Source organism: Podarcis raffonei, chromosome 2, assembly GCF_027172205.1.
Source record: "Podarcis raffonei isolate rPodRaf1 chromosome 2, rPodRaf1.pri, whole genome shotgun sequence".
Taxonomy (NCBI): Eukaryota; Metazoa; Chordata; class Lepidosauria; order Squamata; family Lacertidae; genus Podarcis; species Podarcis raffonei.
This window is the reverse complement of record NC_070603.1, coordinates 41826373-41969285: the sequence shown is the minus strand read 5'-3', so window position 1 is coordinate 41969285 and position 142913 is coordinate 41826373. Positions and strand designations below refer to the sequence as shown.

The following is a 142913-nucleotide window of genomic DNA, read 5'->3' as shown; positions in this document are numbered from 1 at the left end:
TCCCTCAGAAAGAAAAAGAAGAGAGAGATGGTCCTCTGTCTTTTCAGGTGTCCCACAAAAGACCATAGATGACAAGTAATCTTGCCAGTAGCATATTCCCCCAAGTAAATGTGAGACAAAAGCATAGGAGGGAAGACCATTCTATGGATGCATTTTTCAACAGTGCTTCTTGTTAGATTGAATGGGTAGCAGGAGCGCATGTGATTTGATTTTACAGCAGGGGTGCCAACTGGAATAAAATATTGGGGGGGACAGATAAACCCCACCGCACATAATCACATGGCACACACCATTTGAATAGCAGTGCCTATCAACTGGGGGGGGGGGGCTGGCCCCTAGGAGTTGGCTCCTATGTTTTACAGTACACTGAACCATCAAAGTAGACTTGTTAAGCACATTATAGTTTAAAGTTTAGCAGCAGAAGTGTTTCTGAGCCATACATTTTTAAAGCAATAATTAAGTAACGCTCTACATACGTAGTTAAATGAGGAACATGACAGTAAATCAACACAGTCACAAAGGGGAATTGCAGGCAAAAATAAAATAGATGCTGGACCACATGAAATTTAAAATCATAAACAGTTCATAAATTTTGTAATGATACAGGTGAAAACCATCAACCAAAAATGACAACAGGGTGATGGAGTGTAAAGGTAAAGGGACCCCTGACCATTAGGTCAAGTCGTGACCGACTCTGGGGTTGCGGCGCTCATCTCGCTTTATTGGCCGAGGGAGCCGGCGTACAGCTTCTGGGTCATGTGGCCAGCATGGCTAAGCTGCTTCTGGCGAACCAGAGCAGCGCACGGAAATACCGTTTACCTTCCTGCCAGAGTGGTAACTATTTATCTACTTGCACTTTGACGTGCTTTTAAACTGCTAGATTGGCAGGAGCAGGGACCGAGCAATGGGTTTAACCCACAGCGCCACCCGCGTCCCATGATGGCGTATATGTTCACATTAACTCTTACTCCACTTCCAGTGCATTCCCACTTCTAGTTTTTGAAGTCACATTCACATAGTGTTAGCCACAATCCATAGCTAACCTGTAAAGGTAAATGGACCCCTGACCATTAGGTCCAGTCATGGCCGACTGGGGTTGCGGTGCTGATCTCTGGCAAACCAGAGCAGTGCACGGAAACGCCGTTTACCTTCCCACCAGAGCGGTACCTATTTATCTACCTGCACTTTGACACGCTTTCAAACTGCTAGGTTGGCAGGAGCAGGGACCGAGCAACGGGAGCTCACCCCATCGTGGGGATTCGAACCGCTGACCTTCTGATTGACAAGTCCTAGGCTCTGTGGTTTAACCCACAGCGCCACCCGTGTCCCTTCATCCAACTTGTAATTTATTGATATATACAGCTGTTTGATGTGTGTTTTCCCAAACCAACTTCAATCCAATTAGAGGACTTGAGCCACATTCATTTCATGCTTAAGCCAGGTGCATACAATGGAGACTGCCATTGGCCATGCACAGGTAACAGCTTAATAAATAGGAGTTCTGCAAGGAGGGTTGCAGTGACAAGGTGGAGACTTCCCTACCGCATCTCTGATGTGAACACTGTACAAATGCAGCTTGAAACACAGCGTAAGGGATGACCTCACTACATTTAAAGTCACTAATGTGAACATACCTGAAATACTCTGTGTTTCATTCAACCTAGTTTTAGCAGCACATTGCCAGGATTTGTTCTCTGATACAGATCAAAGAGCAGCAATGAAGGCATGTGTTGGGCTGCTGCATTTCCATTGCTATTATGTGTGCGGTCTTAAATCTAATGCCAAGTATTTAGTTCCATGAAGGGATAGTGATAGCTAATTAATAAAAACTGCTACCTTGAAAAATCTCTGGCAACATTAGTCACCCTATACCACAATTGCCTCATTACGTAAATCATGTTTAGAACACCACAACACACACGTAACTGGCTGTAAAGTAACATAACATTATATGTAATAAAACTGTAATTTAATTGTATCAAAAAATTGCAAAGCACAGTTCCTGATGGCAATAACATAACATATTATTATTAACCATCTACAGTATATGTATTTATTGTCGTAAAGTCCAAGGATTGTCGTCCAAAGTTTGTCAAGTCCAACAATTGCAACGTACAGTTCCTGTTGGCAATGCCATTTCATACTGATCTCTTCCTTCTGCATCGTCCTATGACTTAAAAGTGCAACAAACAGAACTACTTAGTAACAACAAGGCAGCTGATGACGACCAGTTCTCAGGACACACCCTTGTTTCACCCATTGGACTTCTTCAGCGACAAGGTTTCCAGGTGCAGGCAATTAGAATTAAACATTCTCAAAGATAAATAATCTTTAAGAATGTTTAATTCTAATTGCCTGCACCTGCCCCATTGCAAGGGTTGCTCCTATATAGCTTCGTTTCAACGGTCATTGATACGGAGCGTCCCTAACTGGCAACTTCTGCAGTCCTGTGGACTACTTTTGGCTGAAAAAACCTACTGAAAAATCTCCTGGAAACCTTGTCAATTTAAATTAAATTACAATTTTATTACATATACTGTAATGTTATGTTACTTTACAGCCAGTTACGTGTGTGTTGTGGTGTTCTAAACAATTGTCACCCTGCATTCTCTGCAATGGTCTAAAAATGGCCAATAAACCTCCACTACTGCTACTACCCATCCACACTTCCTAGGAAAGTGACAGGAATGGCTTGTCAGGTTGAGTTCTTGCAGGTTAAATTAGTTCTACAATTCTAAGATTTTTTAAAATCTCTCTAATAACTGGTCGAACATGTTTTATTTCCATCTGTGTGGTTCATCATGTAAGAAGTATTATAACCTTAAATGCACAGTAATGCAGAGCCACACATTTCAGGGATGGCCGTAGAAGTTATAATAACCTGGTTTGGAATCACTCTGGAACTAAACAGGAATGGTTTGACCTCAGTGTGTTGTGGAGAACTCTGCAGGGGTCACAAAGACAGTGTCAGAATTCTTGCCTCTGTTATTCCTTACTCGTCATTTGAGTCCATGCGAGTCACTTCACTTCTCTGCTCAACTGGTTGTCTCTCTTCCTGGGGTATTGAATCATGAGTGTTAATTCAAGCTTATGTGCCAACTATTGGAATGTTTCTTTGATGGACATACTATTTTAGTCCTGGAACCTTTCAGAATGGAACTCAGTTGTCCTAAAGCAAGTTTGGATGGCCATTTTTGGCTTTGGTGAAAAACACTGAGCTAAAAGGCCAGAAATGTGTTTATTTTTTATTGTGAAAGATAAAGGGGAGGAAGAATCCAGGATTCATCATTGTGGGTAGAGAAAAACCAGAACTTAAAACACATACACACATTTCCTAATGTTCAGATAGAATTATCCAATAATAAGTTTTAAAATGTTAGCCTTCTTGCTGAATATCCGACTTTTCTGTTTAAGACAAAAATTGCACTCAGATATCATTAACCTTATTTCACAAATGAAGCCTGTTCTATTTACCTTTATCTTATGTATCAATGGGGAAAGTGAGGGTTCCTTTTGTGTGTTTTATATAGATGAACTTCATTATCTTTCTAGGAAGATAGCCTCCCCCCCGAAAGTTTGCATAGCAGCTAAAACAGGAATGGAAAGGTTTCTTATTTAGGATTGCACAATAGCAGTGGGCTATGCTTTTGCAAAACTGAGGTCAGATCAGCAAAAATAGCACACAGTACAAGCTGGGAGTGAGTCAGGGTAGAAGCAGCAGGGGCCAGAGCATGGAATTTCACTGGAGTTATTCATCAGTGGTTGAGCAGTTGCCCATTGATGGATGTCAGCTGCCCAGGTTTGAACATAAATGTTCAGACAGTAGGACATTTCCTGGTCATACCATTGAGTTGCATACAGCTAATGATTGTGTGCCACTAGCATGACAAGCTAACATAGTTCTCTGAGGCACTTAATTTTTCCATGTTGTGTAAGAGTTGTGTTAAGAAGTCAACTCTTTGTGTTGGGTTCCCCGGTCCCAGACTGAGTGCAGAGTTTGCTCATAAAACCGGTTGGATAAAGACTCAGTGGAGGGCTCAGAGTATGTTGGAGCCACCCAGCTTTCAGATTGCTTGAACTCATCTTTACAAGTGCTTGGTGGGGCAGGAGAATAACCTGAATCAATAATACAGGATTATCACCCATAGTAGGGGGATGAATAGTACTCTCATAAACAGGCATAGGCAAACTTGGCCCTCCAGATGTTTTGGGACTACAGTTCCCATCATCCCTGACCACTGGTCCTGTTAGCTAGGGATGATACGAGTTGTAGTCCCAAACATCTGGAGGGCCAGAGTTTGCCTATGCCTGCTCTTAAAAATTCAATGTCATTACCTAATCTCAATGACTTAAGGAGCTGAGGCTGCATACACACTACACTTGTAAGGCATATTCAAAGTACATCCTCCCCTTCAAAGAATTCTGGGCACTGTAATTTGTTAAGAGTTGAGAATTTCAACTCTTTGAGGAGTAAACTAAAAGTGCCTGGAATTTTTTGAGGAGAAAAATGTGCCTCAAATATTTCAAATGTGCCTTAAAATTGCATCGTGTACATAGCCTCTGATGCCACCAGTACCTTCATTGAGACCAAATCCATCCCAGCTGATGGAACTTGGAGAGTCTTCGATTTGTCCATTTGAAATGTGAGCTGACAGCAACAATTGAACTAAGTTTAATTATTGATTGGATCACACATTCGTTTAATTAGCCAGCCAATATTTAGATTTCAGCAGCTAACATTGGGTTCATAATGGATTAGAGCTGGAGAAGAGGAGTAGTTGGTTCCAGGCCAAACTAAAGAAATGGTCAGATTGCAGGACTTGCCATCAAAATTTTTGGGCCTCAGCCACTTTTTCCACACTGAACTATTAGAGGCTTGACTATGAAGCCATAGTTCTTAGATTAGATGCATGCCTCCAGTGGTTTGAAGGAACCTTAGGATGCCAAGATTTTAGCAGTCGGCATTCTATTGTGTTAGAGCAGAGACCAGAGTGAGGTGACCTCCAGATGAAAATATGTGACCAGGGTGAATAGCCTTGTCACAAAAGAGGAGCGTGAACTTAATGGTTTTGTCATCATCCAGTCTTAACATTCTAAGATTCCTAGCATTAAGAAACAGGTATGATCAAACACCCCAATGCCTGAATCATGGTAGCACTTTCATTGTAAATAGACTTATGGATGGACCTGGGCTAAGTACATTCCTGAGGACCCCATAGTACTTGGCAAGAGAGGTTCCTGTCTTTAGAAGTACAGTGGTACCTCGGGTTAAGAACTTAATTCGTTCTGGAGGTCTGTTCTTAACCTGAAACTGTTCTTAACCTGAAGCACCACTTTAGCTAATGGGGCCTCCTGCTGCCACTGCTGCACGATTTCTTTTCTCATCCTAAAGCAAAGTTCTTAACCCGAGGTAATATTTCTGGGTTAGCAGAGTCTGTAACCTGAAGCGTATGTAACCCGAGGTACCACTGTAATGTGCAGCCCTCGGATTTCTTAGTTGAGCTGCCTCAAGAGTTAAGGAAAAGAAAGCACATCAAGTGAGTGAGAAGACAAAGCAACTCAGTGCCAGGAACACCATAGCAATTCTAAGCTGTGTCTGTGATAAGTACACCAGTGATCTTTTCCTTAGTGTCTTACCCACTATTATTGGGATAGAAAGGCTGATCTGGAGCCAAAGGGTTTCCCCCCCTCAATGTGTGAAACTCACTGAAGCATGTGATGTGCCAGGTGACCATCAGCGGCAGTAAAATGGCCTCCTGGTTGTGCCTGCACTTCCTAAGCATCATGAGTATCCTTGCGGTCTGTGAGCTGAAGACAGTGGCTATTGGTCTGCATTAGGAGAAATGAGTGGCATTTTTTAATATCCACATACATGTCAAGAATTTTGCTTCTCCGGATTTGTTATTTTTAATTTAAATTCTCTGTTAGGGTCCCAAGGAGGCTGCTTGCCATCCCTAGCTTGAACGTATATGGGATCTGCAATGAATTACGGCTGAATCCCCGCCAGCCCCTTTCTGGTAACATTTAAGACAACGCCTGGCCGGGGCCCAAACCTCGTCTGCTAGAAATGCACAGCTAAGCTCTGACAGCAGTTAAGCTACAGCAGGATGCATGTGGGACTGAAACAAGTTTGGGGATATGGGGCAACAGGTTTGGGGATATGGGGCAGCAACTTCTGTGCTCAGTAGTCGAGTAATCCTGTAACAGGAGGGAGAGTTGTGAACAAAACACCTTGCCAAATATATAACTTGAGGCAACTAGGAGGGAAGGTCTGGCTCATTCCCTTCCAGTTGTCGAAGCCTGAAATGCATCAGCTCTTACCCACCCCTCAAGGTCTTGTCAAGCTTTTCTCAAACAGACTTTTCTCTCAGAAGTTTTTGCTTAAAGCAGGGTGGGGAACCTTTTTGTTGTCAAGAGCCTCATTCCCTCAGGAGTAATTGGGGAGGGGGGAGCCAGTGGCATGTCAACAGTGGGAAGGGCCAGAGCCAAAAGTAGGTTGGATACCCTCTTTCTCCCCCACCTCAAGTAGGATTCTGGCTTGGGAAGAGACAGAATGTTCTTGTCAGAAGTCTGAACAAGTCACTTGCAGGGCTGGGTGTAATTTAAAAAGTTATCTGCATGTGGCCTTAGGGTCTCAAGTTGCCCACTCCTGTCTCAAAGTCTCCTCTCAGCAGCTGGATGAGCAGGGAGAGGGGTTTGTTTGTTTTTTGGTGGGGATGGGGAACATTTGGAAAAGTTGTTTTCTATGAAAAGAGGCTACTAATGAAGGCTCTGAAGACCCACTGATCCTTGTTGAGGTTTATTATTATTTTTTTCAGTTTATATCCTGCTCTCCCCCCCCCAAAGACCCCAGAGTGGCAAATGCAACTATAATAAAGCATTGCCAAAAAAAAGTCGTAAAAACACTTATTTCACAGTCGCCAGGAACAGTGTCTTTGAGACATCAAATGCCTGGTTAAAGAGGAATGTGTTTAAATATCCCATGAAAGTCAAGAATGAGAGAGATGGGGAACATTCCACAAATGGGGAAGTGCCGCTGAAAAGGCCCTGTCATAGCTCATCAACCAGACAGTTTCTGGTGACAGCACTACCAGAAGGTTATGGAAGAAGAAGTTGAAACGCAAGTCAAGTGTACTGTGCTACTAGGTACTGCTTAAGTTAAAGGCCAAAAAGTCTCTTATTCCAGAAAAAACACAGCTCCTTGGGTGTCTTTTTTGCATCAGACACTAATCTCCTAAAGGCCTGTTTGGAATCAGGCACTGGCAGTTTCACAGAAGAGACCTGTCTTCACAGAATGGAAATTGCACAAGGACAGGTCTGCACACGAAGCAGAATTAGTAGAGTTCTGAGTGGATAGAACAGGCTGCTCTACTCCAGACTGCAGTTTGTTCCAAACATCCTGGAAGATTTTGTGGGGGGGGGGATATCCCCCTCTGCAGTCTGAAGTACAAGTCATTCTGTGACCACATCCCTGCTATATGCCGCCTGAGGTGTGAAATCACTGGGGTAAAAAAGAGGAAAGGAGGTCTGGCCATATGTTTGTAGACTATACCGCTCTGCCGCCTTTGGGCTTTGGGCAAATCAGTAAGTTTCTTAAGACATCCCGTTACCTTCTTGAGCAATGGGAGCATTGCAAAGCCAACTGCATTGGAGTATTGATGTGAACAACCTGAATGCCCTGTTGAACCCACACAGTGGTATGGTGGTACTTAGAGCTTTGAGAGTCATATATTCCCTGTAATTGCTTTTCAGCATGAAACCACTTTAATAAGGTCAGTCCGGATGATGCTCTGCTTTTCAGTCCAATGGGTAGCCATGGTTTGCACTTATTCCAGGTACAACTGTATTTTTGCAAAGTGGCCCTCTGCAATCTGCTACATGGAAAGAGTATCATTGCCCCTTGCACAAAGGCATTCCAGAGTTTTCCCCACTGCCTGCTTGCTAGCCTTCTCCTTTCAAGAGTCCTTGTTGCAGCTGCTTCAGCCTCTGTGCAGCCTGTACTTCCTTTCTCCACTGCCAGTCAGGACAGCGCTGAAGAAGCAGTGGCCTCTGCCCCTGATTCTTTGGGGGCAAGGCTGGAGAGCACCAGATCTGCTGCCATGTGGATAAATATTTGCAGTTTCATACCCCTGTTGAAGGTCAGCTGCCATCAAGCGCTCCTGTCAACGTGCAATTAAGCGAAATTCCACCCTGATTAACTGCTGTGCTCCTCTGTCTTGGAAAAAGCCAGCTGCTTAACCCTTCAGGTACCAGCTGAAATGCAAGCCGCCGATTTAAAGCAAGATCAGGGTGAGTGTAAAGCATTGAAAGAGTTAACAGACTGGGTGAGCACATGAAACCAACATGTCACTGAGAATAAATTGCCAACTGCCCGCTCCTTACAGGGAATCATTGCAGAGCCAGGTACAGCACAGGCCCAGTGCAGAACAGGCGGCACTGTGTCTAGGAGAGAATCCTATCCTAACACCCTCCTAGCACACGGTGATGAGATTGCTTGGTTTGTGAGGGCTAAGAAAGGCCATTTTCTCCCATTATCCATGGTACGGGAGTTCACTGGAAAATTAGAGGGAGAAGGCTTTAACTGCCCTACTTCATCCTTCTTGGTTAAACTGAGGCTTCAGGTTAGGCAGGTTTCCATTCTTAGAGGAGTAGTTTATTTACATCTGCCGCCGCTGCTGCTGCTGCTGCACCTCCACTGGAATCCACCAATGTGTTATAAGTTCACAAAGCAAGTGTGCATGCTTTGGATCTCTTAGTAGTGAGACATGGCTGATCTAGGTCATCCAGAGGTTTCACTGTTCAAGAATTTCCTTGTTGTGTCAGTCCAAAACCCACCTAGTCCAGCCCCCATTGTCATCAGTGTGTACTAGGTGGTCCACTATAAACTGATCAGTGGCATGGTTTGTCCTCTGCCAGCTCCTGTTGCACATTAAAGCCACTTATTTTTAAAATACAGGGGGTTGGGCTTTATGGAGGAACTGCTGAGCCAAAGGCCATAGCTTAGATACCACTTGAGTCCTGGCTCAGGCAACCCAAGCCATGAGCAGGAGAACCTTATCCAGCTTGTGTTAGTAGCCTTAAACTTGGCATTTCCTAGTTTCCAAGGGCTTGGCCAGCAAATACAGCTGCTGGTTTATACGGTGTAAATGCTGCCTGCTGCCTGAGAGATCTTGACTTACCTAGTACAATTGTTGGGTGTCACATTGCCATGTCAGGCAGTGTGGGAAAATTATAGCTGAAGATAAATGAATTGCGTATGTATCCTGTCTTTAGCCTGCTTCACATCGTACATGCTCACCAGCAAACACCAGCAAAGACGCAGACAATCCCAGTGCATGGGCACCAGTGTTACCAGCACACAAAACATACTTAATGCATGCTCATAAAATGTATGCATGCATTTTAATTCCCCTCCCCCAGAAATAATGGTTTTTCAGTCACATACCACTCTAATTAAGGGACACGGGTGGCGCTGTGGGTTAAACCACAGAGCCTAGGACTTGCTGATCAGAAGGCTGGCGGTTCGAATCCCTGTGACGGGGTGAGCTCCTGTTGCTCGGTCCCTGCTCCTGCCAACCTAGCAGTTCAAAAGCATGTCAAAGTGCAAGTAGATAAATAGGTACCGCTCTGGTGGGAAGGTAAACAGGGTTTCTTTCGCTGCTCTGGTTCACCAGAAGCGGCTTAGTCATGCTGGCCACATGACCCGGAAGCTGTACGCCGGCTCCCTCGGCCAATAAAGCGAGATGAGCACCGCAACCCCAGAGTCGGCCACGACTGGACCTTACCACTCTAATTGCACAAGGACTGTGAACAGCAGCCTAAGACCATATACTCTGTCCTTGCTCTGGTAGCTTGGAGATATGTAGCATTCTGTATCCCAAATTCATGGCTTTCCTGAAGGCTTGCTGTTAGGTAGTGTATATGGACTCATTTTGCCAGATACCTGATCTCTCATCCTAACACAGTTTTTAAAACAAAGAAACCCTCAACGTTTTGAGTGTGGTGCTGGTCGAAGGGGAGGATCTCACCCCACAAACCACATACATCACTGGAGGTGCTCTTTTGGCTTTGATATTATTCCAGATTCAATTCTTTTTCTGTCCCCCTGCTTCTTGGAATCTTTTATTTGGAAGGGAAAGAGATGCTCAAATATGGCTGCTTGAAGAATTCATGATTTGCAGAGTCCGCTCATCAAATCTACATCTATTGGACTAACAAACATATTGGAATGCAGCTGTCCTTCAGATTTTAGAGTGCTCCAAATTCTGCAATGCAGATTCCAGCTCAAAAGAGGAACTGAAATGCATATCTTGAGAAAAAATACATTTTGGAATTCATAAGAAACAAATTACACTTAGAAATGTTTGTTTTGTGTACAGTATATGTGCGCTCCAGTAATATCCCTGTTATGTCTCTGCCAGCTGATGTCAACTACAAACCTTCACATCCACCTTCAAGATAGACTGGCAATGGGAGCTAGATCTTAGCAGAATCTTAGAGATGAAGGATGTGGTTATCATCAACAACTCAACAGCCCTGTGCAACAGGCGGGCATGAATGATCCTTAAATGTGGCCCAGCTTCATTTCCAAAGAGGTTTCATGAGTAAGTAATGTCCCTCTTTAGAATAGAGTGGGATGGTAAACTTAGCGTTTTTGGGTGTGCTCACATTTCCATCTTAGACTGCAGTGATGTTGTTTTGGTGCATTTCACAGCTCTTCACATCAACATGGCTTCAGTTGTTTTCAGTTGTGTACATGCAAGGAGGACCAACTTAAGGACTCCAGTCAGTGTGAAGCTGGCTTGAGAAGCAAGTCATCAAACTAGTATCAAGTACTATACAGGATACATATGAATTTTGCATTGGGTGGTGTGAATATGGATTAAAAATCCAGCACGGAAAATGCATTGAGTGCACAGCAAACAGGAGTGTGAACACAACCTTAGGTACTTTGGGCAAGCATTACTCATTTCTCCTTGACAGTAGACTGGTGAAAGGTCTTGAACCTGCTGCTTATACTTGGTCAGTCTTAAACAAAAGCTTCTCCCCTGATTTTTGCTGGGATCTGCCCTACAACTTTCAAACCATTGGGTGATGGATGTATTCTGCACCTAGTCTTGTGAGGTTTATGTCACATCAGACCTTGTCTTGCCATGGCCTCACTTTTCAGTGCTTGGTAATGTCACATATGGAAGCAGCTTCTCCTTATCTCTGCCCTGACTAAAATAAACCAACCAGCATGAGGGAAGTTGGGAGGGGGGTTTTCCAGTTTTCTCTCCGTATTTAGGCTCCTGCCTGCCCACCGATTGTGATTCATTTATCCCTTTGTGCTATGGCTGATCGCAGCCCTGCTCCTACTGCAGAGAACAGAGAGTGATAGAGAAATATTGTTCCCTTTGTTCTCGCCAGGTCAGCCAGATGCTTCGGCTTTGATTGTGTCCAGATGTGCATTCTTTTTCTCGGTTTGTTGTGGCAAGTCAAAATAGTGTTTCTTATGAGGCACCTATAATAGGCAGAATAATGCAGAAGTAGACAGGGTGTTTGTCAAGGGAGTTTCCTGTTATTCAGGATCGCTTACTACTAGCTCAGCCAGAGAAGTCAGGGATTAATGAAGGGACTCTGGTTCCTATGCCAGAGCTTCCCTGGGGCCTCGAAGACCCAAGCCTTCAGCCTGTCCCCATTGAGCTGAAAAGGCTTGTGCAATGCTGAACCCCACCTCCCTTCCCTATAGCTGAGTACACAATGTACATAGGCTGTGCATTCAGAAATATAAATAATCTGCGTTTCCATTCTGTCTCAGCTGACATTTGCTCAAGCACACAAAGAACTGACCTAGACAATTGGTTGACTAGAAGGGGGTCAGGTCTGCTCATGATTAAAAAATGCTGTAGGACCCAAGAATAGTAGATTTGGGTGTCAGGAAGTATGTCAACTATATATCCATTGGAATTGTGAATTTGGGTGTATGTGTGTGTGTTTTTAAATGGACCCAGAAGGCTATGAGTGACATGGCTTTATAGACATGTTCTGTCCTCAAGCCCAAGTATATACTCTGCATTCCTCAAGAGTCTCTTCTCCAACTTCTCTTGGGACCAGTGGAGGACCATTGTTGTCTTTCTGCTTGGAGCTGTGTTACACTGTTAGATGATGTCTACCTCTCATGCATTTTGCCTGCTAATATTGCAGGCAGGAATACCAGGCCTTCTGAAATGCAATGCTTGACTTCAAGGTGGACAAGTTCAGCCTTGTGGGAAACCCAGCGATTGAGCCTTAGGTGGCATATATGTGCACATGCCCATGAGCTTCGTGCTTGGATCGGGTTGTAAGATGATTCTGATTGCTGCTGGAGCCACCGAATTCCCAGATTTCTGGAGGAGCTGAGAACCAACATGGTCTAATGTGACACAACTTGAAGCCTCATGGAAAGTTCTTGCTCTTCTTCTCAGTCAGCACCCTCATAGATCTCTTGTTAAGTCAGATTTGGAAAGGTGTTAGTCTCTTCAGTGTTAGCATTATTACTAAACCCACATATACTACAAATTGGAAACTGTCACCAGCTACAGTATTACTTACCATTAAGGCTATCAGTCAAGATTATGTACCCTGGACTGCTTCTGTACCATCAGGACTGAGCCCTAAACCTCTTGGCTTCCCAGTCTCTGTCTGCATTGTTCATTCAAAGGCTGCAACACTTTTTTAGTAGCTTGACTACAGCAATAGCGTAACATGCATAATAGCCTTGATTTAGAACCAGAGCAGATATCAGGAGCTTATATTCCTTGGAAATATTTATTTAGAATAGAGATAGGAAACTTGTGGCACTCCAGGTGCTGAGCTAAAACCCCCATCATTGGCTATGTGTCTAGGACTGTTGGGAGTTGAAGTCCAGCCACATTTGGAAGACCGCAGGTTTCCCCATCCCTGGAATCAGAATATGCAACTGAAAACAAACAATTGTATAATTAAAAATCACAGCAAAATACTTAGCCAGAGAGGACTAAATAAGGCAGGTGTTTATTTTTATGTGATTCTCATGGATAATTTAAAGATGCATTCTCATTGCAGACATGCAAAGCAGAAGCCCAGCTCTGCCTCCTGGCAAGCTGGCAATGTCAGGCTGCCCAATCAGGACATGTGAATACATATTTCCCAGAAATGATAGGCTGAACATGTCTGAAAACTGAACACACCCCAGGCAGGTTCCCGGACAGCTTCCATGGAAAACTTTATCAGGAAAGCCCCAGGGACCAGAGGGGTGCCAATAGATAAACCAACAAATTTGCTTAAAGTTTGATCCTTGCAGAACAGCTTAATCCAAGATACAAGAAAGAAGGGGAACTAAAATATTAACATGTTCTGTTTAGCAGGCTCAGTCCCAAGAAGTGGCTTCAAGCAAATCTTTTTATTCTAATTAACTCCGGTCTAGGGAGATGTTTACTCCCATGGAAGACACCATAACACCAAAAATTGAGGTATGTACAACAGCTTGAGATACGATCACGAATCTGAAAATGAAATATTACTTTTTTTAAAGGATAGAAGATAGAAGGCATTTTTAAAAGAAGCCAGGAATATACCAGTTTTCCAAACCCAGTGTCCTCCAGATGATGTTAGACTACATTCCTGACCATTGGGCATGCTGTCTGGGACTGATGGGAGTTGTAGTCCAAAACACCAGGCACCAGGGTTGGGTACCGCTGATATAGATAATGATGATTCTCACTTTGCCCTATAGATTTGCTACAAGGACATAGTGCAGAGTTTGAATACATCATTATCAAGGGCAAGTTCATAACATCTGGTGAGAACGGTTGACCTTGGATTTGAGAATTAAGCAAATGATGCACTGTGCAACCTCAGGCTCATATGTGTAAGGTGGGAATTACATGTGTGTGAGGGCAGACACAACAAAGGTTGCACTAGCCTCCCCATGGAGTTTGGTATTTGCAATGTGGGCCAGGAGGCTCAGACTCTTTGCCTCCTGTCATGCTTCAGCACGCACATCACAGCTAGATGGAATCTGGTTGAATCTGCACTGGTGGGATCTGGTTCACCCCAGACAGTGGTGGCACCATTGTTATTGGGCTCCTGTGTGTAACATGAGTGTGCAGATGTCCCAAGCAACTATTAGACAGTGGTTCTAACTATACTTAATGACCGGTGAAACAAAACTCTGCTCACCATGTTTTACCATTTAAAGTTCATTTTGCTTTTAATTAAGGGGGATGGAGAATTCTTGGCTCAACTATATGAAGTCTCCATGTTGCACTTTATAAAAGAGAAAAAGGAGGAGGTGGCAAGGAACATGTCAGCATGGTATAAGAAGAAAACATTGTCTCTCTCTTTGGACGCTGTCTTCCGCTGAATCAGACCATCTAGCTCAGTATGGTCTTCACTGAAGTGAATGGTACTCCAGGATTTCAGGTGCAAATGCCTCTCAGTTACAGTGCATTTCCATCTCCCCCTCCACTGTATGGTTTGTTCCTTTGTTTCGTAAGGGCTAGGTGGGCTTCCTTGGCCTGTCAGTGTGGCAAATTCCACTGCAGCAAGGCTCCTCTCACCCACGTTAAGTTGTCGGTGTTGTTGTGCTTTTGCTGCAGGACAGAGGATGAGGCAATAGGAACCCCACACAGAGTTGGCTGCTGCTAAAGGCTGAACGTCTGTACAAGTACAATACATCTTGCTTTCATTCTATGGAGACAGACAACCAAGTGCTCAAGGCCCAAGTGTTCCAAGTACTGACAGGATCTCTCCACAGTCTAAGAAACATGATTTGCTGCAGCCAGCATCTCTGGGTGGGAAAGTGAAGTAGTAAACCCAGGAATGTGAGTAATTTCAGCCAGTGAGTGCTAGAAGCTGGGAGGGTGGGGAGGGGTGTGTGTGTGTGTGTGTGTGTGTGTGTGTGTGGTGCAGCCTCTGCTTCAGAGAGTTGTGGCTATAGGGACCAATGGCGCTACATAAGGCTTGTGTAAATATTGTGACTGGCTTCTCCTTGAAATCAGATAAAGGAAGATTTTTATCACATTTTACAGAGAGAGCAGCTTTCCTGGCCCCTTAGTAGCTCCTCACGGCAGATTCTTTTGAGTGATTTAATATAAGATGAAAGGGGCCAGATTGCAGCTCCAGACAAAGTGGAATGTAAATATGGGGCCAGCCCCCAAAGTCCCACTTCTAAAGTCCCTAGAGGGAAGCAAAGCATGCCCTCCCCCTCCCCTCCCCACCCTGCCATCTAAACACACAGTGCCTCCAAGCAAGTGTTAAGGGGCTTTCCCTTTTGGTAAGAAGCAGCTCCTGTTTTCAAAAGTGGGTGTAGACTACAGAGCTCTCTGAGCAGGTTCAGAGTGCTTTTATTTTATTTAAAATAAGGCCACAGCTTCTGGTTTAATATAAAGACAGACCTGAGTTGTCCCCCAACACTGTTGTATAAGAAAGGAGCTAGAAAACAATTTCGGTGTCCAGAAATGCTCAATACTCCATCCGATTGCCACCTGGATATTTCCCACGTACTTCTAAATTCACTGCTGAATCAGGGAATGTGGCAGCTGTGGCTTCTATCCATTTCTCCCAGGTCCTGTCGACCACTATGCCACTCTGCTCTATAGCATTAAGGAGAGAGATGCAGATGAAAAGACTGTGGTTAGCTGAGGAGCCCTTCATGTGTCATTTTTCTCCATCAGCACGTCTTCACCTTTAAGAATCCTCAACTTTACACTCCTCTGCTTTGAGAGGGATGCTGAAGGATGGCCCAGCCAGAATAGTGGAAGAATTGGCAAGATAGTCCTACTAGAATTATCAGTCATTTTACAAAAAGCTTACACCGAAAGGCTGAGTTATTCCATTTTCATATAAATACTGATGGTTTATTTTATTTTATTTTAAAGTAGCAGATTTAAAGGAACAGATACCCTGGAATTTTCTTGGTGGGCTGCCTGCCTTAAGGTAGGCTTTGATAGCATCATAAGGTGGACAAAATATTGGGATGGGGGTGGGAAAAGGTGGTTCTGCTTCATCAACAGGAGAAGTTGTTCACATGTTGTGATCAGGCACTCCTACTCAGGACACACAGAGACAGTACTACTTTTACACAAGGTGAGGCAGCAGCAGACTTTGGGATACAACGAAAGAGCAGCTAACTATCCATTATTTAATTGATCATTGTATTTTGATCATGATATGGGAACACCTTTTCAGCTGCCGACCTCAGGTTCCAGAGTGTCTTTAGCCCATCTCTGTCAGTCCTCTGTCCTTAAAGGAACAGGATGACCACCCCCACAAAAGTGGAAATAATGGGATGAAAACCCTAACACCCACCCACTTTTTTTCCTGCTGGATTTACAGCCTTCTGTTGTGGCAAGAGGCTACATGGCTGGCCCAATACATTTTGGCACCTGTTGTGAATCACAAAATGGCATCCCCCCAGAGAAGAAAGGGTGAGTGAAGATTGACAACAGGAACAAGGGGGAAATAAATACCTACATTGGCAACAAAGGCAGGAGGAGACCAGCAGCACCTCCCAATTTGCCAAGAGGCTGTTGTAGAGGTGGCATTCAGGAGGGGGGGCTGCCAAGGAGAAGACAGGTCCTCCAAGGAGCTCTCTACAACTGCAAAGGTAGCAGCAGGCAATGTGTTCCTTGGAGGCCACATCTGCTGCCCCTGTTGGTACTGCCACTTGAGACAGTTGCCTCATGGGTGGACCAGCCCTGGGGGCCCAGAAGGATGGCTCTTTGGCTGGCCCTATAAAATCCTGGCTGATTGGCCTGCCAAGATCCAAGGAACAGTCACACCAAGCCCCAGATGCTGAGAGCATTTTCTTTCAATGCTTTCTTCTTTCAGCTTCCAACAGAGCTAGTACAAAAACCACCAAAGTCCTTGTGGTTGCCAGGTTTTCAAGCGGCTCTGCGCTTTTAATAGTAGCTTAATATGCAGAAATTAGGCACCTGAAATTCCTCCTCCCACACACTTTATCTTAAATGTTCTCATCAGATTGCTTAAACGCAAAGAAGCAGAGCTGGTGAGAAAAAGTTCTCAGACCCTACCTGTTTCTCAGGCCTGTGCAGGTAATTTCCTTTTAGGCTGGATCAAATGATGTGCCTTCCCTTCATCCAAAACAATGTGTGGAGGGGTGGAGCTATCCATCCACTATGCAGGTCTGCATACACGCATAGGAATGGAGCATCCAAACATCACCTGTGCACATACAATTCAGTGCATCGGTGGAACGTAGGTGGAAGCCACATTTGATTTTCAAAGCAGAACATCAGCCATGCAATTTCCACCTACACTGTACATTGTGGGCAGCATTTGGACATTCCATCCCTGCATTTACCTGTAGGGGTGGCTGAGGTGAGAACGGCATGCCAGGTGGATGAGAAAGAGTTGTGCGGACTCAATCCCATCTATGCACTGGGTTGGATTTGGGGGAGACGTGTGAGTCAGGGGAAAAAATCTTCACATTCCATTTAACAAGACAGCTAAATGATGCTACAGGGTTTCAGTGAAATGATGACACGCTCAGTTTGTTCATATCATTTAGTTGATCATACCCTGAAAAGCTAGAGCACCAAGTGGAAAGGAGGGCTTACATTCTAATGGGGCATTTGCAGACCAGCCATTAAAACGAAGTATGTTCCTGGCTCTTGTGATATTCTTCATACTGCCACATCCTTTCCACCCCCTCTCACAAATCAAGACTTTTGTCCTTATAACACAGCAAGGAAGCTGACAGAAATTGGCACAGTGTAGCATACTTCGTGGGCACCAGAAGACACAGATGTAGTTGGTTTGGGCAGACAGGTTTATTTGGAAACAAATAAGGTTTACGTCAGCAACCAATATTTCATGGTTTCCAGGCCGAATCTAGCACTCTGCAGAGGGGGAGGGAGAGATGGTGCAACAATCCAAGCTGAGCTGGATCTGCTCCAGAGCCCAGTGCTTCAAGCTTATTGCAAAACAGGATTTTTAGAGCACATTTCTAGACGTTACACCAAGGGTAACCAACGAACAGCCCTACGGATGTAGCTGGACTACAACTCCCATAATCTCTGATCATTGGCCACACTGGCAGGGGTTGTGTCCAATAACAAAAGGAGGGTGCCACACTGACTGCTACCCCTGCATTACACAAAGGCCAGCCTGGACATTTTTGTCAAAGCTAAGAATAGCACCCACATTGTCTGCATCCAAGGCTAGCCGTCAGTAGCAATGACCCACCCATCTCTGGCGGTTGACTCTTGATAAGCCCACAGCCTGCCTGCCTGACCTTTTGACCTTTGCCTTCAGTGCAATATCCTTGGGATCCCTTGGCCTTAGCTGCTTATCATCAAACCGCCCTTCCTTTCTCCTCCCCTCTTGATGGTTCTGGTGTTGCTGGGCGTCTGGAAATATTTCTGTTATACATTATTCTGCAAAACCCAACAGTAGGAACAGCTTGTGGCAGTAGCTTGTTAAGACAGGAGACTTCACAGCAGAAGGTCAACGTTTTCTTTTATTTTGGCCAGAAATGCTGAAAGGAAAGAATAAGCAGGGGTGCTGGTGGTTATGCAAGGGGAAGGGGGCAGCACGAGCTTTGAAGAGGATCTTTTCTCATTCCAGGACAATTCTGCAAAGAGTCTGCAACTAATCACAGAGTTTTGGAGGCTGTCAGGAGAAATTCTCTGCATGAAAGATGAAGGGATTTTTTTCCTGCTTTAGGGACAGCAAGCTGCCTGCGCAGATGGTCAGCTTTAGATCTGTGCACCCTTGGTCAAGGCAATGCTTGGGTGGCCCTTGAGCAGCGGCCCTGTGCTCCAAGCTGCCATTGCTGCAGGACAGCACAGCAAGTGTCCATTCAGTTCTCCATTAGCTCCAACAGATTTCACAGGTAAAAATGGGGGTGGCCCTTCGCCAGCCTAGTGACTGCTAGATGCAGTTGCGCTGCACCTCCCCTCGGTGTGCTGGCAGGGGCAAATGAAAGCTGTAGTCCAGCAACATGTGGAGGGCACCAGGTTGGCAAAGGCTGGTCTTGTGCATTAGTGGGTGGGGCTACAGAGTCTGGTGGTGGAAGCCTAGAACAGCATGCAAGGTGAGTGGAAATTGTTTGATGTGGCAAGCAGAAAGGCTTGTGCTGAAGGAATGACCCTATCAGCCCGATGTTGAATTCCACTTGTTGCTTTGATATGCCATGCAACTTCCCATTCACACATCTTTCGGCGACTGAAGGCCAGACATTGGAGTAGTCTGGCAAGGCTTTGCCTAATCCCATTTGGGAAGCTTGGATATATGCAGACTCACATTCTGGACCAACCAACAAACCAACATGCTAATGTAGCTAGAATCGCTCTGCTTCTCTGCTGCACAGCTCTCTTTTTACCCCCAAATAGCACGGAGCGATGCAGCCAACATCTGTCTTGTGGCTTCCCAATTCCTCTCCCTCTGAGCAAGGAATGCTGCTTTGCCGAAGAAAGGCAGGAGTTCAGAATGAAATCGCCCCTTTGTGATTGTGTTTTCTGCCCTGGCCATTTTGAATTAATTAAGGAATGTGATAGGGACTATAAATACCTCCTTCCTGTATGATTGATGGTCTATTTGTGCTGGATTGGAATGCGCCTAATCTCTAATTGGGAGCCCACCATCTGGTTCTATTGATTTGCTTGCCAGAGTCCGATTGTTCTCCCTGCCCATATATGGGAAAATTAGATACGTGGAAGGCCAGCCAGACCTCTGCCTGTTGTGACATCACTGCTTGGGCCCAGCCAAGGGCTTGTCTGCAGTCTCACGGTGGAATTCTGTTTACTGACTGTGTGAAACTTTAACTTCTGCTTCCAGTGCAGCCCCTCCCTCCCCCTCATTTGCTGGAACCTCTCTTATGTGTCAGTCACTCATAAACCCACACCAGGGAAGCAGTTCCAGCGCTTGTAAAGCAGAATATGCCTGGCCTTGCTGACTCTACTGCCATAAATCAATGGACTACAGAGAGCTTTGAAGCAAGGAGAATCTTCTTGTATAACAGAGCATTCCCCGATCAGAGTCCATCACAGAAACAGCACGGGAGAATTCCTGATCGGAGGCTCCATTGTGGTGTTTGTGCACATCTAGACGTTAACAGTGACATGCTTTAGAGAGGTTAACAAAACCTAGTGCTGGAAATGCACTAGGTAAGCACTAAAAGCTAGGAAAATTCAAATTAAAAACATGGAAAGTATGGTAATCTTGAACCACGGTGCCCAAATGTCCTTAACTCTGCCCCTCAGTTACATGTGTACATACCCTCCAACATTCCTCAGATTAAAATAGGGGCCTTGCTCACTCCCCACCGCTACTGTTCCTCCTTGACTCCTCCTTTTTTGGTCTTCTCCTCTCCAAGAGCATTTCCTATCAGAAAAAGGGCAAGGGCCACCACCACTACACCAATGGGACACAGTGGATTATAAGAAGTTACCTTACAGTGCAGGAAGCTACCTCATACAGAGTCAGACCATTGCTCAGTATTGTTGACTGTACTGATTGAATAGTAACAGCTCTCCAGGGTTTCAGATGGCTCTCATCCAGTCCACTGAGGCAAGACAATGATCCAGCATATCTTACTGCCACAGCTGCAGATTTAAAGGAGAATTAGAGTTGTGTGTCATTAGCATATTTGTTGACAATGTACTCCAAAACTCCAGATAACTTCATTCCGCAGTTTCATGTAGATGCTAAACAGCATGGGAAATAAAATTGAACCCTGAGGTTGAATGCTCCATGAAGCCAAAGAGCACTCCTCAAGCATCACCCTCTGGAAATGGCCATCCAAGGAGGACCAGAACCATTGCAAAATGGTACCACCCACCCCAACTTGGACAGCCACTCTGGAAGGATACCATGGTCAATGGTATTGAAAGCCACTGAGAGGTCAAGGAGAATCGTCAGGGACACATTTCCCCTGTTTTTATCCTGGAAGAGGTCATCATACTAAAGTAATTTCTGTGCCATAACAGGGCCTAAATTCTGATTGAAATGGCTCTAGAAATCAGTTTCCCCCAAGAGTACAAGGATCTGGTCCATGACCACCCACTCAAGAACCTTGCCCAAGAAGGGGAGATTGGCCGCTGGCTGGTAGTTCCTTGATTTTCCAAATCCAGGAATGGTTTCTTGAGGAGTGGTTTAACCACTACCTCTTTCAAGCAAGCAGGGACCACTCCATCTCGCAAGGAGCCACCTGCCCCCTCCCTGCTAGTTTTTATCAGCTGGGGGGGGGCAAGTGTGCAGAGTGCAAGTGACTGATCCAAGCACCATGTGTACATCCTTTACTTCTCCACATCTTTGAGACTGCTGGTGACAGCAGTCACGAAATTAAAATATGCCTGCTTCTTGGGAGAAAAGCAATGACAAACCTAGACAGCATCTTAAAAAGCAGAGACATTACCTTGCCAACAAAGGTCCGTATAAGTAAAAGCAATGGTTTTCCCAGTAGTGATGTATGGAAGTGAGAGCGGAACCATAAAGAAGGCTGATCACCGAAGAATTGATGCTTTTGAATTATGGTGCTGGAGGAGACTCTTGAGAGTCCCATGTACTGCAAGAAGATCAAACGGATCCATTCTTAAGGAAATCAGCCCTGAGTGCTCACTGGAAGGACAGATCCTGAAGCTGAGGCTCCAATACTTTGGCCACCTCATGAGAAAAGAAGACTCCCTGGAAAAGACCCTGATGCTGGGAAAGATTGAGGGCACAAGGAGAAGGGGAAGACAGAGGACGAGATGCTTGGACAGTGTTCTCAAAGTTACCATCATGAGTTTGACCATGAGTGCTCTGGTCATGAGTGCTTTGGTCCATGGGGTCACGAAGACTTGGACACGACTGAACGACTAAACAACAAGTGAAACTCACCCAACACAACAGCACTAGAGGTTCATCTGCTATTAACAGCAGAAACAAGATCCCAGTGCATGTAAGCAATTTCATCCTCAAAATGCTTTGCAAACAAGTCTCAGCTAGCTACTGTCAATTCTGCCACCTTCGGGCCAAAGTGTAAGAGGCCCCACACTACCCAGAAGAGCTCTACCTTACAGCACAATGAGGATGCAATGGAAGCAGCAAAGTATTAAAACTATTCTAAAACCAAGCGGTTTAAAAAGTTCCAATGCATGTACTTGGATGATGAATGAATTTGTCACATTCATATTTTACAAGTTTAGGTGTACACTTTATTCATTGATTCATTCATTTTAGAGATTTACACACTGGCTTTCAACAGATTCCCCGATGTTTTAAGTGTACACTTAAAGATGCAGTGTGTGGATGGGAGCGGCCCTCAGCTCTCACTGCTGGACCTCTTTTGGGTTTAATTTCTGAGTCTTCTCACCATTCTCCTTGCTTCCTGGCCCTTATTGCATTGACTCTTCCTTCTCTGAGGCAGAACACAGCCTGGCTCTGTGCAGCACAGATGTTCTGCAATGATTGCCAGCAGCCATCAAGCACCATCCAACATCTCACCAAGGTCACCCACTTGCCATTCCCTCCACTTTGTTCTCAGATTGCCTGGCAAGCATAGATCAAATCTGACAGTGTCTTTGTCTTTTAGAAACCCACAGTCTTGCCAAGAGACTGGAAGTCCTCCTGAACTGCAGAGAGCAATCACAGATACAATGTGAACTCCAAAGCTGCCTCCACCCTAGCTCCATTGTCTGAAATGGCAATGATAACAGGTCTCTGTTTGTGAGACTTCCTGGCTCCTCATAGCATGTTTTAAGGGCCAGCCCTACCATGAGACAGTGTGAGATGACTGCCTCAGATGGCAGATGCTCGGGAGCAGCAGTGGTAGTCCCCCTCCCTATCTAGCTCCTCTTCCTCTTGGCCCCCTGTTGGAGGAGCTGGAGAGCTGTGTGTGCCACTTGATCTGCACCCCCATAACTACTACTACTACTACTACTACTACTATTTATATACTGCCCTATACTGGTGGGTCTCAGGGTGGTTCACAGAATAAAATCAAGATATAAAACCACAAAATGCATAATGAAAATGAAAACAGCAACCCAATACCCCCCCCCAAAAGAGCCACATTTTGAAAGGGCATAGGATGCAAATCAGATCAACCAAAGGCCTGGTTAAAGAGGAACAGTTTTGCCTGGCGCCTAAAGGTGTATAATGAAGGTGCCAGGCAAACTTCCCTGGGGAGAGCATTCCACAGATGGGTAACCACTGCCAGAGGAGGTCCGTTCTCGTGTTGCCACCCTCTGGACATCTCAAGGAGGAGGCACACGAGGGCCTCACAAGGTGATCTCAGGGTCCGGGTAGGTTCATATGGAAAGAGGCGGTCCTTGAGGTAACCAGCCTCAGGTGCAGTAAAGGACACTATCCTGTTGCCTGTATTGAAGTAATATTCAGCTGCCAGTCCAGTTGGCTTTTGGAATGGGTCGGTGGCACCATCTTGTCCTTCACCTGAGAGTGAAGAATGCCCTGGGCTGGCTATGCATTGTGCTCCACCTGTGTTTACAGGAAACAGGGTGAATTCCACTTACCTGCCATCATGCTAATAGAAAGTATATCCAGTGTGCAACAGGGATATATATATATATATATATAACAAGGATAGGTAGCCATAAGAGCTGTGGCTTAGTGGTAGAGCACACGTTTTCAGTGCAGAAGGTCCCAGATATAACCCTCAACTTCTCCAACTACAGCCTGGAAAAGCTGCTGTCTGAAATTCCCAAGTGCTGCTGCCAGACAGTGTGTAGACAACGCTGAGCTAGAAGAACCCAAAATGCGACTTGGCTAACATAGCTTCCTATATTTCAAGATAATTCAGTGTCTTTATAGATTTATTCATTATTTCATACTTGTTTTAAAGGGGGAAAAATTCTCCAGGCGGTGAACAAATTTAGTTATACAGTGGTACCTCGGTTTTCAAACGCCTCCATAATTGAACGTTTTGGAACTCAGACATTGAAAACCCAGAAGTAAATGCTTTCAAATGTGCCTTGGAGGTCGAACAGGAAATGCGGCTTCCATTCTGAGTTTTCCATATAGCTTTCGGTTTTTGGTTTTCGAACATTTCAGAACTCTAACAGACTTCCAGAATGGATTACGTTCGAGAACCGAGGTACCACTGCATATTAATCACAACTAAAATATACAAAGAGATTAAAAACAAATAGGCCTCCCTCAAGCCATCATTAAAAATAAAGATAAAATCAATAAAACATTTAAAACCAGTTAACTAAACTGTTATGTCCTCAGCTTTGTGCACTTTGCCCCATGGCTTATTGCCTTCTTTATTATTTTTAAGTAATAATTTATTATTGAGATTTATACCCCACTCTAGATATGTGTTTTCCGGAAGGCTAACAGTGAAATATTTAAAACACATTAAAATAGCCAAAGCATTAAAACAGGCTAACCTTTGGTCTTCCAGATGTTGTTTGACCACAACTCCCATCATCCCTGGCCATTTTGCCAAGCTGGCTGGGGCTGAGTTGGAGTCCAGCTGTATTTGGAGGGCCACAGTAATTTTACTATAATAGAATTAAAACAATAAAAAAGAGATAGTAAAAACAGCATAGCACTAGTAGAAGCCCTTTCCTCAAAAACAGTCAGGTCCAACAAAAGCCTGCCGGTGTAAGAACAACAAGGAGGGAGTCAGTGTAACCTCTCTAGAGAAGGAGCTGCAAAGTTTGGGAGCAGACACTGTGTAAGCCCTCTCCCTCTTCCCCACCAAACGTGCCTAAGAGAGTGGCAGGATTTGGGGCTCATCCACACCTCTGTTTGCCCCACCATTTCCCCCTGGGAAAACCCACATTTTACTGCTGAATTGGACCAAACAGCAACTGCGCTCTCTGTGGATTGCCGTTTGTTTCAATTCAGTGGAAAAGAGCATGTTTTCGGGAGGAAGCTGCAGGGCCAATGCAAAAATGCTCAGATGCATGCCTAGAAAGCACAGGACAAGTGGAAAACTGCTCAGACCCATGCTTTCTAGACATGGGGCAAGCAGAAGTGTAGACAAGACATTTTCTTGCAATGGCAGATCTATCATATTCTGCGCTGTCTTCCAGTTACCCGTGAGTGTGTTTATGCTGTTCCCTTTCATTAGCGTTCTGCTCTGACCTCTGAGACACTGGGCTTCCTTCTCCCACTTCCACGGGAAGGCAGGAAGCCCACTGTTTGGGGGATTGCATCCTGTGTCTGGAGAAGGCTTGCTAGCTTTGGATAACCCAGGTGTTTCCTGCCTTGCTTCATCTGAGCTATGCTGTTTGCTGGCTTTGGGGAGGGGGATAATTCCTTATACCAGTCTTCTTGGAGGATGCATGTTAGCTGGGGTGTAGAAACAGGAAGCAGACTGGTACTGTAGGCCAGACATAAGTCTCCTTTTGGATCCACACTAGGAATAAGTAGAATCCAGGCTGAAAAAGTGCAGCCATTAGGGAGGTGGCAAGCTTGTAGTCAAAATGGTGAAATGGTGCTGTAGAAGATATGATATGATGGGAGAGACTTAGGATGAGTTCGCATTACCGCCTTAGAGTGCAGTGAAGTTTTTATTATTAAAACAACTTGCAAAATTGGGGGAAAGAGACTAGGTTAAGCAGTTAGCAACAAGCCATGCAACTTGCCTTTCTCAATGTGCCATGAATTGTCAGGACAGATGACAATGAACCCCAATGATGGGAGTCAAATTTGCTTATTACAGCAGATATTCGATTGCTGTCTTGCTGCATTGTGGTAAAAGCAGGAGTACAAGTAGAAGCTGGAAGGTAGACTGGGATCTAGTGGTAGTTACAGTGGTACCTCGGGTTACAGACGCTTCAGGTTACAGACTCCGCTAACCTGGGAGTAGTACCTTGGGTTAAGAACTTTGCTTCAGGATGAGAACAGAAATTGTGCGGCAGCGGCACAGCGGCAGTGGGAGGCCCCATTAGCTAAAGTGGTACCTCAGGTTAAGAACAGTTTCAGGTTAAGAACGGACCTCCGGAATGAATTAAGTTCTTAACCCGAGGTACCACTGTATATGGGTCATTTGTGGTAGATCTGCAAAAGTTCCTGATGGCTAGTTGTCTAACAATTGCAACAACCTCTCAATTAGATTGCTGAAACAGAATGCTTGTGGGGAAAACCAGGCATGGATTATTGTGTGAAAAGACTTGAGAGCTTGGTTCTGGTACTGGTCTCAAATTGCTGGCCTAAGCATCTGTTCAGTGGCATCCCAGTCCTCATTTCTCAACATGCATCTGCCAGGCTGAGCTCCTGTTTTGCACCTGGCTCTAGTTGGTGGACCTCAGGATTCTCGTAAAAAATAAAATGGATCCTGAAAGCCTGATGTCTGCCCACCCATGATGTACAGGGGACATCTGTTTCATCTTATAGATCCCTTGTGGGATGTTGGTATTGAAAGGAATCTGTCTTTTTTTTTACTTTGACAATAGCACTTTGTCAAGTCTATAGGCTCTAAGCTGAATTAAAGAAAAATACAAAAGTTTTGTGACACCTTAAAGACTAACGGATTTATTATGTCATAAGTTTTTGTGGCCCAGAGTCCACTTTGTCAGATGGGCTTGAGTCCATGAAAGATTGTGCCGTAAAAAGTCTGTCACTTCCGAGGATACCACACAGGACTTTTGCTGCAAGACACAAACAGAATCAGGGTAACCTTTGAGTTGCATTGAGTTTGATATGCCTTGGGAAAGCTTCACAGCGCCACCTGCAGGATGTCCAAGAGAAAAATAGCAGAAGGGTTTTCTTTCAATGTTCTTCAGGAATTACTTCAGGAACTTGTGGTAGCTCTGAGCGAAGGAGTAAAAATCATAGAATCATATTTTAAAGATATATTTCAGATAATATTTTAGTTTTCTGTTAATTATGTTGCTTTGACTGTATACCTTATATTTGACTTTCTTGAGAAATGTTTGATTCTGGATTGTTTTATTGATGTTTAATATGCTGTAAACTGCTTTGAGATTTTTCTTGAAAACATAAAGTGGCATAGAAATGAAAACAATAAATAAATAAATCATCTAGCCCAACCCCCTGCGATGCAGGAATATGCAAAGGCATACAGTGTTCAAAGCAACGACCTTGGCATTATCAGTACCACACTAACCAACTGAGCTAATCAGCAAGGTACTAATGAATGGAGAAAAAAACCAAGCTACAGACATAGTTCGGGCTCAGCCCCAAAGCTGCCCCTGTGATTAGTGTATCCTCCTGCTTTAAAATGTTTGATTCACTTTTAGATTGGAATACTCACACAATCCCTGATCTGGAAATATAAGTACACACAATGGGCACATATACATTTCCTCTTCCGTGCTTGCAAAAGTAACAGAAATGCAAAAGCTTTGTGCATCCTGCATACTCCTTCCCTCAAAAAAGTTGCTCTGCTCATTCAAAGCAGTGATTTGATACTGACAACATGGGTAACTTACATATCCTTTATGCAGCAATTGCATTGTGTTTCATCTGATTCATAAGTTCTTTCCCCCAGCTCCAACAAAGTGCTGTGTCCTTTGCAACCAGCCTGTTGCCCTGGGCATCACAACTGGCAAGAATGGACTTCCAAGACATCAGTCAGCATTATTTAGGCGCCCAAGACTTTGAGTTGGGTGGTTCATACCAAATTTGATTATATAACCCAGCCCTAAGTCCAGCCACAGATGTTGTCAGAAGGGATACACTTATTTGCATGATTAATCTGAATTGGCTTCAGCGACAGAATATAAAATGTGTGCTGACTTTTCTAAACATGCCTCCTGCTTGGAATCACTCTCTGGGATGCCACTCGTAGATGCTCATAAATAATTTCAGATCTGTCAAAACCTTCACAATTTCAGTTGTTTCTAATGGATGAGCTGCTTTTAACTTGGAGCTATTAGGAGCCTCACCTGTGCTGAAAATGTATTTATTATGTGTTTCCATTCCGTTTCTTGCATGTCCTGTACTATACAACTCTTCTTAGTCATCAGCCCTGCAAAGTTGCCTTTAACAATTATTAAAATAAAAATAAAAATCCTGCATGGGAAATGAAGCCTGAAAGCTAACAATTTATTCAAAGCCACCTAGGAACTACACATGTCTAAGTGAATTTTTTGGGTTTTTTAGGACAGGTTGCAGGGAACAGAGCTGAAAAGGGATTGTATTATTAGGCTAGCCCAGGCATAGGCAAACTCGGCCCTCCAGATGTTTTGGGACTACAGCTCCCATCATCCCTAGCTAACAGGACTAGTGGTCATGGATGATGGGAATTGTAGTCTCAAAACATCTGGAGGGCCAAGTTTGCCTGTGTCTGGGCTAGCCCTTTATAGGCCCTGACCCCGACTTTTAAATGGGCCATGAAGATTGCTCTATTCTGGGGGGCTCTTTTAAGTCAAAATCTTCAGTTGTATTTTTTTAGTGGACTGCTGCTGATACAATTTTTAGGGTGATGTTTCACTGCTGTTTGTTTCAGTTACAGAAAGGTAGCCTTGTTGGTCTGCCATAGTCAAAACAAAAATTTTTTTTCCTTCCAGTAGCACCTTAAAGACCAACTAAGTTAGTTCTTGGTATGAGCTTTCGTGTGCATGCACACTTCTTGTTTATTTCACTTTATGGTCAGGACTTATTTTAATTGTGTTGCATTTTGCATTTTTATCTATAAGCTGCCCAGAGTATTTCATCAGAGAAATGCAGGATATCAATGTTCAAACAACAAGCAACATTTTAGCTTGGATGCTGAAATGTATAGGACTCTCATTAGGGGAATGTCACACTGTTTGTGTAGGCTGTAGTTCTCACAAGGATGTCACCAGCAGGAACAGCTCCTGAAGCACAAGGCTGACGGAGCCAGCTGTCACAAATGGCGCTGTTTAGCATAAAATAAAGACACAGAGAGCCAGCAATATTTTCATGGATGGAGGGCAGCTCATTCGAACTTCTTCTCTCCTCTCCGGTATCTTTTATTATCCTTTGTTCTCTCCTGTCGCATGGCCGTTTGCCAATGTTTCACGTTACCTACATCCGGTCATGGCTTTTACCCACCCATCGCCATATAAGGTTATGCACTTAATACACTGCAAGGCACGGACATGCAGGTCACTGAGGTCAGCGAGGCACCAGGTGGCGCTGTTAAAGAGCCCATGGCGTAATGAACCTTGCACCATGCATTTAGAATCCGAACACCAATGCTGGGGTGTCCGTGAAAATGTGTTCCAATCTTATCCCAATGTTTTAATTCCCAAGTTCAATCTTGAGGAAACCATGGGCAATGCTCATCGATGGCCAGAATGAGCTGTATCAAATCACCCTCAGGAACTTTCAATTTGTTGGAGGAGAGGAGAAATTTTAAGTCTTTTAAAAATTTATGTTGGGGAGTAGACAAAGAGCTGCCCATTTTTCAAAAATCAAGATAAAAGGGATCGAACTCACTGGGATCTTTTTAAGATGTGTAGCGCTTGGAACCCTTGCCGGACGTGGTGAGTCGATGATATCCGCTGCGTGGATCAAAAAACCTCACACGGTTTTCTTTTAAAAGCCTCAGACGTTTCTTTTATTCTGCCTCACACGGGGCACCACTTGACGGAGCCAGCCATCACAAATGGCACTGTTTAGCATAAAATAAAGACACAGAGAGCCAGCAATATTTTCATGGATGGAGGGCAGCTCATTCGAACTTCTTCTCTCCTCTCCGGTATCTTTTATTATCCTTTGTTCTCTCCTCTCTCCTGTCGCATGGCCGTTTGCCAATGTCTCACGTTACCTACATCCGGTCATGGCTTTTACCCACCCATCGCCATATAAGGTTATGCACTTAATACACTGCAAGGCACGGACATGCAGGTCACTGAGGTCAGCGAGGCACCAGGTGGCGCTACAAGCCTTTGCCATGACTTCCTGGCTCCCACACAAGGCTGCTAGCATTTTAATGAGCCTCTGGCACTGTGCCTTTAGCAGCAGCTTACTCAAACAGGGGTTCCGCTAGGGGAAAGCTTCTCACAACATGCCAGTAAATGCTATCGCCTGCTAATTCCTCTGTTAAAGGCACAGAAGCAGGTCGTGAAGCTGGCAATCCTACTGAATCAGAAAATATGATGAAGCGCCTTTAGTATAACCAGGCCTGATAGGCAAGCAGACTGTCCTGCAGTTGGTGAGATGAGATTCCATCCTTTCCATGACTGTGGGCTTCATGCAGTGGGTGGGTGGTCAGATCCAGGTTTGCAATATATGAAATGTTCCCTACTGCTAAGCAACCAATAGAGGGCAGCACAGGCACTGCTCTCTAAGAAGCACAGCAGGTACATTGGCTTATAAAGTGGCAGCACAGGGAGATGAAACTCCAAAGCAGGGGTAGGCAACCTAAAGCCCGGGGGCCGGATGCGGCCCAATCACCTTCTCAATCCGGCCCGCAGACAGTCTGGGAATCAGCATGTTTTTACATGAGTGGAATGTGTCCTTTTATTTAATATGTATCTCTGGCTTATTGTGGGGCTTGCCTGGTGTTTTTACATAATTAGAATGTGTGCTTTTATTTAAAATGCATCTCTGGGTTATTTGTGGGGCGTAGGAATTAGTTCATCCTCTCCCCGAAAAATATAGTCCTGCCCACCACATGGTCTGAGGGACGGTGGACCAGCCCATGGCTGAAAAAGCTTGCTGACCCCTGCTCCAAAGCATATAGCAACTGATTCTGGAAGCATTTGAACAATGTGCTGCTGAGTAAGATCGGCACCGTCCAAATCTCTTGCATTTGTTTCCTGCTACTTCTTCTTAGCAACCGCCCTTCCATTTCTGGGCTCTAGCCAGGAAAAGTGAACAGGGACGAAGCCACTGCAATGACTCTCTTCTTAGGAATTGTTGCCTATGCCTGCTAGGAGCTGATTTTTTGGTACTGGTGGCATTCCACCACCCATTTAACATCACAGATCATTTGCCACCCTTTGCCACCACTTCAGTTGGAGGGGCAGTGTTAGGGACCATGATAGAGGGACACCAGCCTGGGAAAATAAGCTCAGCCTTGCTCATCCACACTCCTACTTGTCCCGTGCCTAGAAAGCACAGGTCCAAGTGGTTTTCTCCAGGAAAGCCCACTCTTTAGCACAGAATTGGAGCAAATATCAATCCCCAGAAAAACCCAACAGATGTTTGCTCTGACTCAGTGGTAAAGATCAAGTTTTCCTGGAGGACAAGCGGCAGGCAGGACAAGACTAAGTCTGGATGAGGCCTTTCATAGAAACAGAAAACATCTGGATGCTGAACATAAGCCTGGTTGTAGCCTTTTTTGTGCAGGGGGTTGTTTTGTTGCCTTTGTGGACCCAGGCTCACACCACTGACTTCATGCTTGCCTCCTTGGTTCATCCCAATCTGCAAGAGGAATCCAGCTACAACACATCAATATCGTCTTTTCTAACATAGCCAAACCCATGCAGAGTCGTGCATACTCCATGTCAGAACTTGCAACAGGGCACACCCTTGTATATGTGGTGTGGTTGCTAGCTCTAATGTAGCTGGGACCCATTTGGAGTGGTGGGATCCCATACTGACACCATTAGAATGGGATTCTGGTTGTGAGAACATGAGCCTCTCACTTGGTGCTTGGAAAAACCAAGGGAAATTGTATGATCAGGCGCCAAGCCTTTTCTTTTCCTTTTCGGAGGGCTTTTCTTTCAGTGAACTTCTCCCCATATGTCCAGCGTTTGTGATATGCAGGAGTTCAAGTCCTTTCCCCCATGTTTGGGAGCCAATGGGGAGGAAACAACACAGCCTTTTGTATATTGTTGGAACCAGTCAAGGCTGTCGTTCTGACTTAAAGGCATGCAGGAGAAATCCCTCTTGGAACTCATATTTTGACAGGTTATTTTGCAAGGGAGAGATAAGAGAGCAATACTTTTTCTCTTGGCATTCTGGGGGATGAGAGCATCAACTTTATTTTGCCTGCTGTGATGAAAACTCTACAAGCAGAATCTCTAGCACAGTTTCACTGTCCAAAAGGAGCCAGGACCCAGCTAAAGACTGGCCAAACCAAATGAATAAATGGCTTATTCACTCATAAGGAGTCATCACAGAGCGACTTCTTTCTGCCTTACTTGTGCTAGCAGTGGTGGTGCCAGGGAAGAACTTTGGGGCAGTAGAGCAGATGTGAGGACCTTTGGCCCTTCAGATGCTACTGAGTTACAACTCTCATCAGCCCCAAGCAAGCATGGCCCAGGTTACCCACATGGGAATACAGCTCTTTGGTTGGGAATATTGGGTACAGATGGGCAAATTTGTCTGTTTCTATTTCTTTCTGTTTCTCGTTTTTCCAATTTTAAATCTGGTTCATTGCATTTCCTCATTGGTTTCTTTTTTAAAGTCCTCGTGGAAATTTGCCAGCATTTAAGCACATGTTTCTCTTAACAAGGACATTTAGGTATGCAGTGTTGCCTATTTTGCATATATGTTTTCCCTATATAATGCATTATTGTGTGATACCTGCACTGACATGTGCTTTTTTGTGCACACTCTTCCAGAATATACACATTTTAGTACACTTTCTTTGGTGGGACAACTGCATTGAAAAAATCAGGCAAGTGTGAATTTTGAAGGACAGCTGCAGATCGGTTCACATACTGTTTCAGGAAGTGTGAATTAAGTAGATTTATATTAATATTAAAATGTGACTTGAACTGAAATCCTCCCCATCCTTAGTTTTCAGGTCCATCACCATCTGAAAGCACATTGCATGTAGTGGGCATTATGGCATTTCAGTGTGGACCTTTGCTGTTCTGTACACTTTGATATTGCTCTCTTTAAAACCCATTTTACTTATACCCAGTTCATCCTTTGAAAAGCCCTCAGAGTGTCTTATATGGGGCTTCCAGAGTTATCCAATCCAGGCAGTGGACAAGCCCTCACCCACTTAACTTTGGCTGTCCAATTTCCCTGATTGCTCCCTCTGCTCACTGGGTAATGCCCAGTGTTTTTACTATATAATCTATCCTTATGGGATTCTAATTATTTCCACTGAAGATATTTCTCATGCACCAACCTGAGTGTACACTTTCTGGGAGGTACATATCCTATAAATATTCCTTGGCACATTTCATTTTAGCATAAATCATTAGCAATTGTTGCTGGTGCTTAACAAATTCCAAGTCTCAGCATGACTTTCCATGAGCTTCATTAACCGAGCCCAAACCTTGCTCTCATGCTGTTAACTGAACTGTTTTAGTATCTCTAAAGAGAAAACCAACTTTTCTCTTTGTCCATCAGATCGAACAAATTCACCCTTTAAAGACACTTAAGTTGTTAGATTTTTGGCTCACAACTGGTTGTGATACTGACATTATTAATCGCTTTGCAATGGCTTTCAAGTTCACTGCGTGATCCTGGTGTTAACATCTTTAGCTGGAAATGACCACTTATTTCATTCAAGCTGATGATGTATGATACACTCGGTCTAAACCAATAGCTATGCCTCTCTCATTGGTTTCCAACAGAGAGATTCTCATCTAGCGTGAACGAACCTTTCTCTGTTTAAGATGAAGCCAATGATTTACAGCAGAATTGCCCTAGATTTACACAAGGGAAGGATCCAGCCCTAATTCATGTCACACTGTGTTGCCATCACCACTGCAGGACGTTAATCAATGACGACTGACTAATTTCCTCATTTTCTTAACAGCTCATGTTGCACCACAATTAAATGAAAACTCATAACTTGTCCTATTTTCAGCCTTTATGCAGCTAATTGTATCGGTTGTTGCAATGAAATCTTGTTTGCTCCAGTTTAGAAGCATGCTTAAGCTGTGTACAAGTGTGCTGTAGCAGGTCACACCCTCTGCCAGGCTGCCTTTGAGAGAGGGGCAACGTTGTCCGTCCTTTTAGTTCAAACTGTCTTGACAAAGCCTTTCATTTGGAAACTGAATGGAAGCCGTATCAAGTCAGATCTCCTTTGGACCTCAGATTTGTAAGGGCGAAAGCAGTGGTTTTAGGAAGTAAAGCTGTCCAACTTCCAACATGCAAACGTGGAGCTGCATTTTTGCTGTTCTTTTGACTTTCGTTATCTCTGCTGAGCCAATGATCACAAAAATGATTTGAGGTTAATCTATACACTCCACACTTCAGCTTTTTCAACAGCCATTCCCTGGGAAAGAGCAGTTCTGTGAAGAGTCTGTGTGCATGTGTGCTGTCAGAGGGAAACCTCGGCACCTCCAACAAGCTACAATTCCCACGATTCCTTGGAGGAAGCTGTGACAGTGCAATTAGTATAAGATAGCGGGTCAGTTTATAATGTGGGCATGCCCAAAGGAATTGTCACCCAAAGGGGTTCAATATTAGCTGGGAAACAAAATGCCTGGGGTGGTGATGTTATAATGCTGGCAACATAGGATGTTAAGAAAATAGGAAGCTGCTTCATTTAGTGCAGTACTTTCTGCAGTCTGTCAGAGACTATCCAGGGTTTTGGACAGAGGACACTCATATTTGAAGATGTCAGAGAATGAACCTGAGACATCCTGCATGAAAAGCAGGTGATCAGTGGCGCTGACCTGTGTCCCTACTGGTGCTCAGACCTAATGTCTGTCGAGAAGCCCAAATCCTCTCTCGTAAGTGAACATGCCACTCCGCACTTTTAGAACTCCGTAGGAGTGGGAGGTAGTAATCCATTTTTCTCCGAGATCCCCTTTCTTCTATCAGTTCCTTCGGGTTTCAGGGTCAGAACCCACTGGGTCCCCCTCCCCAACTCCCTGAACATGCCGCAAAATGTGTGCAGGCCCTTCAGCCCCCTGGCAGGATGAGTCATCGTGGCCTCCCAAGACGAGACATTTCCCCCGCTCCCAACTCATCCCGGTTGCATTTGCGTCATCAGCTCCACCTGACTGCACTGCAGAGCCAAGCGATGACGCCAGCACCGGGGCACTCTCGGCAAAGGCTGCTGTCTGAGGCTCAGCTCCTTTGCTGCCGCCTGCTGAATGGACGGGATGAGCTTCCGGGATCTGCGCTGCTCTCGCTCTAATCACCGTCGCGCTCTTTGCTGAATGGAAGACTCCCGAGTGCGGAATGCTAATTGTCATTCTAGCGACAGGGAGGCGAGCGTGTCAGCTCTGCACTTGGCTGTCTGTTCCTTTGCAACAATCAGCTGCCTGTTGCAGCACAGATAGCTGTACTCAGAGCGCTCCTCAGCAAGCCGTAGTAGCTCTGCTTCCCAGGGAGGATCAACAGCCACCCAGCGCTATAAAGAGCTCCTGGCTCCAGTGATCATTTTCTTCTCCGCTGCTGCTGGCCAAGGAGTTAATTCGTGAAGTTCATATCTAGATGTAATACAAGCACCTTACTTAAGCAACTGCTTGGCATTCCTTCTGCCTCCAGAAGAGACAGAGATCATCCTTCAGGCCTTGGAACATCTGGGTGAACTTGCCTAGCCCTGTGCCCTTAAATTCTCATATCTTAACATTGGGATGAAGCCCCCTTCTCTCAAGACGAACATACCAGGGCAAGCATAATTCAGCCTTCAAGACTTATCACGTTTAGGAGGTTGGGCTTCTTTGGTTAGTGTCCAGAGGAGTGGGGGGGGGGCAGGGAACACTGGGCACCACACCACTTACCGTGGGGCCTGCAGCATACCAGAGTCACTTTTCTCTCCTGGGAGTGATGCCTGCCTAGTTCATCTCCTTTCATTGGTGCCGTGTAATCATGATGATGATTTGTGCATATGGTAGTATCAGGGTGGGGCAGTTTTGCACGATGGGTTAAACCACAGAGCCTAGGACTTGCCGATCAGAAGGTCAGCAGTTCGAATCCCCGTGACTGGGTGAACTCCTGTTGCTCGGTCCCTGCTCCTGCCCACCTAGCAGTTCAAAAGCACGTCAAAGTGCAAGTAGATAAATAGGTACCACTCTGGTGGGAAGGTAAACAGTTTTTCCATGCACTGCTCTGGTTCACCAGAAGCGGCTTAGTCATGCTGGCCACATGACCTGGAAGCTGTATGCCGGCTCCCTCGGCCAATAAAGCGAGATGAGCGCTGCAACCCCAAAGTCGGCCACGACTGGACCTAATCGTCAGGGGTCCCTTTACCTTTTTACCTTCAACACTGTTTGTGCCTGAAAAGGTTTCGGGGTGTGCATCCTGCTTTGTTTCCAATCACTGAATGTCCTGTGACTTCCTGCTGAAACCCTGTACAAATATTTGGAGGGCAGGGGCTGGTCTTGCTGTCGTTGTGCTATTGTGCATCTATTCAAACCCTGATGCCAGTAAGGCAATAGCTTTGGCAAAAATCAACTAATCAAGAGGAGTGGTGTGTGGGCAGGTCAGTATAAATCCACCACAAATGCATTGGGATTGCAGAATACTTCCCGCAAAGAGCACATGTTTGGCAGGCCACCCAGTTCCAAACAACTTATCGACAGGCTGCCAACGGTGGGTCTGTGGCACAGGATTCATTTTATTCATGTGGAAACAAAGGCAGATGAGAACCCAAGGCTCCACTAACTAAAATATTCTCTTTATATACCATACAGACTATGTTTTGTTTCCGGTGAAGGGAAAGTAAAGGGTGGGAAGGATATTGATTAAAATGCAGTCGTGGGGCATCAACCATTCCAAAGGACAAGCAAAGCACAGCTGAGGGGGTTCTCTGAGAGAAGAGAAGCAGGGACCATTATACTCTTTTTCTGACACCTCCTGGGTCACTCCTTGTTCATTCCTGTTAGCGATCTGTTTTGCTCTTTCTTCTTCACCTCTGACCAGATGTCAGACAGGTCCTGGATAAACTGCTGGATCTGAGAACAAAGAGGATGAACATCTGATTAATACAAGTAGCGGGGCAGCCATCACAAGAGCATAGGCTGGAACTGGGGGCTACTTTGGGATTTTTATTATTTTTTATTATTTCAGTCTTTATTAGTTTATAAATGACACACACACAAACAAACCACAAAACATAACTCACAAATAAAAAGAAAAAAGAACAATACAACATGGAAACACAAAAATATTTCAGCCACCAACTTTCACCCTCCTTAGTGTGGGTTCTTTGTTTCCTTATTACTTGCCTCTATTTTTCAATAAACTCAACCTGTATTAAATCTTAAAGTATTTGTGTTCTTTTTACCCTATGTTATTCCAAGAGTTATTCAAAGCATCCTAAAGTTTTAATGTGGGGACAATGTTCTTTTAAATATTGTCTATAAATCTCTCATTCCTTTTTGAACTTTTAGGTTGATGGATACCTGATCTTCTCTGTCATATTTGCTAATTCCATATATTCAAACAGTTTAACCTGCCACTCTTCTTTTGTTGGAATTTTATCTCCTTTCCGTCCCTTGGCTATCAGCATTCTCACTGCAGTTGTTGTGTACATAAAAATCCTCCTTTTCTTTCTCAGAATGTCTGATGCCATAATGCCTAAGAGGAAGGCTTCAGGTTTTTTGATAAACATTATTTTGAACAATTTTTTTAGTTTATTGTATTTAAGTTCCCAAAAGCTCTTTATTTTCTTTACAACCCCACCACATATAGTACATTGTTCCCTCTAGTTCTCTACACCTCCAGCATAAATTTGAGTTGGTTTTGTACATTTTACCCAATTTGCTGGGTGTGATGTACCATCTGTATAGCATCTTCATAAAGTTTTCCTTTATAGTAAAGCAAGCCATAAATTTCAGTTCATTTCTCCATAAATTTTCCCGTTCTGTCATCTGTATATTGTACCTAATGTCCTTCGCCCACTGAACCGTAACTGATTTTACTTCCTCTTCTTTTTAAAAGAAAAGAAAGCTACTTTGGGATTTAATTGGGGCTGCTGGTCTGGAGGATAGAACTCTTGGTAGAACTATGGACTATGGGGTTGGTGGGGAAAAGCAATGTCCAAACTACACTGGAGAGAGAACATGCTGTAGCACAAGAGCCATCAATTCACCACAGGTCCCAGCTCACTGTGTTTCATTTCCAGATACATTCTGGATGAACCAGATTTAAGCCCTCCCAATTGTATCTCCTTGTCACAACATGGATTGATGGGCCTCAAACAATGAAGGACTGAAGACTTTATACTCAGCTTGCAAACAGAAATGGCCCACTCACGAGGCGGGGTGAAGCAACCATCTCAGGTGGCAGAAACGCAAGAGACGGTGCCCCCTCAGGGCACTCAACCCCATGTGTATTTTGATTTTGTTCTGCCCTGAGACCTTCGGGTATAGCCTAAAAGCACTGCCAGACCCTGGAGAAGAGAGGTGGAGAACTTGGGACACGTGTACCATATCCAGCTGCTTGTGTGTGTCCTCCACGGGCACCATTAAAGCCTCCTTCATCTGTTTGGCTACACTCTGGAAGAGATTCAAAGTGGCCATCTTGATGGTACCCAGCATCAATGTTTTCTTCGCGGCCGTATTCTGGATATGGGCCCAACGTGACTCCTGCGGAGAAGGCAGAGGCATAGAAAATGAGGTTTCGATGGACGTGACTAGTATGCTGCTACTTTCCATGTTAAAAGTGCCCTGAATTTCATTTGGGGGAGATGGCGGGGACAGGGCTCAACACAACTTGCATAGCAACCAGCCTAAGATGCCTCTCTTATGTTTTGCATTTCCATTGTGCAATCTGATCGGCCACACACAAAGCCTTTTCAGCAAAATGTTCTGTGTTATTGTCTGCCTGTCTGCCTCCCCCCCCCCCATGGAATATTGGTTCAAATGCTAAGAAGTTTGTTACTAGGCAGAAATGGGCAGCCCCAGTTAGGGTTCATGGCATCATCCTGCCTTATCCTGCTGTAGTTAGTCATTCAAACACAAGCCCAGCATCTTTCTTTTCCCTCCCTAAACTGTAAGATATTCACCATTGCCAAAGATGGTGGTAAACGTTCTCTGGCTACCACTAACGAGGTTTAAAAATGAAGTAGCTCCCTCCTTCTGTCATTTCTTCCTGATAAAGAACACATATGGTGGTCTGGAATGGCTCCTGAGACTCCCTAATAGTTCAGCTGGTTAGAGCGTGGTGTTGATGATGCCAAGTTTGCAGGTTCAATCCTGGTAAGGGACTGCTGCATATTCCTGGGGTGGGGTGGGGTTTGGACTAGATGATCCTTAGGGTCCCTTCCAATGCTATGATTTTCTGAATACTCCAGCCCCATTTGCACTGTTTTGAAAGAAGTATCATGCCACTTTAAGCAATCATGGCTTCCCAAAAGAATCATGGGAACTGTAGTTTGTTATAGTTGCTGAGAGTTGTTAGGAGACCCCTATTCTACTCACAGTCCCCAAAGTTCCCCAGGACAAGGGATTGACTATTAAACCACTTACAGAACTGTAGCTCTGTGAGCAGATTTTGGCTCCAGGCTTCAGATTCCCTATCTCTGATTTTGAGTGATACTTAAAGTGCTGTGTGCTAGCCAAAATGCCCTGCCCACTGCCAAACAGGTAAATGGCTCCCAGTGATGCCCAGTGGATTGCTGACCATTCTTGCCATCCTCTCTGGCTTAGGTGTTCACTGAGCCAGGGTTTGTCTGCAGATAGTCAAGGGTATGGGTTCATGGCAGCGGATTTTAAGTTATGATTACACCGAGGTCTGGGATGAGAGTAAGCCTGTTAGGATATGCAGATAGTTCAGGAAGAGACAAAGATTCTGATCCATCCAGACTGGTTTCAGGCTTGCCATCGTATTACTGGGTCAAAGCCCTCCATGCAAAGAAATACATTTCCCCACCCCTACTCCTTACCCAGACGATGACATCGCTGCGGGCATGATCGAAACGCAGCTGTAGGCGGGCTAGCTCATTGTTGTGCTGCAGCATCTCATCATCTTTTTCCTCCTTGTAGCGCGCCAGGCGGACTTTAGCTTGCTCAATCATCTCCATCCCCTCCTGTGCTGACTGCACAAGGTCCCGGTGCATCCCTACGAGGGTCTTGTAGCGACCGATGACCTCCCGGATCTCCTCAAACTACAGGGAATGCCTTGCATTACTGTTCTGAACCCTGAGATACCGATCTTCCCTTAGCCAATAGTCAATTCCAAATAGTAGCCCCTCAAGGATCACATCATCTCCTCCCCATGACAGACCCTTGGACATGCAGGAACAGATGGGTGCCTGGCTACAGACACCATAGCGCAGCCAGCCAATATACTGGCTCAGGAAGCCAGCTATTATTATACAATGGGTATTTGACCAAGGCTGTACTGCACTGTCCAGAACTACAGCTTAAAGGCAGCAAATAGGGGGACAAATGCTCAAGATACAAAGTCACCACCATTGTTCATGAAACTGTGTAGATGCTTGAATAGCAGTTGCACCAATGACCCAGTTGTTCTAAACTTCAGATTCTAGAACTTAGTTTAGCATCAACTGTAGAAACTTCAGATTCTAGAACTTGGTTTAGCATCAACTGTAGAGCCAGTGCTAAACCCAGTGCTTTTTTTCTCTGGGGGGATGCAGGGGTACGCATACCTCTAAACATTTTGTGAATCTAAGTTTGGCCTCATTGAGGGGCAGTATTTCAATATGAATAGGAAAATGAGAATAACCATAAACTTTTTTATATAAAAAAAGAAAAAGCACTGGCTAAACCACAGAGCGTAGGGCTTGCCAACCAGAAGGTCGGTGGTTTGAATCACCATGAGGGGGTGAGCCCCAGTTGCTTAGTCCCTGTTCCTACCAACCTAGCAATTCAAAAGCAAGTCAAAGTGCAACTAGATAAATAGGTATCGATCCAGTGGGAAGGTAAACAGCGTTTCTGTGCACTGCTCTGGTTCGCTAGAAGGGGCTTAGTCATGCTGGCCCCATGACCCGGAAGCTGTCTGTGGACAAACGCCGGCTCCTCGACCAATAGAGCGAGATGAGCACCGCAACCCCAGAGTCGTCCCCTACTGGACATAATGTCAGATGTACCTTTACCTTTACTTAAATCTGATCTGCAGATTTCTGGTGGCACAGACAGAACCACAATAAGGTAACTGAGGTTTCTGCCACTCCTCACCTCAAGTGTTGGTCCTTTGTCCCCCCGCCTGTTTCTCTGGTTCTGCACACAGGCTACACACCAAAGAACTGGACATCTGCTCTTGAGCTCCACCCTTAGGCTTTGCCTCCTTTCTTAGCAGCCATACGTACCTCAGAGACCTCAACCACTTTCTCCAGGTACTTGTTGAAGATGGAGTATTGCTGTAGCTTGTTGTAGAGCTTCTGGTGCTGTTGCTTCAGAGCTGCCATCTCTATCTTGGCCTTGGCCAGCTCTTTCACTCGCTGCTTCTTCAGTTCCCGCTCCTTGTTGGCTTTCTTCAGGGCTCTGATCCGTTTCTGGTCATTCTCCTAATGGTCCCATGTTGGACCCCACCCCACATACCATTGAAAAGGAATCAAGACAAGATGCAGAGTCTATAAGGCTGTCAGAAGTGCATAGGAAGTTGCCCTGTACCCTGTCAGGATATTTGCCCATCTAGCCCAGTAATGCCTGCTAGTACTGTTCTGGAGGCAGAGGCGTGCTATAACTAACTAGCCATTTCTTTGCCCAAGGCTGGGATTGAACATGAGACCTCATGCACACAAACCGTGTGCTCTACCACCGAGCTATGATCTCTCCTGACACCATGTCTCCATCAGAACCAGCACTGAGTTGAGCTAGGAAATGGAGGTACTGCTTTAAAGGTACCACTGCTGAAATTATTGGCATTCAAACTGAGTCTACTCAGCATCTGGTGTGCAAAAATGCAGCTGGCTGATGGAGCCAATGTGGCTTGATCTTCTCCACTGCTAGCAGTAGTCAATGCCTGAATATGGTTTGCTTGACTTAGCCTGCAGAAGCCTCAGCTATGGCACTTTGCATAGCCTGCTGAATTTATTGAGTCTCTGGTAATCTTCCACAAGCTGATATTTAGACTGTCCTCTACACCTGGAAGACAAGCTCACTAATTCGATGTTGAAAATAAAACACAATGTGATTTAAATACCTGGTGATTGCATTAAATGAATCTTAAATATTTTATGTCCTTGCCCAGGTTATGCCCTAGGAGCAGAGACCCCCTATCACTCCACCTAAGTTAAACCGGGATAGTTTCAGTTAGGATAGCTCAATCGGTTGGGCATGAGACTCTTAATCTCAAGGTCATGGGTTTGAGTCCCACGTTAGGCAAAAGATTCCTGCATTGCAGGAAGTTGGACCAGATGACTCTTGTGGTCCCTTCAATCTCTACAATTCTATGATTCTACTATTGGGTGGAGAGCAACTAGCCTGTGTGGAGCTCCAGGCATATCACAATCAGGCCTGTGCTGTGCTTAAATAGGGTGGAGGTCTTATAACGTAAGAGCCAGAGAATTGCAAAAAGCAAATACCTGTATGAATTGCTCAAATTTCCGAATATATGCTTTCAACTGAATCTCCTTAGAACCAAGTTCCTCCCAACGATTGTTCAGGGCTTCCATCCTTGTCTTGAATGCCTGAAAGGTTCACAGAGGGAAGAGACCAGTAGGACATCTGATTCCAGTAGCTCAGACTGGTGCCTTTGAGATATTTTGGACTACAGCTCACACTGTCCCTATTAACCATTCTAATGCTGATGGAAGCTAAAATCCAAAATATTTGGAGGACACCTGGTCAGGGAAGGCTGCAGTAGTCTTCTTGTTCTGTTAGGTGTTGGAAGACTGTGTTGCCTCCTTCTTTTCTCTCAAGTTACAGAGAGCTCAAAACTTCAAAGAAATTAGCATCCTGGCCAGGTGGATCAGAAGGTGTTTTGATAGAAAATAGGGGAAACATGTGCAATTTGCTGCCAATAAGCCATGTAGTTCTGTGGTTTTGAAGTGGCTGGTGACAAATGAAGGTAGAGCTGGTCATCAGAGATACAGACGCGGTAAAGCAGGGTGTCTCCTCACCTCCTTTTGTGCCTCCATGGCCTGGTGAACCAATTTGGCTTCTTTTTTCTTCTCCAGGAGCCGAATGGAGGGAGATGGGGACTCCTCCTCAGATACTGGGAATTTCCTAATAAAAGAGAAAAAGAATTTTCCCATGAAGAGTGCAGAGATATTTGTAAGTCATAGGACCTGTGAGCTAGGTAGGTTTTGTGCAGCTCACACACCTTAGGATGAAGGGGCAGAATGGTAGAATATCCTGTTTGTCCAAAGGTGCCTGGATCAAGCCCAGAGATGAGTTTCAGTCAGATAACAGACAAGGGTTCCAAACTACAAGGTCTACAAGGAGCAACAAGAAAATGGGGCTTGGATTCAATTTAGATACCCAGCAAGAGAAAGGGGTTTGGAGGAAGGAAACGAAACTTTAGTGGCAATAGTGGAAGAAAGGGAAATGAAAGCAGTGAAAGGAACATAAGACAGACGAAGAAGGATGTTGGAAAGGAAAAGTGAACAGCTAATCATGGAGCCAAGAAGAGAGGAAGCTATGCTTGTTTTAGTACTGGGTGGTCTGGTTAGTTGCCAAACCACTTGGGAACAGGGGTACAGCACCATCCAGGGAAGTATCCTGCAACAATTAGAATTAGGATTATTTGAGCATGCCAACAAGTGTATAAATAGTGATAATCCAGTAGATGCTATACATTTGAAAATACAAAAAGTGCTTTACAAAGTCCCTCATCAAAGGATCCAAAGGATTAAACTACATGTGACATAGAGATTTATGTTCAGGATCTCCTACATTTTTTTTTAAAAAAAGTTAATGGCAGCAGATGGATGTTACAAACAGGACCATAACACTGGAGGTGAAGTTAAAATCCTCCTCATTCAGTTTTCCAGTATAGGGGGCTGTTACCTTCATGTCTAGTTTGGGTAGGCTTCAGTGAATCCAATCCCTCCCCGGTGGCAGCCAAAAAACAGATAAACAAGAAGAGTTCTTACCACGTAATTTATTGAGTATTTATAGAGAGACACAAATGAATGCAGTCTTTATTAAATAATGGCATTGCTCTGAATAAATTCCAACCCCCTCTGTCATTCCTATGTCATCCCTGCGCCAGCTGATCTGAGCTTTCTGCCTCTGAGCTTTCTGTTCTACTACTCGCAATGCCTGCCTAGTCCTGGGAGAGGGTGGCTCAGGAATGCTTTCCAAAGACACTGAGACTGTCAGTACTTCTTCCTGCTGTTCTTCTCCCCATATTTCCCAGCTTTTCTCATCTGCAGCCTCTGAACTATGGCCTTCTGTAAACCACTGTTCTAAATCTATACTGTCCTCCTGTTCTTGGGAAGGTTCAAGAGGACTGAGGCAGCCCCCACCATTCTTCCTCAGCCCAGTCCCTGACGTAGACTTTCCAGATGCACCTGACCAGCTGTTGCTGGAACCAGGATGCTGGTAAGACCTTGGACCCTTTTATAAAAAGTGGGGGGGGGGTGTGTGAAGCAGGAGAACCTAGAAGGGAAAAGAAAGAAGATACCAAAAGCAAAGAAGAAGACCACGGAGAGTAAAAAGTAGAATAGAGAGGAGCTCAAAGGAAGGTTCTTTCTGGAAGAGATGTGGCATTTAACTCACATCAGAAGTTTCAGCAACTTCTGTCCATACTGTATGCGGAAATACTCGCTCAGATCCTCTTCATCCATGGTGGTCATGATGCCTGCTCACTGGCTAGGCAATGCACCCCTAGCCCTTTTAAACCCAACACTCTACGCAGAGCTAGAGACACCCCTTTCCACCTCTCCTAATGCCTTGGGAGGAATCAGGCAAAGAGAGTCTGTTACAGTTGGGGCCACAGAACCTTCCGGAAGATGCAGAAGGGTTGCTTAGCAACCACAGGGCTGTTCTGCACTGGGAATGATGTAGGGTCCTATGTGAAGCTACCATTTTCTTCTTGTGTGAAAGGTACCAGTAAATGCCACAATCCATCATTTGCCCTCGGAGAAGGACTGAACTGGCCAGGGAGATTGTGTGAAGTAGCAAGCATATACTTTTAGCGGCCAGTGGTTTCAGAGTGGTCAGGATAACAGGAAGGAGTTGTCATTTAGAAGAATGGTCAAATTAACCTTTTCTGCTAGATGGAGGAGAGCATTAAGAAATCAAAACACACATAATGCTCTTTGAAACAACATTGTGGCACAGCATGAGTTCTGATTAGAGCTGAAAAGAAATTAGATTCACTTTATCCTATCCTCACTTTCTGAAACAATATGTGAACTGAAACACAAACAGCCTTTAAAATTCACACATCTCCAAATTTTATATTGCAGTTCTCCAGCTGAGCGATGGGGCGGGGTGTGTGTGCAAACATTGGTATAAAGTGTGTACAGGAATGCATATATTAGTGAAAACATCATGCAAATTCATCATACTGGGCAAAATATATTCTCAAAGTTCAAAATGTGACCACTGGCCCAAAGAGGTTGTTGTGTTCAGTTCCATCCACCCTATTGTCTCACAGTTGCTATGGCAAAAATGAAAACTTTGATGGTGACAACCAGATTGATAGGTTGATACTACATACAAGTCTGGGCTTTTGTGCAGATAAGCAAGAGTGATTACCATGGTGGCAACTTTGAAGTAGTGAAACTTTAACTGGTCTCTTCAGGTGCAAAAATATTTGAGACTGGGACTCGCAAGCTCCGTCAAGCCCTGAAGCTCCAAAAGGTTTCCTGGGGAGTGGAATGCATCTGCAAGGCTCCTACGCTGACTTCCTTCAGGCGTGTGGCTGATCATGCTGCAGAAATGCCAGCTAACCATCGACATTGTGTGGGTGCTTTTCAGCAAATCCTGGGATCTTGTCACCACAGAAATGTGCCCCTCCCTCACTGGAAGCATGAACAGCACGAGAGTGCCCAAGATTTGGCTGAGCAAATGTTATTGCACCAGCCCAGTGTAGTATTTGCATCCTTCACCCCAACCCATTGTGGATTGGGCACTGTCTGTGGTGGAAGTCTTGATCATTCCATCAGCTCTGCTGTGTGTGGTAGGCCAGCTCCATCAGGCCTCCTCTCCCCTCAGCTGTCATGTGGGGTCAGCCATTCCATCAGGCTACCATAGCAAGAGATTAGAAGCAGGGCTCATTCCATCAGCTTTGTTGAAAACCCAACTCCGCCAGGCACCTCCTAACCCTGAACTGTGCCAGCTGGTCATTTTAAGAACAGCTGTTTAAGAATTGGTGCCTGAGTTTGATTTTTATTTTCCTCTTCCCTCCCTGTCCTTTCCCTCTTGTGTGTCATTCCACCCCCAACCATTGTAAGCCTGTAGGCAGTGACCTGTTTCATTCATGTTAAACCACAGAGCCTAGGACTTGCCGATCAGAAGGTCAGCAGTTCGAATCCCCATGACAGGGTGAGCTCCTGTTGCTTGGTCCCTGCTCGTGCCAACCTAGCAGTTCGAAAGCGCGCCAAAGTGCAAGTACATAAATAGGTACCACTCCAGCGGGAAGGTAAACGGCGTTTCCATGCACTGCTCTGGTTCACCAGAAGCGGCTTAGTCATGCTGGCCACATGACCCGGAAGCTGTATGCCGGCTCCCTCAGCCAATAAAGCGAGATGAGCGCCGCAACTCCAGAGTGAGTCATGACTGGACCTAATAGTCAGGGGTCCCTTTACCTTTACCTTAAGCCACTCTGGGAGCCTTTTAGACCAAAGAGTGAGCTCCAAATGCTCCAAATAAAATAAATAATCATAATAAGTATTCCCCAGGGCTGATCCAGTCATGCCGTCCTTGTGTTTTCACGTGGGCTGCAGCAAATTCCTTTACACTGGGGCTGAGCCTGAATTCTCCTGAAGTCAGTGATGGAAAAGTTTTGGAGCATTACCTCATGATGGAGTGGAAGCCACAGTAGGTTAGCTTTAATTGTCTTGTACTTCACCCTTCTCTCCCAGTGTCTTTACATCTTCTCCCTGACTGAGCGCTCGGCTCTTGGATACAGTGTGTGCTTTAAAAGCTCAGCTTCTTTTTCTTAGGTTCTCCATGGCAACTGCATCAGCACCCCATGAATAAATTACCTCTCTGACACAACATCGCTTATTAGAATAGAGAAAATGCCATTTCTGAGTCATGTCTTTCTGATGGGGCCTTTTGTCTCTCCCTTCATTCTTCTGTCTGCCCAGTTCTCTGTGTGAAGAGAAAGTCAGCCAGACAGTTTGCCTTGGGGTGAGCAGAATGTCCCTCTCCAGGCCATGGGTGACTTCAAAGGGCAGTGAGAGTTTCCTGTCCTGGCCTTAGTGGGGAGGCTGCCATGGTAGGGAACAGACACTGTGGGTTGGCTTGCTTGCCTACAACCCTTTTCTTAAACCGAGTCCTCTATGGCTCTTGAATTAACCTCCCCTCCGTCACCCACATGCACATCCTGCAGTTCTCAGTTAGTCTCATCTTCATTCCTCCTAAGTGTTGTCCTTCCACAACATTGCAGAGGGGAGATCATTTTGCCATGCAAGCAGAAATGTTTGTGCTGATGGAACAATCATAATAGCAGGCCCTCCAAGTGTCCCTAGTTTCCAGCGACTGTCCTGAATTTACAGAAGCAGTCCCAGTTTCTCGCTTGATCCTGGAATGTCCCGCTTTTCCTTAGGACATCCCTATTTTCTTCAGAGGAATGTTGGAGGGCATGGAGTTATGTGACCCCTGAGCCAAGAAGATAAGTAACTATACAGACTTTAGAAGACATCTGAAGGCAGCCCTGTATAGGGGAGTTTTTTCATGTTTCATGTTTTATTATGTTTTTATATATGTTGGAAGCCGCCCAGAGTGGCTGGGGCAACCTAGTCATATGGGTGGGCTATAACAACAATAACAACAGCACCCTCCCCATCCCATTTTTCTTTTGTGTCATATCTTTTAGGTTGCAAGCCTGTGGGAAGGAACTGCCTTATTTTTAATTGATTGTACATGAATCAATTGAGAGACCTGTGTGTAAGTAGGTGTGCTTTTTCTAGTCTCAGGATTCCAGGTTAATCGGTGTTGACTACAAATGAAAGATTGGAACTCTGCACAGAGAACTGTCCCATTTGACAGTTTTCAGCCTGTTGTGAGCTAAAAGTTCAGAATGTCAGGAGGAGAAAATTGGGGGAAGAATGCTACAGTTAAATGTTGCAATAGAAGCACTTCAGTAACTCAGTGGAATTGTTTGTTTGGGAGGTATTGTGTGTCATATTGTGCATTCTGAGTTGTTGCAATCATCACAGTGGCAGACCAATTTGTTTAAACTGTCTGTCCTGTTGCTACTAAGTGAGAGCAAGGGCCTAATTTTAAGGTTGCAATGGGTAAGGAGAGTTGAATTTCCCTGCAGCATAACTCCCAACAATTCATTGCCATCTCCCACCCCAAAACTGGCCTCTTATGTCAGAAGCCAGCTCACATACCTGGGAGAGGGCTGCCAGGAGGTGAGTTTGGGGACGGCTCATCTCCAACCTGTGCACACATTTTGCACTTAAAAGCAATGCTCCCATTATGTAGGGAACAAAATGCATAAGCCTCACCAGCTGAGTCCCCACCCCAGTTTTAGCTAATCACACCCTCCAACACTCTAACAAGACAGTAACTAAGAGGGCCATTTGAAACCAGAAGAGGGTAGCCTCTGAATTTGAGCACTGCTTAAAATCTGAAACAGTCTCCCATTGTCATGTGCAGCTTTTGCTTCAAATTTCTCCATCTGTGATTAATTACTGAACCTTAATGGCTTTTCGCATCTATGATCAAACAAACTGGTGAGAGGCAAAAAGCTGGATTCTGCGACCTTTGCTAGAGATTAAAATTCAATAAAATAATAATAGTGGTGAGAATACCAAGGCATTTGACTCCTATCTCCTTCAACTTACCAAGTGTGCAGTCCTACCAAAACATTCTCCTGGGTTTCAGCCAAAATGTTTCACCCCTGCAGGCTTATATTTTTTTCCTTTCCTCCATGTTATATTCCATACAATTTTGTACAGTTATAAATGATGCCTTTGAAATTCCCTGTAACCTAGGTGGGGTTTACTATTTTTATTAATAATAATTCTGAATCTTATATTAACTCAAACAGATAAAGCAGGGAACAGATAAAGTACATGTCACAAAAACAAATACAAACAATAGCTCCCCTTGTTCCTACCATAATTATATAAGACACAAATCTGGGAACACACAAAAGTAGGGAAGAAAAAGGCTGTGGATAGCAATAGAGCAGTTGAACTAAGTTTATTATTGACATCACCACCATACTACCAGTTTAGAAGAGCATTTCCATTCCATAAAGAGGATGATTTTTTTTTTTTTGCAGATTGCAACCATTCTGTACGTCGTGGGTAGCCAACATGGCAACTTCCATCATTCCTTGGCTATTGGTGATGCTAGATGAGGCTGATGGGATTTGGAACCCAACCACATCTAGGAGGCCACAGGTTTCCCACCCCTGACATTACACCTTCCTTTCTATTTGGGGCATTGTCTGGCGGTTCATTCAAAGTAAGTGAAAGAAACAGATTAAACTCAAGAGGCTGAATTTTCATAGGTAGACAATTAGGTCTTATAACATATTCGTGCAAGCAGTCTCTGGCTGGAGACCACTCAGTTCATCCCTAGCCTGGTTCTTTCTACACTAGAGATTAAAAACATCCCATGGTAAAGACGATTTCTCCCTCAGTTGTGTTCCATCTGCAAAATGCCACATGGTGGGGCTGTTGCAAGGCATCATTGCCTTGGCTGGAATATATTTGTAAGATTTATTTATTTATTGCTCAATAAATACTGAGCAGGGTTGTTGTTGTGGATGTGTTGTTGGCAAGAGGCTGTTTCAAGGTCTTACTCTTGAAATTTGCTATTTTTGAGCTCTGTATAAGCCTAACTCAGCTATTGTGGGAGCAGCAGCCAGGAGAAGGTGTGTATGAAGGAATAGAGAACGATCCTCTTATACTAGAATGTCAAGAAGGAAAGAGAAAGGGCCTTTCTTTGGAATGGATGCCAAACAGAATAGAACTGGGAGGGAGAGAAAGGTGGAGTGAGTTGCTAAGAAGTTCCCACACTTGTCATTTCAGAAACAAACATCAGAAGCAGGGTCTGATTTCTCTCTCTTTCCAACAGTTCCTAGATAACATGTCATGTTGAAGGTGGGTTTCTTCTGTCTTGGAGGTTGGAGCCACAGTATCAAGGCCCTGACCATCCATACACATCAAGCCTGGAATTATTCTCAAACTCAAGGACAGGAGCAGAAAATGCTGTTTCTTGTGTTTTTGCTAGGAAGGACAAGCCCAAGGATGAGGAACCAGTTGGTGGACTTCAGCTTCCACCATTCTTGCCCATTGGCTATGCTGACTGGGACGGATGGGAGTTCAAGAACATCTGAAGGGTACCATGTTGGCTAACTCTGCTGTATACTATATGCTTAATCAACTGGCGACCACAGAGTTCCAGCTAGGTAAATGCAGGAAAGATAGCTACTCCTGTTTTTAATCAGTGCAGGTTTTATAGAGAAACCTCACTGAGTCTTTGGGGAGACTGGACTGGAACTTGCCACAGCAGCGGCCTGCATGTCTTTGATTTCCCAAGTCTTTTTAAACACCGGCTCTCCCTGGCACTCCCCCCCCCAAATCCATACAGCAATTGTGAGTCTGAAAACTATGAATGATTGCCAGCTCCTAGTTGGAATCTTCAGAAATGTGCCAATTCATCCTTCCTCTCCTCTGTTTGTTAAATCCTATCCCTCACCTCCCCCCCCCCCCCGTCTTAAGGGCATGGAATACAAAAAAGCTGCCTTCTACCAAATCAGACCACTGGTCCATCTAGTTTAGTATTGCATGCACTGACTGGCAGCAGCCCTCCAAGATTTCAGGCAGGGGACATTCCCAGCCCTAGCTGGAGATGCTGCAAGGGTTGAACCTGGGACTTTTTTGAGCTTGTTGTGTACACACAGTGTAGAATTTGCCCTGGATGTAGATTCTGAAATATAGCCCTTTCTCCAGAGAGTTAGGAATATGCAAGACACAGCTGTAGAGGAGGAAACTGCTGCCAAGAACAAACTTCCTGGTAAACATTCCTGTATTGCTTTAATTAAAGCACAACTCAGCTCACAACAACAGAAGAACAGAGCAATGAAAGGGGAGCACCCACTGATGCTTGTTATGCTGCTACTGTATGGTGGGGGGACCTGAATATTCAGGAGTTTGCATTTGTGATTTGCTTTCTTCTGATAAAGCACTTAAGCTTTTTGCACAACACTGCAAGACTTGTGGCTTTTAGGAGCACAATTACCCCTGCATCGTTCTCATTCAGACTCCTTCCAGTGGCAGATAGCAGCGTTGCCGGCAGCACTATATTCTTGCTGCTGAACATCCTTTGTAACGACACTGACATTAACAGCAGCGCTCACCCCTTTGTATCCCTTCTGATGGTGCCACTTATCAACTGGACTTAAAAGAGCCTGGGACAAGCCACTGCGTCAGCTAATGGAAAGCCACTTTTCTGAAGAATTGCTTCGGAGCAGATGTAGGGGGCTAGGGTCTTGTTGGTGTAAATCAGCTTATCTCTGTTATAGTCAATGGGTTTCGCTCAGGTATAGGTACAGATTGGGTTGTCAGTGGCTCATGGAGGGTGCATTCAAAGAAAAAGAGGGAAGGTAATAGTTCATGTTTGTTTGGAAAACAGATTCAGCAGCAGGGGTCTAAATACTGCTACCACTGTTACTCCGGCTCATTGTGGAATTGTTCACCTAGCCTCTGCATCTGGCCTGGCTGCACATCACTGGAAGCATTTGGAAGGGCCTTAGCTCAGGGAAGGGCCATTATGCAATGGCAGAAGCTGTCAGTGTCTGTCCCTGGTATCTCTAGGTAGGGCTAGGAAAGATTCCTGCCAGTCAACATAAACCAGGGCATCTTCAAACATGCAGCTAGGCATGTTTTGTGCAGTGTCTTTGTTATTTCTTCTTCCTTCTTGTTTCCTCTCTTAATTCTTATTTTGTCTTCCCTCCTTCATGTTCTTTCCTTTGGTTAAAAAATGGTTTGGGTGCAGGCAGTCTGCTGGCTTCTTGTGCAGTGTGTGTGGAGAGAAGCTCAGAATAGAACTGGTGTAAACCAGCCTTCTCCCAGACCTTCATCAGTCCCAGTCTTGGAAGGTAGGAGTTGTAGTCAGGAACATCTGGAGGACACCTTTAATGGCCTTGATCTACTTAGGCAAAGTGAGCAGAGACCACATTGACTCGCCAAATCTGATGGCAGAAGATGGACTTCCATTTTCTGGAGGAGGTGATGGAGGAGGCCACTGAATAGGAGCAGAAGCAGTCTCAAAACCATGAAAAACTCCTCATTGGGAGCCTGCGGTAGAGTTAAACAAACTGATTACCTTAGGCCCGGCTGCAGAGTCATTGTTGGGCAACATCTCCTCAGAGTAGCTCCTATCATTACCAGCAGTATGATTTAGCTTTGATTCCTGCATTGGAGAAGATTGGATGAGATGACCCTTGAGGTCCAACCAACCCTACAGTTCTATGATTCTCTGGTGCAGGGTCTGGATTGACTCACAGAATTTCTCAAGCAACCCAGCATCTGCTGGAAATGTATGCCACTACTCCTGCAACCTTGGCACTTGGAGACATCTTGGTGGAAGCCTTCAAGGAAGGCTGCTGTAGACCATATTGATTTGGGGTAAATCAGCTTCCTGTGCTCCTTCTTCTGCCCCTCCAAAATGAGATATATTTTCTCATGAGATATATTTCATACTGATGATCCTTGGGGTGATGGCAGGAGACCAGAACGGGCTAAAGTCCTGGGAATATGTGGACTGTCAGGACAGTGTACATACCTGATCTATGAAATAGCAGTCACTGTTTTGCACCAGGTAGTGCTTTGCTACAGTAGCGTAGTTCAGAGCACTGAACACCCACCCACACCAAATCTCAGTTCAGCCTTAAACAAACAAGTTGGTTTAATAAAGCGTGTCAGCTTACCTGGGTTGTGTTTCTTCTACAAAGAGCTAAATTAGGACCCATTTAATAGCCACAGCAGTGATAGTGATGCTGTCTGCCCACTGACAATGACAGGCACCCAGTGACTTGTGGTGACTCATCTGCGAGGCTGCTTTAGACAAGAGGGTTTGCAACTTTGAGCTTATGGAGGGTGATAGCTGCAGTGTCATCATTGCTTATGAGGCTGCACATTCTCACACAGATTCACAGATCTCTTGATTGATTAAGCTGATCCTTCCTGCCATCACTTCCTTCAACAGGCTTTGGCACCAGTTGTCTTTGGCACCAACAGCCCCCAAATCCCATTTCCTTGCAGGACTGAGTTCACAAAGAAGCACTTCATGTGGATGGTGTAGTAATTTATTTGTTATGGGAATTTTGATGAACTGAGAAGGGAATATTTGACTATTGAATCTGATCCAGCTCACTGATCTTATGACCAACCTATTCCTTCATGCAACATGCAACCTGACTGTGTGCATCTTTACTCCAAAGTAAGTCCCAGTGTGTTTAATTGGGTTTTCTCCAAAGTACATGTGCACAGGGTTGCAGTCTAAGGCTGTGTACACATGAATGGCTTTAAATGCTGTGAAGTCATTTTCCCCCTGTTATGTTTCAGGTTGCATTTTATGTTACAGTCTACATACGCCAGAATCTAGGCCCTGCAGAAAACCTTACATCTCTAACTCTGGGAGATTTATTGTTCTGCATTTTAAGGATTATTACATAAACTGCTGTGGTGTGTTTTTTTTAATAGAGAAAGCAGGATATACATTTTCCATATACATAAACAAAATTTTCTTATTAGGTTGGTAATTCTAATTCTTCATACATGTCCAAAATCTTATTGCGATGAGAATTCTAAAATAATAAGATGCTGGATGGAGCTTAGAAGTTCAGCCTTACTCAATGCAATGTGAAGCATTTTCCTGCATTCACTCTCCATCTCTGTGTGTCATTTAAACGTAAGCGTACGTGGGAAGATTGTTTTGACATTTCACTTTTTGTCTGAAAATGTCAAAGTTCTGCAATGCAGTTGTCCAGCTTTTCATCCTTCTAAAAGGGGTAGCGGCAATGGATCCCTTGTGAAATCACATCCCTTCTATAATGATAAAAGAATCTTGGATGCACTATCATGGGTAAGCAAAATAATGCCTTAGTCCTGACACCATGGTGACAATAGCCTGGGAGTAACTTTGCTTGGGCACCCTTCAAAATCTGCAGTTTGAATAGATTGCTAAAAAAAAAAATGGCAGAGAAAGACGGAGTGTGGGTGGAAGCTAAAATACACCCACAGTTTGCCTCACACTTACAGAAGGCCTCACAAATTGCAATATTTTGAAATGTGATTTATTGACTACATCAGGAACATGTCGACACTAATTCCAAAACCTTTTGTTGTTATATTAGCTTGTGGAGTGATGGAATGGAAATTAATATATATTTTCTGGCAGCTGGAGATACACATGGCAGATTGCTGAAGGCTGTTGTGCTGTGGTTTGATAAGGAATCCCCACAGAGAAAGCAGCAAGGCAGGCCAGAAGTTTCAGGACCACGGATAGCTCCAAGTGAGCAACTTGCTTCGCCTAGACCTAGAGCACACAGAGGCCTTTAAAGCCAGACTAACTTTTCTAGGCTCTGCCATATAAGTTAGGAACATTGACTTTCCAGGTGTTGCTGAACTACAACTACCGTTAGCATGTTCAATGTACAAGGGTGATGGGAGATGTCAAACAACAACATACTGAGCGCCACAGCTTCCCCATTACTGCTCTATTCCAGGTTCTTAAAGGGCCAACTCTCTGGCCTGAAGATAGGTAGTCCCCCTCTGTTCCATAGCCTCTCACCTGGTGTGCACCCTGCCCTGCTGGAGTGTTGAGGTTCTGGGGGGAAGCATTTGGTACCTCACACTCAGGTGAGGGTCCTGGCTCTGGCCCTGATGGTACAGGCTGTTTTTCTGGGAACTCCTCTCTGACAGTCTCAGGCATGGCAGTCTCCTGCTCTTCAGCAGCACACTCAGAGTCTGGTGCCTCTGTAGCCTCTGAGTTGTATCTATTGAAGTTCCTCCCCCTCCATGGCTGCAATCACTTTCAATCACTTTCAATCACTCAGAGAGATCCTTCTCATTTTCAAACTGATGGTGTGGAAGAGGTGAACTGATACTGCTAAAAATTTGATTTAAAAATAAACAAATGATTCTGTGGGGTGGGCGGGATGAATGACTCAGTCATTTAAGGGAACTGAGCTATGAGTCTGTGGCGAGAGAAAGTGGCATGGATGAACTGATATTGTTGTAGATGCAATCATGTCTGTCTATACCGAGATAGGAGGAGGAAAGGGAAGAAATGATTGTGTCTGCTATAACTGATAGAACAATTATACACAATAATAGAACAAATTAACTGGAAGGTATCTGAGAGTAATATTTTCTAACCTCTTGTCTTTTAAGGGGTATGAGGGACACGGGTGGCGCTGTGAGTTAAACCACAGAGCCTAGGACTTGCCAATCAGAAGGTCGGCGGTTCGAATCCCCACGACGGGGTGAGCTCCTGTTGCTCGGTCCCTGCTCCTGCCAACCTAGCAGTTCGAAAGCACGTCAAAGTACAAGTAGATAAATAGGTACCGCTCCGGCGGGAAGGTAAACAGCGTTTCTGTGCGCTGCTCTGGTTCGCCAGAAGCGGCTTAGTCATGCTGGCCACATGACCCGGAAGCTGTACGCCAGCTCCCTCGGCCAATAAAGCGAGATGAGCGCTGCAACCCCAGAGTCGGTCACGACTGGACCTAATGGTCAGGGGTCCCTTTACCTTTACCTTAGGTATATCTGGGGATGTGTGGGAGGTATTATTGTTTTGCAGATTATTTTATTTTAGGTGTCTAGTGAGTGGCGATGGGAATGGGGAGCAGGGATGGGGATTGTGGTGCTGTTTCACATACATCCACTGAACAAACTTGACTTACCCTCATCTGATGGAAAGAACCACACTTGCCCATTAGGTTCATGGAGAGGGTAAGCTCCAAGGTGTTTTCAGTGATTTCCCATCAAGCAGCTCTTTGATGCCTGCCATCTTGACAGCCTGTGGGTGGCTTGTTTCAGCACCCTTTATGCACACTCAACCCTGTAGCAGTTCTTGCAGAGACAAGGCTAAGGGTGGGGTCAAATCTCTTAACCTCTCCCTGATGAACCATCAGAATAGCTCGGAGCTTAGGATGGGCTCTCCCCCCCCCGCACATTCCACACTTCTTCCCTTGTCTGTGTTCACAACGGCCACCATATTTGCAGAGTGTCCTGACTGCACACAGAAACACAGCATGTTGTGGGGCTTTCTGTGTGTTATAGCAGCAGGAGGGGAACTGCTTCCATGTGGCATCATTCATGGCCTGGCTGCCACACTCAGAAGTTGAGCACCATGTGGCTTTTCCCCCCTCTGCCCTCAGTTCTAATTACTGTGCTGGAAGCTAATTACTGCATAGGAAGGACAGGAGCAATTCTGCCCTGCCCACATGGTGCAGAGCTGTTCAATGTTACAGCAGTGATAGCTTCTTTAAAGGACTCAGGGCATATGTCTATGCAATGAATTTACATAAATTTGCATATTCATACACACACACACAGAGATCCACCAGAGGAATGGGAAAGAGACCCAGGGTTGGGGGCAAAAGAACCAGGTTTTGAGCCCTGTGGCCCATCCACTAGCTAGCGAAACTCTTGGATGTAGCCATGGAAAAGCCATTATAGCCTCTGCTATAATAAAAAGGGACCCATGAACAAGAAGCTTATTATTAGCAAATGGGTTTCACAAAGAAGTAAGGAGAAGTTAATGATTCTAGACACCTCCGTGCAGACAGGCAAGTGCAACTCATAGCTTTTAATGAGGTTCTTAAATTGGGCCTCCGTCAAAGGGAGCTGACAGCAGTGCAACTTGATACAAACAGGTCCCAGAAGCTGGTGCAGCATCTCATTATAAACCTAGATGTGATAATGGTTTATGGAGGGTGCAATGAGATTAAGGCCCACTATCTGAACGATAATCTTGGTCATTTTATTGCCCTTTTTACCCATTGTTGTCTTTTTAATTGTATATATTCCTTGTTTTATGTTGCTATGGCCACTGGCTAATGCGAATAAAGTTTACCTATCTATCTATCAACCTAGATGTGAGCCAGATGTGTGTGAAAGTGGGCTGCAGTGTACGATTCCACTGGGAAATACATTCTTATGAAGGGCTTTGCTAGTGTAGAACTACTGCACTGCTCTTTGTGCTTCCTGACACTGGAAATTCTGTTTTGTAAGGCTTCCCCTCTTTCTTTAAAGTAGGTGTGTGCCCATCTTTCAAAATTAACTGATACTATGAACGAGCATACTTCAGAAATTCCTGTTCTCACAATTGGGGAGCCTTACTTTTCCCACTCATACATAGCCAAATATGATGCCCTTAAGCTAGGTGAGTTCAGGGATCAAACCCACACATTCCATTTCCCCATTCCTACCCCCAGGCCTCAATTACTTCAAAGCTGCATGTCGCTGCACAAAAGATAAAGCAGTACAAGGTGTGCATTTGAAAAGATGCCACTCCAAAAAAACTGCAACTCAGCTCTGCGGATGAATTCACATTTATGGGGTCAGAGAAACTCAAGGCCTTTGTGTCTTTTCCTTTGTGAGATGGGGAAAGAGGTGCTTTCTGTTTACTCTGGAGGATTCACTAAATAGGTTCCTGCATTGCAGGGGGTTGGACTAGATGACCTTTGGGTCCCTTCCAACTCTACAGTTCTATGATTCTATGGTTTGTGGCAAAGCCACAGCCAAATCAAGGTTCTGGACAAGCCTTCTCTGAAAGAGACCTGGAAGGACTTAGAATAAGTGTATATATAAGACAGGCAGGCACATATAACTGATACATGCCCATGAGTGGCCATCCCTTATGAAGCTAGCATCCTGTGTGCCTTAGCCATTCACAACAGTAGCCTTTCTTCTTCTCCCCTCATCTCATCCTAATCACTTCCAATTCATCTCATTTGGACACTATGCTATTCACTTCTTGCAGCTGCGATTTTCATTTTCCTTCCTAGCTGGAGCACAGGTTTCTAATCTGAGCCTTTGATCCACATTAGCCCTCTGAGCTTGAATTCATTTTGTGAAGAAAGTAGTGTTTGCAAAAGGGTGCGTACTACACCCATTAGCCATTGCTTGCCGAGCTCATGTGACACCCACTTCCCTCCCAGCCTTGACTTCTGACCTTTGGGGTTTGATCTCTTAACTATTGCCAGATAGGGTGGCCATTTAAGCACCACAAAATGCATCATCAAAAAGGAGAAAAGAGAACACAGATTTGCATAAAATGTGCATATGATCATTTATATGTATAGATGAAAGCTTAGAAATAGTTACTGTAATTTAAATAGAAATACAATACATCTCACCATAGCAGGGAAGATTGTGGCGAGATGACCTGTGCCCATTTTGTTGCCCAGGCATTCCTTGTTCTTGGAGTTCTTTATCTTCAAACCTGACTTGGACCAGACAGCCTTCTAGATGTTGCTGAACGGCAGCTCTCTTAATCCCTGGTCATTGGTCATGCTGCTTGGGCTGATGGGAGTTGTAGGTCAGCAGATTCTGGAGAGGTGAAAGTTCTCCCACACCGGATATAGAGGATGCTTTCAAATAGAGGGCTGTCCTCTGATAGGCCTTCAAAAAGTAGGTCTATCCTATCCCCAAGCATGGCCACCCTAACTCCAAGCGTGTGAGAAACAATCCTAGATACCCCCCAGAAGCTATTCCACCAAGCTGGGAAATAGGAAATCAAAGGAGGACATAATGCTAAGGCAGAGGTCCCTGTGCTTCTCTGTCTAGCTGCAGCACTTCAAACATAGAAATGAATGCACAGAGATTCTGCAGCTGGGCCTCACTTCAATTTGACAGCCAAATAGTAAAGGTAAAGGGACCCCTGACCATTAGGTCCAGTCGCAGATGACTCTGGGGTTGCGGCACTCATCTCACTTTATTGGCCGAGGGAGCCGGCGTACAGCTTCCAGGTCATGTAGCCAGCATGACTAAGCCACTTCTGACAAACCAGAGCAGTGCACGGAAACGCCGTTTACCTTCCCGCCGGAGCGGTACCTATTTATCTACTTGTACTTTGACCTGCTTTTGAACTGCTAGGTTGGCAGGAGCTGGGACCGAGCAACGGGAGATCACCCCGTCGTGGGGATTCAAACCGCCAACCTTCTGATCGGCAAGTCCTAGGCTCTGTGGTTTAACCCACAGCGTCACCCGCATCCCGACAGCCAACAGACCTCCTCAATTCCAATTCATGGCCCGGTCCCTCTAACACAAGTGGCATTCGGTGTCATAAAGATGACAGCTTGGAAGACCAAGCTTTTGGCTTTTTCTGCCCCTGACAGAAGTGCTCACCACTTGCCTTGGTGCCAGAAGCACCAGTGGAGATGAAAGCTGAAACTCCCAGGGATGCCTTGGCAATTTCCTTGAGACCTGTGGGAAAGTGACCTGGAGAAGAGAATGCTCTGGGCAGACTGTTTAGGTACATAGGTTGTTGCTTTATAGTAAGTCCGACTCTTGGTCCACTTAGCTCATTAGTATCTACATTGACCAGCAGTGGCTCTCTAGGATTTCGGTCAAAGAGTCTCTCCTAGCCCTCTCTGGAGAGATTGAAGCTGAGACCTTCTGCATGGTAAGCAGATATTCTACCAGCGAGTTACATCCCACCCACTAGATTTGAAGTGTGAAAGTGCTCCAGTTTGACCAATTGGCGGCAGAATGAGGCATCTCAAGAGGAAGGGCTGCAGAGTTCAAGGCAGGAAGCAGAGGGCACAAGAGCACTTTTCAAATATATAAATGGCTGCCATAAAATAGAGGAAGAGTGCAAGTTTGCAACTAAGGGAAAAGACAAGAAGCAGCGGGTGAAGGTTCAGTTGTAGCAAACTGATATGAAGTATATTTTTATGGATGGCTTCCTTGTTGTTTTTTTTTAAAAAAAGAAAGATTGGGAATATACAGTAGGTGCTGCTGTAGAAACCACCCCTAGAAATTTAAAGGAGGACACTGGATGTCCTGCTAGGGATGGTTTAGGAATCCATTGTTTCTGGGACTCTCCAGGCTGCTTAATATGTGTCTTTTCCCTTATAGGGATGGGGGAACTATGCATGTCTATATCTCTGCACATCATCCTATGTGAAGACCATGCAAGCACCTATTTTCCCAGAAGGTGTAGCTGACAGCAAAACAGACATGTGTGCATTCACACGTGGTAGTCTCTCCTCTGCACATACTCCTTACACCCATTTTCACACACCGTTTGAAGCAGCATTTAATTAGCCACCCGTCTTTGCGCTGAACAAAATGAAGAATGAAGAGCTGTGAATGAGACTGCTGCTGGGCGGTAATTTAAGAATAAACTTAAACAGACTGCCGTCATTCTGCACATGGAAGCGGCCGCAGAGATGATACGGTGAAAGGCTCAGTGCCCCACAGTTGCTAGGTAACTTCATGGCGGTTTCGATGTAACCTGCTAATCAGAGAAGGAATGAAGAGGAGCAACATCCACATTACTGAGAGGCCGGGGTTGTGTGTGTGAGAGACGGGGGGTGGAGGGTGGCAGAGGGTGTTGTATTAGTCCTGCTGATTCTTCTTGCTTTTAAACTATCAGAAGGGCTCGGTCCTTCCATATTGTTTGTGTCTGCATGTGTGTGCTTGTGTGCATCTGTTTGTGTGCACTTGGCAACAATATTTTGCTGCCTGAAACCTTCTCTGGTTCACAACCCTGTAGCCAGTCTGCAAATAGTATCCAGACTGGGGGCTCCTGTTTCCCCCCTGTCTGCCCTGTTAAAGGGTAGGAAAAAGGCAGCAGGCTGAAATCTTTGTCTGTGGTTTGGCCCTCCCATTTGGCAGCACACATACTGGCTCTCTGCTTGTGATGCCCACCCTGATTGTGTGGGTTGGTTTTGGTCGGCAGGTGGGTGGATGCCGGCCCTGCCTTGGGGGCCCCAGCAGTTTCCGCATGTGCTTGCAAGGTCCATGTCATCTGCAAAAGAATCCCTTGTCCCTGCTCCTCAAGCTTGTGACTCTGCTATGAGTTGAATGGATCCAGTTGACCAGGGTGTGGGAGGGCAGGGCTTGCCCATGAATGTATTTTGTGTTTTGGGGTGGGTAGGGTGGGCAATATGGACAACAGCCCCAGCCTACATGACCGAGCAGGTGAAGCCGCAGCATTCCTTCAGAAGAGTGAGGCCTGTCTTTGTTACATATGGTGTAGAGGTTTGCTGTCCTCTGGAGGTCATCCTCTTTTCTTTTACTGGAGCTGTGAAGGAACAAACAGTTACTGCTATGGGAACAGTGGCTCATGCTCAGGCCCTATGATAGCCACCAATCTGCCTGAGGTAAGCAGGTGTCTGCATCTGGGGTCCACACAACTCATATGGAAGGAAGGTGTGAGCTTTAAAGCTGGTCCATAACCAACCAGTGGAGGATTGTTCATATGGGCAAATGGGGCACTGCCCCACCAACCTCTGTTGCCCTCAACCAGACCTCTACCTGACTGCTTCCTTACAGCCAGTCCAGGGCGTGACACTGGCTGTAAGCTTTATCTTTCTTCGTCTCAGTGTTGCCCTTCTGGAACTTGGCAGGGAGGAGAGTGGAGACAAAACTAGAATTTGTTGCCATCTAGTTGCCATTGGCTCTGGCTCCACCTACTGTTGACCTCCCTGCCTTCTGCCTTGCTAATTCCAATGAGTGCCAGCCACCATTGTAACCAAGTAATGTGTATATTTGTATATTGGGTGGCAGCAGCAAATCACAAAGGCACCAATCCTCCACTCCAAACTACACTCAGTGGGAACAGCGCTGCCAGCGCTGATAAGTATCTGTGTGTGCATATTTGCATTTGCAAACATAAACTTGTCACATTTACACTAGACTTTAACAAGATATACTAGTAAAAATATTGGGCCACTCATTTTTTAAAAAGTAGATAATTCAGGATCTTTTTTGATTAAGAAGCAAGAAATAAAAATAATATACACAAATCATATAAGCAGCTGCTTCCTACATAGGCCAGCTATTTTCCAGTTGCAGACAACTTCTCCTCCTCCTTTTGGGCAGGGTGTGTGTGTGTGTGTGTGTGTCCGTCCTGGCTGATGGACATTATCCAGCCTGCATGGGAACCTCTTCACACAAATGGCTTCCCTTCTGGAGCAGCATCTATGCACAATGGATTCAGCCATGCAAGATAGCAAAACCCAGATCTATGAATGCAAAAGAGCAAACAGTGCGGAATCATAACACCTAATCTAAATTATGCAAATTTACATCATTTACACAGGTTACAGACTTCAACTTTTCTTGGTGCAATAGAGATAGAGAACAAGATGATAGAGATGGAGATATAGCATGGAGGAAACACAACCCTGTTCCTACATACACACAGCAGTGGAAAGGGAGGCTGCTCACTCCCAAGTACCTACTTGTTTTCGGAAGGCAGGTTTTGGAAATCCTGGTCTTCAAAAACTCTGCCATTTCTTTGTCTTCTTCTCGTTCTCTGTGGAAGGAGGAAATTGGTTACTACTCTGTGGATGAGATTTGCATCCCAGCAATAAGCAACCATTGCTTGGTGTGTGTGAAGGTATGGCTATAATCCAGATAGGTTAGAGTCAAGGTATCCTGAATTACTGTTCTTCAGATCTCTGTGAAGGACGAGGCTGCTTTTTTGTTCTTTCTTGGCTCCAGGGAATATTTGCTTTCAGAAAGAGTGGTGCTTCACTGACATGCACAGCTCCTTTTCCCTGCTTGTACCAGTACCCCAAGCCTTTGTTTCTTGCCCTTTATTAAAAAACATTTTAAAATCTGCCTAGACTCCAGTATTGCAATACTGTCCAGCAGCAATGGTATAAATCTACAGATCAAAAAAGTTGATCATCCCTGGAGACAATGATTTGAGTTTTTGGTGAGTGATGTAGAGTAAGCCCTGCCTCCACCTCCTCACCTTACCTTTGGAAAAGTCCCTTAAAACAAAACAAAACAATATGTGACAATGAATTTAACAGCACACACATTTACAATTGCCCTGTGTGGGACTGAGGAGGCAACAGAAGCAAAGTCTGCCTGCGTACCCCAACCAAATAGTCTAGTGGATAAAATTGGCTTCAAATACTCAAGGTGACTCCAGGCCAGCTACCTTCACTCAGTCTCACCTACTTCACAGTGTTGTTGTGGGGATAAAATGGGATAACCCCTGGGTATGCTGACCTGGGCTTCTTGAAGGAAAGGTGGAAAACATATATGAAAAGCACTAGGTGCATGCCAACACTGAGCTGGAGCCATGAAACTGGCACAGCTGTTGATATCCATGTGTACCTGAGCCTTTCAAATTCTACGTCATCCACCAGGAAATCTCGAGTCTCCACAAGTTTGTGAATCTGCTGCACTAGCTCCTCCTCCTGCTGCTTGTCTTCTTTAGATTTTTTATTTTCTGCAAAATAGGGGAAAACCCACAAAGCAATAGGTTAATGGCAGAGGAATAACAACAAATGGATTGCATGAGAGATATGTGGGTGTCCCCTGCCTGACTCAGGGCCCTCTCAGTAGTGGCATCCTAGTGATGGAACACTTTCCCCACAAAGGTTTGCCTGGCACTTACCTTACTGTCCTTTCAATGCCAGGCAAATACCTTTTTGATTTTGTTTTTCTGAGCATCTTATACACTATGTTAATGTGTTTCTCGTGTTGCTGAAGCAAAAGCTCAGTGGAGCTACTTCAACCTGTAGCCGAACTAGCAAAAAGGAAAGACAAATTCTGAAGCTTGTAGAGGTCAAAATGTGACAGTGGATCAGCCTCTCCACTCTTCCTTGAGTTTAGACTGCTCTGTAATTAACTGATTCATAGAATCGTAGAACTGCAGAGTTGGAGTTCGTTTCTCCCTATCTTCCCGAGTCCATGCTTCTTCAAAGTCCATGATGCCTTTGGTAGAGGCTATTCTCCAGTTGGAGTGCTCGCAAGCCGGATCTCACTCGCAGGATCATCACCTTGTTGTGGTGAATGGGTTTGCACGTTCCTATGTTCCTTGTGAGCGAAGCCGTCAGGAGTCTCACACTCCCAGTAGGGTCACCCAAGGCGATACGGTCAAAGGGGAGAAGCTAGACAAAGAATGATCCAAGAAGACTTCAAGGGCAGAAGAGGTGGAAGACAACAATGTTGTTATATTACAATGGCTGTGAAGGAGGACGAGGGCTACAGCAGATAAGAAACTACTGATCGTCATGATACTCATGACCTCGGAATACAGCCTGACTGTGAAGACCGTGCATTGATCAGCATGCACTGATCTCCACACATAGAACAAATTCATGCGCAGGCGTCTTCCAAAAACCCATCCACACATTTTAAAATACATAGATAATAGATAAATATAAAGTATGCACCCAACTGTTCTCCAGCAATGGATAAGCAGCATTTGAGTAGCCCCTCCATAAGGACAACTTGGCTTGCTGGTGGAGGTGGAAGTGGTTGAGGGGCAGGAGAAGCCGAGTGGCAAGGCTGAAAGTCTCAGTGCTATGCAGTGGACAAGACCTGGAGGATAGCGGAGAAAGCTTTTGACAACATCTCTTGGAGTTTTATGAAGAAGAACCTACATGGGATGGGGGTAGGCCAAGGTTTTGAAAATGGTATAGGTGCAATATACTCCGAACAAAAGGCTAAATTAATTGTAAATAATGTGGTCACGGAAGAATTTAAGATAGAAAAAGGGACACGACAGGGGTGCCCAATCTCCCCACTGCTTTTTATATCGGTCCTGGAGGTCCTGATAAACATGATTAGAAGGGACCGGTTGGTTAAAGGTATACAGGTCGGAGCCAAACAATACAAACTGAGAGCATTTGCAGATGACTTAGTATTGACATTACAGGAGCCAGAATCTAGTACCAAAAGGGTTTTAGAATTAATTCAAGAATTTGGTCAAGTGGCAGGTTTTAAATTGAACAAGTTAAAAACCAAGGTTCTAGAGAAAAATTTAACACCGATTGAAAGAGATAGGTTTCAGAACGAGACAGGATTGACCGTGGTGAAGAAAGTGAAATACTTGGGGATTAATATGACAGCCAAAAATGGGAACTTATTTAAAGATAATTATGAAAAATGTTGGACGGAAGTGAAAAGAGATTTAGAAATCTGGTCAAATTTGAAGCTTTCACTGTTGGGCCGTATTACTGTGATAAAAATGAATGTATTGCCGAGAATGTTGTTTTTATTTCAGACATTGCAAATTGTGGACAAGATGGACTGTTTTAAGAAGTGGCAGAGAGACATTTCTAGATTTGTCTGGCAGGGCAAGAAGCCCAGAATAAAATTTAAGATACTAACAGATGCAAAGGAAAGGGATGGATTTGCCTGCCAGACCTTAAACTTTACTATGAATCAGCAGCTTTTTGCTGGTTGAAAGAATGGCTACTTCTTGAAAACACAGACATTTTGGATTTAGAAGGTTTTAACAATGTATTTGGATGGCACGCATATTTATGGTATGATAAGGTCAAAGCACATAAAGCATTTAAAAACCATATTGTCAGGAAAGCATTGTTTAATGTTTGGATAAGATATAAAGACTTGTTGGAAAATAAAACCCCAAGGTGGCTGTCACCAATGGAAGCAAAAGCTCTGAAAAGGCTCAATATGGAGGCCAAATGGCCGACATATTGGGAAATTTTGGAACCACAAGGAGACAAATTGAAATTGCAGAGTTTCGAAAAATTAAAAAACAAAGTGAGAGATTGGCTTCATTACTATCAGATAATGGAGGTATATAATTTGGATAAGAAAATTGGCTTCCAGGTGGAAAAGTCAAAATTAGAAACAGAACTGTTAGAACCTAAAACTAAGAATCTGTCAAGAATGTACAACTTGCTGTTGAAATGGAATACTCAGGATGAAACGGTGAAATCTGTTATGATTAAATGGGCACAAGATGTTGGACATAATATTATGTTAGCTGACTGGGAACAGTTATGGACCACAGGTATGAAGTTTACGGCATGTAATGCCTTAAGAGAGAATATTATGAAAATGATATATAGGTGGTACATGACCCCAGTCAAGCTTGCAAAAATCTATCATTTGCCCGACAATAAATGTTGGAAATGCAAGGAAACTGAAGGTACATTCTTTCACCTTTGGTGGACGTGCCCTAGGATTAAGGCTTTCTGGGAAATGATATATAATGAATTGAAAAAGGTATTTAAATATACCTTTCTGAAGAAACCAGAGGCCTTTCTTCTGGGCATAGTCGGCCAATTGGTGCCAAAGAAGGATAGAATTTTTTTCATGTATGCTACAACAGCAGCAAGAATACTCATTGCAAAATATTGGAAGACACAAGATTTACCCACTCTGGAAGAATGGCAGATGAAGGTGATTGACTACATGGAATTGGCGGAAATGACTGGCAGAATCCGAGACCAGGGAGAAGAGTCGGTGAAAGAAGATTGGAAGAAATTTAAAGACTATTTACAGAAATATTGTAAAATTAATGAATGTTAGAAGGATGTTGGATAGAAAATAAGTGGTTTCCAGCTGTAATGCTTTAAGAGATATGAAAAAAAGGTTTACAAATGGGTAAAAGTTTAATGGTAAGGATTTGCTGAACTAACAAACTGAACTGGAATACAAAAAAGGGAGGTATGAGGAGGTCTGGGGAAATAAGCGTAAGGAAGATATGTTATGAAAATTAATGTGTTTTTAACTGTTTTTATTTTGTATGTTTCTTTTTATTTTATTTTTTGTTATACCTTAAAAACTTTAATAAATATCTTTAAAAACAAAAACAAAAAGACCTGGAGGATGAAGACCCATGTTGTAGGGCACTGTTGTACAAACAGAGAGTGAGTTGGTACTGATCAAGCTGCACCATGAAGAAAAGGAGGATGCACCTTGGACTTGAGAAACTTTATTTAAACATTTGGGCTGTGGTTCAGGATACAAGGATCCCAGACAACGACTTTCAGGACCAACTTGCAGTCCTCTGTCTAAACATCTCCAACCAAACATGGTGGTGGTTTCCACTATGACCTCCTATGGATGGTTGTAAATCTTTGTTCCTCCCCACAGGCTCTTTCATCCTCCCAACCTTTTCATGAAGGTTCTTCTTGATTTTTTCTAACCCTTATTCCCTTCTTAATGATGGCACCCCTTAACTGGGACTGGGTGTGACAGACAATGCTATGGGCAGTACATATTTATAAAACTATTATTATTTCCCCCCATGATAGTTGTGGTAGAATGAGTTTTATACAGCTTTAGTAAGTTTCACCTGTTCTGAGATGCCTGGGTTCTCTTCCTGCCTTGCTTAACATTTAAAAATTCAGATTCCAAAGCTAGCCAAGCATCTCTGAGACAAGAAAAGTCTCAGGATAACTTTGCATTGGCCTGTTTAATTCACATTCCTTTGCAACATCCTCTGCTAGCTTAGTGGCATTGGAGGCCAAGTGATCCTGCAAATGGCAAACCCCACTGGTGAATAGGGTAGGGGTGGGGAATCCACAACCCTCCAGATGTTGTTGGACTCCAACTCCCATCAGCCCCATCCAACATGGCTAGTGGACAGGGGTGATGGGAGTTGTATTCGAGCAATAGCTGGAGGTCACAAGCTCCTCGTACCTCAATACATGGGGATGGCACCAACAAAGCTTTATGGAAAAGCAAGGTGCTAAGAAAACTCACTCCCTGGGAGAGTTGCCATGGGTTTGGGCCTTACCTGGCACTGCAATCAGCTTCTGCAACTCCTTTTTCAATCTGGTGATTTCCTTACAAAGCTGGATGTCATCCATCCTGAAAAGACAAGGGAGGGAGCCTCAATCCTTTTTCCACAAGAGAACACAGAGACAAGTCACTTGAGCATCCCTTGCTGCAAAGCGTAATCATTTACCTTTCAACATGCTGCTGGGAAGAACTCCAAGCTGGGTTGGACACATTTGGCTGAAACCAGTTGCTTGGGGCCTTTGATACCACCTTGCAACAGATTATATGTGGAATATTTCTTGTTTATCGTTTTCCACTTTCTAATCCATCACCTGCATTTTACACTTTAAAACTCTCTAGCTGCTCTACAACCTTTCTTCCAAATTAGTAAATTGCTACATGAGACAGGTAAGTGAAGCAGCATGTGTTTCTACATGCAGAATGCAACAAGGGATCATTTAAGGAGCTGTAGAAGACAACCCATCTCGGAAGGAGGGTTTACACTAGGGGCGTGCACATTTGCTTCAGACAAACCTTGAATCCTGAGCCAAATCAGGGAGATTTGAAGAGAACTGGGGCTCTTCTAAGGTGGGTGTCCAATGCAATGTCACAGACTAAATCAGGCTGCTTCCAAAGCCTCTGGGATTGTCTTGGATATTTGGACATCCCAGGATACCTCTGGACACCTCCAGATTTGTCAGTATTATTACATCGCATACCTGAACTTGTGTTCACATATCTAAAGTGGATTAAAGCACTTCTTCACCCTTGTGACAATGAAACCCGACCAGAAAATTGCACTAGAATGTGTGGAATAATGACCAAATATTGTGCAAATGAACAGCTTGTATGGGTTTGCCATTTCTTCTGAATAGGCATTTGTAGTGATTGGGCTTATAGTAGACTACAGTAACGAGGGAGATCAAGCTCCAACATTGTAGCAAGGTATCATGAACCAAAGGCAGGGACCAAGTGGTGGCACTAGAGGGAGAGATATTCCCAGGAACACAGAACCTATTGCAAAAAATCAAAGGCAGCCTGCTATGAGAGCTTTGAACAAAGATGATCCAGTCTACAATCTTCTCTCAGCCATGAAACTGACTTACCTTTAGATGCCCTTCAGGCAAGTCACTGCCTTTCAGCCTAATCTGTCTTCATGAATAAGAGGAGAAATCTGTACACTGAGGAGTGCGACAGAAATAATAAACTATAGATCTGCATCCCAGCAAATGGATTTGAATCAATGTGGCTCCTCTAATGACTCAGTCACAAGCTGAATAATTCCAGAGGATACTGTTCTCTAAATAGGCAACCCTATAATTTATCTTGGTCACTGGAGAAACCCTATGAGAATACAGCCAAATGTGTTGATACCCATTCAAAGCCAAGAAATAATTTTATACAGATGATATTATTCAGGTTTCCTCCCCACATGCCAGCTGTTTCTTCTCTCCATTCTCCTTCAGTTTAGACTGCATTTTGGTTTTATAATGTGATGCTTTTAGGATTACAAGAAGCATCTTTGGGTGGAGGGCTTCTTCTAAGATAATCTGATAACCTGGGATGCTCTTTTTCAGGAAACACCAAAACACACATACAGGAATCATAACTTGGACAGGACTGAGACAGAGGAGGGAAAACAGCGTTCAAGAATAATTGGCAGTGAGATACTAATTCACCTTTCTGAGGACAACTTGGTGATAGTCAGAAGAAACTGCACCTGTGGTTTGCAAATTATCTGTAGCCTAGGGTGCCAAATCACTCTTAGAATCATTAAGGGTTAGAAATCGAATTCCTAGCTAGATTTAACTTGGGGCTCTTGGGAGGAAAAGTTATCTATATTGATCCATGCTCGCTAGCTTGCAGTGACGCTTGATACCATCTATGGCTAGCAAGCCATGGAAAATGGAGAAGATTTAATGGCTCTGTACTTGGAGCATATGGTGCTGACCTTTAAAGCCCTAAATGGTCTCAGCCCTGAAGGAGCGTCTCCACCTCCATCGCTCAGCCCAGACACAGAGGTCCTCCTCCAAGGACCTTCTGGTGGATTCCTCACTGTAAGAAGTGAAGTTACAGGGAACCAGGCAGAGGGCCTTCTCGGTAGTGGCAACCGCCCTGTGGTACACCCTCCCATCAGATGTCAAAGAAATAAACAATTATCTGACTTTTAGAAGACATCTGAAGGCAGCCCTGTATAGGGCAGTTTTAAATGTTTAGTGTTTTATTATGCTTTTCTATTTGTTGAAAGCCACCCAGAGTGGCTGGGGCAACCCAATCAGATGGGTGGGGTATAGCAACAACAACAGCACAAGGAAAAGTCCCAGAAACAGTATAGCGGCAACTCCTATAAGTAGCCCTTGTATGCCATGTCAGCTGTGTCTCATTGATCTAGTTCCCCTTAGTCTAGGGCATGGTCTGGGGGCACATGATGCAGTCACCATGCTGCTGCTAAGCAGGTCTGGGTCTGGTCATTTTCTGGATGGGAGATCTTCTGGGAACCACTTTGAGTATGTCGTCTTGAGATGCTTGAAAGAAGAAAGGTGGGATATGATTGTACTGAAATAAACAGATGTATAATAAACTTTGCTGTGCAGTACTATCGTATTGTGGGTGCTCCAATATGAGCAGATAGAATTATATTATGTCTGCAGTGACTCAAAGAGCCATGCACAGTAAAGCAGAAATTAGGAGCTGTTCAACTGCATTGCAAGGAGATAGATACAATTTATGAACTGAGATTCTTTTAAAAACAAACAAACAACAACATTGGTATTTTACTCCCATTTCATGCCTTATTTTTAAACTGAATGTGAATTACTAAGTAATTCTGTAATGATTTATTGAGACCCCTTGGCTTAAACAAATACATTTTATCTGACAACAAAAGAAAGCTGGCTAAAATTAATGAAATTTTATTATCTAATTGTCTTTACAGTGCCACAATAGAGATTGTTGTATTATCCATCAGCAAATTTGGGTTGGCTACCTTTTGTGTATGTCTGTTTAATTTTACTTCCTATAGCACATCCCTGCAGCAAAAGAATTATGTGCATAATATACATGGGTTACATTCATCAGAACAGTGCATCTAATTGCATTACATTATGTAACCATCCTGGCAATCTCTCTTTTTTCTTGGGTTTTCCATTTTTCACAGAGGTCTTTTGATGTGCTAATTAATCCACACAGCCTTGCTCAGCCTGTCTTTAATAAGTGAAAAGAAAAATGGTCCTAAATGATGAGTGAAGCCCCCACCTAGGTACCATTTGATTCCTAAACCCTTTGTAGCAGCTACTCTCGTTATAATAATTCCTGCTTCCCTGCAGACATAGGGCTAGAGGCATACTTCTGTATAGCAGGAAATCTCCAGGAGCACCAGATTCCGCATTATGAACCATATTCCATTAAGAATGGCAGAATGCAGGTATGGCTAACTGACAACCTGTGGTCTACGTCCAGCCTCCAATACAATTTCTCCTAACCCCGGAAGGACCGACCAATTTGAATAATAGTAAATTGATAACCTACAATTTCACCTGTAAAGAAATCAGGGATGGGGGGTGGAGTGAGATTAGGGAGAGTTGGTAAGATCACAATTCTGTGCATGCTTTCTTGGAAGTAAGCCCCACTGAATGTAGTGGGGCTTGCCTCTGAGTAAACATGCATCTGAATGCACAGTAGGTTTTAAGCAACAGACATTTCCATATTTTGTTACATCTTTCTTTTTGCTCTTGAGACCTGAGAATACAGGATAGTCCTCCTTGGCTTAATGCGTTAGAACATGGGTAGGCAAACTAAGGCCCAGGGGCCGGATCCAGCCCAATTGCCTTCTAAATCTGGCCCACGAACGGTCTGGGAATCAGCATGTTTTTACATGAGTAGAATGTGTGCTTTTATTTAAAATGCATCTTGGGTTATATGTGGGGCATAGGAATTCATTCATTTCCCCCCCAAAAATATAGTCCGGCCTCCCACAAGGTCTGAGGGACAGTGGACCGGGCCCCTGCTGAAAAAGTTTGCTGACCCCTGATCTAGAGTTCCTGCTCCCTTGCAGTTGACATCATCACAGTCATGGATGTATTGTTGGCTCAGAGTTTAACTAAAAGGCTGGCTATTCTGAAAGTATTGAGAAGTCAGTGCAAAGTGCCTACAGCCTGCTGTATGGATTTTTGGGGAAATGCTTGCAAAGCAAACTGTTATGTCAAGGTAACAAATGTCTCTTATCTTATATTGTGGATCTTTCCCTGCTGCAAATTCCATGGTGATTGCATTCAGGTTTTAATATCTGCTCCAGAAAACCAATTCCACAGTTTTTACTTCCTAAAAGTTGAGCTTTTATTGTAGACTGGAATCCCTTCTAACTCTACAATTCTAAGATTCTAATGAGTGAGAAAATGAAAAGTTAAAAAAACAAACAAACATGAAAGGCCAGAAATGGACAGGCTGTTCCTCCACCTTTTACTTAAAGAGCCCCACTAAAGCAGGCCAGTGGTCAATCTAGTCCAGCATCCTGTTCTCATAGTGACCAACCAGATCCCTATGAGAGGCTTGTAAGCAGGATCTTGGTGCAACAGCACTCTTCTGTAGTTTCCAGCACCTGGTACTCAGAAGTATACTACCTCTGTCTGTGGAGGCAGAGCATAGCCCTTGTGGCTAGAGCCAGAGATAGCCTTATCCTCAGTGAATTTGGTGGATCATCTCTTAACACTGTCCCAGAGTTGGTAGTAATCCCAGAGTGGTGTAGTGGTTAAGAGCGGTGGACTCGTAATCTGGTGAACCGGGTTCGCGTCCCTGCTCCTCCACATGCAGCTGCTGGGTGACCTTGGGCTAGTCACACTTCTTTGAAGTCTCTCAGCCCCACTCACCTCACAAAGTGTTTGTTGTGGGGGAGGAAGGGAAAGGAGAATGTTAGCCGCTTTGAGACTCCTTTGGGTAGTGATAAAGCAGGATATCAAATCCAAACTCCTCCTTCTCTTCTTGCGGTACTGGATTTCATAGTTTAATAATACACTGTGAGAAGAAGTACTGTCTTTTGTCTATTATGACTCTTCCAATGTTTAGCTTTATCGGAGGCACCTGTGTTCTAGTATCATGAAAGAGGGAGAAGAGCTTTTCCACTTTCTTCATGCCAAGCTGCCTGCAGAACTCAGCAGGGCATTGGATAAGGCAGCTAAACCACCTACACAAACCCAAAGAATTGCTCTTTCAAAGTGCAGCAACTGCTACTCTTCTTCTACTGCATGAGGAAAATATATTTTGCTGCTAATGTCAGAACTCTTGTTTTTGCATACGTAATGAACTAATAGAGGCATAAGGTTTATTATTTTATGTGGAGGCCTGGAGGGGACACACTAAGCAGACAGAGGGAGGTATCTATGGTTCTGTCTTCTGACAGCTCTTAGAACAGGCATATCCGAAGTCTGTTTTGGAGGCCTAATCTGGCAACTCAACAACTTCAATCCTAAAAAAAATCCCGACAACTTTTGTTGGCCCCCATGCATGTTCACTTCATCAAATCTGGCCCTCTTTGAAAAAAATTTGGTCACCCCTGCCTTAGAAGAACTGGGCATGGAATCTGATTGTAGCTCTTTCAGGCACTGCAACTCACCATTGAAAAACTGTAAGGCCCTGTTCACACTTAATTTCGGTTTTGTGCTACCTACCATCTGTAGTTTGAAAGTAAAACCTAAATTGGCAAGATTGGACACCATTTAAAAATACACTCTACTGCATAAACTTCTCTCACAAGCGATGCTTTCTGGGGGGGGGAGGCCTTTTTAGCATCACTTGGAGAAATATTCTTAACATAAAACAATTTCCTTACTAACTAAAAGACTATTTCACATATTGCCTAATCAGTCAGCTAGCTACCTCTTAAGCTGCTGTAGTGGAAGCAGCAAGTCTAATTATCTTCTGTACCCCCAGTCAGCAATCTGGCAGCTGCATTCTGGGTTAGTTGTAGTTTCCAAGTCACTTTCACAGGCTTATGATGTCTTTTTGCTGTTCACATGTTTCTGCCTTTTGCCAGTCATATCAAAATAAAGTGTCAGGAACATTTGTGCTTCTGTTTCACAGAAAACAGATCTTGCAGGGTGAGAAGGCACCTTAGCTCAGTGGTAGAACATCTCCTTTGCGTGCAGAAGGCTTGCAGGTGTAGCCGCTGGAATTTCCAGGTAAGGTTGGGAATATCCCCTGTCTAAAACTCAAGAGAGCCACTGTTAATCAGTGCAGAAAATATGGGTGTCACTCAGTATAGGGCAGCTTCCTGTGTTTCTGGATAAAAATTGTGAAAGAAACACATACCAGAGAATCCAGTATCTTAGGAGTGTCAGTGTTACAACGGCTCCACTATAAAATAAGAATTCTCCAAAATATAATGCAGATGTTGGCTTCTCAAATCTAACTCACAGTCCTGGATATGACAACCCATGAAGCATATCCAGGCTCCAAATTAGACCCCACTTAAATACTCTACTCATATATTTATGCTTATGCCACAGCTCCTTGAAGCAAAGGACACACACACACACACACACACACACACACACACACACAATGTCTTCCTCTGCAAGATATGCTACCATCTGAGCAAGTAGCCAGGGGACATAGCCACCTGAGAAAGGAGAGTTTAGTCCCACAACACTGCCGCTCAGTTATACTGTTCCAAGAGTCCTGCTTCTTGTAGACGAATATGAATAAAAAGAGCTTTTGGCCTTGGGCAAAGCTCACACTGAAGGAGACAAAGATCTATTGATGTACGTCCTCCCCCCCTTAAGTAGGAGGACAAGGCTAGACCACTTTGAAGGGGATGCCTAGGCTAGAAGAGAGAATTGCATGGAGGTCATATCAAGAGTCACCAGTGTGGGTGGCTGCGTGGGAGAATTCATTAGATAATCAGCGGTACTTGGGAGAAAAAGGCAATTAGCAGCCAGCAAGTCTGCATCACAGCAGCAGTAGCAGCAACATTTGGTGAAGACTTTGGGCTAAGTCTATAACAACTCTGAAGTGGGCAGAGAGCAGCCCTTATATTTGTTTGGAAGGGAGTACCAAAACTGTCATTTGATGGGGTTTCTACCACCTTCTCTGTTCAGATTAAACCTTTCCCAACCCTAATGGCCTTCCAGATGTCTTGGACTATAACTCACATCATCCCATGCTGCTGGAGCTGATGGGAGTTGTAGTTCACCTGGAGGGCACCAGTTGGGGATGGCTGCCCTAGGTATACTCATTGACCTGCCACTGTTTTTCAAAAGGCAGGTTGCCAGGAGCACCTTTTCCCCCACTTACAGCTAATGGGGAGAACTTTCCTTTTTCTAGGTTGATTCACAGTTCTGTAACTTCCATGCTTGATTATGGCAATGCACACTAAATAGAGATGCCCTTGAAGATGCTACAGAAGTTTCAGCCTAGGTGCAGTCCTTCTGACAGGTGCTGGAAGGCACAATCATTTCCAACCCGCTCTATGTCAGGCCAGTTGCAATGATTGTCAAATCACTTCTGGGTCCTGTTCAGGCTACACTTTAAAGGTTAAAGCCATTGACTTGGTGTAGGAACATCATGCTCCAAAGACCATCTCTGGAGCTCACTTGCCTGCTGTGGTCCTGCCAGAAAGCTCTACTGTGTGCTGTTTTTACAGTAAGCTACAACAGTAAGCCACCTTTTTGCTCTCTTTTCATAGTGACTGCAAGACCAGTTTCTTCTGGTTCACTTCTGGTTGATGTTCTTCTATGCCTGGCTAGCTTAGATAGTTGGATTTTGTTGCTGCTGCTGCTGTTTTCATCTATATATTTTTCATCTCTATGGAAGACTGGTATATATATAAATAGGACTTCTAGGGCAACCTGGTGCCCTGCAGATGATTCTGGACTACAACATCACCATCCCTGACCATTGGCCATGCCAGATGGGGCTGATGGAAGCTGTAGTCCAACAATGTATAGAAGGTCACAGGTCCCTATCTTTGGTTTAAGGGCTAAGCTAATTTGGGGGTGGACAGCTGAAAATAAATCTGGATCTAGGAAAAGGCTTTTTCTGTCCCTGTTTATACCTTTCAGGGGCAAAAATTAGCCCTGCTCTGTGGAACCCACAGTCTCTGCAGAGCATGTCCTTGGCAAACCTGCCTTGTGTGCTGTAGGGTGGATATTGACACCTGCAGCTTGGCTGCTTCTTCCATGGAGTGATTCAGAGATTGGAGAAAACAAACAAAGGCTGCTCTAGCATGGAAATCAGAGCTATAGAAATTTCTCCCTCCTTCTGCTGCCTTGAAAAAGTCAGCTTGCACTGCTGACTCAAGAAGGAAAAGGCCATGCTGTAACATGGCAAATGGGAGGGTTTTCCACCCCTAGGAGAGAGGCACAGTGTTGATATCACAGTCAGGTTTAGGCTAATGTTGATGAATGATGATTCACCTCTGACTTCAGTTTTAGATCTCTCCCTATGTGTATACAGGCCACAGAAGTCTGGCAGTGCTATTCCTTGAAAGCCCAGGGCTGCCAAACCTGCAATGCAGACATATTTGGGGGTGCTTCTTCTTTAACAGCCCTTGTTCATTGAAGCACCAAGAATATGTTTTCTGTTGGACAGGAACCAAAAGAAGTGGCAGAGCATCTGCTTTGCATACAGGATGTCCTCGGTTCAATCCCCAGCATCTCCCAAGTCAAACCAGAAAAGACCTTTGCCTGAAACTCTGGATAGCCACTGCCAGTCCCTGAGCAAAAGGGACCAATGATCTGGCTCAGGCAGTTTTCTGTGATCCAGAATAATGCTGCATAAAGGACAATGGATGCATCCCTGGCGTCTTTATGGCACTTCCCTTTGGCTGAGTTTGAAATATATGCCAGGATGCATCACGTAAAAATGAGATGCATTTGTCAAGGGGGTTTATTAGGTGGATGCACAGTTCCACTAAAGCAGCCATGTCCTCCAGGCACTGCCAGACTACACCTCCCACCCTTTCCTGACAATTGAGTATGCTGGGTGGGGCAGATGGGAACTGGAGTCCCACAACATCTGGAGGGCCACGGGTTAGCCAACCCTGCGTTCAAGGTACATCCAAAGATCCATGGATGCCCCGAGGGATACATAGGTTCCTAACAGCAGCCCAGCCTTTGATGAGGACCAATCCCTATGGCTCTGGGATGAGTACAGCTGGATCGCAGAAGCTTTGCTTAGCTGAGTCATTCTTAGCTGCAGAAGGGCTGGCACAGATTAGGCTAGCTACAGTCAGTCTCTGCAGTACCAGATGCTGGAAGTCACCAAAGGGAAGATGAGTTTCTTTTTGCATTTTCTAAATAGTGCGATGCTACATCTCATTCTCATTGACATGGCAGGGGCAGGGGCTGTGGTAGGCTCAGGACTGAGAAGAAAAATTGTACCATAAGATGCGTCACCGGTTGCTAGCTTGGGTGGCTTTTCAAAGGATGAGGCACTTATTGTTTTTTTCCCTTACAACAGCATCCTGCCTTTCTTCCTTAATGGAACCCAAGGCAGCATACATGAGGTTCCCAGGCTGCCTCCTGTCCAGGCACTGATCAGACCTTCAAGGTGGTGGCCCCTTGAGCCTTTGGACCATATACAGTGTCAATGACTATTGGCTGTGACAGTAAAACCAAATTTCTATGTTCAGGAACAGTGTGCTACACCCTTTACCTCCCAACCCAATTCAGCAGGGAGATATATATATATATATATATAGAGAGAGAGAGAGAGAGAGAGAGACAGTGGGGGGAGAGATGACTATACTGTGCTGGCTGGGGCTGATGGGAGTTGCAGTCCAACAATGTCCGAATAAACACAAGTTCCCCACTCTTGGTGCATCTATGAATGGTCAGGAGGAGCTCCTGAATTTTTAATCCATAGCTCTCTCCTGACCTGGTTTTGCCTCAGCGAGATAACAGTGTCCTGTGACACCAGAACGATTAGTCCAGGAAATGTTTTCATGGTCACACAGTAGTCCCTTTCCATTGATTCAAATGTGGGGAAATTGGGAAGCGGTTGCTGTACAGATTCTGTGTACAGCATGTACACGTGTACACCTTCTGCACATGTAGGTTTGGTGAAGAGGTTTAGGTGAAGAGGCTGGAGGCAGCCCACCTCATATTTTCACTATCCACAGAACTTAGTCGGCAGCATTGGGCACCCTATACAGCAGCTCTTTTCAAAACACCCACACTCCCATGAGCCGCTTCCCAATCAGCTGTCTGCTGAGAAACCCTTGCACACTTCAGGGAGGGGGGTGATGTTCCATGATGCAGAGGGCCAGACTGGCTATTTGACCTTTCCTGAAGTTGGCATATGCAGCTTGAGATAACATGGGATCCCATCCACCCACACAGGCTGAAAGAGAGGCCTGATACTCTTGTGGACTCTTCTCAGTGAGTTAAGTCTACATCCTTTCAAAGAGAGCACCATCAGACTCCAGGGCCATTAGAAAACAAGAGAGACTGAATTGTGAGCTCAAAGCAGGGAGAGGGAAACTGAGCAGATCTAGACAGAAAGAGGGAGAGATGAAGAGGAGCACCTAGGACCAGCTGCCTCTTGCCTCCTTATAGGTGGTGGAAAGAGAAAGGATCCTGCCCACGGAGACTTTGCACCTTGCTGAGCGCCCTCCCACAGGCATCCTGCTCTCCTAGTTTCCCAACTCACATGTATCTGAGCTCTGACTCCCTCCGCACCAGAACTTCCCGGATCCTCTCAATTTTGAAGAGCTCCCCTTCGATGTCATCAATGGTCGTTGTGGAGTCGGCCATGGACACTATCTGATCCTCTGAGGGCAAAAGGGAAAAGGAACTCAGTTAGCAGATGGGATGGGGGTGGACAGGAAAGCAAGCAATGCCATCAGTGATTGGACTGGAATCGCTTCCAATTTATGGCCACATGGCTAAGAGGTTCTGATTTCTGTCAGGCTGCCTTATATGGCCTATGTGGGACCTGTGCCCCTCCCCAACACTGTTGGACTCCGACTCCCATCAGCCTCAGCCAGCACAGTCTAGGATGAGGCATGATGGGAGTTGTGGTCCAACAACCTCTGGAGAGCCACAGTTCAGTCTCATATCATTGCCTTCAACAGGATCTAAGAGCAGCTGATAAAATGGCATGAAAATATCACTGAGGAAATGGAGGGGGGACTGCAGAGAATTAGTTCCATAGATGGCAGCTGCTCCTCAGCTCCTTCTTCCAAACTCCCCTGAGGCAGACATATTTCTTTCACAGCAATGCCTGGGGGGCTCATTTCTCTTTATACCTCTAGAGAAGCACATTTCCCCTCCTATCTTCTTGACATAGTTGTCAAGAGTCTGGCAGCAATTTCAGAGCCTGCACTCTTATACTAAGATTACAGGGAATGTGCTCATCTTAGTTTTTTTTACTATAATCCCTTGTGGAATCTCTGAAACGAAACCAGTATTGCTGGAGACTGAATTATCTGTGCATGCCTTTTCCTTTCCGCATAGGGGGAACGGCACTGTGCTATTATTATTGTGTCAAAGGTCCAAAGAACAAAAGCTTCTGCTCTAGAGAAGACCCACCAGGGAGTAGCAGTTAGGACTGGCCTGCCATTTTGACTATGGAAGGAGAGAGGTTCTCTTGGTGGAAAAGTTGCTCTCTCACCTACATCAAGCAAAGAACTCAGGCAAAGACTTTGTGGCAGGGGGGACTCCACAGGTCCTTCAATAGGCACAAGTGGGCAGGGTGAACAGTTAAGTTGCTCCTGTTATCCTGCATGTCACAGGCACTGTCCAGTAGGTGCTCATGACATTCAAACAACTGCTCCCCAAATAAGAACGGACTCAGCAGTTGTGATACTTGGAACGAGGGTGAAAAATAGTTATTTACTACAGTAACAAAATATTGCTGTGTACAGTTTTGGCTAAAATAATACATTGCTGCAGCAAACATGCAACCCCTGCATACATTTCTTGCAGACACAGAAATGGACTGCAAAAGTCCTAGGAACCTTCATTGTTTCAAAGTTGTGAGTTTTTTCTTGATTTTCTTGTTTTACCTTCTTGTAAACTGCTTTGAGGTTGTTGTTTTTTACAATCAACCATAAGAGGAGCCAGTAACAATCATAAAGCCTGGCTCTCTGCATAATGCCAGGCTCAGAAGTCATCCTGATTGGGTTAGGGCACTTCCTGCATTTGAAGTGCATTGAAGAGTTGAGTAGTTGTTGTTCTTGTTGTTGTTGAATTTCTTTACCATCCTTCACCTGAGGATCACAGGGCAGTTTACAATTTTTAAAAAAGTTCCTATTGCTGAGTCTTGTATCCTCTGCTTTCTGGGGAAGGACTGTGGACCTGACTTGCATGTGGAAGGTCCAGGTTCCATCTCGGTCATCTCTAAGTAAGTCTGGGAAAGGCCCCAGTCAGAAAACCTGGAAAACCACTGCCAGTCTGTGTTGGCAATACTGAGCTACAGATGGACCAATGGTCTGGTGTGGTTTAAGGCAGCTTCCTGTACCTCTGTCCTTTTCCTCTACCATGTGCCTGTACTGCTATGGATATTCTTACAAACCACCCTGGAATGGGTTTGGATGAATGGAAATATACATTTAAAATAAAATCGAAAAAACATGCAACTACCTGAATGAATGGAGCATCTACCTGCAGCGAAAGTCTCCTGCAAAATTGCTCCTCCCTCTCACACACAAATAGGCAGAATTAGTTGGCGTGCAATCAAGTCTGAACCCCAACATCATCTCTCGTGCTCTGTATTTTGCACTAACTGGACCAGTCAGTCCTGAAGAATATTATTCCTTTGGATTTAGGGACAGACATGCAGCTGCATTATCTTTATACAAAGTGTATAAAGGCCATCTCCAGCTTCCTTGGCACGCACTAGCAGAGCCAAGTGATGAGATCAATACTTCATTACTGGAGCCAAATGACCTCCCAACACTGGCCTGTGCCAGTGAGTCAAGTCAGAGGAAAGAGCCAGCCTCTGGCCCTCTTCCCTTCCCTCCCCTGATACCCCCTTGCATCTCTGCCTCCCAAAGGCTTGCACAGCTGCTTGTTGCAGCAGCCCTGGCTACAAGCTGGTGTCTCTGGGGCTGGCCAGGGGGTGCTTCTGAGGCCCCTGTGAGGCAGTGAGAGGAGGCACCTCTCTTTGGGTCAGAGGGGGCAGCTCAGAGACCAGGGATGGCAGCTGCCCAGAGCACTCCCAAGGAGAGGGGAGAGGAGAGGAGGCTGAGGAAGCACTCCACAAGGGAGGGTGTTTGAAAAAGGGTGAGAGGCTGCCAGCTCTGCAGGCAAGGGGTGACATAACTGGGCTCCTGAGCCCCACAGGGGTGCTGCAGAAAGAAGGTAGTTGGGTCAAGGCAGCCTTGGAATCAAAAAGGTTGAAAACCTATGAGCTAAACAATGCTGTGATCATTACCTGGGAAGAGAGAATGAATGAAGAAGATGGAAGTTTAAACATCTGCCTCCCGTGACTTTGGAGGAAGCAGCTGCTGGCTAGGAGCCTAGCACCACAGCCATCTCCAGCAAATCTGTTGATGGTGGCCCCTAACCCTTTAGGCTGAGTCGTATAAGATGCTAAGAACTGCATTAGGTGCTACGGAAACTTAACACAGATGAAAGACCCTTCACTTCAAGGCAGATGAGACACATACACACACAAAATGCGCCCCCTCTCCCATTGCAGTACTAGTCCACCCTAAAGCTATAGCAGAAAATCCCATAGTTTATGCTAAGAGAACTCACAAACAAAATGCTATACAGTGGTACCTTGGATTAAGAATTTAATTCGTTCTGGAGGTCTGTTCTTAACCTGAAACTGTTCTTAATCTGAAGCACCACTTTAGTGGGGCCTCCCGCTGCTGCTGCTGCTGCCGCCATGCAATTTCTGTTCTCATGCTGAAGCAAAGTTCTTAACCCGAGGTACTACTTCCGGGTTAGCCAAGTCTGTAGCCTGAAGCATCTGTAACCTGAAGCGTCTGTAACCTGAAGCGTCTGTAACCTGAAGCGTCTGTAACCTGAGGTACCACTGTATTCTTGTCCGGAACTGAGCTATTAACTTCACCTGCTGTGGTGGGAGTGATTAAACCACTGGCTGCCAACCCCATGCTGTCTCTAGCCTCCAGGGGGAGTAGCTCTTGGTTGGAGCCAGCTGAAGGCTTTGGGGATTGAGAGAAGGCACACCCATCCACACGATGTACTCTCAGCTTGTGTGGAGCCCATAGGAACCCAAGCTGGCATGCTACTTCCAGACCTGAGCTGACCCACCTTGCGTAATTTGCCTAATCCGCCTGGGGAATTGAACTGGTTTTGCACTTGGTGACCCACCTAACTCAGCCAAGTGCCCAGACCCACTGTTTCAAGCAACAGGGTCTTATTTGCCATGCAACCCAGCTGAAACAGACAGACTTGGTTTGGGCAGCAGGTCAAAGGTGCTCCAGACGTTCCTGATGCCAATATGCTTCTGTGTATCATATATATACATAATAAACATCCACCCACCAGCAGCGGATGAAGGGGAAGGAACTGCAACATCCTTGTTGTGGATGCTGCTTTAGCCACTAGTCTACACTGTACCGAGGATCTGGTAAAGGCATTTGTACTGGTAAGGTGCGGCTGCTTCTCTAAGCAACAGAAGGAGATAGCTGAATTCTTGAATGGGAAGTTTTGGCATTAACTCCTTCCTGCCTGTGGCTTGCCCGGTTATGCCCATTCACAAAAATTGGGAACTGACACGGATGGTATATAGCTGAGCAGAGAAGGAGTAAATCCTTACCTGGTGCCTTCACGGGGTATTGCTAAAAGCCATCAATTAACCTCAATGCCCCTCAGTTTCACCCATGGAGACATGGCCTTTCCCGGAACCCCCAAACCATGTGCATTTCTCGTTTTGGCCAGTTCTGTAATGCCCACACATGCACTGAGGCATGCCCCAAGCTACTAGAGTGCGCCCAGCAGTCAAACTCCATCCACGCCAGAGGCTCTTTTTGTGAATGAACAGAGACTAGAGTGTCTGGTCCTCGGCCAGGTTTCTCTACTCATGTTTTCCCCGCTGCCTGCCGCTACTCAATGCAAACTTGCTCCGTTTCCACTGCCAGTGAGACAGACAGGTGGGATCTCGTTCATATATATATAAAAACAATAATAACATCACCAGGAGTGGGGGTTTTAGGGGGTGGGATTTGAACGAGACATCCATCTCCATCTCCATCTCCACTGCTGCGAAACTTTCAAGGAAGACAGAAAATAGCAGACACCCAGCAGGCAAATGTTATACTGGCACATATACACAAACATCATGCAGATCTGCAAGGATTTAAGCCCCACTTCAGGGGGTGCAGTGAGTAACAGGGAGGGAGTTGGTACTTCACTGCTGTGCCCCAGGTGTGCAAACTAATCTCACCTTTGCCTGCATCTGCTGCTTTCCACTTGGTTGACTCCAGGGATCCGTACTGGGTGGATGCCTTGGTTTCTTTCTCCATCCTTGCCTCTCGCTTGTGGGATGTTTTTCCCCCTCTAATCTTTTTTTCTTTGTTTGTTTAAATGAGCATGATTCCTTAGGGAGAAGGACTTCTAAAGAGCACACGCTGCAGGGAAGTCAGAGCCCATCCTCTGGAAAAGGAATGATTAAATAGAGAGAGAAGCAAAATCAAAGGAGCACAGAATACAGCCAAGCCTGGTACCTGCCCAGCTGCTGCTGCCTGCTAGTTCCACACCGAGATGCTTTAGCACAGCTGCCGAAAGATGAAATAGAATCAGAGGCTGCAGGAGACTAGATGTGGCTCTGTTATGACACCAAGAGCCGCCCTCTGGTGGAAATAAGTGCAAACTACTCATCAGCAAAACACAAGATGTTGTGATAGGCACCAACTTAGATGGCTTTAAAAGGGGTGAGATGAATGTTGTGTCAGTGGGAAAACGTATATTGGGCAGCACTGAGGACTTTTTTTCAGGAGGAGAGAAGGGTACTACTTTTTAAAGCAAATGAATGAAATTAAGCCCAATGTTATGAGTGTGGGAATGTTCAGGGAGGCAGGAGAGGATATATTGTTTAATTATATCCTTCCCAACTAGTTAACACTAGTTCTATAATTTAGCAGAGTAACATTCTCCTTTCTAACTTGTATAGCGGATAACGTCTTTGCCAGGCTCATTTAAGCCTCTAAAATAAGTTTCCTGGTAATTCCCCTTTATTCCCTCATAAAAGATTAGACATGACACAGTTTATTCACACACATTCTGTTCACAGATGGATCCCAGAAGGCAGACATAAGCTACAAAATATATACACCTGGAATCTATCCCATAAGGAGATAGCTCCTTTGTCCTCTCTTGGCTGCAAGCCAAGAGAGCATCTCAGGCTAAGATGTTGCTTCTTCGAGGAATGGAGTCAGAGAGAGAGAGATGTCTGCATCCCCTGTGCTGTTTTGTTACCTGCATAGGTGAGGTCACGCCCATCTCTGGTCACATGTAGAGGAAGTCTGCCCCAGCCCAGGAGGAAACAGGAAGTTCCGACTGGCTGGTTCAGACACCCCCTTTTTTTTATTATTATTTTTAATTAAATATTTATTAGCATTTTCAAGAAACAAACAAGAACAAAAAATAAACAGAACAAAAGAAAAATACAAAAATACATAACAGAATTAAACAACAAAAGGAAAATAGAAAAAACACATAAAGTTACTAATACTTATTGTTCTTAACCTTATTTCTCAGACCTCCTCACACCTCCCCTTCTTGTATTCCAATTTAAATTGTCAGTTCAGCAAATCCTTAACTTATTTCTTTACCTTAACTTATACATTTATTCTAACATACCATTTTTTACTTTGCTTCTTTTTTCCATTTCCTCCATTTATTTTTAACAATCTTATTTTCAATTAATTTAAAAAAGAAGAAACCAATTTTACCTTATTAAAAACACACATCAATACTTATACCTCATTAATTGTTCTTAAACCTTTTTCCTAAAGTCGACCAAAATTTCCCTTCCACGATTTACCCAATTTCCTTACCACTAATTAAAAATAAAAAAAAGAAAACAAATTATCCTTATGTGCCCTTTGGATTCCCAACCTCCACCCACCCTTTTCCCGGTTCCAGTCCCCGACCAATGTCCATCAGTCTTTATATTATTTATTTAGCCTGGAGACCTCACATCTGAGGCCCTTTTATCTCTCTCAGTTCCTTTCTGCCGGTCTCTTTGATGGTCCTTAATGTTAAACCCCAAGTCTCGGAGGGGCTCCGGCCCAGCAGAATCCTTGTTGCTTCCAGCCAGTCTTCCATACTTAAAAGCAAAGCCTGTGGGGGGCTCCAACTCTTGTTTCAAATTTCTTACAGATCCAGATGTCCCCAAGGCTCCAGCTTTCACCTTCCGCAGATTTATAATCCTCAGGTCTTCAGATCTCCTCCAAGGGAGATCTCTCCATTTTCCAGGCTCCCATTCAGACCAGGCTTTCCACATCCAATTTTTATTGTCCTTTTTTATCATCATGTCAGGCCTCATATTGTAACTCTCCTTTAACTCCTGCACATCTCCTGCTTCTCCTTCATTTTCTTCAAAAACTGCACCTTGCTCCATCATTTCTGCACTTTCAGTTTCATTTATTTGTTCTGTTAAGCAGGCTTCCTGTTTCAAGTCCTTATCAGGCTCAAAACTGTTGTTTACTGACCAGTGTAGTAGTGATACCTTTGTAGACATAACATTGTATTCATCTTTCAAGTTTCCCAAGAGAGCGAGTGTTCTGTCCAGTTCTGCTTGGAGTTTACACCCCCTTTTATGTCCACTCTCAGAATGTTGTATTTGACTGCTCTGTGTTTCACATCCCACAATGCTCTGTGTTTCACATCCCACAACGAGGACATTAATAAGCAAACCATTCAACAGGCACTTTGAGTACAGGGCTTTAGAAGTGGTTCCTTAAAATCAAGGCAGTTAAGACGCAAATGTTTCATTTAGCCATGGAGCTTCTAAACTGACCTTCTTGTAAATAGATTCCAGAGTAGTTTGCAAACATTAAATAATCAACCAGTAAAACACAATTAAAAATATAAATCCTACACCAACATTTCTAAAAACCCTCACAGATGATGCAATAAAACAATCCAAAATCATGGAAGAAAAGGCTATATATGCCCATGGCTGGGAATCTTGAGAGTGAGAGTGACATTGCCTCTTGAGGGCTTCTCATAGGCATCTGGCCAGTGTGAGAATAAGATACTGGACTAGTCAGGTCTTTGGTCTGATCCTGCAGGCACCTTCTTATGCTTCTGAGTAAACTCAGCTGATTGGCACTTTTCAAACAGACCCCTGATCTAAGTTGCAATTTCGCTGTGTTTGAAACCTTCCCCTAGATACCATGGAGCAAAGTATCAGATGTTACAGACTCATTTGTGTTTTTTATACCCTCTATTCATCTCTTCAGCATCTCACCGAGGAAGAAGGTAGCAGAGGTCTCTTCCTCTGACAACACTTCTATAAGCTCAGTCTCCAAAATGAATGCACCTTTGCCTTTGGGTTGCTTTCTTTAGGCCAGGTTCCTCCTGCAGCTTTATTAGCTGCATAATAAGTAGGAATTCAACAGGTGAGACTTTTGTCATCACCACACCTGGCCTCCTACCCCAAACCATCAGCCTTCTTGTGTCTGTTGCCCTACTTCCAGCTACCACAGCAACTGGCTTAAATCTCTCTTCCCTTTGGCTTTCTTCTAATGCGACATTGGTGGAAACAACGAATAGTCAAGTTTCATCTTCCTCTTTTATTTGTACAGTACTTCCTTTGAGTGCGACTTATAATGACTCACCTGCCATAAAATATGCAAGTGAAGAGCTATTTACATTGATTGAGAGCTATTACGGATTTCTGCTTTTCACCAAAGCCCTGCAAGTTCCTTTATTTAATGCCTCAAAAGTATTTAGTCATTAGAATGTAAGAGCCTCACTAAATCAGATCAAATATCTATTTTGTCCAGCTTCCTGTATCCCACAATGGCACAACAGAAACCTCCAGGAAGCCCAGCATTTCCACTACCTGAAATGTCTTGGTTACTCAGTCATGTGGCTTTCAGAACTTGCTTTGCAGACAGATTGGAGTAGGAGAGGGAGTGTCCATTGTCTGTCTTGTTGATAGTAGACTGTCTAGACTACATGTTCCAGCCTGCTGCTTACCTAGACTTGAACATACAGCATCCTGAATTAAAGATACAGCATAGTGTGTCAACTATTAGCGTACACACTGTGCTTTCTTTCTCGTTACAACCACTCATTCACGGGGCCTTGAGAGCTCGTTTGAATGTGTATGTGTGTTCACTTTAACACTGGGCTGCCTTAGGCACTGCTTGTTGAAATTCCACCCTCTTAGGTCCACCTTTCCACCAGTTCCACAGGAGGTTCTGCCAGGTAATCGCTGCTACAAAGTCTTGACTTTCATGTGGCTGGGGAAACCCAGCCAGATGAGTGGGTTATAAACAATAAATGATGATGATGTGGTTCAAGCATATGGATAGAGGTGTAGACATTTTCAACCTCAAAATGCTTGTCCTAAATCAAAGCCCCCTGAGTAAAGTCAGAAGTCATGGGATAAGAAGGCTCAGAGATTACTGAGACAACAGGCTTTTGAGTGACTCTCAGAGTTAACTAAGAGCAGAGTTCAAATGCAGCACAGCAACTTTAAATCTTTACAGAGGGCTTGGTGAAATTCTGGTGACAAAGCACACCAATGCACATTAACATAGGCCCCTCAAGCAAACAGAAATGCTGACATGCATTTAGATTCCTACGCTAAAGATAGTGTAGGCCAGGATAGGTCTGGATGCTCTAGTTGCAGAGAGTCATCAAATCAGTCTGTTTCTAAATAAATGTCGAAACAATATCCTCCCTATAAATCCAGCTATTTAGTTTTAAAAACCAAACACAGCTGACCATACGGGGGGGAGAAATGCCACTTTCTGGCCTATGGGTAGTGGATTTAAAAATATTTGACTTCATGTTTTCATGAGCTAGCTTTTTGAACATCTTCCTCCTGAGCACAATGTCCTCAGATGCTGTATCATTTTTTGGTGCGAATGCAGACTACTTGTCAAACAGTAGGAAGATATGCCAAACTCCATAGAGAAACATATTGGCTGTTTCCTGTTAAAGTAGAAACACCTGCAAGCTTATTATTGCATCTTAATTACATACATAAAAGCTAGGAGGCTCAGCCAATGAAAATGACTCATCTCACTAAATGAAGCATCACATGGAGCTCTCAGTGTGTGTCATCTCAGATTTGTTTGGACTGTTCAACTTTGCATGGAAAGAGCACAGAGCAACAGTTAAATTAAGAAGATATTTGAAGGCTAAAGAGGCAGTCCCCTTTCCTGGAATGAATATAACCAAGAGCAAAAATGAAGGTATGTATAGCAACTTTTAGAGATTTATTCCAGGCAATTTACAAGTATGGGAATTTAAACTCATAATATTTGTGAGAGCTAAGCCTGAGTTTATGAGTCTGTAGATTACTGAGTATGCTGTCAGTATCAAACAAAAGGTGCTGGGCGGAACTGGTAGAAGCAAATAAAGTTCAATTCACAAGTAAATTTCTATTATGCACTTGACATATTTCTCATACCAACCAGGTAAATATTTGCCTTTGACTTCCATATCAATCAATATTTATTCATATCTTATTTTAGCAGCAAAAATATATCAATGCCTTCAGTTTATCAGGAAATATATAAGGAACCCCAACGATCTATAAAAGAAAGTCAAATTCCTAGTAGTTGCATTATCAAGTAGTAACATTTCCTCATGAATAGCCAAGACAAAATTCAATTCCAGTGGTTCTCATCACAACAGGCATTTTACATACTGGAAAAATGAAGAGCAGTATTATAATATAGTAGCAAAATAAATGAAGTTACTTGAATAGAAGATCAACACATGTTCCATCAAAGAGATTCAGTTTTTGAATTGCCTTATACTGTATTGATGGGGGGGGGGAGAGATGAAATTACACAGCTGCTTTTAAAACAAAATTTCGTGCATGCACACACAAGCTCATACCAATGACAAACTTAGTTGGTCTCTAAGGTGCTACTTGAAGGATTTTTTTTTATTTTGTTTCGACTACGGCAGACCTGTAACTAGCTGCTTTTAGCTATCTGACATAAAAGGGCAAAATGAGACTAATTTTCTAAAAGCTAAGAAAACGCTACTTAAAGCATAGCTGTCAACTTTTCCCTTTTCTTGCGAGGAATTATAAAACATGAATTTTCATGCCTTAAACATACCAGATCTCAAACTTGACTGTAAATTCCTCACTGAATGTCTTTTGTGAGAATGTTTGCCGATTATGCTGAATCTTTTGAAGAACCTGGAATGAGTTGTACATAACAAATACACAGAAATCGAAAATTTCTCTCAGCCTACACTGCTGTCAATGCATCTCTTTGGAGACATGGCACTGAGGCAATCTGTGAGACTCTATGCAAGTCACAGAAAATTTGAATTCCTGCAAGAAATCACATCCACACATTCAGCTTATCAAGTTACAACCACCACCTAGCACTTGGAAAAGGTTTCGGGAGAAGGCAAACACTGAGAGGTGTTACAGAAGGCAATTTCTATGGTTACAAAGATAAAAGCATGTCTTGGTAGAAGGTGATGCAATCAGCACACCATATTATATGTTATTTGACCTGAACTCTAAAAACATTCAACAGAGATTGCAATTTTGCAATTTGAAATGAAAACCAAACACACACAGCGTAGTTTCCAGATACCAGGCAGTTTGAAAAGATGGCAATTAATAATGTTTATTTACTTGCAAACCTAACTAAAATAATTATGGGATACCAAGATTAAAACAAAACTGAACTAGACTCCTGTGATCAATGCACAAGAGCAGAATAAATTCACAAGATCAGGTAGCACATTGATACTATAACATATTAGAAGGTGGATGAAGAAATCTCCATGTGGAAGAAGAAAAATGGGTGGGTTTACAGTAAAGATAGCCTTAACGTTTTACATAGGAAGGCACTGCTTTGAAAGCATGTTTGCTGCCCTGAAAACATATGTTGGAACAAGCTCTAGAAGAGATGGTTCTACATATTTCCAAGGCATTGAGGAAAAGCCAGAGACTTATGGTTTGACTGCTGACTGGCTAATGCCTGTGCTATCATCAAGAAGATGGAATAGTAAAGCACCCCACAGCATGTTAAACTTTATGGCTGGGTTAGGTCAGAATGTTTGTTGCTCTTATCATGTGGTAAAATTCTGCTTTCCCTCAAAGCTAGCGGCACAATCTAGCCAAACTTTAGCTTTTTATGTCCTGCTGGCTTCACAGAAGAGTTAAACATGTGCTGTGCAGTGCAATTCTTCTATTTATGCATGTGTGCTCAAGACGTCCCACTGAGTTCGGTGAGGCTTACTTGCAGGAAAATGTGCATATGATTACATCATTATCTTTAAAAAGTAATTCAATAGGTCTTAAAATGCTCAGTTGCGACTGGATCATTCTCTAGGATTTTTGTTACTTAAGCGCATTAATGCACTGAGATGCTTAAAAGTTAGTCTTTAATGCTACTCATTACTAAAGCTATGTAATTAACATTAATACTGCCAGTCATCACTTGCTAACATAACACTGACATCTAAAAATGGATTTTGAAATTATTTCTACAGCTGCATGTAACAATTCAGGATCGAACTCATGCACATTAAAGAACACTGTGTGCAGATGTCATATTCCCATAAAATATCCTCACACACAGCTTATGTGGGGAAACTGACAAATATAATCAGTGGGAAGGAAAGCAGACAACATGATTACATGTTTATTGAAAAATTGTGTCAGTCTGTCCTTTACTGGAATAATGAAGTATGAGATGAAATCAATCAAAGCTTTTTATTTGGGGAAATACAGAAAACATGGCTTTTTATAATATAAGAAGACCCAGTCAGATTTGCATTTATAGGATCTCTTTGTAATCCTTTAGTAGCTGTAGTATTAATATAACAATATTTTCTTATGGAATATATTTATGAAAATTTGAATAATTATAGTATTTTATGAGAACATCTATTTGACACTTTTATGAAAAAACATTCAGCTCATTAGATATAGGTATGGTTATTTTTGCTTATCTTATTCATTAACTTCTTGAATATTAATCAATTTGTAAAATTTGTACAATATATATACATAAATATCCTCATATATATTAACCCCACCCCCAAAGTAATGCCAAATGTCATCATATACGGTACTTACAACCAAGCTACTGGGTTCTATTTTTATCAACCCGAGAAAGAGAACCTGGGCTAGAGTTATGCCAATGAAGGATTGGTCTATATGGAGAGGGACAGATTTCGTTTTCAATGGCTTCCACTGAGTTCTATGGACAAAGCAAACCAGCAGCATTCTGGGACACAGCTGAGAATGGCAAAACTTTTCGCAAACAGAGAGCAATCAGGGCTTTCACCTCAAACCATGTCCTTGTTTGCACTGCTTTGGGATTGTGGCACTAGGACAAATCATTTCACTGAGCAATTTTACCAGAAGACACTGAGTCACAAAAACAGATTTGCACCAGAGCGAGCTGTTAAATATGCAATCTAGAATGAGTAACAAATCTTCTTACTGATGAATGGTAAAACTTGCTTCTCAAAGCACCATATTTTCGTAATACTGTTCTGCCTATCAGCCTCTGCTGAAGTGAAACTTGCTAGGGAAAATTACTACTACATCAAATACTTATTAAATAAAGTTCTCTGTAAGGACAGTTTATATTGTTAATTCTTGATACAAGTTGGTATTTACTTACAACACCACACACTTTTCCATACCCATAACTACCAATATGTAAACATAGGGTGTGGTCAATACTATTTTCTTAGCCAAAGGGCAACAACATTCAGAGCAACATGCCTAGCATTCATGCAAAACACATGAAAAGCCACTTGATAAATTCAGACAATTTAGACTATGGGAGTTTCATGACTTGAACTCCCAACATCTTTTTTCTTTTCAAAAAGCAGCTGGGCAAGGGACACCCTTTGCTTGTGTGGTGATTCACCAGTTTAATGTTCCTGCTTCATGAAGTTTCTATTAGCTGTGGAAGGGGAAAATTTGGGCATAAAACCTTTACCTGTAGATTGCCCTCTCCATGGCTATTACCACCTATAGAAAGATGATTTGTATCAAGGCTGTAGCATGAGGACAAGCTACTGCAGAACAGTAAAACATCCTATTCAAGCTTCCTCCCATCAAACGCAACTTGTTAGCAGCAGCACAGTTTGCACTGGAGAAATGAAAGGAAATTTTCCAATAGCTTGAAATGTGTGACAATTTAAAGTAAAAGGTGGATTTTTCTGTAGTGTGCATTTGAAAGGCCACCTTCCAACTTCCCATGATGCTACTAACATCCTTCTGAATCATGATTCCCCTATGAAATAAAGATATAGCTCTTCTCGAACACACACGTATAAAGCTGAAAGTGTATATTCTCTCAGGCAAACATGTGGGATTTGTAGCCCTCTGCATTGGTTAACTTGTTCCCTTGCCTGAGTAAACTGAATCAGTCAAACTAGATTATGGCTGAGGGCTGGATTCAACTAAACTGTTGCGCTAGAATGAGCCAACGCAATGAATCCTGCTAGCACAATGGCTATTTCCCTCCCTCTTCTCCCTCTGTGCCTCCCCCTCATTGGCTCTGGGAAGGACTTAGGAGAGGGAGGATTGTTCCATCTGCCAAGCAGAAATGCTTATGCTGATGGAACAATTATAAGAGCTTGACACTGAATTCCTCTCACAGTGTTTAAGCAAAGCCCTATGAGTACTAAAAAATGATTCTTAATATCCATCACCTAAGAGGGGCAAAGCCTTACATCCTAGAAACTTTGCTTCCTCATCCATTGGGTCTAATGTTAAGGGGCCCGGAGTTAACTTGTACAACTCAGTATTTCCACATATGCTATTAATACAGGATAGAAAGTAGACAAGAGATTTGTGAACTGCATGTGCATTCTAACCAATGTAGATTTTATATTAACATTACAAGTGTGAGATGTTTAAAAAGAAATGTTTTTACTGTATGGAAGTTCCCAGTCAGGAGATGAGAGATATTCTGAAAGAATATTTTCTTTCAGAATAATACTGACCAAAGGAAGCCGCATACTTTGCCAGCAATAAGATCTACATAACCACTAGACAATTTTATTCCAGTATTGAGGCCCACTTATTTAAAGTGCTAGTTTCCAAAATGATGTTGGATCCATAAAAATAAAGAATCAGCATATTTGTTTCTACAGCAGTTTGTGCCCAATTGAGGACAAAATTGAAAGAAGAGACAGCATGTTATCTACTAGGAATTAACTAGTAGTGAAAAAAAGATTAAATTGCTATGAATTACAACCTCCTATATGGCCAGCTGGGTCTCTAAAGATAACCAATTTTTGTCACTATTGAAACTGAAAAACTATTAATTTCAGCAGAAACTAAAAGTCCCATTTCCTTGGATCATGAAAACTTAAATCTTAGAAAAGCAAATAAAATGCTACAAGTTTTTGCAATAAATTAATCTTAGGAAAATAAAATCTTTATAAAATCTTTATAATTGCTTTCTTTATAAATATGTACATCATAAAATCCCACTGCTAGTAGAATGGCTTCTTACAGATTCCATGTGCATCATTTCTAATAGCATCACCCTATTCCTCCAAAGTCTGTTCTTTGCCTGACAGACCGATGAAATGCAAGACTTTTACCAATTCCTAGTGAAGTTCTCGTCTTTCATAGCTTTCACCAGCCAGTCCCTTTCTTTATCATCATCATCGGAGTCACTCATATCACTAGAATCTGCAGCTAGGAGTCGGGAGTAATTAATTCTTTTTTGACGTGGCAACTTGGATTGGACAATCAAGAACAAGATTAACCATAGTATTAAAGTAATGGAACATGCCCGATAGAGCACTGCTAGGCCAAAGCTGTTCACAACAAACCCTCCTGCAAAACTTCCCAGACTGGCTCCACAGCCACAAGAGAGGCCCTGTAGGACAAGGTGGAGAGACCTTTCTGTGCCAGGAGTGGCAATGTCATCTGCCAGCATGTTCACAGCCCACCACAAGGCACCATTGCTGAAGGCACAGAAGATCTGGATTGGCAGCACAGACCAGGTGTTCCATAGGAAGGAATAGTAGAGCAGTTGTGCTGCAAGGCAGCTTAAACTCAAGGCAACTGTGCCACCAGCTGAGAGAGTCCTTAGTAACTTGCTTTTGAAGATGTAGAGCAGGATTTCGGCAATCAGTCCAATGGCCACTGAGAGACCCATGTATAATTCACTGCTGCCTTGGTCTTGCATTTGCCAGAAAAGAAAATTCTGCACAGTTGACCCAATGGCACCCGTGAGGAAGACAGTTACTGCACACAGGATGGTTCTGCCATCGCTCCCAATCAGGTTTAAAGCTTTGACTGTTTTGTTTACATGTTCACTTTTTTTGGACACATGAATGGGAAAGAAGACACTGACAGCCAACGTTAAAGTCAGCAACATGGCATAGCCATAAAAATGCACTGCAAAACGTGGGATATTCGTGCTCAAGAAGCAACTCAGCTGATCCACAAATATTGCTACACCACAGACACCCATAGATGCTCCTAAGTAACTCCAAATCCAAAGATTTCCATATCTGTCTGCTGCATCAACGAAATCAAGGTACTCATAGAGGCTGTCCTCAACCATCCATCCAAGAGGTGCAGCCAGGAGCTCCCAAAGAACAACAGCACCTAGCACCATAAGAAAGGCCTGGTGTTCACTGTCCAAGAAGTCAGTACCTTGTAGTAACCAAGAGCTCATATCCTGTGCTCTTTCCCAGCGACCTGACAAGTTTTTGAATACATATTGTGTCTTTTTAAGAGGTACAGGGGCTGTGTAAAATGAGAAGTTAGCACTTCTTTCTGAAGAGTCATTTTCCACAAATTTTTCTTCAATATTCATATCAGCAGGTGGGCTACTAGTTGCCTTCACAGGCCTGTTTACAGTCAGTGTCTCCAACGTTTGTTCTCCTGGGGAAACTTCTTTCCCAGAAGTACCAGATATCACACCATACGGAACATCAGTGAATTGCTGGGTACTTGTATCACCATCGTTGACACCACTGTTGATCACAGAAGGGATATTAATAGTGGAATAAATTTTGAATGGTGCATTTGTTACTATTGGCTTTCCAGTAGTAATCAAGTCCTTAGAGATTATTCCAAATGATTCAGTAGAGAGTGTTTTGTCATCAGAGGCAGGGTTAACATTCATTGTACTTGGACTGTTCACATTTACATCAGACACCTGGTTTGCTGTCAGTAATTTATTTGGATGCTGGCTCACATTACAATACCTATAGACAATGTCCTTGCTCGGTGGTGGGACAAGAGTAAGAAGCAAACTTGCTCCAACTGAGCACAGTAGCGATCCGCTGATGAGAACTTTTCTCTTATTGTGAGTTTTTGCTAAATAGGAGCACAGTGGAGCCCAAAGAGAAGTGACTAAGTGCTTTAATCCTATTATAATCCCTACTAATGGTGCAGTCAGTCCAAGCTGCCGAAAGTACAGAGTTAAAAACGGAATTGCACACGCATTTCCTGCACCATAAAGAAAATGGAAGAGGCTAGCAAGAGTTAGTGCTTTGTTCACATCCCACTGGTTGTTTGTATTCATGGCTTCAGGTGTAGGCTTGGCTCCCAATTTTGTCCTGCAAATTAATAAAAGAAAAAGAAAGACTTGTCAGTATCGAATAACAAATTAGAAATGCCAACAAGGAACATTTTCACTTATTGTCAGCCACCTTGAAGTCTTGTTGTCAGCATGAGAACATTGTAAGAAAATGAAAACAAAAAATTCTTTTTCTAGCACTGCAAAAAGTTGTATTGGTAATCAAAGCAGAAGTGCAGTTACATATTTACAAACAAACAAACAAACAAACAAACCCTACAACAATAGTTACTGTGCTTGGTTTCAGCCATAGAAACATTCCATATCAGATGCAGCTTTTAGGAGTTCATGAAAAAAGCAAATTCAACCTGACTTGTACAAATCCTTCTTTACTTGCCAGAACAGATATTAGATTGCAATCTTATGCATGTTTACTATGTTTACCCATTTAACTCAGTGGGATTCGTTTCTGAGTAAAGTTTTTTTCTTCTTATTTTTGAATAATTTCTTACACTGATATTCCACTTTTCTTCTATCATGGCACCCAAGGCATGTGGTTCCCAGGCAACCAGCTATACAGGCACTGGCCAGACCAAGACCTGCTTAGCTTCAACAAACTGGTAGTCTCATGTGTATTCAGATCAAACCTTGGGATGTTTATGTGTATGCCGTTAGAGCCTTTACAGATTACTACGAGAAGCATTTTTTAAAGCTCTACCCTCATACTAAACCCTATCCAGTGCCAGTTGCATGATACCCCTTTCCTAAATAATGAAAGGACTTTTAAAAGGGTCTTGTAGTTTATTAACTTTTTTAAAAAAGAAAAATCCAATGGGATTTAAGCAACTCACATACAAAATTGCAGCCCAAACCTTTTTTAAAATTCACAAAAGGTTTAGCAAGCCTACCATAAAGCAGATTTAAAATCAAACATAATGGAGAGAGAGTGATGTCTTCGGTAATATGACTTGTGAAACCAACTTCCTGTTCTAATATGCAAATAAGGGATGACTCATACTTTTTCTAGAGACAAAATATTGCAGATCGAGTGCTGGGAAAATGCTATATCATTACAATAGCTGTGTTTCCTTGAATAAAGTTCAACAAGTGAGGAAATGTGTGCATTTACGTTGTGTTACGAAATAAAACGACCAGAAAGACTCTTATAAATAAGAGTTCTCAAAGTATATAGCAGGGCATTGCTGAAGCTCATCTTCATAAAATCACTGATAGTCTACTACAGTGAATTTTGTGAGGATTCCCAGGTTCACTGGGCAGTGAACAGCAACAAGTTATTATAGTTAGCAAAAGGAACTGACTGAATGCCAGACACATAAAATAGGTCTCTACGTAAGGGTGTGTGTGGTGTAGTATTTCAAGGAACAGGAAACATTTGCTTTGGGTTGCTACCAGATTGCTACCAGTCTCTGTGTTATTTCAGAATGAGTCCAGGTGGGGTGGCATGATTTTAGCTTTATACTTCAGGTCTATGGGAAAATGGCAAAGACCAGCAGCACTGCCGTGCAACAGAGCAGAATGAAATCCAGGATTTTTAACTAGCCTTTAAAAAGAAAAGTGAAGGTGTTTTGTAGAAGCACGATGCACTGTGTGTCATTTTACTTGGCACGACTGCTCTGCCAACTGAAGCGGCTGTGTAAAATAAACAGGCAAAAACATGCTCTGCTGCTGACCATTAGTTTTCAGCGACCTGTTGTTGATACTCGAATGTCCATTAAAAGCGATGGAAGGGTACATGTTTGCCCGCAGAAGCATGGCTGCCTGCCAGCAAGGCCCTGGATCCCTCCCTCGCTTTTCCACACCGAGAACGTCGGAACAGTTCCTGAGGTGGCGGCCCGTCATCCCCTCACCTGCCACCCACACGGGCGACTACTTAAAAACAAGCCCCTGTCAGTCCCTGTGGGTAACGCTCCTCTTGGCCCCCCGTAGCCACTCATCCCCCCCCCCGGTTCAGTGGGGCGCAAGCCGCCTCCTGCCAACCCAGGCAGACACCCCGCCCACTCCTCCCCATAGCAAGTGGGGCCTGGGGAACTCCCCCAGCCTCCCACCCTCTCCCCCCGCACCTCGCGCGGGTTGCCATGGCAACCGCCGCCAGCGCCCGCCCCTCTCGTGCCGAACTGCCTCTTACAATGCGCGCGCGGAGCCTCCAATACCTGAGAGGAGGGCGTGGGGGGCGCGGGGGCGGGGGAAGGCGAGACGCCGCTTCTTCCGTTGTTCCACGAGGACAGCGGCCTCGGCCTGCTGTCAGCGGGAAAGCACTCTCGCGGCGCATGCGCCGCGGCGCACCTGTCCGCCGCGAGAGAGAGCGCGAGCGAGCTGCTCAAGCCCCGCCCCTTTTTCACCTGCTGGCCTTGGCCCTTCGGAGAACTCTCCAGGAGCCCCTTCCGGCTTCGCTCGCTCGCTGCTCTCGATCTCCTCCTCCTCCTCGAGGGCGAAAGTGGGCTCGGCGGGGGCGCCTCAGGGGGGCGGGGCAAGCGGTTGCTAGGAAACGGCGGGTGGCCTTGGAGATGATGATGAGGGTGAATTCTTATCCTGTGCGGTTCGCACATTGACATTTCTAAGCTGTTCTGACGTTGTGGTGCAAGTTCATCATATGTCTTCTGAGAAGTGAGCCCCATTCACTTCAGTGGGATTTACTCCCAAGTAATTGGATATATAATAGGACTTATTATATATATTTATATATAATTTTATACACACACACACACACACACACATATTATAGATATATAATTGGATATATATATAGAAGGACCCTTGGAGCAGTCCCTCTGGACTCTCCCACTCCTCGGTTTCTACTTCTAGCCATACCTGTTAGAATAGGTTTTTCTTCTCATGTTTTGTCCCTTATTCCGATACTCTGTTTCATGTTATTTATATCCCCCCACCCCACCCTTCAGCACACCATGTTCCCCAAGGAGCTAAAATTAAAAAGCCAAAAAACAACAACCCCACACTAGAGTTAATCAAATAATTAACCCAATTAAAATGAACAGTACATAAAACGACGGAGGCAGGGAAAATTACAGTGGGGAAGATCACAGGGTTTAAAAACATTGAGAAAAATAAAAAGTCTTCTCGCAGAAAAGACAGTCTCTTCACCCTCTTTCAAAAGATGGGGACACCCAAATGTAGGATCTGCATCACTGGAACCCATATTCCTACGGGCCAGAGAATAGTGGGTGAAACGGCATTTCAGATAGTTTTGATGGGATGCAAAAAGAAGCTGTGTTTAATCCTGATTGTTTTCTTTCTCTTCAGCTCACCATGAATTCAAGGGGCTTAAGTCTTTTTGTGGTTTTGCCTCTTGCTTCATTGATATAACTGCAGCAAATGGTGGTGCTTGGGACAAATCTATTAAAGCCAGATTTAGGATCAGCTACTAAGGGAACATAGGCCTTTCTATCAAAATGGCTCTTGTAATCCCAGGATAAAAGTTCCTAGAGCCCAAATAACTTGGGGATTTATCCACAAACTAATCACAAGTAGCATTTGTTTTTCATACCTGTTACTACAACTGGCCAAAAAATAAAATAAAAATCCTATAAATACCATGTGGCTATATAACTTACACTGCATAATTAGGGTACATGACTCTTCTTAGCTTTGCTAAAGAAATCTATGCCATCTCCTTTGCAATGGAAGACTTTTCCAGGAAAGATCCCTGCTGGATCCCCAAGTTGAGGTCCATTGACACTGATACTTACTACCATGTTATTTGCTGTCATTATGCTGATGAAAACCACCAAGACAACTGAATTTTCTCTCATATATGAGTCATTTAAAATGTATTTTCAGAGTCTCTGGTTCTGCTGTCTACAAGTTGGCTTCCCTGTAATGAGAGGTATTCTTTTTCAAAGACAAATTAATTATTTACTGGTAAAGAATTGTACAGGTGGTTTGTCTTTAACTAGGTTTTATTTGGTTTCCAGTTCAATCTGTTTGGTATTTAAGTAGTCCTTGGTGAAACACATGAAAGTAAAGTGATACACAAATGGACTTCTCTGGAACAGTAGGTAAAAGTAAAGGAATAGTATAAAGTTTCAATGTACCTAGATTATTTTAATATCTCACTTATGTGGAATTACACTACAGTCACAAGCATATTTACTTGGAGGCAATAACTCCATTAAAACTAATGCTGACTTTTGAATAACTATTGTTAGGACTGGGGTGTAAAGCTACAAGGAATACAATTGGATAATCTTAAAAGATAAACCTTCTGTTCAGTTTTGATGCTCTTTGACTAAATATATATTTGCCCTGCTTCAGCAGCGTTGCATCAGATACTCACAGATGTATTTCAAATTTAATTGATGTGGGAGCTGAAAGCAGTTCAGATCCAACCAGACACAGAACTTTTTAGCTCTTCAGGTGTTACTGTTTGCAAAGCCATATTGTTGTAGCCTGCCAATAGGTAAGAAGGAAAGTGGAACACTGTATCAGGATTACAGAAGACTTTGGGTTGAGCATAAAGCATCATTAAAAGATATAAAGAAACCACCCAACCCCTTTGTACCTTTGCAGTGTTGCTATGACTGAATGCTTAAAAGCTTTCAATTGAAATCATTCTTCTACACTCCGGAAGCAATCATATATAACGTCCCACTTGGGTTGGGGTGTCCCCCCCTTTTTTTTGGAATATCGTCTCCAGAACTACAACATCCCTGTCCAACTTTCTACTGGAAACAATGGGTTTTCCTAACATTAGATGATTTATTGGAACTGAGGCTACAATACCTGTTAAAACTGCAGTTACAAACACACATATATCCACTGTGTTGCACTTACAATACAGAGGTGCATATTGTACAGCTTATCACACAAATGAAGTGCCACTGTAGAAAACAGCATCTGTGGGACCTTTGGGTCTCCAGATGTTGTTGGATTAAAACTCCCATCATCCCTGGCCACTGACCAAAGGTTCTCCACACTATACAGTCTTGCAATGGAATCAGAATGTGCAATTCAACAGGGGACACGAAAATCATGTTGATATAACTAACCTAAGATACAGGATATCTTACTTCTGCTGCCAACTGTCAAATGAATACATGACATCAAACATCCTTGGAAGTTATTTAATGAAATTAAAGGATTCCACTTTTGAATATACAAAGTGTATTACATCTGTACAAATAATTTATAATTAATTTACATAATATACATTCTTAGTTAATACAGATATCTCCATTACAAAATTCAAAGCAATCCATCATATAACCTTCTGGTTTGTAAACATGTAGCCACAGCACCATACTTAAGAGAACCAATTAAAAAAATGCTTAAGACTGCAAACATTTTGAAATCTTTTCTTGCTTTTTTAAAGCCACTGTCCTTAACAACTCACGGGAGTATCACTGCTACATGTGGTTCTATCAGCTGCTATTTGACCTACATTTTTATTATTTTTCCCTCTAGGAAATTTATCCTTTCCACATTCTAGCATATGTCTACTCTTAGTGCCTTCTCCCCTTGCAATAAACCTTATGGCATTGTTTATGAATTACCATATTTTTCGCTCTATAAGACGCACCAGACCACAAGATGCACCAAGTTTTTGGAGGAGGAAAACAAGAAAAAAAAAATTCTGAATCTCAGAAGCCACAACAGCAAGAGGGATCGCTGTGCAGTGAAATCAGCAATCCCTCTTGCTGTTCTGGCTTCTGGGATAGCTGCGCAGCCTGCATTTGCTCCATAAGATGTACACACATTTCCCCTTACTTTTTAGGAGGGAAAAAGTGAGTCTTATAGAGCAAAAAATACGGTACTTTAAAAGTCTTACATTCAGACATGAAGCAACTGAAGTAGAAACATACTGTTGTTTAGGCCGAGAATCAGGGGCGCTGCTAGAGGTGAACTCACAGAGCATAGACCCCAAATCTTGTCCTGTGTGCTCTGAGTTTCTGGGTGGGTAATGAATTCAAGCAAAATGGTACATTGTGTGTTCTTTTTATTACTTATCCCCACCTACACCAGGGGGCGTCCTAATAATGTAAATCAAAACAATGCAAAGGTCCTGTCTTGTGCTGCACATGACATGCTTTGTGTCATTTCAGAAAATAAAATTTTATTTTACCATTTAGCTTTTATTTTGAATAGAGGTTTAGGACCTCTTAATCTTGCCCAGGGCATGGGAGTAATAAATGAGGGTAAGTGAAGCAGATTTGACATGATTTCTACAAGATCTGTTGAGAGATTAATTTGGGGGTAAATGAATGGAAGAGGAGCTAATTTGGGGTGATCTGGGGGGGTGCAAATTAACTGAATAATTTATCTGGATGATTTGGAAGGGAAATGAATTGGCTTGCCTTCTGTGATATTTATATCATAAATCTGTGCTTATACGTATAAATCTGCTATGCAAATTTGTTTCTATGGACCTCTGCCCCACACTTTTAAAGAACCTAGCAACACCCTTGCTGAAAAGTCCAAATGCCTTGCTGTGTAAGATCTAGAAGAGCATGATGTAAAAGAGTAAACTGTAGCAGCAAGCCAAGTTTCATGACACCTTGGAGTACAGCAAGTTTATCAATTTGTGCCCCCTTCTTTTGCATGTTTTAACACCTGGCTTTTAGGTCTCCATTTCCATTTTACTATTTATATTGTATTTAGCTGCAATTTTATTGTGAACTGGGGAGGGACCAAATAACAAAATATAAATATTTTAATTAATAAATAAATAAAAATACTGAAGGCAGGAAACAGTGTTGACCTGACTCTGCCACAGCAAGGCCCACTAACCTTCTTGTGCACCTGTACAGCACCACCACAAAGTCCTTCCTTCATGCCACCAGTGCTGGAGGTTTATTGCCTATGCTTCACTTCATGGCTAAAGCACTCTGCAAGATAGCAGGAGCCCAGTTCTCATGGGAAAACGCTTGACCTCTGTCTGCATAACATTTTGCCCTGCCTATGGTACATATTGTGTGCTATTCCACACAGTCACCACCACATATGTGCCTGTTCAAACGTCTCTATAGTCACTTGGATTCCCCCTCCCAATTCCTTTGATGGGTAGCATGTACACCCTTTATCCCAAGATTCTGCTAACAACAGCAACGAAAATTGCATACTGTTTCATTAAATCCAAATCCCTAAATTCAGAACAGTTGCTTACCTGTCTGTGGTAGTTCTACAGAATAACCATATCTATACCACAGTCCAGCAACACCTGACTAAGCAGAGCTGTGATCACAACTAGGGTTCAAAGGAAAGTATATTTAGCATTAATTACCACCATTTCATTTGTTGTGTCCTGGTGAAACAAAACTATTCTCTCCTTGCCCAGTGGAAGATGAATATAAGGAAAGCATGGCACTGAAGTCTGAAACTCTCATACTCTGTTTTGTTTTGTACACGCCCCCTGCCACAGTTTTATCTGCTACTATTATAGAAGGACACAGCTTCTCTGTACTGGGCTGGGATTCATCTCCTGCTGCAGACCTGAGCTGTTGTTCTGGTCTCCTTGCTTGTTCTCCTTGTTGTTCTCCTTGCTTTTTCCTTTCTTCCGCGAACTGCTTCACAGGAGGAACACAATCACTAGATATTCCCTAATCAGACGCAGTAAAAGATGAAATAGCTGTGGCTATCAGCTTTTTCACTGAACAATGCCTGCAAAAGTGTTGATAGGTAGCAATAAAGATTTAGGTAAGTATTTGGCCAGTCCCACATCTTCCTCTTCCTCAAGGCTAGACCGTCTGGTTCTTGTCTTTTGTAAGCAGTAGCTGGGTTCTAGGCATGGGAAAACTTCAATACTGCAAGAAAACAAAAGATGTTGTTCCATTTGCTAAATACACAAGCTATTGGTCAGAATCTGATCTGGTGTTCACCCAATTCTGATATGAAGTTCTTTTATCTGGAAAACCTGTTAGTGGGTATTTGAATCTCAGGCAATGAGGTGCATATAATTTGCAAAACCTTTGCATATATTTTGAATGCACACCAATAGTTGACATTATCATTGACAATCACTGAGGCTGATTAGTCTGAGAAGAATAACATGGGTGGTGTGCAGCTAACACATCCCACCAGCGTAATCATTTCTGCTTGCACAATGGAACTCCCACCTTCCTGCACACCCCCTAAATCTATTCTAGGGGCGCCCCCAACCTGCAAGGCACACACAGGAGGTAGTTGGGGAGTCATTCAATTGCACAAGTGTAAATCTTTGCTCTAATGGAATATGTTAGTTGAATATCACCCAGTACCTTTAAGGGGGCTAAAAATGCTATAATAGCTTTGTATGACAAATTTAGGCTTTGCCAAGGAGTGTGGTGTATGTTAAAACGAGAACACTTCAGTGCTGAATCCTGCAGTCCAGAAAGAAAAGGGTTAGGGGACTTCTGGCCCATGAGGCCATTTTCTCCAAATCTCACTCACTTGTTAGACAGCTGACATCACTAGGTGATGTCAGCTGATGGGTGAGCAGTGGGGTTCAATCCTGCTGACTGCTGCTTCACCAGTGCTTTCCCTGCACTCATCAGCTGGTGAGTGTGAAGTTCAATCCTGCTGGGTACTACTTTCCCTCTAGGGAACATGCTGAGGAAGGACAACTTTGACAGTGAGCAAGACTATCACCATGCCCATCTATCAGGCACCTAATGTCATCATGGCATCAGACCATCGGCAGGTGGGTGGCCCCGTTCACCTGTCAAAGTTGATGCATGGGGTGCAGGGAAATAAAGCTCTGGTCCTCAGGCCCCAAAGTTTCCTGACTACTGAGATAAAATAATTGCCCCAAACATCTAAATTTTACAGTGATGTATGCACAAAAACCAACAGAGTTTTAAAATTCTGTAATTACTTGTAAATACTGTAAAGCCTTGATTTGTCACCGAGTAGGTTACATCTAGCCACATGAGTTAGTTACAAGATACAGGTGGCCCTCAGAGTGATTTAAGTTGCATATCCCAATGTCAAACCATGACAAATAAAGCAGTATAAAACTGCTGAAATCTGAAAGACCAAAGTCCTCCACTGCTTCTGATCCATTTCAGTTTCCCTGGAGGCAGTTCTTGAGTTGACAGTGGTTATCAGTAGCACCCACACCTTGTTCAAGAACTGGCTTTGAGGAATGGGGAAGGGACACCTGGGTGAAAAGTTAATAATATACAGTTTATTGGAGAGCCCTACCTGGTCACATTCTTGTAGAGTCTCCTAGAGTCCTTGTCTAGGCACACAGTGAAGGTCCTTTGTTCTGTGCTTCTGATTTTGATGTTGCGTGTTCGAATAGTGTTTGTCACTAACTGGAACAAAAATGCAATAAAATGCTCTGCTTAACAGGGGGTGGGTGCTTTTTTTAGTCAAGGCCAAATGCAAACAAGTGATGTAATACATGGTGTTACTGGATTAGCAAGTTTTTTGTTTTCTGTGGCATGAATCTCAAGTTTCTACCTTAGCAACAGAAAACAAAAACCGGCAATAGAATTGTGCAAAGGGTGGGTAAGCACAGAACAAATCCTGCTCTAAAAAGCTGTCTCTCAGGGCACATCCAGACATGATTCAGAAGATCTGTGAATAGGATTTCCTGCCTTTAATAGCAATGTCAGCCTCAAGGGGAACAGACTGGACTGGGGCTGTGGCACAAGGGAAGGATGGGTTAACCCTTATCCCTGTGCTCTTTCCCCCACTCTCTCAAAGCTCCTATTTGCTACTTGGAGGAAAACAAATGCAGTTCTATCCAATGAAGTAATCGCATTAGTGAAAGGACCTCTGGCTGCACAGTGGATCCTACTTTCTCTTTTCTCTCCTGAAGCCCCCTGCACCCCACCCAGATCTGTTCTGGAGGTTACCCCAACATTCCAGAGCAGATTTTTGGGCAGGGGGCACAGGGAGAGGAAGTTCTATTGCACAAGTCCTTGCACAACAGGGCAACTTTGTTAGATACAACCCATAAGTCTTCTGAAGTCCTCAGGTTGCATTACTGATATCAGTCCTTCTACAAGTTTAGCGAAGCATTTTTTACAAAACATTAATTACCACGTTCAACAAACCAAAATGCAATGCCATTTATTTTCCGTGTCAGGTTCCACAAAGCAATTCGCTACACAAGCTCTGTACTGTGACAGATTATTTTGGTAAAATCTGTTTATAATCATGACTGTTGGGCATTTTACTGTTGCTCTTAGGTTCACCAATGAAAAAGGTAATTATGTATTGCCAATAAACATTTAGAAACCTGCAAAGTGAGTGGTTACAAGATAGTGGCTTGGTTCTGACATTGACAAGAGTGGAAACTTAAATATTCACTGCTGGTGTAATCAGCCTATTTGATAAATTATGCAATGGAGAAATCATTGATAATTCATTTCTCTCTTCAGATACTGAAACTAATTGCAATGGAAATGCTGTTCCAACTGTGCATATAAGTTTGTTTTATTCAAAAATCTTCAGCTCAGTAGGAATTATTGATGGTGAAATGGGGGGGAAATCTGAAGTGAAAAGCAAGTGTATGTGATGTATAAGCCTGAAATGGAACCCCTTTTTCCTTTCTTTCACAGGTGCAGGAGAATACTTCTTCCAGCATAAAATTAATCTTTGAGGAATAAATGTAATTTAGAATCTAACATTTTGGATTACAAACCTAGTGACTTATATATCCTTCTGGAAAGGAAATGGATATTTCTTTGTCATTTCAATTTTAGCCATGTGAAATTGTAAATAGCTACATATTGGAAGAATAGTGCCATGATGAAAAGAGGAAGAAAATATCTGTCCAACAGCATCACACGAAGGCTGACTATGCAATTGAAATTATGAAATGCTTGTTGAGCTGTTTGTCCTGTGTCAAAGCCACTTTGTGTTGTACATATCCTGTGATCTGAGATGTAGGTCAGCATCAGGCAGTCAATTTACTAAGGGGCTCATCAAAGAAGCTTAACAGTTTCCATTCCAAGTGCACACATACCCTTGCAAACCTGATTGCTTTCTAACCCAAAGGACTCATGTAACATTCTTTTCTGGGAAAGGAGGATTTGCATTCCTCATTGGGAAAGCACAAGGTTCAATAACCTAAGTAAACAGCTTGAAGGGATCCTGATTCAAGTATCAGAGTGGCTTCAGCACCTGACATAGTGACATAGAACTGCTATGTGTGAAAGTTTCCGTCCCCAAAAAAATACACAGGGTCGTTTTTGTTGGAATTTGAGATTTTAGCAAGATGTCGTTAATAAAGAAGCCCATGGAGACTCAGCAGACATGGTCAACAGAAGAATGAGGAAAGGAGGTTGTAATTTTTATGTTCAGCTACTATGATTATTCATTAATGGGTCTAGGGTTGCTGATTTTTGCTTCAGAAAAAATTTGGAGCAAACTTAACTTCTACACTAGGTGGGTTCATAAAGTTCCATTGAGGGTAACATTTTTTATGATTCTCTCCTACTTTGTATTGTAAAATAGGTGGAAAATCCTACATTTCCTCCCTGTAGATACTAAGCAGCACCACTAAGTTCCTAATTCTGAAGAATCAGAGTGTCACTTACAGAATATGATCGTCCTGAGAGGTTGGATACTTTTACAACTTCAGTAGTATTCACATTCAAGCACACCAGATCTGCAGAGTACAATGAAGAAAGATGGATGAATCAGTCATGACTTTCGCTCTTCTTTTTGCCTCGACTGAAGCATTTGCATGATCCCCTGCCATGTTTAGCACTGGCCCAAATGTCCTCCATGACTAACATCGTTCTATGCAGCAGTAGAAGAGAGCTCTAGAACACAGTCAGAACGCTGCTTCTCCTACCCTGAGAAACAGCATGGAGAAGTTCACTCAGACTTTATAGTTCCTCCTCGTCCTCCCTTCCTAGGACCTTTTAAGATATATGGGGGGCTGTGGGGGGGGGGGGCTACACAATGAACATACAGCTACAATGAACATACTCTGTTTTTGTGCAACAGGCATAGGCAAACTCAGCCCTCCAGATGTTTTGGGACTACAACTCCCATCATCCCTAGCTAACAGGACCAGTGGTCAGGGATGATGGGAATTGTTGTCTCAAAACATCTGGAGGACCAAGTTTGCCTATGCCTGTTGTGGAAGATCCAAGTGTTTCTTAAAGAAAGACTTTGAAGGATATATTGAAGGGATACAAACATTTCCCCGAGGTTCAAAATTGCTGGGGAAAATGTGTGTATTTGTTCCCCAGCTTAGCTCCTCCATTGCTGCATGGAAGGTGGTTGTATGAGTTTCATTGGCACCTATTGGGTGGTGCATGTAGCATCACAGATGATAACCAACACAAGTCCCACCATTCATTTATCATTTCTTTTTTAAAACCATAATTTAGCAGCTGATTGCTCCCTCACAAGAACAGGGTGTCTATGAAAAAACAGACATGCATAAAAGTAGGTGTCACACAATTTTGGAAACCTCACTAATTGTTTGTCCTACATAACATTTTGAGGACTGAGCCTGGGGTGGGGGGAACAAGTTTCATCAGTTTGAAGCAGAAGGAGTTGTGCAGAACACTGACTGATAGGGTCTCTGCAACATCTTAAGGCACTCATTTCACAGAACATTTTTTAGCATAAGAAAACAACTGTTGGGTTCTTTGGGGGGGGGGAACAGACACCATGTGATTGCTTAAATGTGTCTCTCCCAAACCAATTTGCTGGCATTCTGTGGGTCTTGTTTGTTTCTCTTATTTGATTACTAGCAGCCTCATACCTAGAGTTGCTAAGGAATTCTAAGAAATCAAAATATCAGTAGAGTTTCAGCCCACCATCTTGGTGCAAAATGGTATCCAACTGTTTCAAAACATAGACAAAAACCTGCTGTTTGATCTCAGGATCCATCATGCATACTTTGGTTACAATATTGTAAGAAGAGTCCAAATGCATAGTGAACAAACAGCTGTCTAAAATATACATTAGATTAACTCTGAGCTGTCCCTCTCTTCAGAAATGAAGTGGACATCTTAACCTCTCCCCATTTTTTTTGTGACAGCAGCAAGTTGGCAAAAAGAATGTATACCTACCATGAAGCACGTTTAGACTGCTCCTTCACTTTGGAACAAGAGTGCATGTCATCTGCAGAACTCCAGCTCTCGCCCAGGAATCCAGCTAGGAATCCAGAAAAGTGGAAGCCTAGAAAACTAGTGTGTGCTTTCCCCACCTATACAATGCCTTTACCTTCAGTCTCATTTGAGGGAATGGCTTTAATAACCAGGCCTGTGGATCGCAGTGAAAGTGTCTCCTCCTTCTCACGGTTACTCAGCAAAACCTAGACAGAAATCACCATTGTTTCCCAGTGAAAAAAATGCATCAATCCTTATTGGAAACAATGGGTTATTATTTCAACCATACAGTATAACCATTGCTGTTTCTATATTTTGAAACAGTGCTCTTTTTTTCTTTTTACTGTAGCAGACCATTGTTCTATGCCTTTCATGTGTCAGGCAATCAGCACAGAGAACAGTGGAGAACTCCCCCCATCCATCCAGCAACTAAGAAGCCGATCATTCTGGGTAAGCATGAAATATGCAGGAAGAAAAGCCAGGACAGCTTAATTGTCTCTCTAGAAGTTTATCCATATTTTCTGGACCATCAATGAAAACAAATTACAGGTTCTGCCAGCATTCGTAGCCTCATCATGCCATGATAATTGCCAGGACTCTGTACCTGTCCCTTCCTGCCCACTATTTATAAATGTTCTCACCTTCTTATACATGAGTGTAAGATCTGCACCAGGAACTTCTACTGCTAGCTTCTTTTTCGTTGGTAGAGTGTCTGCAAAAGAAACAGCCACAGATTTCAATTATCTGGGATACTGACACAGCTATCTTCCCATTTAAGTTTACAGGGGGAGGGGAGAGGATGAATATTGGGGCATACTTTTCCTTATAAGGACCTATAAGTACAGCTGGAGTGGGAATAGTATGTGAATAAAAGTGACAGGAAAAATAAGAGCCAATGAGTTCTGCAACTGATGGCATCACAGAAGAACACACAACTTGGTGTTTTCCCCCCAATGACCAGTTACCCTTCTGCCTCCTTTCTTAACTTTTTATTTTCTTGAGACACAGCCTGGCTGAAGACCAGCGAACACTTCCCCAGCTGGAGAGATCAGGGAGCTCTGAAAGGAGCTCTGCGATATCTAGGGAGCCCTGAAATGAGATACAGACCTCTGGAAGGGTTGAATTCTTCAAGCATTAGACTCAATTCAATCAAGAAAATGTCCTCAACAGGCTCCAAATCTGCATTACTGAAGAAAAGCTGAAAGGCAGAAAGAGGCTCTCAAAGCATGGTTCCTTCCAAGTGGGTGAACTGTTACAAGTGTCATGAATATAATTTTTGTGCAGCCTGGTGGTAAACTTCACAATGCTCAAAGAACAGGAAGAGAGCACTGACCTTCACTGCATACACCTGGAAGAAGACTGGCTGCAAGCCCAGACGCACATAGTACGCAATCACATCGACGATGAACAGCTCAGAGACTGTAGATTTGCTTGGAGAAGAGGGCTGTGTGGGATCAAAGACGACTGCTTCAGTCCAAACCAACTGCCAAGTTACCTGCTATTTCTGTTAGCTTCCTGATCATTCCTGATATTTCACCTGCTTGGTGAATTAGGCAGCCAAGGGATGGTACACATAACTCATGTTGTATCTACAACACTATAGCCAAGAAAGTGAAATACTAATTTTTTTTAAAAAAATTGGGCCATTCTATTCTACCTCTATTATGAGTTGGAGAGGAAGAACTAGCCTTTCACCAGCAAGCATGCTAATGGATGTAAGTCTAGATCAGGGGTTGCCCACATGGTGTTCTCCAACGGTTGGACTATAATGCATATATTTCCTGATGATTCACCATGCTGGCTGAGCCTGATGGGAGCCTCAGGTTTACCCATGGTCTAGGTATACATAAGATCTGGAAGTACTTGGCCCTTGCTTCTGACTGAGCACCAGCCTCAGTGACAATTCCTTCTGCCATCTGAAGAACATTCCAAAAATTCCCATTGTTGTTTCTAAGGCAGAGGTGGGGAACCAGTGGGCCTGCAAATGTTGCTGGACTACAACTCCCACAGTCCCTGACCATTTGCTCCTGCTGGCTGGGGCTGATGGGAGTTGGAGTCCTTGGGTTCCTATCCCTGTTCTAAGGAATACAAGCAGAAGGAAGGGCTCCTCTCCTACCATGGTGGCCAGCTTCGGAATCATGTGACAGAGGGTGTTAATGTTGCTCTCGTACCATGGATCAGCTCTTCCAAGGTAAGCAGCCAACTCACAAGGCTCTGTCTGGTCAGGCAGAGCACCTTCCTGGAAGAGAAGAAGTAGAGTAAGCTCACCAGCACAAAGAGCTTAGGACCGTGGTAGGAAGAGGATAACCACAAACTAGCTCTGCCGTCCTCTGCATGGCCCTGAGCTGCTCACCTCGGTGGGGGAAGATGTGGGTTGTTCCTCCACAACAGGCACATAGTAAAATTGCACTTTTAGCCTTGGTGTAAGAAAGGCACGTCTGCTCTCCCGCTTCCTGGAAATGAGGAAGGGAAAATTGTTCTTAGGTCATTCCAGTATCTCATCTCTTCTGGTGGAGAGGATACAGGTGGACTTGTGCACATAGTATTCTGATATCCACAAATAACGGTATGTAGGGGGAGGAATCCATGTCATTCTCTAGCCAGGAAGAATATGGTTGCCACTATTTCCCATGGAACTCCTTGGTATGTTCCTCCCCCTCCCCCCGCTGTCCCTAGCCAGCATAAAACTTCCCATTAAATCATGCTGAGCACCCTAAAGAGACCTGCCTGTGCCCATGCCATTTTCGTACTAACACCTTGTTCTAATCATGACCATGCTTTCACATCAGCAGTGCCTAGAACAGAGTGGTCCAACACATGGCCCCAGGGCATAATGTGGCCCCCAATATCTTTTTGGAAGCCCTTGGCAATATTTGACACCCCCGCAGGCCCAGCCCTTGCACCACCCTTCCTCCAGCCTCCTCCCCAAAGCCTAGTTAGTGCTTGGGAAGGAGGTGGGAGCGCTCTAGTACCCTGCCAGAGTCTCATGCCTCCTTTCCAAAGCCTGGTGCCTCACTTTGGGAAGGCAGTGTGAGGGCTGGGGGGAGGGAAGCATCAAATTGTGGGCTTGCTTCCTACACACACACACAAGGCAGTGTCAGACCCTCCAAGTGTCCCTATTTTCCAGGGACAGTCCCGGTTTTACAGTAGCTGCCCCAGTTTCTGGTTTGATCTTGGGATGTCCAGTGTTTCCTTAGGATGTCCCTATTTTAATCAGAAAAATATTGGAGGGTATGGATTTATCTGACCCCTGAGCCATCTGAAGGCAGCCTTGTATAGGGAAGCTTTCTTAATATTTAATGTTTTGTTGTGTGTGTGTGTGTGTGTGTGTGTGTGTGTGTACACACACACAATATATATACTTTGGAAGCCACCCAGAGTGGCTGGGGAAACCCAGTCAGATGGGTGGGGTATAAATTATTATTATGTCTCTATTTTCTTCAGAGAAATGTTGGAGGGTATGGGCAGTGTGTGGCCCATGGGTTCCATGTCAAAGTATTCTTGTGGCCCACTTGGTATGAGAAGTTGGACCTCCTTGGCCTAGAAGGAGATACTGCAACTCCACCACACAGAAATGGGAACTCTGTCCCAAACACAGCAAAACTCTCCCTCTTCTCAAAGTCATCATGACAGTCACTTACCTCAGGGAGTAATAGGCCTGGGCTAGGCGCCCCAGAATTCTGTCATCACCCAGTACCAAGACACGAGCTGTGTGCAGCCGTTTCAGCTGAGCCACCGGCTCCATGACGCTACCCCCAGATTTCCGATGCAGCTTCCCAGCAGGCTTTGCTCCTTGCCCATTAGAGCCGCTCTGTAGGAAAGCGAGGCTGTCCAGAGGAGACCCCTTCTTCTTCATGCAACCTTTCCTCTGGAGCCGAGAGTGCTCAGCCTCAGCAGTGCAAGACTGATTTTCATCACCCAGAATGGGCAGGTCTCGCTCAATCCCACTGTCATTGGAGAGCACAGAGAAACGTGTCTGCTCACAGCAGTCAAAGTCTGGCCCCATATCCTGAAACTCAAAAATATCCAGTTCTGGACTCAGGGAATCCTGTTCACAGGATTGACTTGGCGAACGGAGGAATAGCACCAACTCCTTCCCTAAAATGAAGAGATGGTTTGTGAAATACCTAGAAGGCCATCATAGTTCTTGAATCTTCACACGGCACAGTGTGGCATTGTCCCAACACTACAAAAGTATAGTTTCTTGCCCACATTCATAGGCCAGACTACTTCAGTCTATGTGCACATACACAACATGTTTTAATATAATGTAGGCTGCCTCCTGACACGAAAACACTACCTTATTGGTTCCCATCCTTTCCCCTGAGATGGTCAGAGCCAATCAAAATGTTCAGGAGGAAAAACATGTTACCTCCCTCCTGGGATTCTACAACTTCAGAATACAGGTGAATAGTTCCCCCATGTTGAAAGATAAGAGCTCTTATATTTATCTTATCTTTATTTTAAAGAAAGTAGGCATGGCAAGGATAAACACATGTTATGAGCTGTGCACTTTTTAAGAGGCATGCTTAAACTGGTCAATTTTATTTTGAAAGAAAGGGGGGAAATCACAGGCCCCCCCCCCAATGTAGAATATGCTTCTAATCTGGATCAGAGCCTCATGCAGGTTTTCTTCTGAGAAACAGTCCCCTTCTCACTGCCATTTGCCCCCCAAAAGAACTGTCTGCAGTAAACTACACCTGGTATGGTAGCCAAAAGGAAACCAGAAGGGGCCAAAGACACGTTGCTTGCAGTGACCACAGGGACACTGCATCCCTGGAGTGACTCCGCCCTGCTTGCCCTCTCACAGAGTGAAAAAGGATAACAACAGCTGCGTCCAAGTGAGATACAGGCCATGAGAGCAGACACTCACAAAGCTGGTCTTCATCTCTCCACAAGTGGAAGCTGATGTTAGGGTTGGGTAAAGGGATGCCTGAACTTTTTTCTACTGCTGTCTTCTCCACATCTGTAGGACACAGAGAATTTTTTTGTTAATCTTTCAATTTCAAGGAGTACAGTGAAGGCCAGACAAGTAAAAGCAGAGACTAGGAACTACACTAGAGGTCGAGGGAAACATACGGTAAAGGGAAAGTGGAAGTCCATGGGCTTTTTTAAAAAACAAAACAAAACTGTGGCTCATTTGCCCTGCAGTAGCCTGATGAAGAGCCTTCTTATAATTAAGCTAATGTATAAAAATGTGAAGCAGCTAGCCAGAGGCTGATACATGGCAAAATAGCAGTTTCTTCAGGGCAATGAACAGCACCAATTCCAGATACAGTGGTACCTCAGGTTAAGTACTTAATTCGTTCTGGAGGTCCGTTCTTAACCTGAAACTGTTCTTAACCTGAAGCATCACTTTAGCTCATGGGGCCTCCAGCTGCTGCCGCACCGCCAGAACACAATTTCTGTTCTTATCCTGAAGCAAAGTTCTTAACCCGAGGTACTATTTCTGGGTTAGCAGAGTCTGTAACCTGAAGCGTATGTAACCTGAAGCGTATGTAACCCAAGGTACCACTGTAGTCAGAAAAAGCCTTGCGATTGCTAGAAATAAACATTTATCCATTATATTTCATGTTGTGGGGAAAAGATTAAGTTTTATTTAGTGTAGTTGCCTGCTGGGTGATAACTAACATTTAAAAGTGTCAAATGACATCAATGTAGGTGAACGTTGATGTTTCACATGCAATGTGTAATGGTTAGAGTGTCAGACTAGGAGTTGAGAGACCAGGGTTCAAACCCCTCTTCAGCCATGAGGCTCACTGGGCGACCTTCAGCCAGTCGCTCTCTCTCACCTTAACCTACCTCACCGGGTTGCTGTGAGGAAAAATGGGGAGGGGAGAACAATGTACCACCTTGGAGGAAAGGGGGCATAGAAATGCAATAATAAATAAATAAAGCATTGTGTCGGAAGCTTGTGATATCCCTCTTCGTTGATTTGGGGTGACCAGTAATATCACCTCTTACCATTGAGCAGACCCCCAAATTATACTTGGCACTTTTGCCCATTTAGCCTTCTTGTCTCTAACCAGTACAGGGTCACACTTACTGAACAGACACACAAATTTCCTTCTCTTCAGAAATCACTTTGAAGTTGGTCTTTTTTAGTGCCGAGGACTGCATGCAAATATCTATACAAGGGGGTGATCCTGAACAAAGCACAGAGCCACAAGACACAATCGCCTTTGGGTGCATAAATCAGTTTCCACCCTTTCAGCACCTGAACCAATGATTTTGCCTTTCACACTGTTGTGGGTGCTGTGGGAAGCTAAGCCCACAAAAGCAACTACAATAAGGGCTCAGGACTCAGTCCCAGATGAAGCGCATGGGCTGGGGTCCTTTTTCACATCCCAGCCTCGAAGGGCCACACTTACCTTTCTCTGAAGTGCTCAACAATGTGCTGTAGATTTTCCCCAATTCTTCAACATATTGATTGTATTCTGCACTCATATCTCTTCCTGCATGTTCAATGGCTGCCATCACTTGCTGAAAATAGTGCTCGGTGACATCTAAGGGCTTTGCCTGTCACAGGGGGAAGGAGTAATGAATCATTGCTGGAATCAGTGTTTCTTTTTCAAGGGGTACTCAAGGGTATGCAGTACCAACACCTCTTTTTGTTGCTGTTAAAAAGTTGGGCACTTACTATAACAACTTCATGGTGAGTACTGTCACCTATTTTTCTAGGGAGGGGGGGGAGTCCTGGCTGGAATGAAGTTCACAGACTGCAAACACCTATTCAAGCTTTTTTTCTTTATAGCAAATTACGCTACGCATGTATGGAACTCACAATACTCAGCTCTCCCTAACTCAAAAACAATTTTGTCATTGACATGTATGAACACATGGGGAAATGGGTAGACATGCGGCACCTGACAGCACTGCTAGCAGGTTTCTTAAAAGTATTCTTAAAACTTTGTTCGCTTCTAATATTTCTTATTAAAAGTTGACCTTTTAAGACTTTGGGAGTAATTTCCTTCCTTCTGTTTCCTAAGCTTCCCTTCTCCCCAATCTGTACTCCAATAAATCTTGTTAAAATGCCAACAGACAATTCAATTTGGGATAAGTGTTTTATTTCTGGCTCAAGGAGGGCAATAAGCGCCAAAGGCAAGAGAACTGACTTTCATAGAACAATCCCTCTATGTGTCTACTTAGACATAAGTCCCAATGAGTTCTCCAACATAAATGGATGGACTGCAGCCTCTAAGTACTTTCTCATTGGCACAAAGTCCCAGTCAAGGAGCAAAAGATAGTCAAACAGCTTCAAATAAATGTTGGAGAGGATGTCAAGGAACTGGTACATCTGCCTGCATGTGGTGGTCATATCCTCTAGTGGAGGAAAATTTGGGAAAATATCTTAAACAAAATTAATAACATAACTAAAACAAAATACCCTTAAGTCTCCAAGTACTTGAAATACTGTTTTCCAAAGGACTGATAGTCTACAACACATGAGAAAACGTTTTCACATTCCTCAGCAGCAGCAAGAGCAATAATTACAATCAGTGAAAATGTTTGTTGTATCTGTCAAGTCTGGTGTATTTGTTAAGGCTAGGGTTCAAATTCGGAGGCTTTGGGAACACTTATTAATGGACAAAGTCACCAAGAACATGGCAGTTATGCAGAGCCTGAAACATTCATTAAAAACTTGCAACATTCTATACAATTTGGAACCCATTTTTTAGATATGTTTCCATGAGTTCAATTGGCCATACTCCTAGGTAACTTTAGAAATTCTAGAGATGGCTGTCTTGGTGGTGGTGGAACTAATCAGGTCTGTGGCTCAGCATTAACAAAGTCTCTGTCTGGACGTATAACTTTGCAAGAAGACTAGCAAAACCCCAAGAATCAGCCACTTACCATAAGATTCATTTGCTTTCTTTCCATCAGTTAATGTACCCTTTTACACAGTGGGGAAAAGGTGATCCGTTTGTTTTTTGTCTATATACGCCAGAGTGTACTGGATGGAGTGGTGTTCTTAAGCCCACAAGTTGTTTTGTTTAAATCTCTACCTTCTGCAGTTTTCATCTGAAGCAACACAGAGTAACTTTTGCTCACACATCCACCCCCAGTATGAGAATAATAGTCTATGGAGTAACTGTATAATGGCAGCCCTCCAGATGGGAGGCAAGTGACTGGGAATGTCTGGTATTTCTGCTTATGGAATTCCATTTATTTCAATGAAATCTTTACAATACCTGAAGAATGCTGTGCACGTTCTTAACGTGACCGTGTTCCTTCAGCACTGTTTGGAAGGCACGTTCTATCACACAGAGCATGCAGGACTTCATACACTGGGACATCTGAGCAGCCTTGATTTCATCAATGAGTGCCCGGCATACAGCTTCAGACAGCAGTTCTGGATCTACAAACATGAAAACCCTGGGGAATGAAGAGTTAACATATATAGAGACAGCCACACATTAGTGCAGATTTATTTTTTGTGTGTGTGATAAATATGTCACTTTAAGACAGGTGAGAGGCCCTATACTTACTTTTCCTGATAGGGGAATGAGTCGTTCTTGAGACTTTGCTCTGCAGAAACCATTCTTTGGTATAATGCTCCTAATGAATAAAATAAGCATCTAAATATCAGTCAAAGTTTAAAGGTCAGTGGTTTGGTTTTGGTATAACTAACCACACCATTGATAATGATGTCGTAACATTGGTTTGAAATGGAATCAAGTCCAAAAGTGAGACTACAAACTCCATGAATAGGCGGGAAAAGAAATCTTCAAGGAAGTCCCAAGAGAAAGGTGGAAAGGCAAATGCTTCTTTTCCAGAGTTTTTACATGCAATGAATGGATCATTTGCGATAGTCCACATATAATATAATTTCTTGCATGGAAGTGTTACAAAAGTAACTAGAAATTCAGAACATTTGAAGTGGCTTTTTGCTATGGGCTCCTGGCTACGAAAAAGCTTTGGAGCATTCTACTTCATGAAGCTTATTTGGTACAATAACCTGAGAAAGTCAGGTAAATCAAATACATGAGATGCCACATCTCATAACTTGAACTTGGTACGATAAGCGAGCTGTAGTCATCCATTATTGAGCAATTAAAGTTGTTCATTAATAAGTTGGTTGCAGTATCTGAACGTAAGCCATGCAAGGGCATTTTTACACATCCTTCAAGCAATGTTTGTTAAAAGAAATGCAGGTTGCCTTTCAGAAAGCAATGTTTCTGGCCCTGTGTTGGCTTATCAGTGTCAAGGAAAGTGTGAACCATGATAAGAGCATCCCACTTTGGTTGGTTTCCAGCAGGTCCCAACTGACAGAGGGATGAACACATCCTGCCATCCCAATTATGAGTGCTCTTCTGCTTTACCAATTCCCCCCCCCCACCTCCCCAATGGTCCTCAGGTCCAAGAAACAAACCAAAAGAAAGCAAAAAGAGTGTGGAATATTGCACACCTGGTATTGTCCGTTCCAGTTTTAGCTGCCGAGCATAATCCAGGCCAATGGTGCAGTACGGTTTGGGCAGAGTGAGTAACTTCTTGCAGAAATCGTACACTCTCTCATACAAATCATCAGGGATGCAAGGTGCCTGGAGCAGCAATGGGAGAACAAACTTCGGTGTAGAAATTATTTGAATATGAGAAGTACCCTGTAGCATTGGCCAACAATCACCAGCCCAATTCACCCCTGGTATCAGTGGAGTAATTCCCCTTGGAATAAGGCCTATTCGCATCTGTTGTTTGGTGGAATCTGGACTGAGCACTCCAACTCTACTGAGAAGATGGTTCATCAAGATCCATATGTTTCCTTTTTCAGAGTAGCTGTACAAGGATAAATGCTTCTGTTACTTTATTTGCTTTATTTGGTGACCTCAGGGAATCTTGAATGATTACAAGGAGGCGGGGGGGGAGAAAGCAGTGTCTGAGTCTAAGATAACCATATGTTTCCCTGTCGTTTTACTCTCCAGGGTATGAAAATGCAGCTATCCTGAGACGCCCACAGCTACTAAACATTTCTTCAAATAAAAATGTCTTTCACTGTCGCTATTTCCTTATTGCAGACTTCCATTTTCAATAAAACTGTGGGTGTTTTCCGCTCCAGAATTTTCACTATGCTGCATTTTATGCTGGTATTTCACCATCTTTCCACAGGGAGCAAATGCAATTCTCCCAAGGTGTCTGCAAGCAAGGACAGCATCACTGTTAATGTATGTGCTTCACAAGAGATTAATACATGAATTATGTATCTTTTATGCATGCAGACATATGGTAAAGTTGGAGAACCTCTGGTTATAAACGGACCATTAATCACCTGCATTCCACCACAGAGATGTTGTTGAGTCGCGTTCTCCCCCTCTTACCATTGATTTTAATGAGTCAGTTCTTTTTAAACTGGAGCAGCACAAGAAAACGTGGTCATCCATAAATGCATTTCACACTGTTGTCTGACACTCTGACAATATCCAGTGCTTACCCATTCCTACAGGGGAGAGGTGCTAGGGCTCAAATCTAACTAGAAGTCAGACCATTTTCTGCTTCTAAGCCCCAGAAGTATCAAAGTGGCGGTGTCTTCCCAGCAAGGAGGAAAAAACACGCTGCACATGCTTAGAGGCACCCTCTCTTGCACATTTCACACATTCCTAGAATTCAAAATAGAATCTCGAGTGGTATCCATGGAAACCTAAGAGCTGTTGGCCATAGTGCAGGCTGACACCTCACATCAACTCCCAGCATGGAATTCCTGTGCTATCATAACCACATGAATTTATAGTTCTCACCTTTATCAATGTGTACATCAGCGTGTGAAGCAAAGGGATGATGTACTGCCGATAGTTGCATCTTTCTGCCTAGAGAAAGCAAACGGTTACATTGAAGATTTTCCAAGAATGTGAGGCTGATTTTGGATCCTCTGCTGTCACAAAACCACATGAGGGAGGAGGGCTGGCAGCTAGAACAACAGAGCACTTGATAGCAGAGACAACTCTAGGTGGAACATTGCCATGGTACCAGCCAGACCTCAGCTGGACTGTGTGTTCAGTTAAAGACTTACCCTTGACATGCTTAGGAGAGATTTGAGGGGAGGAGAGAGAGGGGGGAGAGATCTATGAATATAAAGCCTAGGTGGAAAGCTTGAAGCAGCTGTGACATCTTTGGTCACGTGCATTTTGCAGGTTTTTAGAACACTACAAAATCCTGCAACATCTGCTTAGGGGGAAAAATAGTAGAATGAGCATACACATCATGGATCTCCCAATGCTCTGTAGGTATACTATCTCCAGCCAACCTAAAGATCAGTTTTTCTGCAGGAAGAATGGCCTCTGATGAGAGAATAAGGAGGACCAGAAATGGCAGGAAGGTGCAGGATAAACAATAAGGAACACCGGGGCAACTTGTTCCCTACAAACACTACAGAGATTGTGAATGATGTCAGAAGCAGGCTGCATGGTATATATATATTTTAAGCAGAATGCAACTCAGCCTGCAACTGCATTAGAGTTTTGATCCTATGTATTGGAGAACCAGCAACACAGTGGAATATTCAGTGCTGGACAGATATGGCAAGCAGCTCTGGTCTTGGTTCCCGCTCCCTTGAGAAGATGATGGGTGACATAGAATCAGGACAAGACATAGGAGAGGAAACTGTTTTGTTCCAGGCTCCGGCTACCCTGAATTTATGACTGAGCCAATGAGCCTTGATAGAGCATCTAATATTTGGAAGTGTCTGAAACCCTTCAATTTGAAGAGCAGCATATTAATTAAATCACATTTTTTTCCACAGCAATAAACCATAGATTCATATTCATGAGAAAGGCTACATGTGGACTGTGGAGACAACTCCCAGCCCTTTGTTTCCTTCTGTGGACATTCTTACCCTTTCCAGTTCTTTCACCAGAATTTTGATCAAGAGGGCTCCATTGCTGGGATTCCTGTCAATCTTCTTGTGCAAAGTCCATCTCAGCATCCCTGGAAGAAGGTGGGAAGAGAACCAAAGTTAAAACAGCTGTCAATGTTTCACTGGGTCAGGAATCAGAAAGAGACAAGAGCAGAATATTGCAAAGAAGGAAAGTGAGTTGCACTTATAGAAGAAGAGGAGCGGACAGGACTGAACCATAAACAAAAGCAGCTCTTCCCTCAAAGTTTCCACATATTATTTTATTTAATTATTTATTAGGTCATTCATTTGATTTCTTACTTGCCCTAAGGTCCCAGGGCAGGTTACAGCAGTTTGTACTTGGAAAACATATTCTTTATCACCAAGCTATGGCTCCTTCTCTCTACAACTGTTGCCAGTAAGGGAGAGTTTTACTGGTGACCTTATTTTGTCTGGAATCAACCAGGTACCCACACCCAGTCATATGCATCCATATGGGTAGGTATCTCAACAAGACCAGAAAACCCAGGAAATGCCAACACAGCTGGCCAAACCTTCAAAGTCATTTTCTTTTGCTCTCACTAGCCATGGGAGAGGCGTTCTCAGACACACTGCAAAACTCTTCAGTGCTCAGTGATGAGCTGGGGCACACAGGTCACTGGCTCTTACCTCTCTCGCTCTGGAAGGCTGGGTGGTGGCCATCAAGTTCACGAAGGAGGGCATGCACACTTCGGAGGAAGTCAGACTCAACCTCTTGACAAAGGAGAGAAACAGGGTGTGAGGAACAAGATAACTCAGCGTCTTCTTGTTATTTGTACTTAACAACCCAAATCCTTACCAACAAACCGGTAATGCTAGTGGTTTGCCATCAACACTGCAAGCTCCTTTTTGAGCAAATACATGATAGAGTAGCACAGGAATAATGGCCAGCAGATAATGGATGAGCTGTTCATGGATCAAAAGGTACACGCACCCCTGCCTCCTTGTATACAACCAGTTATCACTGATGTTATAACAGCTTTGATGTTAACTCTCCCAAACAAGAGAGTGTAGATAGGCATTGCCTTTGGTTATTACCAGTGAAAAACTTGCTCCCATAATATATAATTCCCATCCGCTACCTCTCAGTAAATGCTTACACAACTGATGAAGGATGTGTGTGTAATTGTTGTTATACTCCTACTGAAGGTGGGATCCTGGCACTGGTAGGGTAGCACAAGCTAATCAGGTCTATGTCTGCCTGTTGGAATAATAAATAATACAGCTTGCTTTACCCATGAGCTGCTGACGTTCCCACTAGGTCTAACATTCCATCTGATGAAATGGGCTTATGCTACAATAAATCTGTGCAACTTGAAGCAGTCAAGAGCCTCTTTCTGTGTGTTTGCTGCATCAGACTAACACAGCTGCCCCTCCGAATTTTCTTTCTTTCTTTCTCTCAACTGTGCAGTGGGGGAACTAGAGACACTCAACTTTTCTCACCTAAACACCTCATGTTCAGAGAGCAAGCAGAAGCCGATACGGCACTTTGAGATGCTTCTGTGAAGATGAGACTAATGATCATAACAATAACAACAGTAACCTGGGTTATCCATGGTTGGGCGGATGTCGCAGCAGGTGGTCGTGAAGTTATCTTTTCCAGCACTTCTGGGAGAACTGGGTGACCAGAGGGTCCAGTTTCACTGAGCATGACCTAGTATCCTCTAGCACTTCTGCAAAAAAAACAAGATGGCGGTTGAGAGTGCTTGAATTCCATGTTTAATACCAGGAACCTGACACTGAAATGATAAGTAGCGGTGTTAGTGTGTTGCGGCAAAAACAAAAAAGAGACTTATGGCACCTTAATGCGTTTTGCTATTGTATCCACTTTTGTGGATTACGGCCCACTTATTTCACACTAAGCTTATTTTACCCCAAAATTTGTTGGTGTAAGGTGCACCAGGCTCCATGAAAACAGAGGGAAGGAGACAGTGTGGTTTTCACACTGTAGTTCCAACATTCAGTGTGCACCTCTTGTTCAGGAAGCAACAAGCTACATTATAGCATGCACCACTGGATGGTGTTCTCAGGAAAAGGGATCTAGAAGATGAGTGTTATAATTCACAATGGCACAGAGAATAGGTGGGTAAGCTGTGGCCCTCAAGATTTTTTTGTTTGACTACAACTCCCATAAGCCCTGACCATTACCTATCCTAGCTGGGGCTGATGGGAGTTGTAGTCAACAACATCTGGCATGTCACAGGTTCCCCAGTACTGGCACAGAACTTGGAGAAATCGCTGCCATAAATTACTAGTATTGTGCATGCTGGATGAAGGGCGTGTGTGGTTGTTAAGGAAGTTGGCCAGACTCTTTCCAGAAGGAGATATATCCTCAGATCAACATATTTGTAGCATTTATATCTCATCTTCACCTCCCCCCCCCACAAGGCAACATAGGAAATCAATTTCTAGATGACTAGCATCGGGAATTATGCCCAGGACAAGGGCTTGGTCAGAATGTCAATAACTCTGCTAGAAATAAAGAAAGGTCCACTTACCCAGAATACTACAATGTCCTTGGCATCAGGCAGCGGCAAGACAGCAATCTCTACAACCACACCCAGGCTCTCCTGCTGGGATGCTGTCGGATTTGTTTGGAAGCTGCCAATCTCCGTCAAGTGAGAACACGCCCAAGACAAACTTGCTTTACCTGCCTCACCAGTACCAGCCAATACCTGCAAATATTTGAGAGAGAGAGAAAGAAAATCAGAAAAGGGAATGTGTGGGCTCCTCTTTGTCCATAGTTCCCCATCGCCTATGACCACGTTTGTTTCACTTGCTGCAGATAAAGCCAGGGGAACAAGGACAGTTCTGTTAGTATTTACAGTTGCCCTGATAACATTATTCTCTTCAAAGTGATTTCCTAAGGCTTGAAAGGAAACTCGTTTCTCTGATTGTACTCCCTGCCAATTATAACACATTCTTCAGCAGCAGCCACAGGCAACCAGCTCAGGTGGGCTGGCCCAATGTTATTTGGTTCACCTGGCTTCCATTTCCTCTGTGTTCCAGCTCCCTTGTATATTCTGCTGAGATTCTTGTGATATCTCAGGACCACTGGCCCATGCTGTTTAGTGCAAAGCCGAGATAGTAAAATGCCTTTATTGCTTGGTCGTGCACAGCACTATATTGGGGTGGGCAGGCAGTTGACTGGGGTGTCTGGTCATTTGCAGTAGACTGACAAAGATTTCTGACTCCCAATTATTTAACAATGGCAGCAGCAAAAAGGTGCCTTCTTTGCCCTCTTAAATTAAGACTGCTGAAATTATGAAAGGTTGAGTAAACCAGGAATGGGCTCCCCCACCCCCCACAAAAGAACTGTGAGCTCATTTTGGTCCTGGAACTAGCTAACTAGTAACTAGAATGTGCTCAGAGGCACCCTGCTTTTTGAAATTCTTTTTTTTTTTTTTTGTCTTTTGCTCCTGGCTCAAGTTAGTACGTTGTGGGAGTCTAGTAAAAAAACAACAACAGACTAACTCCAAAAAGCTGGAAGTTTGTCTATCCCTGCAGTAAATGATGTTCACCTTCTCTGAGCACATGGGCTAGGCTGCCCTGCAGAGATTCCAGCAGTTGTGCTCCAGGACTCACTTCAAAGGGAACCTGAGGAGCAAAACCAGAGACACGACATTAGTTTCTCCTCCTCAGTAGCAGAACCAGAAGTGTAATCTTTGCAGCCTTTGAAACATGAGTAGAGTCACACCAGTAGTTGTTATGCTAGCCCCTGCCCCCTCTTGCATCCAAGTACACATAAGAATGACTCACTTCAGGAATAGGCATAGGAGTAACAACTTCTAGAGCATGGGGATAGTCAATGTGATGCTCTCCAGATGATGATAGACAACAGCCCACATCCATCATCCCTGACTAATGGCCACTCTGTCTGGAGCTGATGGGAACTGGAGTCCAACAACATTTGGAGGTCTCACCACTTTGGCTTCTCTTGTTCTAGAGTGGTTGCTCATGTTAATCTGCTGCAGCAAAAACAAAAGAGTGTCTTAAAGGGACCCCTGACCATTAGGTCCAGTCGTGGCCGACTCTGGGGTTGCGGCGCTCATCTTGCTTTATTGGCCGAGGGAGCCAGCGTACAGCTTCCAGGTCATGTGGCCAGCATGACTAAGCCGCTTCAGGCAAACCAGAGCAGCACACAGAAGCACCGTTTACCTTCCCACCAGAGCGGTACCTATTTATCTACTTGCACTTTGACATGCTTTTGAACTGCTAGGTTGGCAGGAGCTGGGACCAAGCAACGGGAGCTCACCCCGTCGCAGGGATCTGAACCGCCGACCTTCTGATCAGCAAGTCCTAGGCTCTGTGATTTAACCCACAGCGCCACCCGCGTCCCTTTAACAGAGTGTCTTGGGTCACCTTAAAGACTAACAGATTTATTGTGACATATGATGACATTAGATGGATCTTCATCAGATGTATGAAGACATAGATAGGCTGTTGGGGTAACACGCCACCAAAATGCTGCCCACCAGGAGATAAAATGGCATCACAACTCACTCACAAACCCAAACTTTCCTTATCCAGATTTAGAAAAACCGCTCTTTGAAGTGCTTCACCAGATAATTAAACCCTTTAATCCCACCTGCAATTATACAAGCAACTCCAAGTTGTTGTTATATTGGAATTTCTGAACCAATAGAAAATAGTATTCTTTTGGAATTATATCAGACAAACCATGGATCCATCAAGCCCAGTATGGTCAATACTGACTGGAAGTGGCCCTCCACGGTTTCAGACAGGAGTATTTCCACACAAGGGATTGAACCTGGGACTTTTTCCACGTTAATCATTTCATGTCCACTAATCCACAGCCTGCCCACCCCCATTTTCCATTCAATTATCCAATTCCATTTAGGAATTCAGTTCATTAAAATTATTACGGGACTACTTGTGCATAATACTGAATAGGTTTGAAAAATAAAACCTGTTTGCAGAATGGGCTGATCACTTTTGACCATTGATGTATGTTCAAAGCAGTTCTCCCCTATTTGTACTGTCAACACCTACTAGCCTGAAGCTTTGTCTCTCATCATAGATGGTCAGCATCAGTCATTACTGTAGAGTGACACAGTCATTCATAGAAGCAGCCCCAAGGGGCCTATGCCACTTTGCCATTTCCGCCGTTCTATTTTTAAGACCCCGTTCAGGCAGAAGTGATTACAGACAGCCTAGCTTCCTCTTCACACCTTCCCTACAGTGACGGCTGAGCTTACAAGAACCCCAACCCACAAGGCTCTCATGCTGTCACAACAAAGAGTCACGCTAACCTGCCTCAGATTTTTCATATTCTCCATCAGGCCTGAATAGTGCTGTCAAAGAGCAAGCAATGAAGCAACGAGGAGAGCATTTCCCAGCATTCACTGGGAACTATATGTGTTGTGAGGGAAGCCATATTGGATCCTATTCTTAGCTAAGCCATTCAGTTCATAGAAAATACTACATTTTGGGATATATATATATATATGAATGACGTGGGTGGCACTGTGGGTTAAACCACAGAGCCTAGGACTTGCCGATCAGAAGGTCAGTGGTTCGAATCCCCGCGATGGGGTGAGCTCCCGCTGCTTGGTCCCTGCTTCTGCCAACCTAGCAGTTCGGAAGGACGTCCAAAGTGCAGGTAGATAAATAGGTACTGCTCTGGCGGGAAGGTAAACGGCGTTTCTGTGCGCTGCTCTGGTTCGCCAGAAGCAGCTTAGTCATGCTGGCCACATGACCCGGAAACTGTACGCCGGCTCCCTCGGCTAGTAAAGCAAGATGAGCGCCACAACCCCAGAGTCGGCCACAACTGGACCTAATGGTCAGGGGTCCCTTTACCTTTATATATATATATATATATATATATATATATATATATATATATATACACACACACACACACACAGTGGTACCTCGCAAGACGAATGCCTCGTAAGATGAAAAACTCGCAAGACGAAAGAGTTTTTCGTTTTTTGAGTTGCTTCGCAAGACGAATTTCCCTATGGGCTTGCTTTGCAAGATGAAAATGTCTTGCGAGTTTGTTTCCTTTTTCTTAAAACCGTTAATACCCAGGGAATCCGTGCTTCGCAAGACGAAAAATTCGCAAGACAAAAAAACTCGCAGAACGAATTAATTTCGTCTTGCGAGGTACCACTGTATATACACACATACCTATATACCTCTGATAATGAAGAATGTTATAGAAGTCCCTGTGGGCCTCTAGATGTTGGACTGCGACACCCAGCTTCCCCAACCATTTGGTTGGCTAGAGCTGATGGGAACAGCAGTCCAACAATAATCAGGTTCTTCATCCCCAGTGCCAGATTTCTACACAAGTTAAGTAAACTACAGTTTAGGGCCTCAGATCTGGGGGGGGGCCCTCTAAAGACACCAATTTAAAGTTTTACATAACTGATCAAAAATAAATGAAATGGGATGTAGACTCTAAAGCAGATTTTATCATTCCGGTATGACAAAAATGTACTTAACGGCCACACAATTATTTGTTGCCCTTTGTTTATAAATCTGTGCAGCATGAACTACAATATAATTTTTATATACGCTAAGAAATCACAATGTATTTTAATGTAAAGGTATTTCATATACAAATTGTCTTATTGCAAGATATATGTTTCTATTAGATTGTTAGTTGTATGCTTGCCTACGTACGGGAATATATGCAAATATAAAAGCTTCTTATTTATGTTTTCATTGTTCTTTCGCTTAGAATAATACACATTTTGAGGTAATGCTGTGGGGTTTCTTCAACTCCACTTTGCTTATGGCCTCAGCATGTCTTAATCCAGCCCTGCCCATTACACTACTTACTACAATTGACCTGCTTTTTTGAGACAAACATCTGTGATGCACCAATGTCAGAGTAAGAAGAAAAGGGCTCAAGCCATTCTTTTCAGGAGGCACAGAGAAGCCATTTTAGTGGCATGAATACATCAGCATAGCACACAGCTAGCAGACAATTTCAGCCACAATTAGCTCTCACACAATTCTTTTAAAGGAAGAACAGCCCACCGAAAAGCAGACATTTCTATTTGCCACAGTCTGCACCTGAACGTTGCCACCTGAATAGTTCAAAGATAAGGAACGCATTGTGAGACCGTAGGAAAGCGATCCATTTTGTGGGTCAGAACGGAACTTCATTGGAATATGCTGTCTTTGTAACATGAGACTGAAGTTGCTTTTTGCAGTTAAGGTGCATCTCACAAACAAACAAGGGACCATTCCTTGAAATAAGGATCGGGTGACAAGCCTATCTGCTACAATACACATCCATTACAAAACAAAGGAGTGGAAGAAAAGGTAGAGCTTCACTACAGTTAAACAAACCCCTAAGTTAGGCATATTTATTCCTAATAATAATAAAAGAATGAAGAACTTCAACAAAACAAAAATAGGATGTGTGCTCATGAAAGCATAAGGCAACAGGAACTGATTCCCAGCTCTTTCCCTAAAGCTCAGCATATTTCACAGAAATAGATTATGGGAGGGCAAAAAGAAATGAGAGATACCTAAGTTCAAACTATCTTCCAAACATTCCGAGAAAAAGAAACTTGGTCCTGTAAAGTTTGTTGTTTAAAAATGAATAGGAGGGATTGGGAAATCAGAAATCTCTGGATTGTGTTTTAATTTAGAGTGAGGGAAGATAGCTCTAGGGGGCTGTAGTTCCATAATCAACGTATGAATGGGGTGGGAGTGTAAATGAATAAGCAAACTTAACAATTCCCTATTTGCTTCTACCTATGACCATATTAATAGCTGATCGCCTCCAATAAGGAATATCCTTTAGACGGATATGTCTGCTCATCTGTGCATGCACACACACACAGGGAGGAATCCAATGTAATGCTAAGTTGAACTCCCTTAGCACTGTACTAGCTACGCTAGTGAAATGGCTTGTGCAAGAAAAGGCGCAGGAATCCAGCCTGGTTCTCATGGCTGGTTGCTCAACAGATCTCTGTAGCCCTGATACTTTCTGTTCTACAACCAGCTTCTGCTAGAACAACATTTGCTCTGGATTTCATGCTTGTACCTAGAGCTGCAGCCCTCATAATAAAGCCCCCTGCCATTCCAAATGACAGAAAGTTACTGTTGTATCTTTGTACTGAGATACCTTTGTCCCTGCTAAATTGTCTGAAGGCTTTGCTGTCTTGCTGTGCTAATCAACTGGTTTTCTTAAAAGACCATAGAGATGCTATTGTCAAAAGGTTGGATCCTGCTACATCGCTAGCAGGTTTTACTGCTGATGATCTGGATTGGAGCTGATTGTAGAAATGCATTGAGGTGGCTATGGGAGGCTGGCCAGCGACTGATATGAAATGTCAGGAACATCGCCGTGCACACAAAAGACATATCCAACCCAAAGGTGCATACAACTCCACTCTCCACACCACCATTTTGATGCTGCTTGGCATACGTTGTTTGAATAGACTTCACAACAACCCTGTGAGGAAGGCCGGAATTACATCTTCAGAATAAATCCAGGCAAATACATGTCCTTCCAAGTGCCCAACGGAATGCATTATGATATAGAGTCATGAAGACAGTGTAGGAAACTCTGCGACAGTTGCCCCCAAATAAAGTGATAGTTGTTTTGACAGATAATTGTGGGAGCTTAGCCTTTGTCAACTAACCTGTCATGACATATATCCCGGTGTGGAAGAGGATGTGGTCTCTATCATCCATGAAACCAAGACAGGCTGGCCACAGAATGGCTTGCTATGACTATATTACCAGCACCATGTAGGCCTTCACTGTGCAGCCAGGAACTTTTAGCAACCTTTGCTGTGCTGATGTATACTTGCAAAATTTCCTTTGTCCTGAGGGAGCGGCTCATGGTTTGTTCCAATATTCAGTGCAGAAATGTGCATTTTCCATTAGAATGTGTATGTTAATGTAATGTGTGTTGGAAAGATGAGGTTCTAAAGGTAAAGGGACCCCTGCCCGTACAGGCCAGTCTTGCCAGACTCTAGGGTTGTGCGCTCATCTCACTCTATAGGCCGGGAGCCAGCGCTGTCCGCAGACACTTCCGGGTCACGTGGCCAGCGTGACAAGCTGCATCTGGCGAGCCAGCGCAGCACACGGAACGCCGTTTACCTTCCCGCCAGTAAGCGGTCCCTATTTATCTACTTGCACTTTGACATGCTTTCGAACTGCTAGGTTGGCAGGCGCTGGGACCGAGCAGCAGGAGCGCACCCCGCCGCGGGGATTCGAACCGCCGACCTTTATGTTATCCTGCCTCCAGAAACAGATGCAGAAAATACATGGGGGGGCATTCTCATGTTTCTTATGTTCACTCATTATTATTGCAGTTTGCACATGCAATGAGTAGATGTGGCTTCACACTCCATGGTGAAGCATTTTTATCTATGTCTGGACCAGAATAGCACAAAATTCTGGAGGTTCAAACTACTAATTCTTAAAGATTGACTGAGAGAGAGAAATGAAAGTAGGCATCCCTTTAGCATGGGTCAGCAAACTTTTTTAGCAGGGGGCCGGTCCACTGTCCCTCAGACCTTGTGTGGGGCCAGACTATATTTTTTTGGGGGGGAATTAACAAATTCCTATGCCCCACAAATAACCCAGAGATGCATTTTAAATAAAAGCACACATTCTTCTCATGTAAAAACACCAGGCAGGCCCCACAAATAACCCAGAGTTGCATTTTAAATAAAAGGACACATTCTTCTTATCTAAAAACATGCTGATTCCCAGACCGTCCGCGGGCCAGATTTAGAAGGTGATTGGGCTGGATCCGGACCCTGGGCCTTAGTTTGCCTACCCATGCTTTACTGGGTGGCAGTGGGGTTCCTATTCTCATTCTGAAGGTGACTCCTTGGAGAGCTACTGATATTTCTAACAGGCAACTATGCAGCCTGCCTCACAGGCTTGTTGTACGATCTGTTTGAATAAGGTATTCTAAGTAGTACCAAAACAGTGACAGGAAAGTCTTGGGCATGGGTGGGGCTGCCTATGTGCATCTGCAACACCCACTGGGGTTCCTGACATTCAATGCAAAGCGTCGCTGAGTCTCTCCCAGCCATTTCAGTGTATTCAGCAGCTCAGCTCATGGGCATGGCGGGCAGCAAAACCTGCAGGCTATTTTGAAAGATCCAAGCAGTCTCCCAGCATTTTGATGGTCACTTGGGAATTCAGTTGATGCAGCAGGCAGCAAATTTTGTAGGCAATTCCTCAGGAATACTGCAATCTTCTCAAGGCACCCCCTCACTGTCATTCGGAATGGCAAGTCTCTTGAAAAAGCTTTATTCTGAGGCCTGTGGATGAGGGTGCCAGATCCCAGCTCATTTCTAGCTCATTTCAATGGTCATTTGTAAAACTTAGCTGATTTTTATGTGGATGGTACAATTTTGCAATTTATGCCAGTGCATTTCAGTTGCTCCTCGCAAGTGCAATGTTCTTCTGTTTGGCCACTTCAGGACACTCTCTGTAGACTGCCTAAAGACCAATAGGAACCATCTAAACTACCCTTCTTTTAATACATTCTAATTGCCATCTTAACATTTCTATGGTAATACATTCAGATGGCTCTGCTCAGCGACAGCTATGCAAGTCATCACTGCCCATAGAGCTCTTTGGTGCATTTGGAATTCATGAAAGGTACATTTCAAGTTCATATTTCTTACCACTTACTGTGATGGTTAGAGGGGTTTAAAAAATCAATCAATCAATAGTTGCATGGCTATATTGCCAAACCAGAATGAACTTCAGTGGCAGGGATGATGTTGAGGGGTGGCTGAACCTCATTCAGCATGGCCCATGCTCAGGGATGATGGGAAGTGTGCTCCTACAACATCTGGAGAGCCACAGGTTTCCCATCTCTGAACTAAGGAGGGGATCGGCTCTTTACTCACCATCTTAGAACAGCTCTACCCATTACAGTTGCTGAAAGAAACGTACAGTAAGCACTGAGTTTCCGGCAGCACTCTTGCAATGTGTGAACATCATAAGCAACTGACAAATGGTAATATTCAAAAAATCAGTGCGGGGGGGGCGGGACCCCTCAGACTCTCAGGACAGTCTGTAAGTGGCTGTACTTGAACAAAGGAACTTTAAAGAAAGACCGTAATGTGAAATCATCAAGAGGGTCAGTGCTATCACTTGTGGATTGAATTGGATTTTTATTATACTACATATGTTAATTGGCTTACCAATGGCCTAATGTCTACGTTATCAACATGTGTTTTGTGTATTACCACGGTTAATTATGTAATTCTCGCTGTCTCTGTCTTTTATGCAGTTCATTTCTCTCTGACCTCGCTGTTTACAACCCCAAGTGGGTAACGCACACACACAGCAGTAACCTAGGACATTTCATCTGATTGAATGGATCGCACTATGTGAATGCTCGTGTGATAATGAATTTGTCAATGTGCCACAAGTGTTACTGTGGTTTTTGTGTATCTTTAGACATTAATATGTCTGGGAACACGTGTTTAGGAAACCTAACTTACCCAGTGCACATAAACTAGATCTGTGCATATTTATGTGCACAAGAGGTGTTTAATGTCAGAAATAGTGCTCCCCATATCCATTGTAATGTATTGAGTTGCTTTTATTTCATTTTTGAAGACTGCATTTTTAAAAATAAATTTGGGTTAAACTTAACTGATTTTACAATGCTCAGCTAAGGGACTCTGCAATTAGATGAACTCTTGCAGATGGTGCTAAATGCATCAGGAGACAAGTGTCGCCAGTCCCTGCTTCACTGTTGCGACATACACATATTTTATAATATCAAAGTATATCCAACACAACAACTGTTACAAACAAGAGGCAAAAGGAGAGTTGTTGTTCTTTAACCAATCTTTTAAAAAGGTACACTCTGGCTGTACAAGATCAAAAGTTCCAAAGTACATCTGTAACTGGATACAAAAAAATACTTTTATCTAAAAGCTCACTCTAATCACGTTGAAAGCCGCCCAACTAGCAACATTAAAACCCTCCAGGCTGTAAGGGAGTTTGTTTCTCAGGTAATTTCCCCTTGTTCCCAGGACCCAGTTCCCTGCAACAATAGTACATGTAACAGTAATCTAAAATACCAGAGGAGGTGAACCTTATATGGTTCAAAATCCAGTGGCAGAACAGGTTATAACGGCTGACATAAGATTTATTAGGAAACCAGAACAGAGCATAATTCCTGGCTGTAGGAAAAGAAGCAAAATCAGTACACTACTAATTCTGCCTTGCGCTTTCTCTTTCCTGTGATTACATTAATAAGGACAAGTCTTACATGCTTGTGCTATCTGTTTCTTGTAGCCCAAAGCCAATTTCCATGCCAGGAGCCAATGAAGAAGAGAAGAAGAAGAAGAGTTTGGATTTGATATCCCACTTTATCACTACCCAAAGGAGTCTCAAAGCCGCTAACATTCTTCTTTCCCTTCCTCCCCCACAACAAACACTCTGTGATGTGAGTGGGGCTGAGAGACTTCAGTGAAGTGTGACTAGCCCAAGGTCACCCAGCAGCTGCATGTGGAGGAGCGGAGACGCAAACCTGGTCCACCAGCGGTGGTGATTGTCATTCACAATGGCCGCGCTTGTCAGACTCAATGACAGCGCTTGTCATTCACAACGGCACCGTGCACTCAAAATTAACTCTTACATCAAAATATTATATTGCGTTGCATACTTAAGTATATTGTAAATAAATGAGCAAATAAAAAGGTTTGTTTCTTTTTCCTCCCTTCTTTCATAAACAAGAGATAAACAAGCGTGGTGGCTGACATAAGCATAATAAAAATTAATTTGGGGGCTAAATTTGGGGGCGCTGGGCAGATCTTTGAACCCCTGTGGCACATATGCTAAAGACAGCACTGGATCCACGTCTGGGAAACCCTGCGCTAGGTCTCCTCCTCCAGGGGTTGTGGACTACAACTCCCATCAGCCAGTTTGGTCAGGGATGGCGAGAGAGCTGCAGTCCAAAGCATATGGAGGACACCATCATAGATAATAGAATCATATAGTTGGAAGGGACCACGAGGGTCATTTAGTCCAACCCCCTGCAATGCAGGAATCTTTCCCCCAATGCAGGGCCCTGCCTTAGGACCACATGCCACATTTGAAGCACAATGGTTCATTGTAGGACTGCCAAAAGCTAGTGTCAGTCTGCTGCAGGTTCCTCCCTCGCTCTCTCGAGCTGAGCAGGCAAACTAGAGTGACATAAGACATGCTGTGAAGCTAGGGTGGGGTGCGGGGGTGGGGGGTGGCAGGGAGTGAGGCAGTATCTGAACAGAACCAGTAAACAGCCTATTGGGCCTTGAAGCTACTCAGTCTGCAACTGACTGACAGCCGGAAGCTATGAACCTTTAAATAAGAGATGAAAGAGGTCCCACTGGGAGCTGGCAGGAAGCAGCAGATCCATTGCCAGGTGGGTGAGGAGGCAGCAAGGGAGCAGCAAGTTCTAATACTAGGAGCACTGGCGTTTTAAGAAATTTCCTTCTTCGTGGAACTTTCAAAGAGATGTAAGGCCAGCTCTCTGTCTGCGAAACAGGCTTTTCAAGGACTCTTTCTTATAGCCGAAGGAGGATGTGCAGACCAGTTCCTGTATGTTAATGATTCTTTGGAGAGTTCCTCCAGCACGTCATATTTAATTACTTTTTGGAAAAAGAAAATGGCCCTCAGGAAGCAACAGCCTGTTAAACTTTAGCATCTCCCCTCCCATTTCCACCGGTGGTTTCAGAAAAACAACCTGGGGGTGAGGTGGGGTGGGGGCAGGAAATTCCTACACTTGTTGCCAAATTTGTTCATCGAAAAAGCAGACACTAAGTGAGACAGCACATGAAAAAGTATGATAAAGGAGCCAAGGCACACACTCCATCTCTCACCGCATGCTATAGACAGCTCTCCTTCAGTCCCGTTGTCCTGTGTAAGGAACCTGCAGTTGCTAGATATCATGTGTTGATCTCCCAGAGCCCTTTCTGCACTGAAATTATCCATGTGGAAGGCATGCCTTGTACATCAGTACATCTTTGACGCTGGCTGCTAACTGGATCCTAACAGAAAGGGCTTTAGGATACTCCCATTTATCTTGCACTCCTGCCCTTCCTCTAGATCAGGCATGTCCAAAGTCTGTTTTGGGGGCCTAATCCGGCCCAACGGTTGATTTAATCTGGCCCCCATGGCAGTATATGTCCTGAGGTAAAATCCTTAAAAAAAAGCTCAGCAACTTCAAGCCTAAAGGCTTCAATCCTAAAAACCTCAAGAAGTTTGGGGTAAGATTGTAAAAGAAGCTCAGCAACTTTGACTGGCCCACACGCACGTTCACTTCTTCAAATCTGGCCCTCTTTGAAAAAAGTTTGGGCACCCCTGCTCTAGATCATGTGGAAGGCTGTGGAGTCAACCATAATCACAACCATGTCAAGCACATAAAGCACATTTAATGCACATGGTTTCCTACCACAGAACCCTGGGAACTGTAGCTTACCCCTCACAGAGCTACAATTGCTAGCACCCTTAACAAACTACAGTTCCCAGGATTGTGTGGGTGTGCCTTAAATATGCACATGTGAATCAGCCGTCACAGATCAAGTACCAGAGACAGATTTTCGTTATACCGCTTCCAACACCAGGCTGTTGGAAGGATTCTATTCACACTTTCACCTGCAAAGAATCAAGGGCTGCCCATTCAAGTGATGGATGTGCATTTGCAAACAGGCCCATAATATATTATAAATAGCACTGAGCCAGGAGGACAAGCAGCTGCCAATCTGGGCATGGCTGCAAGAGGGCAACATTCCAACAAAATGTGCTTAGAGGGGGGGGGGACCTCCTTGTAACACAAGACAGGGTTTGCGCAAGTATTTGAGGAGTGCTTGTTCCCAAAAGGCATCTGCGAACTTCCCCACGCCTCTCTTCCAGATTGTGCCTCTCCCACGACGAAGCCTGTAAAGTCTTTACCAGCAATATAAGAGGGCAGATCAAGAGAATAAACCGCTCTTCCTTGCCCTTGGGAGCCAGAAGGGGGCCAGACGACTCTCTGCGTCGACACACTGAAACTTTTTGGGAACACCTGTTGAATAGCATCTGGGCTTAAACGCTTCCTCTGCAGTTGTTTTGATGGGCCCACCCTTCCCAGAATAATCACCAGCTCCCTTGCGCATGAAATTGACTTAGGAAAAGGAAGCATCGATATCCTGTTGGAGTAGCTTCCTTCCTAAGTTGTTTCTTGGCAGAAATAGAACTCTCTCTCTCTGTCTGTCTGTCTCTCTCTCTCACACACACACACACCCCTCTCCTTGCTCACCATAATACAGTATTTACTAATTTATCCCTTGCTAGCCTCATATACCACCAAGGTCTTTTCCTGCAATTTCACAAGGGCCCTCTCCGGAAAGATTTTGGAAAGGGTTGCCCAGATCCCGGACTCTACAGCAGGGCTTCTTGGAGGGCGCAATTTGAAAGCCACGTTTCCCAAAACGTTCCGCCAACATCTCCTAGCAAACCTCCAAAGAACGCTTTTTAACTCCCGGGACCTCTTTCCTTTTCGGCTCGTATTGCTCAAAGATCTACTTAAGGCACATCAAAAGAAAACAAACCGGAAAAGAGACAGGTATCGAAAGCCGAAGCGCAACGGTGCCGGTGGTGGCGGCGGCAACCGCCGTCTCAAGACAAGCTCAGCTTACCTCCGGGAGCTCGCTCGCTCCTTTCCGGAGGTCTAGCGCCGTCTGGTTCCTAGCCGCTCGCCGCCTTGGCTCGGGCTGCTCAGGAAGTCGCCGGGCGCTCGCTCGCTCAGCAGAGCGCGCAGCAAAACTCGACGGCGCGTCCTACTATAGGACGAAAAAGAAGCTTCCTTTTCTCGCCCAACCGCAAGGCGACCGCGCCGATCGCCTCCGCGGCGTCTGCTGCTTGGTTTTTTTCTCGGCGCCGAGGAATCGCAGAGCTGCAACCTTTCGCTGGCCTTCGCCGCCGCCTCTCCAGCTCCAGAAGTCAAGTGGGGACGGCGGCGGCGGATGCAGCCGCTGCCAACAGCTACACTAAGGAGCGCCTGACTCACTCGCCCAGCGCGCTGCGCCCTGCCCAGTCCGGGAGATGTGCGCGTGGGTGCCTCTGTCCGAGGAGAGAGGTGGCTGCGCTGGGCACCTCTGCCCTGGCACCTCCAACAGGAAGAGGCCTAGGCTAAATAAAGAGACGGACACAAACAAGGTTGCTACGAGAAAAGCGGGCAGGTGCTGCCCCGCTCCGAGGGCTTCCCGGCAGCGGGAGCAGCTGAACCGGCCTCTCAAGATCTCTTGGCAGCAGAAAAAGATCTCGATCTCGTGGGCACAGCGCATGGCGGCCCCACTCAATCACTCGTTCCCAGGCCCCCTTTCAGCATTTCTGCGTGTTTCCTGTTCATCAGTTTCCTCCTTCTGAAATGGTAAACTTAAAAAAAAAAACTTTTTAAAACAGAAAGAAAGAAGAAGTTGTATGTACTAACCAACAACCACAGACGCACATCCTTGTTTTGTGGGGCGCACAACTGAACCCCAAAGTTCTGTTTTGACACCACTTCCGAGCAAGTCCTCAAGCTAGAAACCAAAGATGGGCAGTGTGCTAACAAATCTTCATTCCAAAAGCCCATCACTCAATGGACAATTCATACAATAAACGTGGGCAGGCGAGTTGCAGTGTTCTTTCAACTCAGGTTCCCAGAGCATAGGAGAATCAACTCCTAGGGACCTAGATCCCTTTGGTCCCCAATAAAATATTTGAGGGGGCTGCTCCCCAAGTTAATCGGCCTTGTCATTCAAATGGTGTGTGTGTGTGTGCGTGCCACGTCTTGTGATCGATTATGTGGAACAGGGCTTACCTCCCCCCCCAATATTTTATTCAAGTTGGCACCTTACCAGATAGTGTGGGACTACAATTCCCATTGGCTACGCTGGCTGGGCATGATGGGAGTTGTAGTCCAACAACACTTGGCGACTCAAGGTTGAAGAACACAAGTGTAGTAGGCGAAGGGTGTAGTAGGGACGTATCCTGGGCAGATCTGGTTTCAAATTTCCACTCAGCCATGAAGTTTATTGGGGGACCCTGTGCCAGTGGGCACCTCTCAGCCTCACCTACCTCGCAAGGTTGTTGTGAATCTAAAAGGGGAACAGAGTACTCTATTCTGAAGAGGGGCATCTGAGCTGTTTTGAAGAGGAGTGGGATTTTTAAAAAATGTAATAACATTCAACAAAGACGACTGGTCATGATCATGGATTCCCCAACCTCTGAAGCTGCTCCAGTTTCCAAATTCCACCATCTTTGAGGCTGTGAACACACAGTACCTTTAAAGCACATTAGAAAACACCCCCCTCTTCCCAATAATTAGTGTGTTAAGGGTTTTTGGGAATTGAGGGGTAAATGACAGTGTCCACAATTCTTTGAGAAAGAATGTCCTTTGAATAGGCTTTGAAAGTATAGTGTGTATGAAGCCTGGGTTTAGTGATCCAATCTCCCTCTCAAGGACCTTTGTGCACAGCTGCTGCTCAGCTCCTCAGAGGCTCAGTTCACTCCAGGCTCAGGTCCAAGTGAGGCTTCAGGGTCATCTCTTCTTAGATGTGCAGCTTTATTCCAGATCATATGTTCAGGGGTCTGTCACAGAATCATCCTGATTTAGCAGAGTATGTTGCAAGCACATGGCAAAAGTGCAGGGGCAACAGGATCCTTATATGGGAAGATCTGAACCCCCATGGGTTTAAATGTTTACCAGAGGCACTTTCCTGCAGATGCAAAGCAGGAAGCCTTTCAAGAGAGTACTTGCAGTATCTGATTTCTAAAAGTTAAACAAACTGTAACTAAGAACTCATGCATGGAGCTTGATTTATTCCCCCTCCTCCTTTTCCTTTTGTGCTGTACCTTTTGCGCTGTAAACCTCAGGGCAGATCACCTGACATTTATAAGCTGATCTGGGAGAGGGAATAATAATAATAATAATAATAATAATAATAATAATAATAATAATAATAATTTATACCCCACCCATCTGGCTGGGCTTCCCCAGCCACTCTGGGCAGCTTCCAACAAAATATTAAAATACAGTAATGCATCAAACATTAAAAGCTTCCCTAAACAGGGCTGCCTTCAGATGTCTTCTAAAAGTCTGATAGTTGTTGTTCTCTTTGACATCTGGTGGGAGGGCATTCCAAAGGGCGGGTGCCACTACCAAGAAGGCCCTCTGCCTGGTTCCCTGTAACTTGGCTTCTCGCAGTGAGGGAACCACCAGAAGGCCCTCACCGCTGGACCTCAGTGTTTCTGCTTTGGCTGAAGGGTATGGGGGGGGGAAATGCTTTAAAGAAACAAATATCCAGCAGATCATTGAAGACTGGTTTAAAAGGGTGGGCACACACACTACACAATCTCACTCTCATTTCTGCAGGAAATTATCATCCAGTGGTGGCAGGTGTCCATGGAGCTGGTAGGGCAGAAGGCAAGGAGACCAACTGCTTGCTGGCTGTCTCCCATCTGTTGCCTCCATACTGCACACAACCCACCCTTAACCCACCCTCCCTGCTCCTGCCAACCTAGCAGTTCGAAAGCACGTCAAAGTGCAAGTAGATAAATAGGTACCGTTCCAGCGGGAAGGTAAACGGCATTTCCGTGCACTGCTCTGGTTCGCCAGAAGCAGTTTAGTCATGCCAGCTCCCTTGGCCAATAAAGCGAGATGAGCGCCGCAACCTCAGAGTCGGTCACGACTGGACCTAATGGTCAGGGGTCCCTTTACCTTTACCTTTAACAGCGTCTTAACCACTCCCTCACTATTTTGCTGATCCAAATAATTGCCTTAATTTCTCTTAAAGTAGATCTCACGACAAACTTTATTTTTAAACTCATGTGAGTTTAAAAAGCAGCAGGGGCAGCAAATATATACTGTATGCTCTGGAGGAGTATAGGCTATAGCCTTTTACTTTAACCACCATCCTAAGGTTTAGCAGTGATTAAAAGGCTGAAACACTTAAGTGATACAGTTAAAAGAGTACAATAAGGCACCCAGTGATGCAAATCATAAAAGCAAGTACAAAAATCAGCACAATCTGTACAACATACCAGTGGTCAGATGAGGGTACAAACAGATCAAAACAAGCTAATTTTACTCATTTGCTGGATAGGGATGTGATAAATGTGACAAACACAATGACATTATCGCTTCCCTTAATGTAAGAAAGTGAAAATCCTGAATTGTCAACACCCATCTCAGAAGTTTCTCATCTGAATTCCTGTTGACAGCCAACAGTTCACAAATGAAACTTTTGACCCCCCATATAAGGCCAAAGCTTCCCCCAAAGACCAAATAATACGTGAACATTTCTTCTCAATAGCTGCAAGGTTCCTCACGAGGCAACAGCTTCAGACTTAAAGGGTATCCTGGGTGAAAGATGGAGTCTTTCAAAAGGAATTCACTATGTGCCCAAGCAGGGGATAGTTTGGATGATGTTTGCATGCCCACAAACACACAAAAGGACTCTGGATTTTAATTTTCACTCTTCATTTGAGAATGCTAAGAGCAGGGAGGATTTTTTAAGCATTAAACAAGCAACTTTTTTTGCATGCCGGGGGAGAAAAGAGGGACGTATAATGATAGCTCGGGCACAGGAAAACATGAGTGCCAGAAGCAATTTAGATTACTACAGATTGTTTTTTCATATGTTTGGAAAAAACAGCCTTAAACACATGAAGTGAAGCTATTGGAAATAAGTGCAGCTGGTTACTGCAGGTAACTGCAAGATGGTCCAGGCTGGGTTCTAAGGCAATTTGGTGCCCAAGTCTGCAAATTTGTGGTTTTGTATTATATTTTAGTTTTAGTGTACTGTACGCTGACTAGGCTCAAGAGATACAAAGGAGTTCTTTTAACATCAGGTTTTATTGAACAGTCTACTTCATTGCTTTTTGAAATTGCATTTTAGCCATCTAGAGTTGTCGAAATAAGGTAGGAGATAACTTTGCAACTGGTGTAAGATAATGCTACTCACCCTGAACCTTTGAGCAATCTCCTTTCTGCACGATTTCCTACTACTACTACTATTATTATTTTCAGGTTGGAAGTGAACTCACATGACAAAGTCAAATAGCACTGTCCAATTATTGGAGAAACTGTGGCATGATGGGATGGGTGATATTCAATGAGGTTTTGCTCAGAATAGATTCACTAAAAAGAAAGAACATGGCTAAATTCAGTCTGTTAGTTTCATTAAGTCTTAAAACTTACCTGATGAAAGCCCTTTAATTCATGAATTCTCTCTTATAATTACTGAATGAAGCAAATATACATTGTACAATTCTGCAGTTGTGATCAAAATTCATCATAGTTTTGTACAAAGAAACACAGTCTGTTCTTTGCGGGTAATAGGTTATCAATCATATGCCCTTTTCTGCTTTGAAATGTGCGTTGTACTGTTCCGATAAATATTTATATATTGTATTTATTTCCCAACTTTCTTCCAGACAGATCAAGGCAGTGTGTATAGCAGGAATGTTGTTCGACTCTGCCTCCCTTCAGCCCCAGCCACTGTGGCCAATGGTCAGAAATAACAGAAGCTGGAGTCAAACAATTAGCGGCAGACCTGACATACCCCATCCTCCTGCTATATGATGTCCCCCTTCCATTTCATTCACACAACAACCCTGTGAGGTAGGTTAGCCAGTGAAATTCATGTCTCGAGTGGGAAATTGAACCTGTGTCACTCCTTAGTTTTGTATTGAACTTTGTAGAGGACACACAGAGCAGGTGCAGGAGGATCAAATAATCACTTTTTTGCTTATGGACAAGTCTTTATTGATGCTAATTGTGTAGGATTCTTTGGTGCCATCCAGTGGTTCAACTATGCAACAGCTTTCCCTTGGCTAAAAAGCAGCCTGAATATTAGAATGAAGCAAATGAGAAAACATATTAAAAACAATGCAGCTGTTTTTAAAACATGTAGAGTCTTGATGTATGAAAATGTGGCTTTATTTCAAATAAATTTACAATAAAATATCTCAACAATATTTTATAAAATTAGGTCACAATATAAAATTTACACAGTGGGTTTATGTACAAAAGCAAGCAACTCTTGCATCTATTAAGGAAATGCTCCAACAGACATAAGGTACTCAATTTCAGTAGAAAAGTTTGCATTTATAATGCACACTTCCTTCCTTCCTTCCTTCCTTCCTTCCTTCCTCCCTCCCTCCCTCCCTCCCTCCCTCCCAAAAGCTTCTTACAAACAGCTACTGAAAACCACAGTGCCTCACTCTGCCTTTATTGCCACAAATTGCTTTTACAGGCAAGTATGTAGCAGTGGTCTTGAGAGGGTAAGGTGTTAAGATTGCATCTTGAAACCAAGGGCAAACAGCTCATTTTAAGGAACAAAATCAGTGCTTTAAAAACAAAAAACAGGACATACAAAAGCTGTTAAAAGCACCACTTTGTGGCATCCCATGGCTTCTTTGTGTGCACCTTTCTGGAAGCTTTCTAGGGAAGAATTTGAGACTTGACATCCTTGTCCTCAATTCTTCACCCAGCAATTTCTTGATCATTGAACTACTAGCTGATACTTTGAGAAATCTGCATTGCACCTAACCCCAGGTTGTTCCTCTCCCTGAGAAAAGAATATGCAACTATTACCCATGCAAAATGTGTGTGTGTATGTGTTCAATAAGAATAAAAAGTGGAATGGGAAGGTAGGAGGACCCTGTTCACTTGGATTTTTCCTTTCCACATCCTGCTGACACTAATACACACACACAGAGAGACACTCCCTGCAACTGGGAGATCAAAATGCCCCTTTAGTCACCACCTCCCACTATCAACAATCAGTTTCACCCATTTGCATTCTCCTCTCAAAAGCAAGCAAGTAAACAGCATGTATTATTATTATTATAACTTTCATGTAAAAATGGCTTAATTCAAGTAAGAAGGTGATTAAAATGGACCTCAGTGCTACCTACATTTCTCAGGTTAACATTTTGTTTCCATCTTCAGGGGGGAAAGGAGTCCCGCTCTATACCAAGGATGGAGAACTTGAGGCCCTCCATATATTGTTGGACTCCAGCACCCATCAAGCCCCAGCCAGCATGGGCAATGACGAGGGAAGGTGGGAGTTCATCATCATCTAGAGGACCATCCCTGCTACAGAACAAGAGAAACCACAATAGCTGTTTTCCAGTTCTGTTATGAGGCTTCTTTGCCTCTTTGCTACAGCAACCACCCATTCATAAATTCTGCAATTGTGCCTCCTGAAACGATTCCACCTGGGTGTCGCAAATCTGGAGCAACACAAGAGCATATAACGCCCTGCATTCCACGATACCAGGAATGGGGAAAAAGTACCCATCTGCATGTTGTTGAACTCCCAACTCCCATCATCCTTGACTATTGGCCATACCCAGCTGAAGATGGTGGCAGGTAGAGTCCAGCGCCACCTGGAGGAACATGGGCTTCCTGTGCCTGGAATAAACGCATTGGTGGCCAAGAACACCTCAAAGCCATCCAATTCTGTAGGAAGTTAGGCAAATAGAACAGTTTTGCTTCAAAGGCTCTCCTGCAGAGACGTAGGGCATCCACTGACAACCATAGATGGCTATTAGTGTTTTCTTCTCCGATCTTATTTTTACAGAGAAGCACTCTGGTTCATCTAACATTTGTCATCAAACCGTTCTGTTCCATTTGAGAGCACACCCTGCTCCAATCTGCCCTTCAGTTTCATTCAGTGCATGTTCATTCATTTTGCTCGCTTCCTGCCACTGCCCACCCCCTGCTGGCCACCAAATTCCAAATTCCAGTTCCTGGTGACTCTTAACAGACTGAGCGTCGGGCAATTTTAACAAAGAAAAACCCAAGGTGCAACATACTGCAATCCCTGCAATTTGTGAATGGCAGCAAAGCATAAGCACAAAAGCTGCATTCAGCTCCAGCTGTAAAAAAATACCCCACCTCTGTTGTTATGGACTCATTTGTAGGGCAGTAAG

General features: G+C 43.9%; 4 protein-coding genes across 8 annotated transcripts; all 4 read right to left on the bottom strand.

The window, feature by feature from the left end:
* Positions 1 to 36376: 36376 nt before the first annotated feature.
* Positions 36377 to 44568, bottom strand: CCDC42 (coiled-coil domain containing 42). Its single transcript, XM_053376188.1, has 7 exons — positions 44352 to 44568; positions 42749 to 42854; positions 42212 to 42316; positions 40994 to 41191; positions 39608 to 39829; positions 38151 to 38309; positions 36377 to 36674 (listed from the first exon to the last, which is right to left on the bottom strand). The coding sequence occupies exons 1-7, from the start codon at positions 44426 to 44428 to the stop codon at positions 36582 to 36584; spliced, it is 960 nt and encodes a 319-aa protein (XP_053232163.1). The 5' UTR covers positions 44429 to 44568; the 3' UTR covers positions 36377 to 36581.
* Positions 44569 to 59715: 15147 nt separating this feature from the next.
* On the bottom strand, positions 59716 to 83163 carry LOC128407622 (bMERB domain-containing protein 1-like). Its single transcript, XM_053376187.1, has 6 exons — positions 82808 to 83163; positions 78098 to 78218; positions 67470 to 67543; positions 63080 to 63194; positions 62191 to 62264; positions 59716 to 61028 (listed from the first exon to the last, which is right to left on the bottom strand). Exons 1-6 carry the CDS (start codon positions 82884 to 82886, stop codon positions 60910 to 60912), a joined length of 582 nt encoding a protein of 193 aa, XP_053232162.1. The 5' UTR covers positions 82887 to 83163; the 3' UTR covers positions 59716 to 60909.
* A 7118-nt stretch (positions 83164 to 90281) lies between these two features.
* On the bottom strand, positions 90282 to 97536 carry MFSD6L (major facilitator superfamily domain containing 6 like). 4 transcript variants are annotated; one of them, XM_053376185.1, is made up of 2 exons: positions 97454 to 97536; positions 90282 to 95133 (listed from the first exon to the last, which is right to left on the bottom strand). In XM_053376185.1, the coding sequence occupies exon 2, from the start codon at positions 95097 to 95099 to the stop codon at positions 93153 to 93155; it is 1947 nt and encodes a 648-aa protein (XP_053232160.1). In that variant the 5' UTR covers positions 95100 to 95133; positions 97454 to 97536; the 3' UTR covers positions 90282 to 93152. The 4 variants fall into 4 exon arrangements, with proteins under 4 accessions (XP_053232160.1, XP_053232157.1, XP_053232158.1 ...); XM_053376182.1 differs by lacking the exon at positions 97454 to 97536 and adding an exon at positions 97265 to 97410; XM_053376183.1 differs by lacking the exon at positions 97454 to 97536 and adding an exon at positions 97175 to 97238.
* Positions 97537 to 100885: 3349 nt separating this feature from the next.
* Positions 100886 to 136166, bottom strand: PIK3R6 (phosphoinositide-3-kinase regulatory subunit 6). 2 transcript variants are annotated; one of them, XM_053376180.1, is made up of 22 exons: positions 135626 to 136165; positions 123512 to 123587; positions 122489 to 122665; positions 121534 to 121663; positions 120621 to 120704; positions 119952 to 120043; positions 118858 to 118926; positions 117537 to 117669; positions 116617 to 116686; positions 116320 to 116503; positions 114499 to 114646; positions 113001 to 113093; positions 111769 to 112225; positions 110481 to 110580; positions 110244 to 110366; positions 109461 to 109571; positions 109235 to 109325; positions 108769 to 108839; positions 108243 to 108333; positions 106595 to 106665; positions 104247 to 104359; positions 100886 to 102868 (listed from the first exon to the last, which is right to left on the bottom strand). In XM_053376180.1, the coding sequence occupies exons 4-22, from the start codon at positions 121544 to 121546 to the stop codon at positions 102712 to 102714; spliced, it is 2271 nt and encodes a 756-aa protein (XP_053232155.1). In that variant the 5' UTR covers positions 121547 to 121663; positions 122489 to 122665; positions 123512 to 123587; positions 135626 to 136165; the 3' UTR covers positions 100886 to 102711. The 2 variants fall into 2 exon arrangements, with proteins under 2 accessions (XP_053232155.1, XP_053232156.1); XM_053376181.1 differs by lacking the exon at positions 113001 to 113093 and having other exon boundaries at positions 135626 to 136166.
* Positions 136167 to 142913: the final 6747 nt, after the last annotated feature.

Bases quoted from the DNA above. Each gene is read 5' to 3' on its own strand.
- CCDC42 (XM_053376188.1), bottom strand. From the start codon at position 44,428: ATGACCACCATGGATGAAGAGGATCTGAGCGAGTATTTCCGCATACAG. The intron at 41,192-42,211 runs GTATTTGCTTTT...TGGGACCATTAG, and splicing joins AATTTGAGCAATTCATACAG to GAGAATGACCAGAAACGGAT. The intron at 39,830-40,993 runs GTACGTATGGCT...CATTCCCTGTAG, and splicing joins AAGTGGTTGAGGTCTCTGAG to TTTGAGGAGATCCGGGAGGT.
- LOC128407622 (XM_053376187.1), bottom strand. From the start codon at position 82,886: ATGGAGAAAGAAACCAAGGCATCCACCCAGTACGGATCCCTGGAGTCA. The intron at 78,219-82,807 runs GTGAGATTAGTT...TTTTGCCCTCAG, and splicing joins AGCAGCAGATGCAGGCAAAG to AGGATCAGATAGTGTCCATG. The intron at 62,265-63,079 runs GTACACATGGAT...CTCCTTCCACAG, and splicing joins GTAGAATTTGAAAGGCTCAG to AGAACGAGAAGAAGACAAAG.
- MFSD6L (XM_053376182.1), bottom strand. From the start codon at position 97,383: ATGCGCCGCGAGAGTGCTTTCCCGCTGACAGCAGGCCGAGGCCGCTGT. The intron at 95,134-97,264 runs GTATTGGAGGCT...ATTAATTTGCAG, and splicing joins CCCCCACGCCCTCCTCTCAG to GACAAAATTGGGAGCCAAGC.
- PIK3R6 (XM_053376180.1), bottom strand. The intron at 118,927-119,951 runs GTAAGAATGTCC...TGCTTTCTCTAG, and splicing joins TGGTGAAAGAACTGGAAAGG to GCAGAAAGATGCAACTATCG. The intron at 112,226-113,000 runs GTGAGTGTCTGC...TCTTCATTTTAG, and splicing joins GAGAGATGAAGACCAGCTTT to GGAAGGAGTTGGTGCTATTC.